This window comes from Colias croceus, chromosome 13, assembly GCF_905220415.1.
Source record: "Colias croceus chromosome 13, ilColCroc2.1".
Classification (NCBI taxonomy): domain Eukaryota; kingdom Metazoa; phylum Arthropoda; class Insecta; order Lepidoptera; family Pieridae; genus Colias; species Colias croceus.
The window spans coordinates 1570480-1714658 of record NC_059549.1 but is presented as its reverse complement, the minus strand read 5'-3'; the positions used below and the strand labels follow the sequence as shown (position 1 = coordinate 1714658).

Here is a 144179-nt window from a genome sequence, read left to right as displayed (position 1 = left end):
TTTTAGTTAAGGAAATTGCTGAAAAGCGCTGAATATAATTCATAATTAAATTATGTCGGAAGGCCAGCGCCAGTTTACCGTTCACCCTTGCCCAGATAAAATATTGAGCTTTGATCGAAATTAATGATAGCTTAGGTTAATATTTTAATGGCGTGAACCTGCTGTTTTAATCTAGTATATATTATAAAGGCGAAAGTTTGTATGGATGTATGGATGTATGGATGTTTGTTACTCTTTCACGTAAAAACTACTGAACCGATTAAATTGATATTTAGCACACATATATAGGGTAACTTGGATTAACACATAGGATAGTTTTTATCCCGGAAATCCCACGGGAACGGGAACTACCTATTCGGGTTTTCCTTTGCAAACGCGGGCGAAGCCGCGGGCGGAAATCTAGTTATTTAAACGTGTGTCGAAACAAAAAAGGTTTGTTTTCACTAACATAACATTTAACTAAAATAATTGTGTTGTTCCTTGTCCAGTATTAGCAAATTTAACACGGTTTTTGGATATAGATTTATAAACAGATAATTCTATCCCTATCTGTGATCGGTCAAGGGTAATCTTTCGTACGATCAGAATACAAAATAGATGTAGTTGTTTTTATTTTTTTACTTTGATGGAATCCTAAAAAAATAACGTCCGGCTCAAAAAATAACTCTATAATATTGACAACAAACAAAAGAGCTTTTGAAGTTATCATACAAATAATCACCGCCCAATCTTCAGGCATTTTGTTAACAAAACATGCATTAGCAATAGTGAACTCAAAAAACCTATTTAATTAATAGGCATAATTAATACATAGATAGATTTTTTTTAGTTATATATAGAGTTAGTTAGTTAAAAACTTAGTCAACCTTTAAGAAGATTAAAAATTGATTCCATAAAGACGTATTCGTTATAGCAATTCAAAGTTTAGATTTTAGGTCTAAGCTTTATATCAACACTAGGTTTCCGCCCGCGGCTTCACCCGCGCAGTCAAAGAAAAACCCGCATAGTTCCCGTTCCCTTGGGATTTCCGGGATTGCGTCATTTTCCCGTGGGTAAAAGGTAGCCTATGTCCTTTCTCGGCTATCAAAATATCTCCATACCAAATTTCATGATAATTGGTTCAGTAGTTTAGGCGTGATTGAGTAGCAGACAGACAGAGTTACTTTCGCATTTATAATATAGTATGAATTAAGTGCTTATTATGATTATATTAAGATAAAAAATTGATTCAATAAAGACGTATTCGTTATAGCAATTCAAAGTATCATAGATTTAAGGTCTAAGCTTTATCTAATATCTAATATCTAATATATATTATAAAGGCGAAAGTTTGTATGGATGTATGGATGTATGGATGTTTGTTACTCTTTCACGTAAAATCTACTGAACCGATTACAATGAAATTTAGCACACATATAGAGGGTAACTTGGATTAACATATAGGATAGTTTTTATCCCGGAAATCCCACGGGAACGGGAACTATGCGGGTTTTCCTTTGCGAACGCGGGCGAAGCCGCGGGCAGAAATCTAGTATCAACATAAAAGATATCGCAACTTATGAGATAAGGAAGAAGCTCCTCTTATACGGTTACGATTACATGATTTTCACATTTAGACGCGGCGAAAATTTGTATCTTCCTTTGAAAGAAACAACGACGCTTATATTATTATTAATGTGGATATAAAACTAGATGAATGTAATGCGAGAAAATTCAATGTTATTATCCTGACACAATAATGATATACAATAGCTATAAGCAAAAACAGCTATAATAATATTTAGCATTCAGAGTATTCTGTTAACCCTGACTTGGCATTATCATTTCCAGGAAACGATATTTGTGTTAAAAAGTCCGCCCTCTTCAGCGATTGTAATAGAAAGTTCGTCCAAGTACGGGATAAGAAAATTAATCTTTATTAAAACAAGATAGTTTGCCCGAACTTTGCCCTTTGAATTACTTAAATCACTAGCACCTATATTATGTAATCAGAGGATTAACGTAATATTGCAAAGTTTACATAGGATGCGGGTCACTTCATAATCCTATAGGAGGTGTCAAATCGAATCGGCGAGGTGCGATCAACAAATAGACTCGCAGGAAACTTAAACATTGTTTTGTTTTCGTATTAACTATTTTTTTCATTAGAACAATGACGTCATGCGATGGCAAAAGCTACGCATTTTCATGTCGTAGGCGTTACAACGGAGTATACTTATGTAAACTTTTCATGTAATGGAAGAGGGCTCGACAATCAACCTAATTATATCCAACATTTTATATAATTTCTTTGCATTATAGGACGTCACGAAAAATTATTGTAAACATTATGAGCATGTTTCAAGTTAATTAGTTTACGTAATACGACTTTATTTCTACACCATCAATATAAAATGCTTGTAATTTTCAAGGCAGTATATGGAATTCCCTATTTCACAAAGCACTTGTCTCATATGAAGAGTAAGTATAAAATCTCTACAAATCTGATACCCGTAATAACAACGATCACCAATATAGAGTTGAAAATACTGAATAAAATTTAAACCCATTTACTATATGTGGTGTCGAGACAAGAATAAAGCGGAGGGTTTGCGGTGTAGCCGTGCGATACGGCCACAGGTGTTAAATCGCTCAAACATTTATTTTTACACTTATAGCGGTTTCCATTTCACCCGGCATGATCCATGTTTATATGGGGACTTACCGACGGGAATTAAAAGATACAAATACAGATGACGCGGCTTGTTTATTGAAGCCTATTGAAAGTACTATGTTGTTTATGATGGTTTGCTTGCGAAAATAATTTAAACCAAATGCTAGTAGAAATAAAAGTCAGTATTCATTGGAACTAACCCGTTATGTACAGAACCATCCTTTGGGGCTGATGTTTACTTTCAAGTGACGTAATGTCATTTTTATTATTTTTTATTGGCTTTTCAGATGGAGAGCGGTCAGTTTATGGCAATAAAATAATAACATTAGGACTAAGAAACCGATAACTTACGAGAAAACAAGATTCAAAATAACACTTAGATAAGACGAATGATGTCGTAAAAAATAAACAAAGAACAGAGTAAGGAAAACACAAATACTTAAATATAAATAAATTATACGAAGCTTTTTATGTCTAATCTTGCATTATTGAGTTTTTTTATTTATTAACAATCTACATTCGTTTAGTTTCGCCAAAATCGTAAAAGCTCTTTCGTAAGTTGGCTGAAAAATATGCATATTTTTAATAAAATCAAAATTAAATATTTTGTTAGTAATAGAAGCCAGCTTCATCTCATACATTATTATTCACAAAACTGATTGTTTACCTTTCTATCTTTTTCTTATTTAATTTATTTCATAATCGTAAAATATATTTTTAATCATGATTTATTATTAAATCAATCAATAAAATAATTAGATAATAATTCCATTTGAAAAAAAATAATTATGATAATTTTAATACATAAAAAAAATATTCTAAAATATAAAAAAAATATATAAAAAAAATATTCTTTTATACATAAAATATTTTAAGATAAATATCAATGGACCAGATCTTTAAAATCCCAAAATATTTCGCACGCAATCAGTGGGTCAAGGTAATTGTGGGGTAACAATCGCAAAGTTCTCATAACTGTATTTATACAATAATTTAATTAATAATAATAATAATAACGGCGTAGGGATGTGACGACCCCATCGCCCACGGTTGGAATATCTATTGTCTACGTGACAGTAGATATTCCACCCGTGCAGTCAGTCAACCCGCAGGACACCTTGTGGCGGGGTGTCGGGGAGTAGCGACCCCGCGGGAACCGAGCGCTCCCGGGGGAGGCCCCTGTCTTCATCTCCGGCTTGCCTTCACCGGCCGGTCGGAGTGAAACCTGACGAGGACAGGACCTTCCCCCACCTCTGGCTTGCCTTAACCGGCCGGCCAGAGTGGAGTCGCGAGAGCTTTTAGCTCGAAGGGTGGATGCGAAGTGTAAGTGGCGAGTGGGCACGTGATGCTGGACCCTCAGGGAGCGCGTGATCGTAGTTTAAAGTCCAAGGACGCCTCTCCACCCTTAGCTGCTCACAATATGTTGCCCCCTTGTCGCACTATTGCAGCGACTTATTTCGGGGGCCCATACAGTGAGAGGGCGAGTCACCACCTGCCAACATATTTTTACTTTCTTTTAGTAGAAAGGCAGGTGCCATAGTTTCCAATAGTCCCCAAATACCGGCCCATTTAACATCCCACTCCATAGCCCAGTTTATTTTGTTTTTCCATATCTCGAAATAGTCCTACATCGGCCGCAGACTGCCTAGGACTGTATCTCTATAGTGCAGTCATGGGCAGGCTGCGGCTGGTGTCCCACAACACAGTAAAGTTCTCTAAAGGGCCTCTGCGTGTTGGATCCGTGTCCCCACGTAAGCCTTCCAAAGGACCGGGTACCTTCCTTATGATGGTACCCGAGTATTATGGAATGAGATACACATAATAATAATAATAAAAGGGCGTAGGGATGTGACGACCCCATCGCCCACGGTTGGGATATCTATTGTTTACGTGATAATAGATATTCCACCCGTGCAATCAGTCACCCGCAGGACACCTTGTGGCGGGGTGTCGGGGAGTAGCGACCCCGCGGGAACCGAGAGCTCCCGGGGGAGGCCCCTGTCCTCATCTCCGGCTTGCCTTTACCGGCCGGTCGGAGTGAAGCCTGACGAGGACAGGACCCCCACCTCTGGCTTGCCTTAGCTGGCCGGCCAGAGTGGAGTCGCGAGAGCTTTTAGCTCGAAGGGTGGATGCGAAGCGTAAGTGGCGAGTGGGCACGTGATGCTGGACCCTCAGGGAGCGCGTGATCGTCGTTTAAAGTCCAGGGACGCCTCTCCACCCTTAGCTGCTCACAATATGTTGCCCCCTTGTCGCACTATTGCAGCGGCTTATTTCGGGGGCCCATACAGTGAGAGGGCGAGTCACCACCTGCCAACATATTTTTACTTTCTTTTAGTAGAAAGGCAGGTGCCATAGTTTCCAATAGTCCCCAAATACCGGCCCATTTAACATCCCTCTCCATAGCCCAGTTTATTTTGTTTTCCATATCTCGAAATAGTCCTACATCGGCCGCGGACTGCCTAGGACTGTATCTCTATAGTGCAGTCATGGGCAGGCTGCGGCTGGTGTCCCACAACACAGTAAAGTTCTCTAAAGGGCCTCTGCGTGTTGGATCCGTGTCCCCACGTAAGCCTTCCAAAGGACCGGGTACCTTCCTTATGATGGTACCCGAGTATTATGGAATGAGATACACATAATAATAATAATAACAACGATCACCAATATAGAGTTGAAAATACTGAATAAAATTTAAACCCATTTACTATATGTGGTGTCGAGACAAGAATAAAGCGGAGGGTTTGCGGTGTAGCCGTGCGATACGGCCACAGGTGTTAAATCGCTCAAACATTTATTTTTACACTTATAGCGGTTTCCATTTCACCCGGCATGATCCATGTTTATATGGGGACTTACCGACGGGAATTAAAAGATACAAATACAGATGACGCGGCTTGTTTATTGAAGCCTATTGAAAGTACTATGTTGTTTATGATGGTTTGCTTGCGAAAATAATTTAAACCAAATGCTAGTAGAAATAAAAGTCAGTATTCATTGGAACTAACCCGTTATGTACAGAACCATCCTTTGGGGCTGATGTTTACTTTCAAGTGACGTAATGTCATTTTTATTATTTTTTATTGGCTTTTCAGATGGAGAGCGGTCAGTTTATGGCAATAAAATAATAACATTAGGACTAAGAAACCGATAACTTACGAGAAAACAAGATTCAAAATAACACTTAGATAAGACGAATGATGTCGTAAAAAATAAACAAAGAACAGAGTAAGGAAAACACAAATACTTAAATATAAATAAATTATACGAAGCTTTTTATGTCTAATCTTGCATTATTGAGTTTTTTTATTTATTAACAATCTACATTCGTTTAGTTTCGCCAAAATCGTAAAAGCTCTTTCGTAAGTTGGCTGAAAAATATGCATATTTTTAATAAAATCAAAATTAAATATTTTGTTAGTAATAGAAGCCAGCTTCATCTCATACATTATTATTCACAAAACTGATTGTTTACCTTTCTATCTTTTTCTTATTTAATTTATTTCATAATCGTAAAATATATTTTTAATCATGATTTATTATTAAATCAATCAATAAAATAATTAGATAATAATTCCATTTGAAAAAAAATAATTATGATAATTTTAATACATAAAAAAAATATTCTAAAATATAAAAAAAATATATAAAAAAAATATTCTTTTATACATAAAATATTTTAAGATAAATATCAATGGACCAGATCTTTAAAATCCCAAAATATTTCGCACGCAATCAGTGGGTCAAGGTAATTGTGGGGTAACAATCGCAAAGTTCTCATAACTGTATTTATACAATAATTTAATTAATTTGGGCCTCTTGATTTAAATCAAAATTTTACTATGTGTGTTACATAGTCTTGAGACGAAAAGATCTATTAATAAGTTTCCCTTATGTACCTACGTATCTAATAATATTTAATTTTGAGATCTTTTATCATAAAACAAAATTAAATATTGTAGAATAATTTTTGGACATTAATTATCACAAACGTTTTTACCATAATTTTAGTCATTAGGTACCTATATTATCATAAAAAATATTGAACGTCACCCTCTTTGGTACTTAACTCGTCATAATTATAACTGTTTTAAAACTCAACCATAATGTGACGCATTTATAATCTTATATAAAAAGTTATTAATAAGGAAAATTGAGCGCATTTTTTATTAAAAGGCTTAAAATGAAACGTAACAACTGACGTAAATTACAATAACAGTGTAAATTAAACTATCATTTTATTTTGTTTTTATCAATACGCTTAAATTTAAACGTAACAACTGCCATAACCCATTGAACACCGAGCGGCCCAATCGGACCACGACACAATAGATTTTCTATTGCGTCTGTGATTCCGGGTGCTGAGTTATTACAGTTACAAATACAGTGTAAATTAAACTATTTTTTTATCGATAGGCTCAAAATGGAACGTAAGGAATTACGTAAATTACAATAACAGTGGCAGTTAAGCTGGTATTCGGTTGTGAAGCACAACGAATAACTTCCGCGTTCAATCCACTACGATGACAGAATAAAGGCTTTAAAAATAAAAATGTTTGTACTTCGCCGGACCGTGGCGGAATTTCGCAACTACATTTTTATTATTTGAGCAGAATTGTATGTGACTTTTAGAGTAATTAGGCTATTTTTGTTTGCTTTGTGTGCGGTTTTATAATTATAAAAATGTAATGAAATGAACGTTTATTAACTCTACTTTCTTGCAGTTCATAGTAGGAATATGATGTGCGAAATTATGGATATGTATAACATATAGACATGTTTTTTAAATATTATTACTATGAATTTAAGCTTAATGAGTAATAATGCATAACTAAGATGCATTTAAATATTTATTATTTATTATTTTAACGAACACCCAAATAGAGCCTCGCTACAACGTCAAATTGGATATTATAAAATAAATGGTCAATGTAAAAGAAACGTTTAAAACAAAATAATATCTCAGATTAAATACTATTATAGTAGAAAAATTCTCATATACCTATTTTAATTATCTAACATTGCTTTCTCTCAGCGGCTGAATTAGAAATTCTTAGAAATTACAGAACTAAAACATTGAAAACTACGCTAGAAACTTTTGCTTATTATAAAATGTAGCTTAAAGTTGATATTACAAAAAAGATATCATTAAAAGAGAAATATAAATAGGTACAATGCCCTTCAATTTGCAAAAAAAAATATGTACAATTCTTTCAAATTCTCACAATTGTGTTTTTGAACACTTACATTATAATATAAATCATAAAATAATTGCTAAAGTACTTGACATACTTTAGACTCACTTTATAACCACTTATTGTGGCTGTAACACAATTATCTAACAGCTATACGAGTAACCTAATAGTTTTATTTTCAACATAAGTAATAAAAACTCGTATTTCTAATTTACAAACCTGAATAATTAATTATTAAAAACTGTTAAATCAATCTCTAAGTATATTGTAAGCGAAACTTACCTTGATTATAGTTTTATAAAAATAAATCTTTGATATCCGTATTTATCTGTTACATTTTCTTAAAAAAATTGTAAGTATTTATTTAAAAGGAGAAGGTAGGAAAATAACACAAGCCATTTATTTTGTAAACATTTATTCATTCACATAGAGTTTCAATTTATTTACAACTAAACTATCTATACATATAATAAATCTGTAGAAGGGTCAATTCTGTACATTGAAAATATTGAAAAAATAAATAGCAGGGGTGTTACTCGATACCAAACCCAAATATGTGATTAAAAAAATTTTTGTCTGTCTGTCTGTCTGTCTGTATGTTCAGGCATCACGTGAAAACTAACGGTTCGATTTCGATGAAACGTGGTATAATTATACCTTATTATCCTGGGCATAAAATAGGATACTTTTTATCCCGGAAAATTACGTAGAAAAAAATAAATGTTCATTTTTCCGCGCGGACGGAGTCGCGGGCGGAAGCTAGTAGAAATTATTTCTTATTTACATTACATACTTACTATAATTTAAAACCACTCGTCATCGTTGATAAAATATTTTATTAAAAAAGAAAAAAAAATCTTTAAAATTTCTAAGAGACCATGAATAATTCCGATTTCTTTGTAATAATAATGTTTCTTTTTTTTACTCATCGCTTTATTAAATAAGGTGTTTCGTGTTAAAAGGCGTGCTGGGTGATTTGCCTGTAAGGCATAGTTCACATGATTAATATTTTTTTTATATTTTTAACTAGCGGACAGCTCCGGCTTCGCCCATCTTACATATTTACGTTTTCTCTCCATAAGAACCTTTCTCAACTTCAAGGAATATTATAAAAAAAAGAATTAAAGAAATCAGTTCAGCCGTTCTCGAGTACCTTACCAACACATTTTGCGATTCATTTTTATATTGTAGATTTATTCAAGGCTTAAGTGAACGGGTGTGTAATGTGTATGAAGCAGTTGAAATATAATATAGGGCAATCTAAGAACACCTGCTTTTATAGTTTTAAGGTTACAAATCGAGATTTCTACATAATTAAAATTTTGCGCACTAATGTTAGATGCGAGGTGAATTATTAAATACACGGGAAATGTTCAATATTACATCTATAGCAATCTAAATTACACTGACTTTCGTTTTGCAATGTGAGTCAATAACATTATGTGTGCGATGTGTGTAAAATAATCTAGGAAAATCACAAAATAAATGTAAGGCCGGTTGCAGAGCTTCACCGACCATTAGTGCGTACATCGACCATCGACCATCAGTGCGACTGACGTACGCACTAATTGGTCGGTGAAGCTCTGCAACCGGTCTTACTGTATACAAAAATGTGTAGATATTTGTACATAATACACATACCTAAATAAAATTTTGTTATTGAGAGCAGAAATAGACCATATTCTATTATAATACACTCAGTTACTACAATTTACAAAACTCTTTATGTCCCCTTTCTAATCGATGAATACGCTGTTAAGGAAAGCACTGCTGTTAAGGAAAGCACGACATACATTAAATAGCATTTTATTGACGTCAATGGACGCTACAGCAGATGTTCTATTACAAGAACGAAGTCCTAAGAAACCAAACTGAAGCATTCAAACTGGATTTTAATGTGCCTTCGATTCTATATGTGTATAAATGAATGCTTGTATGTATGTGCGATATTTATAGAATCGTAAACTATGCATTTGATGATCAGCATATTATTGAGCATGAGCTAAAAAGGGTTTTTGATTGGTCGACCAATCTTCGATGTGTACCACAGAATACGCGTAGCTGTGCACCCCATAGTTTTCTATATCATGCTATAGTATCACATAGTAATACTAAAAATCATTGATATAATTTTGTAATTATAGTGGTCAATTAGCGTAGCTGCGGCACTCGCGATTGGCCCTTTCCTCTCTCAGTTTATTATCGATTAAGTAACACCGATTAGATAATAGGTAGTTGGCCCCACTTGACGTACAGATCTATAGTAAATATATGTGAACACAATAGGACAATAATCTAAAGTGAGTTTGCACTTAATTTACTAATGTGGAATGCACTATTGCCGTTTGACGATCGAATTGCAACATTTATGTTCAAAACAATTACTTAATCGTTTTTTATCCGATATACAATTTCATACTACAGACTATGTAAAACTAAAATAATCTATTTACTTATTTTATTTTATATAAATATTTTATCTAGGACATCGTCTAATTTATACCTAGTTAATACCTGGAATAAAAACATATTGTTTAGATAATTAGGACAGTTTAATTATTTATTATCACGAAATATTCAAGAATGAAACTTTAAATATTTTATTGTTTTTTTTCATTTTTGTGTTTCAATTGTTTTCAATTGTTTGTTCCCAAAAAATTGGTTTTGTTGCACATTAATTTCGGAGTCAGTTTATGCGAAAGCTCACTTATATTTATATTAATATGTACAAGCCCTTACATTTCTTCGTGCTGCGATGTCAATGGGGCTTTGCATTCGTCGCGGCAAGCACTAGTTATGAAACTGTGACGCAAGCAAAGAGCGTCATTTGTTTTGCAGTCAATTATTTACAAATGGGTATTAAAATCGAAACTAATTTGAGTCACGGTCCGTTGGGCAGTTTCGCGTTAAAAAACGTATCAGGCTTTTTGCTACATTTGAGTATTCAAAATGCGTGCAAGATGTGCTAAAAAAATTTCATAAATTAATTCTAAAAAAATATAGTTTTTTTCGTCTTGGTGATTGCACACCTTTATATATTATTATATTAAAAAGTTAATTTAAATAATATACTAATCACATCTTCTTATAACTATATAGACTTAATTACTATAATGGAACATTGCTCATACTGTATATTAACTATAAAGTTATTTTGTTTTTCATACTAAGTTTACTGCAAAATTTTACAAAAAAGTTAATTTGATCTATTCAATCTCACGTGAAGGACAATCACTCTAAACGGATTATTATGGCATCTGAAAAAACGTTCTAACTAATTGAGCTAAAAATTCTTAATGAGAGTTTCCCAAGAGTTCGTTGACCTCTCATTATTTTTAGTTCCATCCGTACCAAGGCCGAACGGAGGATCCGCTGACGTCCGCAAAAAATAAAGACCTCGCGTCGACGATGAAGAGCCGTACCCGAGAACTGCGAAGTCTTTATCTTCACAGGCATTAGATTCAAAATGCTTCAAGCTTTTGCACCGTACGCCGATTAACGATTTAGGAGCTTCAACACTTTCAACGTAAAGTTTCGTCGCACGCAGGTGACTGCAGGAGGGCATCAAACAGCCAGGTTGCATCGGCCCCCCGCCGTTCACGTAAAAGTCCGCGTGCCCCAAAGCTTCCGTTATACCTTGCACTAATTTATTCGTATGAATCACATCGACATAATCAGCGTCCAATTTGTCTAATCGTTGATCAGAATATGCAGACGAAAAGCACGGTCCCGCGGGGTCCAAACCAGTGATCCGACCCAGCTTACGCATTTTGTATTTTTGGAAATATTTCCCCGCCCACCCCGCCGTGTGCGCTCCCAAACTTATTCCGAGCAAATGAAAATCTACAGCGCTCGCCCCGAAGTCTTCCAAGTTCGCCAAGAGATTAGCCAGTCTCTTCCCAATTAAACGGGCGTTATGCACAGATAACATATATCTTTTATTCATCATTTGTTCTGAATCCACTAAAAGAACATTGAACATTTTCTTCTCGTTGTACGCTTTAGCTAAATCTAGTGACACTGAAGATTGAGCACTGTCCCGATATCCGTGAATGATAATTTTGGTTTGCTTCGTTATGTCAAACACGTTCGGCTTGATGAGAGCTTTGTACGCTGTGTCGATGGGGTAATTGCTCATCTCATCACCGTTTAGAAAGAATATCTTCATCGTCTTCAATATATCGTTCTGGCTATTCATCGAGTCAATCTGCAGGTTCATAATCGCTCTGCCTGTGAATCAATAAAAACACGATACATGTGACGTAATGAGCGTATTAAAAATGAGCGAAGGTCACTTACATGCCCCGGATATTTTTGCATAAACGGTTTCAGCGAAATTAAAATCGGTCTCGGTTTGCGCGGCAACCTCGCGCAGTATCAGACAGCGCGTGGCTATCAAGAGCACAATCAAATTTAAGTGGTGCATGGCAGGCCCTCTGCGAACACGGTCACTGTGTCACTGTCTGTTGCGAGAGAAAGGTCTGCTGACCACAAAGGAGAAACCGTGGGTGGGGATTATCTCGTGCAATTAATGTGCACGCGATACTTACGTCATGTTACATTCGCTATTAGAAGGCCACGGATCATTTGGTGGCATTATAGTCATGACACTATTGTGAATTCAAATGAATAAACATTAATATTTATCAGTAGGTACAATATCATACGTAGGTATTAAGTGCATTGTGAGTACTTTCTATTAGTGTTTAAATTAAATTGATAAGTTTGTAAGTGTTAGAATTACGTTAAATAATAATAATTAAACTATTTATCTCGTTGAAAACAATCGTAATGTATTGATAAGTCTGAATTTGGTATTTAGTATAGATAATAAAAATTATTATTCCCCAAGTGAAGAGGGTTCTTCTCGGATGAGATAATTATGTTAAAAAAATAGAGAGCAAATTACTGAGAACTCTCTATGTAAAATAAACATTTCAAGTACAGTTGGTTATTGCATTAAAATATTACCCAAGGGTTTCAACAAACATTGATTCAACTACCGTCTTAATCCACAAAGTAACTGTAATCTAATCCCATTAAATGAATAAATTGTTTCGTTAATTTCTATTAAATTCATTGTCTTTTATTTTCAGTTCTCAAGTACGAAATTTACACAATTATTGCATTTTAGCGAAGATGAAAAATTTCGTAAAATATTGACGCTTTGTGACATTCTTTTTTTTTAATTAGATACAGATATTCAAATACCTTATTTTTGTTTGTTCGTTTCTCGAGCACTCCATTATCGATCTAACAATATCAATGATTTCTTAACACAATATAATATTATTTAATAACCTGATATCCTATAGGATACTTTAATCATAAACACGAGAGAAGTTAGGTTGAATGCCAAATATAACGTTCAATTAAGTTCATTCGACAATAATTGTTTTAGTTAAAATTTATTCACATAAAAAAATGTAAAAAATAAATGAAAGTCATAAAATTAATATGTTGTATTATCCCTTTAGGATGTTGATATTATTTTTAAGGATCGTATGTTAGTCACAACACCGTATCTATTTTTAACCGAGTACGTTGAAAGTGTGGGTGTTATGTTAAAAATAGCAATACAGGACAATACAGCTGCGCTTGAAGATGTGACAATAAGTTATTAACAGTAAGGAGCATCTGAAACTAAAGTGAGAGGATACAATGGAATACGCAGAAGTTAGTCAGTGTCTTAGTTAAAATTCAACTACATTTGTATGATTTTGGGCCGATTTTTCAATCCTTGGTTAAAATTTATCCGTCCAATAAAGTATTGCACGAACATTTTAAAATGTCACCTGTAAACTGTCATATACGGACAATTAGAATAAATTTTTGAAATGGTAGTTTAATAGTAATTAGGTAGCTTAAGATTTATTTTAGTTTGCTGTAAGTTTGTACGCAACCGCCTGTAAGACTCAAATTTGCACTATTTCAAACGGACAGATTTCAGTCAAACTATGTACATATATATCAGGAATCAGCGACAATACAAAAATTTGATGAGTTTTTCTTATAAATGCTTGGTTATGTTTTTTTTAACTATAAATTTACTAAAATAAAAAATCTATTTAAATTATTGGAAATTCTCAAATAAGCTTTATAAGCTGCTTAATAAAAGCACGTTTTTACTGTAATATAGTCAATTAGTAGATTTAGTCAATTACATTTATTTCGCTTTAGGCAATAGACTGAAAAAAAGGTACAAAAATCTTAAAATCTAAATGCTTAGTTAGTTCTTTTATTACGAATGCTTATTAATTCATTGAACAGACAAATATTTTTCCACTCTTTCGTATTATTTTCACGTAAGAATCATAATTTATAGATAAGTTGTTTTCTTATAAAATTATTTCGGTGTTAGATAGCCCATTTATCGAGGAAGGCTATAAGCTATATATATATCATCACGCTAAAACCAACAGGAGTGGAGCAATGCGGAAGAAACCGGGGGTAACATATAAAACACTGTACAATGTTGTTATCTGTAAGTAATAATTGTTTTATAGATATTTTATAACAATGCTATCCTAGAAGTTTTATCGCACAAGTTTAATGAAGCGGCTATAATAACAACAGCCTTCAGGAATAGAGAATAAACTGAGATAGGACTTTGAACGGATTTAACTTTCTTAATAATTGAATAGCAAGAAAGCCATAGTTTTAATTTATGTAATTAGATTCAAGCGCCGATTCTAATAGGATTATTACGAGTGACAATAATTTTATATGTATGTATAATAAAACCGCTTTTTCATTGTATTGAACGTGGATTTTTTTCCTTCTTTTAAATAAAATCTTTAATCCATTATTTTACTTTATATATAACTAGCGGTCCGCCCCGGCTTCGCCCGTGGTACATATACACGTTTTCTCTACATAAAAACCATCCTCGTACTTCAAGGAATTTAATAAAAAAAGAATTGTCGAAATCGGTTCAGCCGTTCTCGAGTTATGCGCTTACCAACACATTTTGCGATTCATTTTTATATTATAAAGATAATGCTTCCTTCATACGCAGTACTACACAATCAATGTGTACGAGTTCATTTTTTAATGATACATTCATTTAACGTATGTGAGAGTCGTTAGAATAGGAAGGTTAATATTCTCACCACCAGACGTTATTAATGTTAATAATTCATATAGACATGTAAAATGTAAATCACATCCATGCGGTTCGAGTGGCTGCACGCTCTATGTGGACTCGCCTTTTAGCTTTTAGAAGTTCTCCTGGGTTAGATCAAAAAGATTAGGTATACACAAACAATCTTCGTGAAATCCGTAAGACAGCGGCTCTATGTTGTTTTTCTAGGCATCTGATACCTTTACGCCTAAGGGAGAATATATTTAGACTCGTTGTAGGTGATATGATGTGCTAAACCTATAAGATTGATCAAATATACTTAATATGTTCTTGTTGAATTGACATTTTATGTTTTAGTCTATATAGTCTCAAATATGAAAACTAATATGAGTATATATAGCGAATTCTAATAGGTATTTAGTTGGGTTAAATATAGGGTTGGCTTTATAATTTCCTTCATTTGATTCAAAATACAACCATGAAACTATATTGAAGTCTGAAGATCCACTACAAGAAATATTGATTGCGTTTAAAAATTAACCTTAACATTTATAGAGAGTTTCCTGCACAAATTTAAAAAACTGTAGACATAGGTACATACTTAGCAAGATATTGTGTCAATTATGCGAAAACTTTTTCATCTTTATCGATGAACGTTACTTGTAAGGATCAAGAGATTTTATCGTACTAAGTGATGTAAAAGTCAGTGCCTACTATCAGAATTCACTAGAAACTTTTTCCATATATTTAGTTTTTACTTGAGTCTATCTACAGAAGTGAATGGAAAACACGAAGCGTTAGTTTATACTAGCGGTTCGCCCCGGCTTCGCCCGTGGTGCATATTCACGTTTTCTTTACATAAGAACCATCCTCGTACTTCAAGGAATATAATAAAAAAATAATTAACGAAATCGGTTCAGCCGTTCTCGAGTTATGCGCTTACCAACACATTTTGCGATTCATTTTTATAGTATAGATTCTTGAATAAGAACTTAATAGCCAGATTCTCGTAAATTTGTTAGACCCGAACGTCGTATTCCGCATTTCAAAAATGATTCATAAACACTCGATGAAAAAATAATTCAGAAATAGGTACACATATTGTTGTTCATAGCACGCTTAAAGTAACGAAGCAAAGTAACAAAAATATACATAATGAGGCATCATATAACAAACAATTAGTTAGGACACGTTACATACTGTTTGAAAACAAAACCTCATAAAAATAATATACACTCGCATTCGAGTATACAAAAATACACAGCAAACTTCATATTTTAAATACATTTTATTAAACCGCATTCATTTACGTTCACACAACTTCTGTCGGATATAGTGCAAGCAAATTATTTTTATGTTAAAAATAATATTTCTGTGTATTATGCTCATTTCCCCGCTAATCTCTTTAAGCTCATGTTCTATTTAATCCAGTGCGGTCTAAATTCCAACGGCTCATTATGAAGGATGAGCAAGAGAATTAAAACTTTATAATTGTTAAGAGAAATCTGATTTCACGGACTTTTGGGATCATTTTTGCTTTGTTGTTCCCGTTGTTTTACGTAAGGAGAGTTAATTCAATTTGAGAAAATTAGGAATCACCTAATTGTTAGTTAGAATTAAGCCAAGTTTGTTCTATTTGTAGATTTTTGAATACTATGTTTATTTAGATTGCTGGAAAATATTTAAAGGTAGTTTTATCATGCAAGGAAAAAGCAAGTATGATGTATGACAAATTATAGCTTTTAAAATAAATTATATGCCCACAATATAACGACTACATTTTAAACCTTTTATAAAAGTGTAAACAATTCTGATTTCATCTATACAGAGCAGTCTTTAAACCTTTAGTAGATAATAACAGATAAATATTAAGTATAAGGATAAGTCGAGGTTACCAGCTAAAAATAAAAGCTATTATTAAGTTTTTAATGACAGTAATCTAATATTAAACGGTAATGTTTTCGATTGCGTATAATTATAGATAAATACCAATTTCGATTTTGTTTATTGAAGCTATTATCGTGTTCATTTTATGAATCCTTTTTTATAAAAGTCAATAAGAAAGTTAATATTTTCACGTCCATATCTCGAAATCCACGCGAGAGTAAATCTTTTAAAATATTATATAGAGTTATTTATATTACATAGAAGAAAGCATAAAATAATTCTATTACATAATTAACATATTAGTGCTCTTTACCAACCCCAATTGTTTGAATAACCAATGAAATCTTAATATTAATTTATCTCGTCCAATAACTAGCACTATGAACAAGTACACTGTATTAAAGAAGTATTTACAAGAAATCCCTTTTGTATTCCCAAGTTTATTTGTACCTGACTGTTAGAAAATGTAATTCCACGTAAACGAACTATGAAATAAGAATTGTTGAGATAATTAGTTGTTCCATTTTATAAGCAAGTAGGTGGGCGGTCTGTGTAAACTTAAAAGGAGATGAGGAGGCGGTTTAAATATAATGGAAACATATTACGTTACAAGTTATAATAGTGTGGTATAGTTAGCTGAATTTTATTAATCATCGTGTAGACTGTAGATCTTGGAAATAGAAAAGGTTACATGGTGTAGAAGATTATGAAGCTTTACGATGTTAAAAAATTTAGTCTAAGTATACTCATTCTTATTTCGTAAAATTTATAAAAATAGGTATGTAATAGTAATGTTAAATTGTAATAATAACAGTTGTGTAATAGTAATGTTAAATTTGAAAGCAAAATTAACGTGATTTTAAAAGAGCAAATGCGGAGTTTCTGGCCGGTTTTTCTCTGCAGAGACTGCTTTCCGAAGCGGTGGTAAATGTTAGATAAAACTACGTAATTACGATTCGAAACTGCTCCTGGAAGAAGACTAGATTTCTTTACATTATTGCCTCAGATATAGGTATGTAATTTATTTTATTTTAGGACTAATAGTATATCGTCGCCTTCTGCCGCAAGTAATATATGTTTTATAGACTTAGGGATTTTTATTTCTAGATTTTTAGATCAAACTTAAGGACATACGATCGCCGTCACAAGTAAATATAATGCGATTATTTATTTATATTATGTAGTAGTTCCATCAATATAATATTACTTATGGCGCAATTAATAAATCATTTAATCAGCATGTAAATTGTGCACACACCTTTTTGTTGAGGCAAATCAACAAAAAGCTTATAAAAAATATTTTTATAAGTACCTAAATTATTATTTATTTTTTAAAATTTATTTAGCCTAGAGAGCGTGTAATAAATAAAATCTAAAATATTCTCTCAATAATCTGCACAATTCTTTCCAGGTCTCTGCAGCCGTATTTTTAATCTAGATACCAGATTGAATAAGCGCGGCAATTTATTTTTAAGATTACATCCGCGAGTTCTTTATTAGGTGTGTTGCCTTGCATTTCTTTATTATTATGCTATCCTGGTTACACAACACGTGGAACATATACTAGAAAAGGGAAGAAATTGTCTTTGTGTGTATAATTATTATTTAGTTTGTATTAATTTGTAGGTGTGTAAATTTGTAGATGTTGTATGCATGAATAAAGTACCTACTTTAAACTGTACCTTATTGCCTTAGCACTATATTAATGTTCAATTGGTACATTTAATACTTTTTTTAACAGACCTATTTTCTGATATTTTAAAAAATATCGTTTCGTTTAATAGAGGTGATTGAATGGTATGAATTTTTGATGTTCAAAATATAAAGCTTTTTAGCTTTCAACAACTGACGGTTTATTCTGTTCGTTTAAACCACGCATTATTAAAAATTTGTTAGCAACAATATTTTTTGTTGCAAACCTAAAACATACAGCGCAATATAGAAAAATGTATTGCCTTCCACCGCAACTATCAAAACGACAACCGTCGTGCTATACAGGTGCAGTATTTGTGTATCTTTACCAACCTGTATGTTTGTTTGCATTCCTATTCAATAAACTTCCCAGTACATTGAATGTTCAACAACCGAATATAGAACACATAATCGATTTGAAGCTGTTAGTAAGTTGTAATTTATGTTATTGTGTTGTTTACGAATACGCTGCAATTGTTTACCGCGAAGCGTTGGGAATGGAGAGCTTTATCCGTCCAATGGCTTGTAAACTGAACGTCAGTGTACACTTTTCAATTCTATTTATTCTCTAGAAGCTGCACAGTGCACTCTGCAATGTCATCCGCGTATTTTATTCCATTCCCGTTCCATAGGGAGTGACTTTTGAGTTAGAGAATATCGCTTCCATCTCTCGGAACATTATACGATGCTCGATACAGGGTCCGTTGTTTAAGATGATCAATTTTTATTTGCACATGATTTATGTTCATGTTACTTTGAATATCCATACTAATATTATAAATGCGAAAGTAACTCTGTCTGTCTGTCTGTTACTTAATCACGCCTTAACTACTGAACCAATTTACATGAAATTTGGTATAGAGATATTTTTGATACCCGAGAAAGGACATAGGACAGGTTTTATCCCAGAAATCCCACGGGAACGGGCACTATGCGGGTTTTTCTTTGACTGCGCGGGCGATGCCGCGGGTGAAAAGCTAGTAATCTATATAATATGTAAAAGACAACAAATTGGTCGCAGAATTCGATGAAAAAATATTTTAAGAAAAAATTGCATGGACTTGTATACGCCGATTTCGTTCAAAGATGTAGTATAATGAAAATTCTAATTATACCTTGTAATTTTTGTATTAAAGATTGTGATTTTTGTTTTGATCTCTATAATGTACCAGACTTTATGTCTAACACAAAGTGCTATTTAGAGACGATAATAACCGAAATTCGGAGATAATAATATAATCAAAGTTGCATAAGCCAAACAGTAAACGATATGCTACGGAGAGAGTTTAGACAAACTCTGTTTTAACAGACGCAAAACTTCAAGTTTATATTGTTCTGCACGTTCTATATTATTTGGAATTCTTAGTAATGCAAATAAAATCATTAATCCTTTATTATTTAATTTACTTGTTTGTTTTTTAATCAATGTTTTTGCAATTATTATCGTTATGACTATGAGTAACTACGCAAAATTGTGTCGGAGGAAAATTAGGACAAAATTTCCAAAGAAGATTTCAATGGAAACTCCAGTTTTATCAAGTTAATTAACTGATTTCACTTTATTAATATTGTGAGTCTGTAATAAATTATTCTTATTAAAAGTGTTGGAAATAAATTAAGATGTAGATTTCCATGAACATAAACTGAAATTAATTTATGAGGTAGCATAATAAACGAGTGCAAATGATTTAAAAAAGAAAGAATGAATGAAGCTTTACGAAGGCGTCATACAAACTATGAGTAAACAGCTAGTAGCTTTGAATAGCCCACGGAAAGGTTTCTTATAAAGTTTTCCGTATAGTAAGGACATTCTTTATGCTTTGAGAGCCGGTCAAGGTCTGCCGTTCCTGCAATCGACTTCCAAGAATATACTAGAATCCCCGCAAATTGACAAGCTGCCGTTTCATTTTCACTTCACTGCTGTTAACAAGGTACCAACTGGAGATTTTGGATTTATAATATACGTGATGCAGAAATTAAACAATCATTACAATAAAAAGCGTGCATGGTAGTTAAGATTCACTCTAAGATACGCTAGCTTGTATGATATATATTTAACGTTATTACCAACGATATATGGATAAATTATTATTATAAGTAGAAATTACTCTTAAAATAGCAGAATTCCCGAAGGGAGTTAAAACAATTACCTAAAACATAGACAAAACAACCTATGTACGATTTAAAATGGAGTCTCATAAATATTATTTAACTTAATGAGTCAGTTTGAAAGATAATTAATTCCATTTAAAATGTTAAACTCTCTTATATCTTGTAAGTAATATACGATTATTCTCGAAACTTTATACATTAACAAATAAAACCCAGTATCGTACAACGTGATAATTCAGGACAATTTAGTAAAAGTAAACGCAGATTAAATGAGCCTGCATCGGATAAGAAGTTAAGGTTTTATGTGATGCTTAAGTAGTTTGAGAGCTGCTTCTAAATTGCCCATAAAATATATTAAAAGTCGATCGCGCCAATTTGTTTCGTGTTCGCATTTCGCTGTTCAATTATTCAACTGATCGAACCTTTGATAAGTGCATCTTACGTAAACTTTTCTTAGGAAGAAAATATCAAATGAACTTTCACTGTAAAAGACACAATATGTAAAATCTTTTGAAAGTATTGCAGAATTGTAGAGAGAGAACCGATATTATATTTCAGTTCATGTTAGTGCATATGAATAAAGTTTAGAAGCTATGTACGTTGTACGTGATTTAAAGAGTTAATCTTTTGTCCATTAGATTTGCTACGAAATAGTCCCAAATAAAATTAGCATACTCAGTGCTCACCTTAATCTCCACGTGTTTTTTATCTTTTCCTGTTTCGCCTGGAAGTACCTATACTTATCTTCAAAAAACCTTTTTAAATATGTCCAAGTACTTCTATTGTTCTCTACCGTCTTGGGTAGAAGTATAGAAGAAGGAAAATCATCAAAGCATTATTGGAAAAGACATTAACATCAACAGATTGCGTAATAGATTGTTTACATAGGCTAATATTAGCTGAACTAATATACTGGAATCAATAATGCGGTGTCCACTACACAAATATAGAACGATAAAGTTGCAAATGGCTCCTTTGAATCCGCAGTCCACGGATCCAATTAATTATTATCAAGGTGAGATTATTCCACAAACTGTTGGTTTGAAATACTAATTAAGGATGCATTTCACACTTTCAATGATACTGAGTTTCAATTGTTTAAGTTAATAATAGTTTCTTGTTTTGTTCTTTCATTGAATACAATATATTTCGGTATTCTTTCTAGGAACCGTTCGAAGCTATTCTAACTCTAAGCAAGATTAGTGTTCCAGGATTATTTCTAGTATTATTCAGGTATTATGTGGGCATTTAGTAATAACTTTATAAAAATAGTACAACCTTTAATAGTTGTTAATTTGAATAACGATATCATGTCTGGAATTACAAACCAAATTAAGTAAATTAAACTTATTAAAGAACGATTTTTAACGAAATCTCCGACTATTTTCAATACTGAACATAATGTACTGAAAAGTAAAAACACCACCGATGTTTGAAAAGTATAACATAAGAATTCACTAGGGAAGTTGTATAAATTGGCAGCAAAGTTGTATTTATAAATAACTAGGTTTCCGCCCGCGGCTTCGCCCGCGCAGTTAAAGAAAAACCCGCATAGTTCCCGTTCCCGTGGGATTTCCGGGATTGCGTCATTTTCCCGGGATAAAAAGTAGCCTATGTCCTTTCTCGGGTATAAAAATATCTCCATACCAAATTTCATGAAAATTGGTTCAGTAGTTTAGGCGTGATTGAGTAACAGACAGACAGAGTTACTTTCGCATTAATTATAATATTAGTATGGATGGCAATTGGCAAACAAATACTTCCGAGAATGATGACGAACGAAAATAGCCTAATTTGAACTTTCATATTTCGCAAATAGAACACCTTTACCCGTCAGGTTCGCATACTAAATATCATGTTAGCGCTAATTAATTTCAATATATAAGTCATTAATCTACAATCTGAGCCCGGAATTACGGGCGAGTGTGATGAACGCTTTCAAAATTTATTACAAACCTTTTATATAACGTATAAAATACCTACTCGTTAGTAAGAACATTTTCATAAAAACCTTTTCTACAGTACTGTAGTAATTAATTAACATCACTTTATAATTTAAATTCATCAGCTAGTTCATGGATTTTTTAATTAATCAGGGTTAATTCTATGGAAAATTGCAAAATTAAATTGAAACATAGACGCCCAGCTCGTGTTAATTTTTGCTATCAATTTAATTTCTTTGTAAGCTTATCACATCAACGCGGTGAAATTTTAAGGTAAAATAAATTATGGATATTTTATTAAAGTATCCTAGTGCACTTATTAGAAAATTCTTCCATTTTGAAAATTCGGCTCTATTTAGAGCATTCTTAAAAACCGTTCCTTTTAATGAGAGGGTGGGTAAACTGCCTACATAATCGTATTGTTTTAATATCTTCAAAATTTTTTGGTACATGAAATTTAAATAAAATTTCTTACACACACCCTCTGAAATACCCTTAGAAACACCTGATTCCGCAGAATTACATATGATTATTATTAAATATCTGTAAAGACTGTATTGATTTGCGTCAAGCTATCAAACAAGCTGACGTGACTCGATGTTAAGCTCATCGCCCACTAGCTTCCGACGTAATATCAGCAGGTGAATCGCCCACCTTTAATATCGTAAGAAAAAGCTAGTTTAAAATATTACAAACCATCCCATATAATTTTTCTTTCACTGTTGCCAAGCGGAAAAATCCAGTTAAGTCCAACCATGCGGGAGAATTTCCGACAAAGCAAATATGTTTTTATTTGCGTTTAATTATGCTAATTTGCTTTGCTCTTTCATTATCAAAGGAAGAGTCGCACATTTCACACATGACACTACTGTCACAATTATTGTCTTATTATTGGTATTACTTTTTATTGGCGTATTGTTTTGTTAAAGTTAATTATAAATATTGTAATACAAGCTGTAAAGAATCTATGTTTGTAAAAATAAATAAATGATATAGGATCTGAGATCTGTACACATAATTATAAAATCATTAAAATGATTAACGTGAACAAAATACGAGTTTTGGTCAAAATTTATGTATTACGTGATTTTATAACGAACAGAACAGATTGCAGTCGCGTCATTTTAAAAATGAAATTATTCTAGAAAGTAAAAATAATTGTAAAAAACTGCAAGCATATATTTTCACGAGATCGTGCGTAGAACCTTGACCAAGTAGTACCAGCCAGCCAAATGGAGTTCGAGCCAACATTTTTGGATTACGCATTTGAAATTTACACTGGCCTTAGGTCAATTCAGTAGCATTGTCAAGGCCAGTGGGGTAAGAACTTTATATGCCACAAGGAATTAATAAATATTGTCATGAAACCCCATGAATTAAAATTTTTGAAGACCTATTTCATTCAGTGACAAACTTTATGATTATTATGTCGAATGTATGAAGTAAATTAGGTTTTATCGGATGTTAAACAATCGAATCTATAAATAGTAATAGTATATTATGTTAATGCTTGATTCAACGAGCCAATGATAGAAATGATTGATTCGATTAGATTATTTTTGTATTAGATAGTTAATTAATCAACGAAGGTAATAAAGTAGAGAATATGATATATAGGAGAAAATTATCAATGAAAAATGTCAGAATAGCTATTTGTCGAAAACTATGAAAATTAAGTTTATATTACTACTTAAAATTTTCAGTATTTTAATTGAGCAACTTGTATGAATTGAAATATTCAATAAGAAGAGTTACAGTTTGTCTCGTACAACTGCAGTACAAACAAAGGGGTTACATTTTCAGTCTTGTGAAACCAAAGCAAAGATAGACCGCTACTTCAAAACCAGAACTTTGTTCTGTCTAAATTGCTTTCAAATCAAACAACTTAAAATAGTCATTTATACTACACTTTTAAGTTACTTTATACAAAATTAGATTACAGATATACATTTCGTTTTAATGTCTTTCTTGATGAAAAAAGTCATACAAAGAACTTTGATTTTTACTTAGACATAATAGGTTTTTTAAATAAACTTTGCTTTAGTTTTATAGGTGCCTACAATGTGTATACGTCACAATATTTTGTTAAAGCTTAACAAATATAATTCTACGAAATTAGTGTCAACCTTTTGTTGGAAAATGTGACTAACGAGCATAGAGCCGTGTATACGAGAAGTCATAAAAACTTTTAACGTGCGAAGTAAAAACAATTATAATATAGTGTGACTCATTGGAATCGTAAAATGAAAATTAGAAACCCTCCTTTATTATTTTATTAATAACACTTCTAACATTTCCAATCTGCGGTAACATAACAAAGCTGTATCTCATTCAAATATCAGTGAAGGATTTCTATATTCGATGCAATCTGCTCTATTCCATCTATAGCTCAAAATATTCTCTGCTTACATCCAACATCAATAATCAATTACCTAACACATAAATTTTAGTTGCTATGCAAGCGTAATTCGAAGAAGCTTTCGCATTCAACTGTTCTTGGTAAACTGAGAACTTTTCTTGATATATTTTATGAGAAAATTATGAAACGATATTAAGGCGTACGCACATACATAAACAAACAAGAAATTGTAATAAAAAGTAAGGAAAAAATCGCATATTACAATATGTTAAGTTAAATAAATTTCTTAGATGATAAACACAGTACAGGAGATGGAAAATACGCCTGCCGTATCCCCACGGGAAAAGAGAGTAATTCCTCCCTTATACATTATCTCAATTGCAAATGAATAAAAATATGAAGCAGGTGTAATCAGTGAAATAGACATAGATATCCATCAAATTATATTCGTCACTATTTTGATAGTTTTAACAGCGACAAACAAAACATTACGAGTTGTTACGTAATCATTTTATTTATGGGATTTATTTTTATTTATTTATTTAACATATTTCTTACATGATATAATTTACATTAATGATGCAAACATAAACTCATTCAAGTTTTTCAGTGCACCATAAGCCCACAAACCGCTACATATGTTTTCATACTTATGGAAAGATATGATTGAATTAACAGTTCAAAAGGCGTTATAAATTAGATTTTCCGAATATTAACAGTTTTGGTAATTCACTCATACTCGTAACTTATTTGTACGGTTGCCAGATCCAATACTCGGTCTACTAAGAAGCATTGGCATTTCACATTCGAGCGAGGTCACGGTTCATTCAAGGAATCTCGAACGGAGATGAAATTACTACTGTCATTTAAAACATAAAATCTCATACGTGCTATGAATGTTTCTAGAAATTGCTCTGGTTTGGGAAATGATTTTTTGTTTTCAGTTAAATTTAAGCTATGATCTAGTTGATATATAAAGATTGTTTGAAAATTTAGGAAAAACCCTTTGCACTTTTTGGTATTTATACATAATTGTAGTTTTTATATTATTTACCCAATAAAAGGTTTTCATTAATACTACATAAATCATATAACCATAAAATGCCGAATAATGCATTATTAAGAATGAAGGTTTCACTTCAAGCCAACTGTGTTACTATTAAGCTATCAACGCAAAAATGCTATCAAAGCCTTTCTTGGCAGAAAGCTTTTTCTCTCAGATTGTGGATTCATTCCACCCACATAATATATTATTAAGTATTTCTTAGGAATTGAGCCTCAATAACGTCCTTATTAGCTTGTTCTTTATTAAAAACAAACATAGAGTAGCGAGGCTGGCGGAAAATACAAGTACCGGGGACATCACGGATAATTAAACAGCGAAGTTTTATTTTTTAAGATTTATGATTTATTTACTTATTGTTTCTATGTATTGTGTTGTATTTGGGATTTTGCATGATGAAAGATGCTTCTTGTATTATACTTTGTAGGATGATTTTTTGAAGGTTGTCTGTGTTATAGACGTGCTCTATAATCACACTTATAATTAATATGTATAACAAAATTATCACAGATTCATTTTTTTAAATACATACCTAGGTAAATTATGCAATATAACGTACAAACAACGTGAAATTCAAACAGGTTACGTAGGAAAAAAGCGTGTAGAGGTTACGTAGGAATAAAGCGTGTAGAGGTTACGTAGGAATAAAGCGTGTAGAGTGTAGAATGTAGAGTATATCTATTATTTAATTTGAAGATAATTTTTTACTTCTTTCTTTCTTTAGTATTGTACTAGAACATTGTCGAATCAAATTTTGAGTTTCAAAAAACAAAAATGTCAAGGATCAAGGCACCAAACACCTTATACTACAATATTTATAAGCAAATATGATTACAAACAAATTGAATAAGTCGAATTGCAATAACGCGTGAATTTATTCGGCGTGATATTATTTCGTAGTGATTGTGGGGTAAGAGGCATGACGGCAGCCGTGGGCGGTCTGCGCCGTGCGCCGCCGCCTGGCAGAGCCTTCTCAGTATCTGCCCAACCTCCGTGGACGACGCTCGTGCGGACGTCACGCGTTCCCTTGCGCCGGCATAACAAAACGCATGGTGTTGTAGTGCCTCTCGACACACGGAGTCGCGTACACAACGTAAGTTTACCTGTGTCGCGCTTTTATCGCCGCTTCAAACGCTTTGGTTGCGTTTTATTCGACTTTTGTGATTGTTTTTAAGTTATGATCGATAGTTTTTTAAGTGGCTTGAAATTTTTATTTGCTTACTGTTTTATTTTTTATTTCGTGCTTTTTGTTGTGGTTTAATTGCGAAATTTATGTTCTTCACAATTAAATGTGTAATTAGCGTTAATTTGTAGAGAGTATTGTAATTTTGCCATTTTTGTATGTAATTGTTATTAAAACTTTTAACTGTCATCATTTTTTATACGATAAATATAAGAACAATGATGTATTTAACGAAAGCATTATAATTTATTGATTTTGTATAAATAAAGAACGGATTGTGATCACAAATCAAGCTCGCTTATTTCGCTCCCTCGCTCATTAGCTTTTGGTATTGTTTGCTTTTCTGATTAAATTAAATGGTATTTTCTTAAGAAACTGCGAGGCCAATTCGCATAATTGACATTTTCCTTATAAATGTCTACGAGTAGGTTGAAACGAGGTTGTAGGTAGAGAACAGGATTCCTTCAGATTATTTTCACGTTTTTAATAATTAAATAGTAGAAATAAAAAAGAGCATACATGATGGTCTACACTTCATTACGCTTCCAAATTTATTCAAACATTCAAACACAATATAAAGGCAATTTAGTATCAAAGGCATTGTTAAGAATTGCCATTGTTTTCTTATGTATACTTAATGTAAAGCAAATATATGATATTTTATCACGATTCGCAGATCTAGGCAATAAGGCATAATGAAGTAATCGGAAGCAGGTTGATTTCCGCGCTGTGGGCGGACTTATTTAGTTAACACATACGCTCACAATACTGGAAAAAGAAAAGAAAAACACTTGCTGATGTTAACCAATAAAATTACCGAATTTAAACAATTTAAACTTTCAATTAACTGAATTTGTACAACTTTAAAGGATATCTAAGAAATGAAATGAATAAAAAACCGAATACATAAGAACAATGCGCAAAACCCCCCCCCCCCCTAACTAGTGATTCACCTAAATTGCTTGTTTTTAGAAACGGATTAATTAAACAGCTACAAAAAGTTGAAAATTTTTAGAAATAATAATGATTTGATCCAAATGTTATAAATATAATCTAAAACGTTTCTTATGTTCTAAGATATTTTGCGAAGAGAATTCTTGACTTGTTACTTAACGTGTTTGACGTGAAAACAAAATATATTTAAGATGAGAGTAAAATGGATAAAGAAATGATCATATTTTTGGGTGGCTATACCTATGATATGTATTGATTGATTTTAAGGCTGCAAATAAATAATAAATATAAAGGTTTAGGAATGTCTGAAATATATATTAATAAAACCTTTAAGTTAGAAGATAGTTTACCTAACAAAACGAGCTGCGACCTGCGTAACTTCGTCGGCTCCTAATAGGAACATTTTCGTTAATTTTTGCAACATTTTTCATTTTTCTGTATCTTCTGGTCATAGCGTCACTTTATGTAGCCTTTCTGTAAAAATAGACAAAACTGAACTCAACTCAATTAACACAAACAACAAATTGATAAAATGTTATCAATTTAAATAGTTTCTGCGATCAATTCAAATCAATTTAAATTAAATAACGTTTTTTTCTCTCTTTTAAATAAATTAAGACATTGTACCTACTTCATAGTAAAATTGTTCCTTCCTTCATGATAAAACAAAGTAACATTGTTTCTTCTTGTATTATTTTTAATTGATGGATTACACGAAGCCATCACTCAATTCTTGTATTTGTTCTGAACGTCTTCGTAAAATAAAGACACATTTTAATATTCGTATGAAAGAAGATAACAATGTGTGAATAATGCAAAATTTCTTCTAGATTAAAATTATTTTACTGCATAGCAATCGAATTAATAACTTTTTTAAGGAGTTAATCTTCACTTAATGCAAAGATTTCGTTAATAAACCCCCAATAATACAAAAAGTTGTCAATGTTATACTTATTCGAAGTAGAGTTACAATGAGCTTTAATCTATACTAGCTTCCGCCCGCGACTCCGTCCGCGCGGATGTCGGTCTTCGCGTGGATGGTTTATTTCTTCATTTTGAGTAACTCTGACAATGATATCTTATAAATATCTATTGGACCCAAATACGGCTAGGCCTATAATAATACGCAACGTGTGTTCGCGGTTCTACAGAACAACGTCTATGGATAAAACTGAAAAATTAAGATTAATTTTTTTCTACGTATTTTTCCAGGATAAAACGTATCCTATTTTACGCCCAGGATAATAAGGTATAATTATACCAAGTTTCATCGAAATCGAACCGTTAGTTTTCACGTGATGCCTGAACATACAGACAGACAGACAGACAGACATACAGACAGACAAAAATTTTTTTAATCACATATTTGGGTTTGGTATCGATCCAGTAACACCCCCTGCTATTTATTTTTTCAATATTTTCAATGTACAGAATTGACCCTTCTACAGATTTATTATATGTATAGATATATGGGATCAAACGCAACACTGTAGAGAATTACTATATTTATTTTCCCAGTATAAAATAGACTCCAGGTGGCACATTGGAGTAATTGAAACTTTGTATTCCGCGTGCCGGGTACCTCAAGGATAGAATTGATCGATACGGCCTTTTTCCTCCTTCAAATTTAATGATTCATTATTATAGAACTGGGGATCATTCACTGAAATTATGTGGTTTAATATTTTGTTTGACCGCCTCCTTGGTACAGTGGTTGACGCGTGAGCGTAGAACCGAGGGGTCCTGGGTTCGATTCCCGGTGGAGACGAAGAAAACAAAATGTCTCGGTCTGATAGGACACAGAAGGCTGATCACCTACTTGTCCCTAAAGAAAATCGATCAGTGAAACAGATGTATGCATAATGCATCTGCCCCTTACCCCACTACGGGGACAAGGGACTTCACTTTTTTTTTTAAATATTTTGTGAAATATCTTAGCGAAATCATGGAAAATTTTCGTGGATAGTAGAAATCTTATTTTTTTTACGCTACTACGGAAACATTGGGTTATGTTCTTAATAATTTATTTTTTTACAGGATTGTGATCATAGTGACATAATTTCTTTGTCAATCGCCAATTTGAATGCAATAAAAACAAGCTCCTTCTTGCCTCCGTCCGATACTTAAGACTAACTATTTTCTAATAAATAAGGTATGAAAAAAATTAAATCAAATCACATTTTCTGCGATGCCTAAAATTGATTCTATAAATAGGTTAAGTTATACATTGGGTGTTTATACAAATGTTGAAGCAAGCTTTATAATGTAAGAAACGTAGCGACCGAGAATTCACAAAAAATAACAAGCCTATATTAAATTACAAATATTATTTTCCAGCCCAATGATACCAGAAAGATGAGATGTCAAATATTACGCAATTCGTGTTACTAACTTCCGAAAAATTACTTTTTATATCTTCATGTAACCTATTTATAACTTGGTTATTATCGTCGAGAAATTTAAGTTTCCCCATTTTGTATTATGATACCTGTTTTCTATTTAATAAATCCTGATTTGGATGTTCTTACGCGAAATTACATTTTGCTTTATCTCTTTATTTGAATGTATACCTACTCAATTATTCTACATTACAAGCAATTTATAAGAATTTTGTATGCTGGTAAAATATATATTAGATATTAATTTCAAACTCACGGCCATTAATTTGATTTTCGTTATAAATCCACATTAATCTTTAATGAATTAAAAATATACATTACAAATTAGTGAAGGTAGAAAACTGTTGAACAAAAATGACTTGTTATTCCACACTAAAAGCTTTATAAAGTTCAAAGATGGCGCGTTTAACGCACCAGCAGTTTGAGTAATTAATGTGTTTTACTTCGCGGAACTAAGTGACGGTAGTACTTCTTAATACCAGTATAACGTTCAACTGTTATCTACTTACCACTTGTGGATCGACTTGTTCGTACATTTAACGAACTCAACTTTCCGTTATTTCCAGTTGTGATTTTAAATATTTAATGACACCGATCAAGTTTAAAATTAGAAGTAATTTTTATCAAGGGCTCTTTCGAAGTCTTTGTAGGCGATGTTTTAAAAACTCAAAATTAATATCAGCTTTTTATTCGTATTATTAACTTTCGATTGAGCAGAACAAAACTTCTTTGACAATTTTAAGTTTCATAATTGGAATCTTTATTTTTAAAGACTTATTTTATGGGAGATAAAAAATATACTCTAGATAAAGTATTCTAATAATACAACGTCCTCTACCAAAATAGGCTAATAACTTTCATAAAAATACTCCCCAACTCACATTTAAGTTTGTTCATCGACTGAGATGGAGTCCTATTTATATCAGATCGAATATAGTGAAATTGTCACACTATACATACAGAACCCATTTAAGACATATCATGATCGATACAAATACGTTTGGACAGCAAATTGATTCTATTAGACCCTATCAGAGATATTTTGATACGAATGCCTAAAGACATTTAAAGGAAATCTTTGATATGGGTAGGCGGTCTGTATGACTATCATCAGTTATCAGTTGTCACACAACATACATATTGGTTTGGAAACTAATGTGAACTAATTTAAGTTAGTTAGGTACCTAGTTTGATGACAAGTTTGAAAGACCTTTACATTTAAAAATGTTTACACCAATATATTTGATAAACAACTAACTAATAACGTTGTCTTGTTATATTTGTTAAATCTAGAATCTCCTTTGTATTTTTGATATTATTAAATGCGTTATTTTCACAAACTCAATGACGCACTAGATTCCTCTAAAATATCACACAATTTTGAAAATAAAGTACGTGAGTGTGTACAACTTAGTATGAATTTCATATGACGTGACATGAATTAAAAAGGTTCGTTAGCGTTTCATTCATTCTTGAACAAAGTCCGTTTGAAATTTTCTCAAAATATATTCTGTATTTATTATGAGTTTACAGCCATAACAAATGAATTTAATATTTATACATTCTGGTTTTGCGATACGTTATAAACATTATTTAATTAAGTACAATTAAGATGGTACGATTATCCCGAATTAAAGGAAAACTTATCGAGGAAAAGGGAGATACTTAATAACTTTTGTTAATCACATCGTTTGTAAGGCGGCAGTCAAAGAAAAGATATTTAAGATATTAGATAATTACAGACTACTTGTAAGTCCAACAAAGATTATCTCATCAGAAGTTTGTTGAAAATGAAACGTTAATCTTTAAATAAGCCTTCCTTGTAACGTCGCTCTTTATTATTAATAGTTGATAAGCATATCCTGTGAGTATTAATTAAAGTCCACCATTCACTCATATTATAAATTGAATATTTCGTCAACACGTCGAACTCTATATTTCATGTATAAAAATAATCAAGAAGCTTTAAAACCTTACGTACTTATAGTACCAAACAAAAACAAAGAGAGCTAATTTTTTTAAATAAACTGAAAAAAAAAATTTCACAATATCATAATATTTATCAAATAAGATGGTATATTTTTGAATTAAAAAAATCACAAAGCCGTCGGCAAAACTTATATCTTCTATTAGAATTTTCATACCGTTGCGTTGTCACTTCGGCAGATGATACAACTGAACATGCTGCAGCTGGTATTCATAATATGAATATGAGAGGTGTTAACTTTTATCCATTTTTATTACTTTATGAAAATACAGTATCTACCACATGGTTAAAAAATCGTCTATTGCATACACAAATAGTGGTCGTGCATGTAAACAAAGGCGAATTCATTAAATCTTCGGCGCGCATAAAACCAATTTACATACAGAAACACGATTGCTCGCTTCCGCAGTTGCTAAATAAAACAAACGCCGCCCATATTTGTTATATAATCAATTTAGTTTGAAACTAGTTATACTTTCATTTGATTTTAGTTAAAATTTACTTGTTTATTTTAAAATTTGAAATCCGTCCGTGAAAAACTCTATATTTTACTCATTTAACAATGCAATTATTGTTTTAAATTTTGTTAGCTTTTGAATATATTCAACTGAAACGCGTAAAAAATATTTTTTAAACAATGGACAAATCGAACGATACATAAGTGTTGAACCAAATTATCCAATCACTTTTGCGACACATGATTCATACCTTGGATGTTTTGATTAAATTATCCAGTGATACAATATGGTATACCTACCATAAAAACTATAGTTAAGGAGTTCGTAATCCTTCACATATATACTTCTCTATTTACGAGAATATAAGGTATAAAGAAATAAAAGGTAGAGAGAAAGAAATATAAGGTGTATTTGCGTAATGCCGAATGACGGGGTATCTCAATGCAATAATGTAAAATGAATACGTAAACAGTGATGAATTAAATATGCATGCTATTATAATCATACCAATGATTCTGAAGTGATATTAACAATATTCTTAAATTCCCCCGTTGCTCTACGCATATGTCACACATTAAAAAATTACTCAAAATTTCTCTTTTATAAAAATGATCCGCGTTAATTCACCCGTGATGCTTTGATATGCTAATTTTCAAAGCGAATAGGTCAATAATTGTTCGGAATATGACCATGCAGAGTGCAATGCTGACCAAATTCACCGCTAGGCAGCGGAACTAACGCAGTAGTTTCAAACTAAGAGCTATTCGGTTAGTTTACCTCCTAAATTTAAATTAATGTACTAGTGTGTACTTGCCTGATTAATTCACAACAATAGCCATGGTATAACAAAAATAAACAATACATTAATATTCATTAAATGCTTTATTCCTGACGATGCTAAGCTATTAATAGCACCATTATTCTAAAATCTTACATAACTTTTGATAGGGCTTCACTTTTTCAATTAAAGTTATGTAAAAAACAGAATTATGCTATGACGGAAACAAACTGTAGGGTTATTTTTGGAAAGACTTTCAAAGTAAATGTTAACCACTTCCTTGTTATTGTTATGTTGAATGTTCTCATAATTATTTTTTAAATTAGGTATTATTAACTGCTAGTTCATTAAACCACAGCATAATATGTTTCTATTGTTCAAATCAAAGCAATTTACCGACTCAATTCTAAATAGTTATGTGACAATTGTTATTAACTCTTAAAAACTTGCAAACTACACAGTCATTCAATACTTACCTTAGATTTATGTATCCTGAAATTTTTCATCGAAAGATTTTATTTATTTTTCCATATTTGCCGCAGAAAAATAATCACTTATAAGAGGTTTAAAATTCATTACATCAGAGCGTCCTCGTTCAGCTGAGTGGACAAACGTTATGCAAGTGCAAACAATCCACTAGCTAACAATATTTCCAGTCGAGCAGCTTGTGCAAAGATCCTTATCAATAACCAATTTTATTAAAGCTCCAAGACTTTGAGATTGTGCGAAGCTCCTTGCCTATTTCCACCAAGATAACAAACTTCCACGTTCTATATTTACATTGTTACTGTATGTAAACTAATTGCGTCTGAATATCATTACTATGCAATTCAATTGTTACCTTAAAGTGGTAGTTCTAATTACGTAGATAAAGCTGTGTGTAATTATTGGGCTTGAGTAAATACTTCTGTAATTGAATGTTATAAATCAGGGGTAGCAAAACAATTGTTCATTGTCAGCCGCGCGGGTATTCGTTTTCGAGTAAAATATATCATTTAATTAACGTTTTACTAACATAGTTTGACTAAAATGTAGTTTCTCTTATCCATCATGTTTTCTTATTTGTTACTAATTAAAACGTTCTATTATTTATGAATAACTTAATTTAAAAAGAACTCATAATTGTTAACGTCCCACCCAACCTTTAACATTCTTATTATCCTATCCTACTAATATTATAAATGCGAAAGTTTGTGAGGATGTGTGTATGTGTGTTTGTTACTCTTTCACGCAAATTCTACTGAACAACTAAATTTAACACACATATAGAGGTTAACTTGGATTAACACATTGAATAGGTTCTATCCCGGAAATCCAACGGGAACGGGAACTATGCGGGTTTTCCTTTGAAAACGCGGGCGAAGCCGCGGGCGGAAATCTAGTACCTCAATAAACCAATACAATTACTTCAAACTAAATTTTAAACTTGGTCAACTCTGGTCAAATTGTGCGGTCGCTGTACTCATGAATTATGACTAGCGGCGAGGAAATCCATTTTAAACAGTCCACAATTCTAATGAAATTTCATTTTAAAGGATTTAAGGTACATGTAGCAGCTAAGTGGCTGAAGAGTCTAGTTACAGCACTTTGTAAGAGGAAGCTGTGGCTTTGTAGTTTACAGCTTAAGGATTTTCGCCATAGGGATTAGGTACCAACTCAATAGTCCACCTAGTTTCTGGTTTTATCCATAGTAATATTATAAATTCGAAAGTAACTCTGTCGGTCTGTCTGTTACTCAATCACGCCTAAACTACTTAACCAATTTTCATTAAATTTGGTATGGAGATATTTTGATACCCGAGAAAGGACATAGGCTACTTTTTATCCCGGGAAAATGACGCAATCCCGGAAATCCCACGGGAACGGGAACTATGCGGGTTTTTCTTTGACTGAAGCCACGGGCGGAAACCTAGTACTTTATATAACAATATACTTAAAAATCTACTAATGTATGCAATTTGAATATGTATTCTATAGAAGTTACTTTTTTTCCTTCGTTCATATAGAATTATATTATTTACACGAAATTATTTAATGTTTCTTTAAATTAAAACAATTTAAATTTAAAAAAAATGTATGCGTGTATTAGTGTAGGTACATACGTAAGATGAGAAACTTCTTTATGACCTTATTTTTCAAAAAAATATTTACTATATGCAACTTTTCAGAAATACGTTGAATAGGGATAAGAAAAAGATGGCGCGTAACGGAAGAATGTGGAATGTCACGCGTAACGAAAATATGTTACACTAAATTTTTTTCCAAACCCGATAAAGAAGTTTCACTTCAATTATCTGCAATCAAAAATGTAAAATAAATCGAAAATTAAACATGGCGTACCTACATATATCAAAATACATTTTAGTATGGTTTCGTGTTACATAAATGAATCAACATTCAACATGATATTTCGGTTATGAACTTTAGAATTCATAAAGCTTTTAACAATATCCGTTGCGAACAAATCTCTGACAATATTGAATGAAATGAGATTACAAAGATTCAAAGGAAAAGTGAGGTTCAAGGAAATCAATTAAATAAAAAAGACTTCAATCTTTTTGTTAAATAACTGAATAAACTTATATTTTCAGTCGCATTTAAAACAAATATAGATATTTAATAAAAGACAATTCGTTTACATTAATGAATCATTACATACGGTAAATGTCACAGTTTAAGAAAACATTAATCGCCATAATTAGTGGCAATATTTACATAGACACATAGTATTTCCGGTAACGTTATTTAATATGCTCAATTTCGCCGAAAGATGTAATTGAAGGATATATTAACATAAAACGTCGTTATAGTCACGAAGGGATACAATTGAATGTAAAACTCGCACAACGTCGGTTAATTAAAACGGCAACAGTAAATTAATTATGCTTTTCTGGAACCCGTAGGAAGAGCCGAGTGGAATAAAACGGGCTTATCTTAAAATTAGTTCACTTGTTAGTTTGACCTCCTACTATCTTGTTATGTGCAAGAACATGAGGTCGTTACAACCCACATTTATAACTTTATAGCGTGATACCACATGCAGTAAAGGTTAACGTATTAATTAATTAGAAAGGATTAGATGCGAGGATCTTTCGTATCATGGCTCATCTAAACTCGAAGATTGAGCTAGCTGAATTATCTAATGTTTGCAAGATTGTAACCTGTGACTGTTATACCGCCCTGCATTGCCTGTTAAAACGAGTATAATGTTATTGCAGCCCACATAATTAAAAAGAAAGCATCACACGTGCAGCAAAGGTTAAAAGTCTCAATTAACTTTAAAGGTTGAGTTTGATACCGTTTAACTATCTCGCTTCTCTTCAAGATTTTTTATGCAACATTATTGTTAGATACGTTCATTTTATTTCTCTTAAAATACGACTGCACATTATTCAAATTAAAAATATTTAGAAAGAAAAACATTGACTTTTTTTCTGGCAAAACTTTATTTTACCTTTATTCATGGAGATTATTTATACAAAATTACGTAAGATTAATTTATTTTCGCGCCATTAATTCAAGCTTGTTAAGTGGAGCTCATCATAACCACGGTGTAGACTGAACTGACGTATAGTAAAAGATAACGGTCTTAATTAATTTTAAAGGCAAACTTTCAACTACGTCTGGCGAAGTGCCCATCTAGAAACAAGTGGATGCCTGTTAACTAAATTTCATGGGCTGTTTATCACCTATAGGATATATTCTCATGGAATCTCTATAGATCGATTTTTATTTTTTACCCTTATTGCTAGGTAGACCTCTAGAGGTATTGTATGAACTACGAAGCTGTATGAATATACCGGAAAATACATTATGACCAACCAAAAAAAAAAATGTAATTTTATATGAAATCGCATTATATGAGTCGTCGTTCGAAAGGAAAATATGACATCATACATATTTTCCTTACTCCTATTGTTTTGTGATAATATCTTAACCAACACTTTAACCGTTTTTATGAAAACTACAAAACACTCACATCAATTTCTATTTTTGCCGCAAACTAAAAATAGCATTATGCAAACAAATGCATGCGAAATTATTTATACATTCAGAGGGTTGTACGAAACAAGCTCAGCAGAGAAAATTCCGTAATAAAATTACGAACCGAACACATTCTGACTTAGTGACTTCGTTTATCGTATAGCTTGTGCCCAAAAATAAACTCGCCGAAGTTTCAAGACTCAGTGGTAGTTGCCTGAAGACATAAACTAGTAGAAACTTACTCTTGCTAGCTTCGAATTTATGTAGCAGTGTGGAAAATATTTTTCAAAGCTACAATTCAATTACAAACATGAACGCATGAAATATTAAATGATTTCTAAAATAGCCATGTCTTTATTTTTGTGAGCGTCTAAAAATAAACACAAAATTCTAGACTTCTGGGCCTATAATTACTTTGATTGGTATGCGATGTAAATAAAATAACGATTTTCTTTGAATTCAAGCAATAAGGATATTATTACTCGATATTATTACTTAGATTATATTACTTACTAGCTTTCCGCCTGCGGCTTCGCCCGCGTTTTCAAAGAAAAACCCGCATAGTTTCCGTTCCCGTGGGATTTCCGGGATAAAACCTAGCCTATGGTACTCGTGGATAATGTAGCTTTCGAACGGTGAAAGAATTTTTAAAATCGGTCCAGTAGTTTGTGAGCCTATTCATTACAATCAAACAAACAAACAAACAAACAAAGTTTTCCTCTTTATAATATTAGTGTAGACTAGTGGTCCGCCCCGGCTTCGCCCGTGGTAAATATTTCGCAATAAAAGATAGCCTATGTCCTTTCTCGGGTATCAAAATATCTCCGTACCAAATTTCATGCAAATTGGTTCAGTAGTTTAGGCGTGATTGAGTAACAGACAGACAGACAGAGTTACTTTCGCATTTATAATATTAGTATGGATTATAATAACAGTCTTAAGAAAGTACGTCCCCGCATTTCTTCAGGGATGTTTATTTATTCTTGTTTTAATACAGCCAATGTAGCGTACCGTAGAGTAACACTGATAAGGAAATCAAGGGTCCCAGAGGAATCGTAGAGAAACGTTATATTTTACGTAATATACCTTCGTCTCTACGCATACCTTAGTACCTAGTATAGAGCACGCCCACCTGTTTTAATTTATTTGGCCCTTTTAGCCACCAAGGACGGGTGTGTCTACTAAAATTAACTAAATTAGTTCATATTTCCTTTTCAAGATGCTATTATGTATATTTTAAAGTATGTAAACCGCGGTCCTCTTATCCATATTTCATATTATGTACATAATTTATAATGTGATACTTCCGAAATTGAGAACAGAATATATAAATAGAAGAGGTTCTAAATATTTATGAAAGTATGTTTTTTCTACTAACATATTGTTAAATTTTTTATATTTTCATTCTCAATAAAAAACCACATTATTATTTATAACTAGCGGGCCGCCCCGGCTTCGCCCGTGGTACATATTCACGTTTTCTCTACATAAGAACCATCCTCGAACTTCAAGGAATATTATAAAAAAAGAATTAACGAAATCGGTTAAGCCGTTCTCAAGTTATGCGCTTACCAACACATTTTGGGATTCATTTTTATATTATAGATTAATACTCACATCTTTAGTATTTAATAGATAATGCACAATTCAATAATAAAGTTATAGGAAAATCGCCCACTAAAGCTGTTTGAGGATAAGCTTATTTCACTGCATCTGATCTGCAATTAATTGAGCTAGCCGTCCGAACACCCGGTATAATACTATCAACTAGAATTCACTTTGTTCATCAACACGGGCTTTATTCCTGCATCGGCAATCATTTTGATTGGTACTAAACAATTCGGATTAACGATGAAAAGTTCTCCAATTATTTATAAAAGCCTACTTCCTTATTTAATACACACGTACATTAAAATTCAGTAATTAGTTTAAGAAGCATTAAAGTTTAATAATTACAGATAGAAAAAATAGAATTATCTTTGAATATTATAGAAAAATACCCCTTGCAATGTAGTTGGAAGCTAACTCAAAAAAGTTACACGCTTAACGTGTCAAAGGCACTCAGGAAAAGTTAATCCGGGGCCAGTACGTTTGATTTGTGATTTAAAACCAAAGGCGAGGGAACCGCCGACCTATCGATTTTGCATATATTGTAGTTTTCATACAAATTAGGAATCTGAATCAACGTTCTAAACTTTGTGTGAAAACAGTGTAGTTTAACTAATGGATAGTTCGTATAGATATTGGTGAATCTATTTATAGACCCGATCCAAATTTATTTTACTTTAAAATACATGTTTTCAAAGTAAAATCAAATATTTTATTTTGGGAAAAAGATGTTTTTAAGAAGAAACTCAATAAGAAGATAAATAATATACACAGATATTTGCACTAACCTCCTTTAATAGAAAGAGGGACGCCTCATAATGAAACTAAATTAAAAATCACTCAAGATTTTCCAACAACTTAAATGTCAAAAACCCCACGAAAGTAATTATAAAAGAGTAGTTGGCAATTTAAATATAATTTCTTGGTGTAAATTCATAATAATAAGAAGCGTAATACGAGTTTGTATAATAAGATTTTATAAAGTCTCAAAATAACGATCTCAGCTTCGAGAAGCTTCTATTGGAATTTTATTTCAATATAAAAAGAAAACAAACCTTCAGGTTGTCTTGAAGAATTATTGCCATCTTTCTATTATACGTACATATAAAAATAAACTGACAAAACTTGTATGATACTGATTACTTTCGTATAATCTTTTTATTGAGTTTTTTCTACAATATTTATGGAAATAATAATGATTTTTTAACAAATATGTATCGTAATTTAACTTTTATCAATCAAAAAGCATGTCCTAATTCAAATGAGAAATTAAGTATAGTTAAAAACAATTTTACAGCGTTTTAACAAATAAAAATTAGTGGAAGCTGCATAATTAGGCACAATTCAAATTCATATTTATAAGTAACGTGTAATGGTGTACTAAAATTTTCCTCCAAGCCCGTAAAAGTATCGTTTACCAGATCCCAATGAGAATTTAGATACTAATTAATTTTCACCGGCTTGTATATCTTACGCGTTAGCTTCCTAGCCTTACCTTATTTATTTTTTATGTTTATTTTATAGGTCTAATAAAAGTTTAATTGCACCCTTACGTGGGAGTGTTTTAATTTATTGTATCATAGAAGATAACTAAATAATAAAATCGTAGGGCTAGTTAACAACTCATCCTATATATTTTTTATTGTATTTTTAAGTGTTATAGGCACAACCTGGTAGTATGCTACGTTCCTATTTTATTAATCTCAGTCTTTTAAATGTTTTTCTCATGATCATATTATGTTTAATTTTACATGAATAGAGAAAAATCTATACCAGATGTTAAGCGAGTAAATAAATTAAGCGTTATTTATTACACCCTTATATTCACTATTTGACGTATTTAGCATTTCCATGAACTTATGAACCGCGATAAAATTCTATGAACATACCACATTAATTACCTTTTTCATACGTGGGATGCCACAGAGCTTTCAAATAAATTCACTACGCTTGAAAAAAAACTAAGGACGCTCAATAAAACACCTTAATCTCACCACAATACGTCGAAATCAATCTCTTACCTAACAATAAATTACATAAATGTGGAGACATCTCATAAAATTAGCATTATCCAAGGAATTGACGCCAATTAGGTTAACGGCACAGTCTGAGCGGCCGAGCCGCCGGCGTGTCTGCTACGGCACTATTTACATATTGAGCACACGTATTCAAGTTTCAATATGCAATATTGATACCGGCCATATTGGATGTGAATGAAAGAGATTACTTTGATAATAAATGCATGAGAAATCTGACACTACGTAATATGTTTGTTATGCATTGTGCATTGTGCATCAGATGGAAATAGCTCGGGCGAATATACATTGATATGTAATAGCTAAATGGACAAGGTTGTTCAAGTATTTTGTTGCAAAAGAAGATAGTGAATTATGGATTTAAAAATAATAAGTAAAGATAAAAGGCTACAGAAAAAGAAAGCAGGTTTGGTTTATCATTTTCGTCACATTCGACAACTAACCCAATCTTTAAAGACCTGAAATTTCGAAGCTATTTATATTCCATATTACAAATTCCAAACAGGTTCGCAATTTAAACAAAAACTCATAAGCGGTTAAACATTGAGATGAAATTCAAAATAGTCAACATAATAATGATTTTGCAAGTTAAACGTATGAGTGGAATATAATAACAAAATAAGGAGGTAGCACTTAAAGCTTTCAAATTTTGCATAAGCAAAGCGTGTAGCCAAGTGGGTTAGTCCACAAAAGAGCTGGCATTGCTCGCCACATTTACATTCGCATCGTCGCGACATATTGTGTTTCTTTTAAATATTATTATTCTCTTATTTTTCTACAGGATCAGCGATATTAAATAACACATATACTTTTTAGTATGAATGGTAATGAAAATGATTGCAAATATTATATTACACAAAGCGCGATGTTATTAAATGGGTTAACTAAAAAATCGATGGAGTTACTCTAGAATAATTGTTTTCACGCTCTATCGAAGAATGTAAACACTACCATCAGAGAATATCGATCGCCGCTAACTGCCAATTTCCATTAAAAATGGGTATTTGGTTTGACCGTTATCATGTCAAAAGCAAGTAATACACTCATTATTTTCTGAAATACAGCGATACGTATTCACTACCCGCCTTTCAGTTCACTGGGCGTAAAATCCAAAGCTTTGTTAACTCGCCACTGTGAGTGCATTAAAAACTAATGAAAATAATAAAACGGAACGCGAAATAAAGCCGTCACTTATCGTCGCCATATCGAGGTTTAGTATGGGCATAAAATTCCTCTTCGTTATGATAGCCAGCCGATTGCACCGAGAGTCGCTCAACAATAGTCCCATTTATATCCACTTTATGTTTCCTAGACGTCTATTTCAACAATTTTAGGAATTCATTGTTGTAAATTGACTGTTGGCTCACGTCATGCAATGCAAATCACGTTCCTGAATAGAAGTGATTGAAGAAGATCTCCACTCCACTGTATAACCTAAAAAGAGTTATAAAGGATCCATAAAATATCTTTAATTAAATCTAATATTTATATAAATATATATTTATCCAACTAAAGCTGCAAATGAAACAGTATTATTATGAAAGGAAACCTCACTATACTTTATTGATTACAATAGCATGTCGAGCTGGTTAATGGTTTTATCGGTTCAATTAATCTCAATACTCATTTATAAGATTAATGCAATAAACATTACACACTGCAATTATTCACCTTGTTTATATTAAAGGATGTTTTAGAACTTTTTACAGGTGCTTTAGTTAGAAAAAATAAATTTCCTGGGTCTCATGTTATAATTCAATTATAAGATTGCTTAACAGGGTCCAACAGAGTACGTAGTATTAATTTAGACATCAAATCTGAAAAATAAAAGGAAATAAAAGAAAATTTAAGCTATGTTGCCACAGTTATGTTATGCGATCTTTAATAATAATGGTACAACAGAATACTTAATAGTAGCTAACTCTAACGGTACCTAACGAAAACTTTAAACGTTACGTATTTATTTAACTATTTATAAACGCAAGTGTTTTTAAAGTTATTTCCAATTACAATTTTTTTTGAACGGTTAAGTAGGAATTGTTTTCTGAGATTTCTTACGTTAAGAAATATGATATTTCGAATCAAAATCACTTACTTTACACAAAATGAGTCACGTAATAAACGTTCTTGAAAAATGTGTCCGTTTAAAAACCGTACGAAATAACTTCTAAGAAACCCTAAAGTCTAAGAATTTCTCCTTTAAATATAATATTCTTAGTAAAACATATTTTAAACTTGTGCCTTTTAAATGCCAAAGACGGTGGAGATTTGTGAATATTTAGAATATAAATAAGGCAGGATTATTGTAGCGTATATACAGAATAAACTTTTTATACATTTTAATAAAATCATCACACACCCACGTTCATTTCAAAAATAACACAGTAATTTATAAAAAAAAACATTGATTTATTTCACAACTTAAACTATCTCGCATGATTTAAAACTGACTTTAATTCAGCTTATACTGCAATCTTAGTAGAGTATCACAAGACTAAATTTAAACATCGATTTGATTTCAATCAACAACTAATTTCAACCGTAGACATTTCATTTCCGCTGAATCTTATATCTAATATTGAGTTTGATCGTAAGAAGTTGATGCTGCGTTAGCATATTTAATGTAAAAATATTTATGCATCAATTATAATTTATATTATGTAGATATGTATGTTGGTTCTATTCTGAATATGGATATTAACAACCTAAGAAGAGAATATACTATGTACTGCCACGAACGAACATTATAATCAACATTAGTTTTCATTCATGACATTTCAGGGAACAATACCGTATTATATTCAAAAGCTAAGTTACATCGCTTTAATCCAGTCGATGAAACTCGTGTCTCGCTACAAAATGCAACGAACGCTTCTCGGAGCGGGGAATATTGTGTTCCTTTCAAAGTGCTGAACTTTGTGCCCATATTGAGCGAACGCTACATGTGTGCAACAAAGAATGGAATTTACAGAACCATTTGCATACACCGTACACGCAGCCCCGCGGAAACAATATTTGACTACAGACTCTTCCTGCTTCCGCCGCTGATATTACTTTCAAAATATAAAGCAATACTTACTTGACTAGGTATAAGACTTTTGCAATTCCGATATCTATTAATAGCTGTATTATTAATCAATCGATATACACGTATTGACTTTGGTGACGGTGCAAGACGTTAAATACATAATTGATGTAATTAAGAAATGTTTTATTCACCGGAACGATTCGTTGTTATTACAAATGTAATTTTACATATTTTCTAGCGTTAGTCCTGTTTATTGCAACAACTGTTCAATTCTGGGTATTTATTCATTCCTTCAAAATTTCCTATTTTTCATAATTCCTCCATATTCATATCGATATCTTATTCTTGTTTCTTATACGTTTTTAGTATGTCACCTCGTACACGTCACGATCAATCTGGATAACTATCACCAAAGCCTTCTTAAGTTCATGGTGGGCACAAGACCTACTCTAAGTCTCTAGAGACTTTATCCTTATCACATAGAGCTGAGATAAGGCTAGTTCTTACCTATTCAGCTTTAAAAATCCTCATACATTGAGCGAACCTTTCTCCGATAAGTAAGATGTAAAAGTTTAACAAAATGTTCTCGTACTTTGTGTCGATGTTTCGTGTTCTCTGGTATTTGCATACGATTTTCTTATTTACAACAAAATATTGGGAAACAATGACTGTAAGAAAAAAGAACGCTATTTTGTTTCTTTATTTTTAACCGACTTCAAAAAAAAGGAGGAGGTTATCAATTCGGCCGGTATGTTTTTTTTTTTTTTTATGTATGTACACCGATTACTCCGAGGTTTCTGAACCGATTTACGTGATTCTTTTTTTGTTCGATGCGAGATGGTGTCGAATTGGTCCCATAAAAATTTTATTCGGATAGTAGTTTTTATTTTATGAGCATTTTTGTCTGTAGGTATTTGTGAATTTTGCAAGTTCAAGTTTGAAGTCGGTTGTTTTTAACGCAGTTATTACTTGTCGCTTCATAAAATATCCTCTGAATTGCTTTTCTGTACAAAACGCAATAGATTAGATTTGACAATTTTAATGATCATTTAGTATTGCAAGGTGCAATTATTACATTAATGGGTACCTACAACGATTTAAATGCTGCGATACAAGTTTTGGAATACAATAAAACTCGTTGGAGATAGTCTTGGCATTGAGACGTCAATAGTCAATACAGCTATGAACATATTTTTCTTTTGTTTTTATAAAAACGCCGAGAATCGAAAACAATTTGTTTTCGATTATTTCATTCACATACGTCACTTGTTTATGTGAAAAGACTGACGTATTTTTACTGTTTTTGTTTGTTGAATGTGTGTTACGTGCGTTATAACAATTATTTAGATCTGTTCTTAATAAAAACAAAAATGGTTATTTTAGTCTAAGTCTACACGACATATTCTCCTTATTTTTCCAATTGATTACTTGTTTTGTATCAATTAAAACGATTATTTTAGGCAGAATGCGATGTGTTCTCAAATCATTTTTTCGGCTCATGCGTAAAATTTTTATAACACAATTAATTATATTATGTATATAGTATATACGATGCGAGGAGTATATTATTTTTTCTTATACTATCCAATCAACTTGTACAGATTGCGCATTTTTTTTTAATTGATGAAATATTATGTTTACAAACATTAATTACTTCTAAAAGTATACATTTTATATGTTTCTCTCAAAATTGTGAGAGATACTGATAAAAGAAATTATAATTCAGTAAATAAATAATATGATCGACACTTAACATGAAAATGGGCTTGTCTTCCCTATCATTTAACCAAATCTAACCTTTAACCATAAAGAATGAGTATCGAAAGTAAGTACGATAGAAAATAACAGTAGATATCGAATCGTACAGCGGACAGCCTTAATCTAATTTTAATGACTAAAGTATAGGTATTGTGAAACATGCTATGATTATTCTAATTTTGTAAATAGCGCCACGGTGAATAAGTATATACTTGAACAAAGTGAAAAATTCACAGAAATAAATAATTGTTAAGGTAAATAATTACTGCAGGAGCATGCTCAAGCTCATAGAAATATTCCTTAGTTCTCTGTCAAAACGGTAGTAAATATTGAATTTTGAAGGATCATTTAACGGAAAATATCTGACTTTTTAATTAGATCAATTTTTTTAAAATAAGTAACAAAAATTATCCTATCACATTAATGGTTTTATCAAGCTAAAGAGTAAATAAACACGCTCCAAATAGCCAAGAATAAACCCGACTTCCTTAACAATTACGTAACCCCATAGAGTCTCAACGTATTCAGCATGTAAAGGCTTAATCAGTGATCTAGTCGCGTACATTCAGTCTCAGGGGATAATTCGATTCTTTCATTCATGGAGGTGCGAATTTGCAAGTGCGTAGAGGGCGCGCCCGCCTCCCTCCGCGCGGCCTCCCCGCGCCTCGACTCAACTGCGATGACGTCAACGGCCCACCGCTCGCCCGGCTATAAATACAGCGACGATAGCACGCCACAGGTTTTGGCTCTTTATTTTAAGTAAATATATTTTTAAGACTCTATTTATATGATCGATGAAACTTAATGCCGGGTTCAGTCACCTATATTACCTACTTTATAGCCACACTTAGTATATCAAAGTCTTACTTATAAGTAGAGCCATTTTAATAGGCAACATTTGACAGTTCAACAAAATTCAACAACGTAACCTAGTAACGACGACATAGAATATCATGATATTTCGTTTTGTTAGAACTGCACATTTGCTTAACTTATTTCAATTACGATTACATATTTATAATAATAATGACTGATACAAGTAATTTTAAGATTTCATTTTACTGATAAACCATCCTAAACATAATAATCAATTTCTGAATTGAAGAACTGACGTCGCTACAATTTTGTGTCAATAAACCTTTTTTCTTTTTAAATACTAGAGACGTTACTCTAAAAATCGAAATCTGACATCTAGAATCGAATGCATTGATTACTTGTGAATAAAAATCATCATAAATTAATAAATTCGATTGACAAATGTTTCAAATCCGTATCGATTAATACACTTTAATCGATGTTTTTAAGCAGGTTACCTCTCTTCGAAGATAAAATTGATAGACGTCAAATGTTGCCTATTAAATTGGCTCGACTATAGTGGTTTATAGCAACGACTTCAAGAATCTAGGTATCGATCGTATGTCGAATAAACTTTAACTAGCTTAAGTGCGGCAATGCACACGAAATATTTTGTGACGTTTCACAACACTTGCACATTATTATTAATTTATAGGTACCTACTTTATATTCGGTATTTTAAAAACAAATAAGTGAATAAAATTACCACACCCTTTAATCAGTATATATTACTGGAAATATTTAAATTAGCATTTTGCGAGCGCTTTATCATTTCATGAAAGCACATATAAAAATACAGCCTTGAACTCTCCCCGATACATCAAATTAAAGCGTAACTGAATTAACCAGAAAAAGTAACAGGATTGCCGTAATTACAACCTCTAAGTAAATGCCTGTAATTAAGACTCATGATTTATACTCCAATAGATAGAGCAATGAAAACTGACGAATCATTCGTCTTCTCAGAAATGGTAATAAAAGCTGATGGATAGACGTTTTAACCAAATGAACCTGTACAATTTACATCGCGGTCCAAAATCTCAATTCATTGCGTGGGTTCACAAAAAGATAAACAAATGACTCGACTGAAATCGATACATATTTGTATAGGAATACATAATTAATGTAATATATCGATTATTACATTTATTTACAAAGCACCTTATTATAATAGTGTGATAACTGTTCGTACATTTAGTTTTATCGTCTATTTCTTTGTCTACTGAAGTCTTTAAAAAATTATGCATAAGTATGGGATTAAAATTGTATTAGTATTGTTTTAAACAAAAATTCAATAATATTTATTATTTAATTCAGCAACCAGTATATTTTCATCTACTCATAGAAAATACGAGAAGCAAGAAAAAGTGTTTCTTTTCGATATTGCTCCAATATTCATACTTTATACTTCAATAAACGGTTATTGTAATCACCTTGTACAAACATCATTTCTTATTTTGTATTTGAACACCATCTACGGGTCCATATTTTTACATCGGAATAATAAGTTTTGCTTTAATATTTTTAAGAACAACTATTATTATTATGTTTATTTGATCTATTCTTATGAAAATATACAATCCTCAAAATCAACATTTTGCACTATAATTCTTGTTGAAATTATCTGTTAACGTGATTATAATGTTCCTTGGTAGAGCTTGAAAAAATATTTTGTAGGTGACTCTTGAAAAAACATAACAGATAAAACACACATCCCAAAATAGGATTACGAGGTTCCTACATCTGACGTAATAATTTAAGCAAGAAAAATAATAAAGAACAAACTTCGTAAAAGTTAAAGAGAAGTTGTGAACGTGCGTACTTAAAGCAGCTAATTTGATTTTATTGTGAAAGTTTCCACATTATCAGTGAAGTCAACGGAATCGTCCACTGGATAGAAATAATTCTCAATACACGTCAAATGTTAAATGTTAGTGCACGCAGAGATCTACTTTTAGCTAGATTTATTAACAAACTTACGGAGTTCCGAGATTTTTAGTACTGCATTGAGGTCGACAGTAAACATATAATGTATTTTATCTTACCACAATAGAGGTCATTTTCCAAAACAAGTAAGCAATTACTACCTTACATACATTTACGTCAGTAATGACGCACTATGTGTTCAAATATACCATAAGTACCTTCAGGTACTTAAAAATTAAAAAGCTTCTCAAGACAACCTCAGCTCCAGTTAATATGAAAAAAGGTTTTGAGAACATAAAACTGCTATTCTCCGAGGTATATAAAAGCGAAAGGATATGAATGACGTTAAATTCGACGCCCTAGCTTACATTTTTTTCTATTTTAGCGATGAAAATTGTTATCTTATGATTTTGATAACTGTTGTTATTTTAGGGATACTTTCGTTTCTTCATACCGCAAGAATAATTTATCATATATGAACTGCAAATCATACCTCAAGTTATATAGGTACCTAAAGTGAACACGTGTTTTACGTTGTATTGACAAATACTCACACATTCATCGTCTCGCATATATACAATAGAATCGAGGTCGGGATAACGAGCTAGGTTATCTTAATCTTATACAACGCTAGCATAAGCATCCACTTCGACGGCTCCGTGCACAAAATATGTCATGAGCCATAAAACACACATCTTTAGGAAAGGTTAGTTGTGTAAGAGTAGTTTAAATATTGAGGTGTTTCAGAAGTTTTTCCTTATGACTTCAGAGAACTGTTTGAAAACTAATTTCCTGCTACTTTCAGATTTTTTCTTTGACGTAAAAGAAATCTATATCTACAAATGTTTATAAAGAATAATCATTATTTTGCTATCTTAAGACTGTGTATATATTATATACATATTATAAAATATTGAGAAAATATCTCAGTCCAAAGGCTCTTTAAAAATGTGGTTGGATTTTGCAGTTCTGTTCTTCTTTTAGCACATATTAGAGACTATAGTACCTTCAGTATAAGATCGGTTCGCGTGCGTACTAACAAATTGCGAAATTTGACGACCATGTTTGTTTCCAAAAATAGAAGATTGTTTGTCTCACGTAAATAAACCATTACCATTAAAGAACTGCTTATAAAACAATAAGTTCCACAGTGTCTTATTTTATTTTATCATAAAAATAACTTTTTAAAGTGGAGTTTTATTGCTTCTCATAATAGCAATAGCGCACAGGTTTTGCAATAAACAGATTGACGTTCATATACGTTTTATTTTCCTACGAATGTTTTACTTTATGTTATGCGTGAGCTTTTATATTACAGTGTCGTTGTCGCGTGTAACCGACAATGAAATGGGCAAAGAACAAAAGAGAATATGCACACCTTGTCACATTCTGTTTTCCTTTTGAAATTGCATAAAAATACATCCCAATTCTTTTTTAAATATACACGATCGTGTCAGCTTGATAAAAAACACATATATGGAATATATATCAGAATAAAAACATACGAATAAATCGCTCTTTAGGTCGTAAGAATTCATTAATATCTCAGGGTAACGTTACTAGTACAGTTCTATATTATTATCTGTGATTTCTCATATAAAACCGAACACAAATATCTGTACAATTGTGTTTAATCTAAATTTAATTTTTCCTTCGAGGAAATTCAAGGTTCCTTTAATACTGTCCATTCACGTTCAAATTATGTCAGTGAACCGATTTCTCAAAGGAAAAGCGAGTTCAATAAATTGTCAGTGGAGCTACCTATCAATTACTGCCACAGCAATTTGCCATCCATACAGTACGTACACCCGACTTTTATCAAGCTAGACTTGCTACCTTTGCAATGAAATGAAACGCGAATGGCCCTTGAAAATCTCAACCTTCTGAATATTTCACACTACTCTTCGTTTCAATATAATTTAATACTATTTTTATATCACGCGCAGGCATCACTTTGTAGGACCTTTGACATAGAATCCCTTGTATAGTGTGAATGACCTTTGAAGATGTCGACCTTCTAAATATTTCACTGTCCTTTGAGTTTCGATACAACTTATAAGTTGATATAGTACATATTTATTCAATCCACAAACCAAGGATTCAGTTAGTTTGTTAATTGAATTTGCTGCTGGTAACAATTTATTATCTTCCACAAATTAAAGCTTAGTAAATCACTTTAATTATATTTATGATAAAATGAAATCTAACTTGTATGATTTTATAACTTTTAATGTATACTAATAATATTATAAATGCGAAAGTAACTCTGTCTGTCTGTCTGTTACTCAATCACGCCTAAACTACTGAACCAATTTTCATGAAATTTGGTATGGAGATATTTTGATACCCGACTAAGGACATAGGCTACTTTTTATCCCGGGAAAATGACGCAATCCCGGAAATCCCATGGAAACGGGAACTATGCAGGTTTTTCTTTGACTGATGCGCGGGCGAAGCCGCGGGCGGAAACCTAGTTTCTTATATTTATAACACTTTAATTAACGTGACGTCAGTAATGGCAATAAGGGTTAAGCCTTTGCTCAAACTTGGTGGCTCAAACATATTTCTCTTTCTACAATCTGTAACATCAGTCACCTGTCAAGTTGCTGTCAGTGTGTTATTTGCAAACAAACTTCGCTCGTGATATTTTTTAGTTTCTCCTCCGTTGTTAACGCTGAAGTTATTTTTAACATGACTCTGTACCTCATTAGTCTAGCTCCACAATACAACACTGTGTTTAACACGACATACGCCAGAATAAGCCAAATTTTAGAACAAACATGAGGTTTTTGTACGAGACTTCATGCTTGATAGCAATTAGTGGTCATGTCAAAACAATATAGATAGGCTGTATCAAAAGAAAATTTAAAACAAAAGAAAATGAACGCACAATTTCTTCAAAGCAATGAAATAAACGATCCGGAGCGTTTTCCACGAAATGCCTTTGGTCAAAACTCAATGAAGCTAAATCGAACTTGAATAAAATAATTTTTATTCAAGTTCGATTACCTTTATATTTTTTTCAATAACAACAGATTACAGATATAAAAGATACATTAAAATATTTTTCTTTTTGTTGCAGGTAACACTAAAGTATCCCCTAAGAGCAGAGCATAGCATAGCCGACGAGAAGCCGCGCAACCCTTTCACCCTGGTGGTCAAGATCAAATAATGCGGTCGGGCAAGCGCCCGGGGAGTAAGCGCGCAGGGCCGTGCACTTAGTACAGGGATGCGCAGGGCGCGGGCGGCGGTGAACATGCGGGTGTGCGTCACCACCGTGATCGCGGCGCTGGCGCTGCGCTCGGCCGCAGACCCGACACCTCGCCGCTACCCCGCGGAATGGCGCGCCGGCCGCGAGCTGCAGATACGCTCCCGCCCGCTGCACGAGCTGTTCGAGTCGGACGCGACGCCGCCGGAGCCGCAGCGCGAGTACCCGCCGCCGCAGCTGCACAAGGAGCGGCGCCGCACGCGCACAAACAAGCGCGCGCCGCGGCTGCCCGGCGAGCTGGCCAGCCAGATGATGCTGCGCGCCGCGCGCTCTGGCCGACCGTATGATGTTCCTCAAATAGGTAAGTCTTGCTTCTTAGCAATTTATTTAAGCTTCCACAAAAATACCGAGAGCCAACTTTGTACGTATAATACAATGAACTTTTTTCTAACAGCAATACAAATATGCGAATAACAAAAAATTACTATCAAATTGAGGGTAAACAAACTGAAAACATTGTGTACCTCTAAGGAGACGGTTGACTTAATAACTTTTAACTATATTGCTTCCAATCTCTGAAACTTGAATAATAAGATTTTGTCTCCAAACCCTATGTTATATAACATCAATTTTCGTTTCAATGGAGAGTGCCATACATAGTATCCGTATATATCTACAAGTTTATAATTTCATCGTTAAAATAGATTAACTAGTCAATCGTCTGATATAGCATTATGGATTCACGAGGTCTGCGTCGTATAATGGATACCAGTTAACCTAACCAATCTTCTATTCATCGGTTAATCAAAATTTACTCACGTCTTTCCCATTGGCCGGCGGCTGAAATTTAAATCATCTTTCGTGACGTGACAATAATATTTCGCCAACATTTGAATGTAACTAGTTAGTTCTTTAAAGCTATTCAATTTAGACCCTTTAACATTTTGAGTTTCATGTCTGTGCACTGAACAAAATATTATACAAAATGTTAACTTTTTCCGTTCTAAAACATTTAATTAGTAATATTCTACACTGAGTCAAAAATTGTTCGATGCAAAAACGTTAAAAGCGCTAATCTAGTTTAGATTCACGAATGACGAATTTCAAATATAGAACGAGTTTTTTCATGGAATGATGTCTTTTTTTTTTATTAGTGGCGAGTGACACGTCACTTTCTAAATAAAAGCAGTGTTGCAACATTTTGCATTTGTAGAAAATAAAAGTATGAAAAGATTAAGAATGTTTTTATATTTTTCTGGTATCCCTTTATATCAAATATAGATAAATGTCCTCCCGGTGGACTAAACAGATAGTTCTTGTCTGGCCAGTTTCGTTTTTAAATAAAAGGTAATATTTTATAAATAAACCTCAGTTCATTGACGGCACTAGACCACTTTCTGTGCAGACCACTAGAGAAATAATATCAGATTTAAAATCAGTAAAATGTTACGGCAAATTTAATAAACTTTTCGTCAGTTTATTTTAGTTCTATATTTGCTTTTCCTTAAAGGTTTATTTCTTGGCGTGACCTTCATTACTTCCTTTGGGACCGAAATGGATTACAATTTTTGAATATCGCTGAATTTAAAAATAGAAAGCCGTCCGTTGTATGTCGAAACACCTTTGCTTGGATATTTTTCATTTTCCTGATTTAATTATTTAACACCAACGAAAATCATGAAAAAGTATGAATTAGTCGTAATAAAAGTTGATACTGGAAAAATGTGTTTTCGAAAAGAGTCCCAGACTGATTTTAAATTATTTAGGAATACATATATCTATTAATACGCTAAGTGGGTGCAATAAACTTTTTCTTTCGTTATTTTAACATTACATTTACTATTTAATTACATTGTCTATAAAATTAAAAGTTTTTCTTTATCAAAAAATTGGAATGAACTTTTCGAAAGGGTACATTAATCAACTTACATAACAAGTCTAACTAACTTTTTAAATAAAGTAAACACAGATAGAGCCGATTGTGTATCTAGAGAATCTTTTGGAATGTATCTGACAAATATTTGATTTACGGCTAACTTGCAACTTGGTAGCGAACACTTTGATTATGTTTCGTAAATGTTTATGTACATTTTTACATCCGAGAAATTGGTAACGTAGGCAATAATGTTGTTTAAAAGCTATTTTATGGAACGCATAATATTACTCTTTTTGCATTAGCATTAGTGCTGATTTACACAGGGTCAGTGGACAAGTCAGTCGCGGCGCCGAAATTCGGCGCCGCGACTGACTTTAACTGTTTACATAGACTTCAAGCCTCTGTACTGACTTCAAATCTGTTTACACAGGGTTTTTTTTCGGGTCAGCACTGATTTGCCTCGAATTTGTAGTCAGTTACTAACCCTGTGTAAATCAGCAGTTAAGGATCTATAATAGCCTTGCATTTATTTAGCTTTTGTTTTTCGCTACAACAATGAGCAAGGTTCAACATAAAAGCTGTAGTTAAGTATGCCCGGAGTTAGGTCACAGACGTAATGTGTACTATGATTTCTTATGCGTTTACTGGTTTATGAAATAAGTTTAATATGTGGGATACGTTTTATTTTATTCATTAACTAAGGCAAACAGATAACTACTGGAGTAGCTAACTTTAATATAATTTTTCACAAGATCACGGTCTCATTTACATACTTGTTTCATTCATTTGCAGAACGGGACAACATAAACATCATTAAGCCTTTGACTTTATAACGCAAACTAAACTGAATTTTGGTTGAGTTCATTAACGTTATATGAATATGAAGTTTACCTCGAAATAGACAAATAATGCCTCAATTACTCGTCTATTTTGGCTAAAATTAGTTATCATGCATTAACTCATGCCGACACAAAATAAATAAGTACTACTGTAAGTTATGTTTATATCATAGTTTTATACAATTCGAATAAAAAAAGATAAGGCGTGCGTTCCTTACACAATTAAATATATTATGAATAAAATTTTCTTCACGAAATAACAACCTATAGAGAGCTCTAGAGATCTATTTGCAGTTATTTTACAGTTCCCTATGTTGAATTAAACAAATTAATTAGTTCCATTTGATATCGTGAATATGTTACAATAGATTAAAATTAGTTTATGAATGTTTCAACACTTCCCCAGCTTGTTATTAAGCGTAAATCTCGAAACATACCGACAAAAATTTGCATAAAGCACGGCCTATTCGCTGATTATTCCGACAATGATGAATTTGACTCTTCCGTTTTTCGTTACTGTTCATTGTTAACACGAAACAAGCCTGTTAACGATACTTTAAATACCTTAAAGATAATAAATACAATTAAATCATAACATTTATAGAATTCTATTTATTTCTTGTCATTAAAAATGCATGACATAATTTTGTCGTCTTCATCTTCAAATAATGAATCGGCGGAATATTTTGAAAATAGAAGCTAAATATGCGATTCGCTTATTATTAAACATTTTTGAATATTCAATTTTTTATACTTTCAATTGTACGTCATTTTAATAATTAGAATAATAATGACTGAATTACTGTAGAATGTAAGAAAAAGCATGCAAACTACGTCCATTATGGAATACCCTCTCCAGATAAAATATAAAAAGGTAATAGCAAATTAAATTTAAAACTATACTCATTCATGTAAACTACTCTCATAATAATGATAATGTGAGCACTGTGTAGGTGTTATTCGTAAATTCCTAAGTAATTGCCAAGGGACACATTGCATACTAGCATAGTGCTTATAAAGTTTCCAAGCTATAAGCGGGGGAAGATTTATTATTTCATAGTTTTAGTACTCGACTGTAGCTATTGAATTTATTTTTAAAGTATGAATAAATTTGTGTATTCATTTGAGTAGAGTTACAATATATGATTACAAACAAAAAAGATATAATTTAAATAAAAAGTGATATTAAGTAACAACGATAATTAATGTACTTTTTTGTAGTAGCAAACAATAAATAAATATAGGTATGATATAAAATAATACATAAAATAGTATTCTATTACGTACTCGTAAGTCACCAACTAAGTTTTTTATTATTTTTAACTTGATCATGTTATTTAACAGCATTTGATTTTGAAGAAATTAGTTCAAGCGTAAGGTGAATATAGGGCACCTAAATAGGTTAACATGTAAACACTTCACGTAAACGAATATTCATTTTTAGGTTTATAATGTGGAAAAAATATTTATGAAAAAATCGTATCGCATTGAAATTAATGAAAAATGTATTATGTATCTTGTCTATAAAGGTTGATTTTGTATGATATAAACAATCCAATTCATCGTATATGATTCTAATTTCATACAGTCACGTTTTTAACATTTGATTAATCTATACATATAATAAATCTGTAGAAGGGTCAATTCTGTACATTGAAAATATTGAAAAAATAAATACACAATGGGTGTTACTGGATCGATACCAAACCCGAATATGTGATTAAAAAAAATTTTGTCTGTCTGTGTGTCTGTCTGTCTGTCTGTATGTGAAGGCATCACGTAAAAACTAACGGTTCGATTTCGATGAAACTTGGTATAATTATACCTTATTAACCTGGGCATAAAATAGGATACTTTTTATCCCAGAAAAATACGTAGAAAAAAATAAATCTTCATTTTTCTTAATTTTTCCGCGCGGACGGAGTCGCGGGTGGAAGCTAGTTCCCATAATAAAAGTTATTATTTAAATTCAAACCCAAACATATTCCCAGCAATGCCTGCAGAATCTTCATATTATGTCATTATGAAGTTAAATAAAATTAACGCTCTGAATACCCCTTTCAAGATATACAAAAACATTAGCGTTTTTGATTATACTGAATCCATGTTTTTCTTGGGGTGATCCAATTTAACCTCGAGTACCCTTCGTTAACTAATACATAGTACTTGTATGTAATAATGTACACAAGACTCGAATTTAGCACTCCCTTGATACTGCCTGTATTAATTTAGGTTACAAGATTTACGTAACACTTACGTCATTAAGGCTATCAGCGTATCTTCTAGTTATTCAGATTTATTTTTAAGTCGTCTCGTCCTTTTTTCAACACCTTACCATTTTTATGGAATAAAAATTCGTCAACGTTATTACAAAGAAAATCAAAGGACGGACTTTCTCGTATCCATCATTAAAGAAGCAGTAATCAAATCATTTTTTTCCACTCGTTAAACTAACTTGTTAAATAGGTTCTATTTAACACATGAGTTGACTTTTTATACGCTACCAACTTCATAAGATATTAAACAAAAACATTGCATCAACATCACGTCACGAACCATATTAAGACAGTGTATTACTATGATCAGTACAAGGCTCACGCACGCTACGTGTGTCGTCTCTCAAAGATGGGCTCAGTTATAACACTATAAGCCGGGCACAATGCAGTCCCCTGTCATGTGCCTCCTACGATGGATAATCCCGCGCATTTGTGACACAACTAGCATCAGGGTTCATTTATAATTTTGACGTGTTTCGATTAGTTCCGATCTTTCAATATGCTATTTTCGGTGCTACAGTTGAATGTGATGAATCGTCTGCATGTGTCGTTTGGTGTAGTGTTGATCTAATCAATTAAAACGTTATGGCATATATTAACTTTGAATTACTCTTTGATAAAACTATTACAATGTTCTAAATTGTTTCTGTTCATTAAATGTTTACTGAAACTTAAGACATAAACTATCATATAAAACGATACATTTCATAAAGTTAAATAAACACAAAGAAGTTTCTAGAATACTTTTATACTAAAATAATGGAATCGAGAGGCTCAGGTGTGCCTCAGACAGGCCGACGACCCCATATTGTCTGCAACAAGCAAATATGAAACATCTTTAATCGTTTGTAATTTGATACGAAATAACTTCAATAAGATTTTTATACGATTTTAGAATATACTTTTGAAGTATAAATATTTTATTTCTCTATCAAATAACTATATTTTATGATAACTGCAAAACATATTGTATTGTGAATGTAATTTTCTTAACACGCACTTTTATATGAAATATTTTAAATCTGAGTTATTTCGTCTTGACTTCTATTATGCTAATAATAATTGAGGTAACAAAAAAAAATAATTAACTACTACGATATAAAAAAAATCTCACAAACAATTAAATACGTAATATACATCTTAACAAAAACTGCTAACAAATATCAACTTAATTGCTTAGAACAAAGCGATTGTAACATGTACATTTGAACAAATGAGAGACTTCTAAACGACCGACATCATTAATCGCTATTGTAGTTAGATAGCATCTCTGTTGAGAGCTTTGACACACTTTAGTTGGGCGGACACTGCGTCCCCACATTAAATAATTAATTATTACTTCTCTGTGCTTGTTCTCAATGTTTTAGTACATAATTTACGTGTAAAATTTACTTAAATCTTTAAATGTATATTCATGTTTAGAAAATAAAAATGCCTCACAACTTCCCTTGTTTTTATTATATTTTAATGGGAATAAAACATAAACATTCTTTCGTTAAAGGAAAATAAAAATATATTGTTGTCGCCGAGAACGCGATGTTTTTTCGCTAATTGGAGCGGTTTATTGGAAATGCTATATTTACAAACATTATTAAGCCTATTACAACTTTTCAAAGAGCTTATAGGCATTTTCTTTTATACGCCATAAACACAGCCTTTGATTGTTGTAAGTGATCTGAAAATCTGTTGAAAGTTCAGCTATAAATATTTTACATTATATTTCATGATGAATTATAAATCAAAGGTATTAAGACGTATGGGCTTATAGTAGTTTAGCAGATTATATTACATATTCATAGATATAAATTATAGTAAAGTCGAGCAATATTTTACAGGGATTATCTCCGCGAATTGACTCACATTTGCATACCTACTCAACATATTAATTGATGTTAATCTATTAATAGTGTTTTGTATCTAACGGATCGTTACGTGTAATTCTTTAACCCTCTTTTATAAATACTGTTCTTGTATTTCATATTCATTGGAATGTACGTAATTACACAATCTATTTCACACAGATTTTGTGTAAAGGAATCGTGCTAGCTTAGCAGAATTTGCGTCAATGAAACTCCAATTTAAAACAATACGTGACAAGGGATTAAGACGTCAAATTGTCTTTCAGATCCACTTACTTACAGTTATATTATCCCGGGAAAGCCTTCTCATTCAATTTCCATTACCTAATGCGAAGAATAAATTGAAAGGAACACCATAAAGAAAGCGTTGTTTATTATCAAACCCCCTTTGATTTATCAGCCTCGAACATCTGTACTTTGTAAAGCCTTCTGATTTCACATTTTTCGCTTGCTCTAACTTTTTCATGATTTGTTGTTGAGGAAATATATTTCAAATAAAAATTCTCGACTGATGTCGGATTCTGAGGAATAAATTAATGATTATCATTTTATTTGCTAGAATTCGACACTTCTACACGAAAAAAAATTATAACTTTAATTTTAACCTATTGAGCCCCAAGCGGCCCGATCGGTCCCAGACACAATAGACTTTCTATTGTGTCTGTGGTTCCGGGGCCTGAGTTACTACCTACAATATGGGGGTCTTCAAGCGTAGAGTGAACAGGTACCTTCTAGGGAAGCGCATTCCATCTTAGACCACATCTCAGCTTAACATCAGGCGAGATTGTGGTCAAGCGCTTCCCTATTACCAATAAAAAAAAATAATATATATTATGATTACAATTATGTTACTCTGAAATTTTCCTCACTATTGAGTATTTCTCGGTACTAATTTTTTTCATCGTGTAAAATTCAACGAATAAGTAATTTGTTTACCCATCCATTCGTCCCGGTTATTCCTACATATACTATATCTAACTAATCTATTTACCGCATATTGTTTAAGTTGTAATTTATAGACACAGAACGAGCTTACGCTTAACCAAACCATTTACATATCTATAAAAGCTTCACCCTGAGGCATATGTGTATTAAGAGTTATATTTACAAACCAGAAGAATATAAGAAAATAATTTCATCAGAATACAGCTGAATATAACACATCCAATGTGTATGAAAACAATTCCAACTGCATATAATACGTGCTAATAATATTACAGCTTTCTAAACAATGTGGATTGTGGTATAGAGACGTGCTTGCGGTCGCCAGAGCAGGGCGCACCTGTTGCTCATTCTAATGGACAAATGACTTCCTTATAAACCTTTGACATATCACTGTTTCTAATTAGCTGGGGAGTTCAACTTGTTACGAGTTTAGTAAAATAACATTGTTGTAACTATTACGTGGAATTGTAATTTATGTTCGTAGAGTGATCGATATTTTAATAAAATTTATTAAAAGTTTGATTCAACTCATATTTAAAGTGTATAAAACGAAACATAAACAACAAACGCAATTAACGTGATTGTCATTTATCGGTCGAATCTACCCTGCAAAAAAAACCGGCCAAGTGCGAGTCGGGCTCGCGCACAAAGGGTTCCGTAGCAGCAAATATAATAAACTTATTATTTACAGTTAAATCAACCTATCTCAAAAACTATAAGAGATACTTTGATCAAACCAAAAATCGTTGAAAGAGTTAATTAGCATGCATCACCTCTATTTTTTTTAGAATTTTATACCCCGTAGTTATAAAAATAGAGGGGGGGGGACATACTTTTTACGACTTTGAGAGCTGATATCTCAAAAACCGTTCACTTTAAGAAAAATGTTTTTTAGAAAACTTTATATCATTTTAAAAGACCTTTCCATTGATACCCCACACGGGTATGTACATCGAAAAAAAAAATTTCATCCCTCAGTTACATGTATGGGGGGCCCCACCCCCAATTCTTTTTTTTACTATTTAGTGTCATATTTTTGTAGCGGTTCATACAACACATATTCCCATCAAATTTCATCACTGTAGTACTTATAGTTTCCGAGTAAATCGGCTGTGACAGACGGACAGACGGACAGACGGACAGACGGACATGACGAAACTATAAGGGTTCCGTTTTTGCCATTTTGGCTACGGAACCCTAAAAAACACCAACCAAAAACGTAGTCAACGAAAAAAAAACACAAAAGGTTTTAAAATAAACTGCTATCGCGATCAAAGTTCAGGAAAGCTTACAATTATCTACCCGCAGACTAGATAAATGTCTCCTCTCTGTAGGCTTTGTGTAATGGATCACGCCACAATTATCCAATGATAATTAACGTTAGAGCCTCGGTTTTACATATTAGAGAGAAGCTTGTTCTACTCTCGCCTCTAACCACTGACATCGGGTTGTCTAGCTTAACCTAAAATGCATATTTTGAAAGGTCAGGCTCTAATTCAGTTAGTGTGCGTAGGATGGAATATAATAAACACTATAATTTCAACTCTAAACTTTATGATGATGAAAGAGACGCATAATTTACATTTATTTATTACGTATTCGTTATATTTACGAATATACGGAGTACCTACTTCCTAGAAAGAATTATATTCATGAATCTGCCTAATTTACCCGAAATGTGGTTCATGTGAAATTCCGTTCGCTTGTTACATAATTCATGTTAATAACATTCGTATTTTTGGACACTTAGTAATATATCTACGTCTGAAATTCTAGAAACTCCTCCACTCCGTCTTAATATAAACAACAAGAAAATAGAGTATTAAGGTGTTTTTCTTGAAAATATATTATAATAGCAACAAAGTTGTAACGGAAGTACTTTCTTTAAAATCTATTATCAATAAAATACTCGAAGTAAAATATAACTAAGAAACAAATACAGCACGCAACAAAGGATTTTATTATCCATATAAAACAACCTGAAAGCAAATGTTTCTGTGGCCATTACTGATCGCAGAGAACTATACTAGTAAAATAGAGTTAACCTTTTCCCGGAACATTATGGTAAGCTAGCTACAACCCTGCGGCTGTACAGAGAAGCTGTAAACACCCACGCAACCAACTATACCTCCCGATAACTACATTAATTCTACCACAACTTTTTTCAATCCATTAGCTCTAATACGTATAGGCCCGTTTAATAAATTACGTCGTGACATTCATAATATACGTAGCACAATAAAAACTTTGCTACACACCATACGCTCACAAACTGACAACCGTGAACCGACTTAAAAAAACAACTTCAATATACATAGGTATTATTATCCTTATTAAATCTAATTGCTTCGCTCTTTCTTTACTCCATCTTCATTTCATTTTGCGCCAAAAATAGACGGCATTTTTATTAGAACTCCTTTCCGCACATTACGAAAAATTCTCAGACCGAAAATATTGGTATCGGAATTCGCAAAATGAGATATTCAATCGAACAACTCGATTAATACGTTTCGACGGCCGTAACTCCGTTATGTTAGCACTCGCTCGGTATATTAGTAACTTATGCAGACGTTATATCGTATAAAGAATGGCGTCGTTTCTTGAGACGCAAACTATGCTTTTATTTCGGTGTCAGGTGTCTACTTTAATTTAGAGTATCTTTCCATGGCCTCACGGCAACAGGTGAGGTACTCGGCGCAGGCGCGGCGCGCGAGTCGATACCGCTCCCGCCCTTCAGCCCTGGCCCTCTCATTCACACCCTCACACATTCACATGAAACTTGGTAACTGGAATATACTCACAAGGAACACTTATAGACCGTTTAAATTTTGAATCGGAACGGTCCGAAATAGCCTGCATTGACGTTTATTGACGGTCGGAGTGAGGTAGGATGGGCAGGGAGTGGCGACCCCGCACGATCGGATCTGTCACGGCTGAAGCTCGGTCGGACGGAACGCAGTCACGCACGTAGCCGCTTAAGCGTCCCGCTCGAGCCTTTCTATTGACAAAAGCCTTCACTACGCGTGCTATAAGTGATCGATTAATACTTAACAGATGCCGAACAATGGGCAAACACCGCTAAAGATAGTCCACTATAGGCACAATAAACATATAAATACTACATTGAAATGTCAAAGTCAGTTTAGCTCAACTATAATTATGAAAATGTCACAACACATTAGCTGTTCAGGTAGATAGTGTGTGGGAACATTGCCTTTCATTACCATAACGTTGAGTGTGAGTAATATTTATGTAATATTGTAACTAATTGAATATATCCAGTTGTATTATTTATTCGTGCTTATGTTGTACTTTGTAATCATATAGTAGCATGGTACACTGATTTATCCATACTTATTAAGTTCTTGATTCTAATAAAAAATCAGGATCAAGCAATAAAAGAAATAAACAGAGTTCCGGGTGTAAAATAATAACTTAATAGCATTAAGTATATAACGTGCTATCGCTTACGTAGTGCTAATTCACAGAAATCAGTATTACACTTAATTAAATATTCATAAAAACGACCTTACACGTAGTCCATGCTTATACACCTCGCTTCCAAGTAAAAAGTATTCATCAACACATTTAATTTGTTTTAATTATTACTTTGAGCCGATAAACGTTGGAAATACAATGTAATTTTTCCGCAGTGTCTCCTTGATTAATTAGTTTTGAATACACTCAACGATTTTTATACTCTGGGCAATATTTTATCGTACTAAATTAAAATGTTTCCTATTATGATGAATGACAAATTCTCGATTTAGATGCTATCCATGAATTTATGATAAGTTTATAAATAACCACGGAATTAGACAAAGTCTTTATTTTTATGAACTTTTAAAGCAATTATAGCGAACGTGGTCACGGAAAAAGAAAATCAACTATACATTACTTGTATTAACAATCTATAAATAGCATTAATTAAAGTAGATAAAAATAAATAAAAAGTTCCATGCTATAATATATGTAAGTTCTATAGAAAATAATCGAAAACAATAATGTGTAAAAGTATATTAATAGGTTAAACTCCATAAAAGTAGCCTTGGAATATTATTGACCTCATTGGAATATAAATATCTTGAATATTTATACCGTCTATATTTGGATTGATTTAAAATCAATAAAAGTTACAAACTGAAGCTGTAGCTTTATTAAAGCGTAATAAATTAAACTTATTACATTTTCATACTAGTAACCTTTAATTTTACGGTAAAATAATCGATGTAGGTATAAAAATATTGTAAAAGTAATGTTAATTTGTATTTGCATAAATAATATAAAAGCAATACTTTCGAACCAGCAGTGCACTCTTATCTGTATTGAGATCGTGGTTTTCATTTAATTTTAAATTCAGAATCGTTGAATTCTGTAGCATTTTATCAGTAGAAACATTTACGGAACTCGTATGTTTCAAGGATAAGGTTTCACAATTTGTGTAATTAAATAAATTTTCGGGAAGCTGACGTCTTAATTACGAACATAAAGAGCTTATCGCGGTACTTGGTTACAGAAAGTATACATACAGATAATATAATACTACACTAGTATACATACATTTCCTTCTCTTCTTTCGTAATTACATTGAAATTCCTATTCCTAGTTAATGGATGGTTTTGGTAAGTGTTGGTGTCTTGAAATAATATTGGTCATATTTCAATATTTTATCACAACAACAATATTTGATTTAGAAATCGATGACTTCGAATTGTTAATTGCCTGTTAAAATTCAAGCCTGTTATTAATAGGAATGCCGTATCTACAGAACCTTTTTGTAGCTTGTAGCTTACTACTCAGATATATAAATATTTTCATTCATGATATGGTTATTATTTATTGTACACTATTAATTAACTTTAATTATATTAACAGCAAACCGGACGGCTGCTTCCAAGATAATCGTTACGCCAACGTTTACGTTAATAATAAATAATCAGATTGAAGCTAATTAAAACATTGGGTTCATTATAAATAGATATTGATTAGCTAATTAGTGAACTCACAACGATCAATCGTGGCTCTTATTTCTCCGCGATAAAACCGTGTCAAGCGGGAACCTTCGATATCCAAACAATTACTGCGCGCGCCTCTGCACAAACAAAACCTTCACGCGTTCATTTCGCTCGTTATATATTCCATTGCTGCTAACCAAGGCATACCGAATCAGGTGGTTCCCAAATTTCATACGTAACACGTAATGTACGTTGTTGTGATGTTGTGGCCGTTTTGTATTGAGTACATAAAACATTGCGACACGGTCGGTTGAATCGCCCAGTTAACATCTCTCGCGTGGTTTTACATTTACATTTCGGCGAAATACAGGTATTGGCTACAAGAATGATTGTGGTATTCTTAATAGGAATAGAGTAGTAATTATTTTCTGTATTGTACTACTTTATATAAATGTTATAGAGTATATCTAAGAGTGTATCTTTACTGTTTACTTATGGATTTTTTCTTCGATTTTAGAAAATCCTAAACGGTAATTGGATTCTCTAAGTCTCGATACTTTTTCCTGATTGATATTGGAACAATAAATCAAATGTTCTTTTTCCTGTTAAATATCTTTTGTGTTATTAAATGAAAGTAGCACGTAAAGCATATTTGAATTTTACGTAAAAAAATACCGAAATTATTCAATTTTTAAATTGAACTTGACAGTAGCTCACTTCTATACAAAATTGTAACCTAAATTGTTTTTGTCAATGCTTTTGAGAATTACCTAGTACGTCGCTTTCTGTGAGATTCAATCGCTCACAGTGTTGACAAAGTGGTTCTACGCCGTAGCTGCGTAGCATGACGCTACGACACTTTTATATCCCGTTAAATTATATAGAGGAAACTTCCAATGCTCGTTTGTACAAATGGTTTTGCATGCTCTCAAATCAATTCATTGCTTTATTTACTTATTGTGTGAATTTCGATTTGAATTATGAAAATTTTTAATATTTTTTTTTATAAATTAATTAAAAAACTTTGTTTTTTCAAATAAAAATAAATATTATTTTATTAATAACCTTTTTTATATTTGATTGTTCAAGAATCTATGCTAAATAGTCTGATTAGATCCGTTCACAAGAATATAAAGCAGGTATGCAAATCAAATAGCAGCATAAATTGTATAATAAATATAAAAAATGAAATATCGAAAAATATAATATATCCATTTATAACATTTCTGTAATATAATTGTTTCACAATAAAACATAACAATATTCAAATTAGTTTTTACTAAATGCAATTATCGCTATATTAATAAAAATGACTAGTCATATTTTAAATTCATTCCAACAATCGGTATTCCATCTCATCTAGAAACGTCATCTGTTTGCGGAAAATATACCGTTTAAAATAAGATACTTTATAAAAACGGGGAAGCTTTAGCAAACCATAAAAAATGGAAGAAAGAATTTCTTTGGCTCATTTGTCTTGCTTGAAAAATCTTCGCTGCACCCACGTTGGACTGACTTTACTGTAAAGTGTGAAGTGTTTTTTAAATTCATTTCTATTACACATCTACCGTGAATGGAGATATTTAATAACATTAAGTTATTCAGCTAATGCCTTAAATTGTAATCTTTGATGAATTAATCGAGAATAAGTAAGGTCTAAAACTGAATGATCAAGTATAATTTTACTATAAGGCTTAGAATTTATATTATAACGTATTGTTTTTCTTTGTAAAAAATTGTTTCTAAAAAGTATTAGCCATATATCATTCTGCTAAGTAACAGGCACGATAATAAAGTTTAATCTTCATGAAAACTACTAAATTGCATTAATCTTTATAACATGGAGCATAGGGAGCTAATAAACATATATTGCATCTGTTGTCTGTGAGAAACACGCAACCACTTGTTACTTCCATTCTCATATATTTTGTCAGTAATTGTAAGAGAACTTCATTTTTTAAGTCGTGTAAAACTGGCAATAAATATCACCACTTTATTAAAACATATATATTATATTAAGACTATTTCTAATTATAAATACTTTTTAAAAATTGAGAACATTAATGTAACTAGCCAGCATAAAATTAGACGAAAAGAGAGACTTAAATTACACACTTTAAAAATTTCCTTTTAAATGATGCGCTAGAAAATCTCCGCCGTAACACATTATTCTTACAATTTACCATAATTTAAAAAGGGGTTGGCTATTAAAAGCTATTTATAAATTTCATAATTAAACTTGGTTGCAATAAAAGCAATTAATTAGAGAGAAATACAAAGCCTTAATTGTATCCATTATCAAGTTAAGCGGTTAGAATGGTTTGCACCTTAAGCTCCTTAGCATATTAAAATTGAAATTAACTTTTGCTGAAGTCCTAGATTGTAGAAGAATCTACAAAGTATTCACGGGAAGTATTCAATCTCTTCATTATTCTGTCATTTGATTGTAATTAAAATTATAACGCTATTTCCGTACAATTTTATAGTTAATCGTGGAAAACTTTATACAATTAATAAGTGAAGTGCTTGACTAATTGACTACATACTGGGAACAGTGATTAACGTGACAAACATTAAAACAAGGGTATCTATTCAATGTATCATAATAAATATATTTGTTGTTTTTCAATTAGGCAGAAGACTATAACTACCAACAAATTTGTATTACTAGTAAATGAGTACACAAATTTTTTCATGTTGCAAAAATACGTACTTAATTTATTAAAATTAAGAATTATGTTATTGTATAAAATTGCTCATGTTACATTGAAATATAAATTTATAGCTCTTGATAAGACTTAGGGCCGATTTTTCAATGCTTGGATAAAACTTATTCGTCGAATAATGTATAAAACTACCATTTTAAAAACGTATTCTAATTGCCCGTATTTGACAGTTTACGTGACATTTTAATAGTAATACTTTATTGGACGGATAAGTTTTATCCAAGCATTGAAAAATCGGCCCTTAATAGAATAGTTTCAAAACTGAGAAAACTTAATATTCGTAGTTCAGTCTAACATGAACATGACATTGAAAACAAGAAATTTGTAACGGTAGTACACCGTAATTGGTTTTCGGAATTAACTGACTTGGCCACAATTGACCAAATGCAATTTAGAACTAGGAAACCCAATCTTGATTTGATTTCATACAGTTATACATATTATTTACTGCTATAGCATTTCGATTGCAGAGAATAAACAGACATTATTGTAACAATTTTAAAACAAACAAATCATTCAACTACAAACATGAAATATTTAACAATGTTGACACAATATTGTACGAGTGTACTACAAATTCATGCTTGAAATTTATTTAATAGGTAATTGTTATATTTAAATCGTCGTATCTGAGAATATTTAAAAATCAATTCCCGGAACATAAAATCTTAATATGTACATAGTTTAATAAAAAAAATTGCATAATATGATGCGATTTTTTTTGATCTGATCTTAAAAAGTCTATTAAAATATCAATAGATAAATAAAATTTATAATATTCTGTTCTTAAAATATATTAATTCTGATATTTCTTGGCTGCATCCTTTCGACGATAAATTGCCCTAGTAAATAAATACTTCATATAAATGTACAAAAGAAGTTAATAAATGTATCCACTAAGCAGTCCATTGTTTGTAACTCCATTGTCTCTAGATCCGCTCTATTCACATTAAAAGAAACTAACCAGATCCGCAAATATTAAAATATGGAAAGCGCGTCGGGAAACGTTTAGATAATATCGACAACGAAGCGACTAGAAATGGAACGGCGCAGCTGATTGCCATCAAGCAGATGTAACTTTTGATTCTATTCTATCGAGCTGTATTGTCGAACGGCTCCCGGCATCTCAGGGACATTTTCAAACTCAAACTCAAACATTTATTTTTTCAATTAGACTTCTTTTAGAAGCACTTTCGAATCGTCACTACATATGTTTAACATTTACCACCGATTCGGAAAGCAGTATCTATGGAGAAGAGCCGGCAAGAAACTCCATAATTGCTCTTTTAAAATCATGTCAATATTAAATTTCAATTCAATTTTACATATAATGACAAAGAACTGTCCTGTGGTTCTTAAGCGACACCCCTCCATGGACCTTCTAAATATTCTTAATGCTGTAAGAGGCTCTCTGAACTAATGCATTTTTTACATAAGTTTTAAATTTAGCACTACTTAACTCTTTATATTGTATATGTGGAATTCTGTTGTAAAAGCGTGTACCTTGGCCCATAAATAAATTTTTAACTATACCTAAACGGTAAACCGTAATTTGTATTGAATATTTCCATGAATAATTTGTCAAAGCCTGGCCAATTTGAGATCTTAACTAACGGTGCGCATAGAAGCCACACACAGCTTACATTTGGCGTTAGAATATCTTAGTTTAATGAATAGCAGAATATATTAATGTTTGTTCTGTATAAATTAATTGAGCATTCTATAACAGTGGGGCTTACATTGTTCAAGAAATATTCATGTTCTGACTCTCGGTTTCTAGTAGATACAGTCGACGTAGGTTATTATATTCTTTCAATAGCATTCGTTGGAATTATTAATGTGATATTTTGTAAGAAAATTACGTTTCCAATATTGTAAATGTTCAAAAGCTCTATGTGAATAAAAAATTATGTTTTTATTTATTAACATGAAACGATAAATTGTTTCAACAAACCAATTTTAATAGCCTTCAGTTATAGATTGATTAATGGTGATATACACGATAGAGTTTATCGTCCATTTTATATGATTACTTCGGGTATATTACTATATTAAGTCTATGTAAAATGAATTAATATACAATATCGACAATATACCTATAGACAATTGACTAAAAATTTATCGATTTTTTTTTATTTTATATATCAATTTATGAACGATAGTTATTTGTATAATCCCACCAGTATCGATGAGTTTAAGGATTTTGGATTTTCTCAAATTCGTATATTCGTATTTCACAAATTTGTTTCGGTAGTTTTTCCTCAAAGGATCTTAATAACTGTCTTTTATACAATTGCTACAAAGCAAGAAAGAGGTTAAATATAATTTTAAACATTACAACCGGGTGGTCCGGTGGTCGAAATTCGATCTCTCTACTAACGACTCTCATCTGTGATTCACCGCACGTTTCATAATGAAACATACATACGATATATTCCAATTTTAATGCAAAAATAAAGGATAGATTTATTATCGTTATGGAACTTTTATAGGTTATTTTTTAAACATTTTATTTAATGAAATAAATTAATAAAGTCGCTGAAACAAGAAGGTTTTGTCTTATGTAGTTAAAATCATAAATTATATATTGTCATAAATTGAATATCTTCCATTAGGAAGCATAATTGCATATTAATGCATATCAATATTTCTTCAAACACTATTCTCATATTAATTCTATTTATATGTTATACATGTTATACTTTAATAAAATTTAGAGAATTTAACGATTTTTCTTTTGCTATCAAACAGGCATAGAAATTATTCAGATTTATATGCGAACAGGTTTACCTTAATTAAACGTGGAATATCTAGATATAAAAAATAAATTAAATATTCTTCCTGATATGAATAATTTATCAATATAAAGTAATATCATATTGATATTTCAAATTTAATCTTCTATACTATAAAAATGAATCGCAAAATGTGTTGGTAAGCGCATAACTCGAGAACGGCTGAACCGATTTCGTTAATTCTTTTTTTATAATATTCCTTGAAGTACGAGGATGGTTCTTATGGAGAGAAAACGTAAACACGGGCGAGGCCGGGGCGGACCGCTAGTGCTTCAAAAAAAATATAGACCTATTTCGCGATTTTTTCCTGTCAAAAAGGGAAAATGTTTATATTTAACTCAATACCTACGCGGATACAAGCGAATATTTCCTTTTCAAATAGAGGTATAAATACGGAACGTGTTAACACAAATGTCACCTATTTCTCAGTTCTGTGTTGGGCACGTACAAATTCTTCATACGGGCTGTAAAGGTGCACTTACATCAATCATCTTGTATTCAGTGCTGTTCAGTATTAGAACATTGCATTGAATCTTTTCTAACGCACTAAAAACAACGAAAGAATGCTCTACGCCAGTTTACACTTAAAGAATTTGATATAGTAGGGTTAGAATTCGCTCGTTTGATGTAAATGCACCCTGACAAGAGTACCTACTGCAATCAATTTCAGCTCATCGATACCGCGGTGGTCCGTGGCCGACGCGATTTCCACGAGGGCATTGCTCCTTCCGTGCGCGGTGTTGCCTGTTCAAAAGTTTTATTTATCTACGTTTTAAAACTGTAAAACCTTACACGAATGGAGAAATTTCACTTGAGGCAAATTAATATCGATGGCGATTGGAGAAACTATATTACGTGATGATAAAATGCAAAAACTTTTATTCGGAAATTGCGCGAACGTTGAAAATACGAAATACATCCTAATTATAGAGAAGAAAGCGGAGAATATGTATTTTCTTCTAGAAAATTAAATTCTCTACTCTAGAAGCTCTACTCAGGTACTGTTTTTAATTATTACACCTGAGGATTAAACTTTGCAAGCATATGCAAATATTTTACACAAAGTTGTACCTTTATAATCCCTGACCCTACTCAAAATTATTTGTATTAATTTGACCTTCTTTTACGTAACAACAAATAACACGATTAACATAATATTTGAATGGAGATACACACGAAAAGCAATTTGGTTTTTTTCTTTCTTTTACAAACCAATATTCTTACGTGTAGCATGATATTTATGTATTTTTTAAAGTGAAACTTTTATTACATCGTCTCAAACTTTTTGGTCTGTGTAGCGCATGTCGCGTGACGCACGATACGTACGATAATTATCGTACAAATACGATAATTTTTAGTTAAATGTCTATAGTGTGAAAAGAAGTTTCACTTTTACCGTGGTTTCATAAAACCACACAACATTTTTTTATTTAGAAAAGATGGAAATAATATAATCTCATATTCACTTACATTATACAAAGTCTATTTTTATTTGGTACTAGCGGTCCGCCCAGGCTTCGCCCGTGGTACATATTTACGTTTTCTCTACATTAGAACTATCCTCGTACTTCAAGGAATATAATAAAAAAAGAATTATCGAAATCGGTCCACCCGTTCACGCGTGATGCCGTGACTAAGGAAAACGGGTTTCATTTTTATATATTATATAGATATAGATTATTATATAAAAATTAACACATAATAATTCATTATCTGCAGTATTACAATCAGTCATTGTTATTGTTATGCCGAACCAATGTTAATAATACAAGTTATCTATGAATAAACTACACTTATTCAACTTGAAAATTACTCTCTGGTCTTTTGTATTTTTTTAAATGAGACGTATTAATCTCACTTTGCATAATAATGGATAAGATGAATCGTGAAACATCGCGTCCCTTGCGTGTCTAATATCCACTTTAAAGTTTTTTAATATTAATAACTCTTTCTTCTTAAACTTTTACACGAGCGTTAAGCTTATTGAAAAATATCCAAGCTAAGAAGCATTCACTAAATGTCACACAAATAACCGTGCAAATTTTTATTCACATTTGCTTGTGGCTCGAGGTTTTCGACGGTTAAAAAGTTTGACTTCGAGTTAAAAAGTAATTTTCGTACAACAGCATTGGCCAAATCATTAAGCTTTCGTTATTATGGCAAATAAATAAAAAATAAACCTTCAAAGTTCTTTAACTTTGGAATTTTCAGTTTATATAAATGAATTTTAAATTGGCATAAAATAATGGGTGAGTGTATATTTATTTCTTGGCTTATTTGAGCTATTTTAATAAACTGATCTCGTATATATGTATAGGTGTATGTGAATGCAGTGGGAGAGAAGAAGGATCGTATTTCTCAACGTATTTCAATGAATTCAATATAGTATATGAACTTCCTATTTTAAATTCCTGTTAAAGTCTCTTCTTTTTATTCATTTCGCTTACTGTGACGCGTGGTATCCCTTTAACCTATTTCCATCACATTTCATTAACTATTATTCCAATATTTCTTATAAAATAATTGGTTAATTATTTACTTTATTTCAATTTCAATTACGAATTCAATTATTCAGTAAATTCCAGTATACATAAGTGATACGATAATAATATACTGTAACAATACATTTATTTAAAGGTCAGAGGAACACAAATATTACTTAAGTTTATTTAACACCAGCAAAATGTCATTCTACACCATACATTATTCATGAAATTTGATTTTCATACAGGGCAAGGTATTTTCCCGAATCGAAGGTGAAAATATATTCTCCCTGACTTCGTTTATTCCTGTTTGAGTATTCAGATGTTAAGATTTTGTTGTAATGTTTTATGAACTTAACTTCTTATTCTTCACGAAAGAATCCTTAACTTTTTTCAAGTCAACCAATATTTCTTTGAGGAAAAAGAGCAAAGAAATCCCATTTATCAAATTAAATTAAAAGATTTCTAATAATTAGGCAGAAGACATGGCCACGTTTAACAAATGCTTTAGAAAAATTAACTTTGTAACTCGTTAACCTATATTTGGTTCTTCCTAAAAGTTCTCTTCTAAAATTAGACCCAATCTCTAATTAGCCCCTTCCCTCGGTGCCATCATTATAACTGTTATCGTTTCAAAATTTAAATAATGACGACTTTTATGAATGACAGTTAAACTTATTATCATAATGAAGATCATAATAATTGTTAACAATGTCCGCGAATATAGACCGTAGAAAATAAAAAATAAACATTTTTGCCTTTGGTGATTCAAACTGACATTACTCACTGTAGCTTTTTCTTGTTCGTCTTTCATTATTGGTGGTAAGTTTACATCTCAATGGTTCCAGGTTTATAACCAAACTCCACCAAATTGTTAGCTTCGGTATATTTGAGAATAGATGGTAACCTATTTAGTAGATATTTACCTAAGTCCTGGTAGAACAAATTTTGCCATTTATTTCAAAATATATATACGTTTCAGTCGGAAACTATGATAACAGAAAATACAAATTGCATACAAACGCAGAACCATCTTGGCATTGGTCTAAAATTAACTTTAATTACAAATTGTATTCTTCAGCTATCTTATTGCTTCGACAATATCAGTATTTATTATTTTTAAACTGCTTATAACAGATAGAGAATAATTATGTAACTAGCGTTCTTATTCTGTACATTCCTAAAATAGAATAAGCATTTGTATTTCCAGTATTAGTAAAACCAGAATAACCTATACATCACATTATCAATAGCATAGCAAGAGCTTTGAATGCATTCTAACTATAAATCGTAATCATTTGTTACAGAGTTTTGATTTAGGTTACCAACCGGGTCACATATATTTCATATTTGCTAACATCCTTTTGATAAACGAGTACTAAATGTCCAATATAGGAGAGCAATTCAAAACACTGTATTGGATTACTTTAAAATGTTTTTGTTCAATAAATGTGTATCTTCTCACTTCGGTATTGAATAGTGTGGGATGGTTTATAGATTTATTTCTGTGCTTGATCTTTAGGAAAAGTATAACTATTACTTTTTTATTATAGAGAAGTAATGTAAAGGGTATGCTCCGGTTTGAGGAGGGCTATTCGTTGTCTTAATTTAAATGTACAATTAGATTATGAAACTCCAATGTGGCTTAAATGTTATAAAAATTAAAAGTCACAAACAATTCATATAGTATTCCCAAAGTATTCCATTGAAATATAAACTTCAATAATACTACATTCAAGTTAATTAATCAGTCCACGATTTAAAATATAATCCAAATACGCTCAGATACGGTTTATGTGGTAGCAAATCTGAGGCTCCTTTATACAGAACATAACTTGTAAATGCACGGAATTGCTAAGTAGGGCTTAGCCCGAATCAATTCCACCCTCAAGGGAATTATCTGCTTCTATCCCGACACTTAGAAATTGCAATATTGACACGTGGCTTAAGGGCTTTTATACACGGTCCTTTGATACATCTTGTAATGTACTTAATGTACTGTATGGTTTCACCTGCGGACAAAACCACGGGCAATAAGCATGTGCATAACCCATAAATGAAAAACCTCGTTTAGTACAGTAGGTACCATGTGCACAAGTCCTAAATCAATTGATCATTTTTATTAGAACTTAATTAAGACACATAAATTATAATACGCTTTATAAATATTATATTTGAATACGATTAAATGGTTTGCACAAACCTAAACACGACCACAACTGCCAATTTTCGTATTTGAGTTTATTAATGACTAACAATAATATTCCTAATTTATTTTCCGAGGCTTGATTTAACTTACAGCGGCATTTATAACTTATTTCATTGTGTTTACATTTAATATTAACTATTATTCAAATTTTCATTTCAACATTTCAAGTGTGTGTATTTTAATACCCAAATTGTTAAAAGGTTGTAGGAAAGTTATCTTTGTAAGTCGTGAATCGTTTTTCATAAAGTTTTTAGTGTATTATATAGCTCATGACATGATGATGGTGATAGATGACGAATAAAAACATAATTATATTTATTCCATTGATCAATTAAATTAAACCACATGGCCAAAATACACTCTTAAATAATCCAGTTTCTAAAATAAGTTACGAAAAAATAACAGCAACACTTTTCTCCTTTTTCTCCAGTTTCAAGTCCCATTTGTAAGCAACAATGTCTCAATACACGCAGGCACGTGTAACTCGCTAGATATTTATAGCTGCAATGACCTTTATTTAAATTTGGATGCGTAAAACCACAAATTGCTTCCCACAAGTGAAGCACCCACATGTTATTTCCCGCCATCCTAAACTGTGCTTTAAAACTTATAAAATTATACCAATTGATCGGCATAAAGATCAAAGTTCAGGTTAAACGAGGAATGATTGTGAATCTACGGATGCGTTTATAAACGATTTATCGAATTATTTCGTGCAGTTTAACAAAGAATTGAAAGTACAAAGGCTTAATTATGAATTAAACACTTGACCGTAATTTGAAGCTTACTTATTGAGAAGGTACCTAGCTTTTTCCGCCTATTTTCCCTCTCTTTCTCGTTGTATATATGCTATCTCTCTCGCACACGGCACACCTCTCACCAGGTGGCGCGGCCGGCGCACGATAATGTGCAGGCGCTAGATCTTCTTCATTGGCGTCTAGCTTCCGCCGCGAGAAGGTTGTCTACAAGACTACAACCTTGGTGCTATTAAGTATTAAGTATTGCATATTGCAAGTGCTAAAAGTGTGAAAAAGTGTATCCCGTCGGATCGGTACAGTGAGTTATTTTTACATCTATTGTAATGACATTTTACTTAAAAATGAGCAAAAATCTTTTAAATCGACGGTATATCCGTTGGACTTTATTTAAAATGCTGAGGTCTTTTAGTGAATCCTTCAGCAATAGTTTATTTTTCAATATGCTTTAAATACTTAATAGCATGTTAGATATTTAAAATTAACGATACAACCGTTACATTTTACGTGAAATAGTAACTTTTCTTTTGAAATATTTTATAAGTAATGCAATATATACTAATGAATATTTGAATTTCTAATACTGTGAGTAAAGCAGATTTTAACGGATTTACCGTTCGGCTTTACTCGTATCGTTAATATTACTTTTGTGATTATTTGATATTGACTAAATATATCAAATACCCTCTCTTTTATATAGATATTTTTATTTTATTTCATTTTTAATGTGTTTTTATTACAAGGTTACAAGTGAATATTAATAGTATGTATGGATAAATCCAAGGCTAATCCTATGAGCCAACTCAAAGCTTAACAGGCATGCAATCCATTGCTACGACTTTATTACATTGTCGTTATCACTAGGAACGGTTCGGAGTATAGTTTATAACTAAAAATTATCGAACGAGATGAGTCAGCTCAAAGAACAAATTATATAGGTATTACCTATAACAGGAACAATTTGATGTTAGCGTAATTGCACGAATCACAACGTGTCCGAACATGTCGAGATATGTTATAAATCGTCCGGGAGTTAGCCGCTCATCTGAATAATGATGGAATACGCACAATGCACATGTTCAGTAGGTACCATGAACGTACCACACATTCAAAAGTATCCGTAGTCTATACGTGTCCTTTTATGAGTATTAATCTGATCCGTATATAAGCGAAAATAGACATAGGTATTACACACAGCAATTTTGGTTTGAAAATTACTTTTATTTATATTACGTTTCCTATGTTTCAAATGATGCAACTTTTTGGTTAAAACGAGTAAGTGCCAAAATTTTACATTTAAATTTTCTAGTTTGGAAAGAGACGTTTCACATATTCTAACGTTTTAGAATAATATTATAAACTTGTACACCTTGACAAAAAGTAAAAATTGCGGGTGAGCGGAGATTATTTTGTGCAATAAAACCGTCCTACGATGGTATGGCCACGTATGGCTGCGTTCGTAAGGAATGTTAACGGATATAAAGCAACTGAATGTGACATCGATTGTATGAACTAAATTAAATATGAATCGAAGTTCATTTTAAAATTTTGTGTAAATGATTTGAATTTTGACTTTATTAAATAGTTAAAGCCTTCTTTTTATATACATATACATAACAATTAATTACCATTGTCAAATCAATTCTTATTTCATCCTGGACAGCTGTTGCTAGCATTGGAAAATAAGTTAAAGTACCTTGTTACTATATTATTATTTTAAATGATTATTAACTTCTAATTTTATATTAGCACCTTAAATCTTGCTCGAAGCAGATTACATAAATGTGGCCGCTAGGTTTAACCGCTACTCCTCGCAGGTTAGGTTCGTTAGCCAGGTTAAACCCACCCTCGCAGGGTGACTATTAAGTATTTTTGGGAAGGCCCTACTTATTTCAAATTACAAACATCCCTCGCGCAGCTGTCGCTCGCAGGGAAATAGGTGCAAATATATCAGCCCTCGCGGGGCTTTGATTACAACCGCCCTCAAGGAGAAATGGTGGAAATATATATCAGCCCTCGCGGGGCTTTGATTACGACCGTCCCTCACGGGGAAATGGTGCAAATATATATCGGCCCTCGCGGGGCTTTGATTGCGGTTGGTGCAAATATACAAAGGATTGATCATTAAAATGATCATAGATATTTGCTTTCGTCAACGAGGACCCACGAAAATGTTAGAGATGACAGTAACGGATCTTCACTCTTCTAAGGTAGGTAGAAAAAGGTTTTGAAATCTAATTCACAGTGGGCCATCTATACAATATAAGTATAGTAATATAACCTAATAAATACAATAAAATAGGTAAGAGACGTTAAATAATGGACGCATGAAATGAATACTTTGTATCCTAAAAGGTTAGCTTACGCTTATTTAATCAGGAAACCACCATTGGTTTATCAATTATGGAAATTGCGACTTGAACAAATTGTATTTACTAATGCAGAGCCTCACAATGCAGAGAATCACAACAAAGGGAGGCGAGTCGGATCAAATATCATCTCGCAGATGATTTGTGGCGGTGGTTTCCAGGATTGTCACCAAGCCTTGTGTCAATGGTATATTTGTTATCGTAATTCCATGGCACTAGCCGACCAATTTTCACATAAAATCACCTGAAGAGATTTTTTAATCGCAAAGCGATTGAATGTAACAAATTACGATTGGTTATGTATAGTTGACCTCTCATAGGCCTACTTTAGTTGCCCGATCTTGTAGGCAATTTATTCGACTCGTTTATCAACCCGTTTGGCCTCATTATGGCACCCATGAGTTTTTCTTCAGGGCTCAAACAATAAATCGCTGAGGGATTAGGATAATCATTTGCTTAGACAAGTTTCTTGTCATCCCACCAGGATTATTATATTATATAATAAACTTATATGCAACTATTAACGTAAAACGTTTAAGGAATCAACGAGTGCTGTGAATTCTGACTATTGAGTTACTTAGGATAGAGGATAATTAATAACGGAAGGTCAATCCTTCCAAACAAAAGCCTCGTATTATTAGATATTACTTGGAACCCCTACCCTTCACGAGAAAGCTCTGCCAGATGACTTCACATTTCTTTGATTTGAAGGGGGGGGGGGCAATAAATGCAATGCAATACAGACTATACGACTTTTGAAACATTATAAATATACCAGATAAGCGAACTAAAATTTCTGGTTTAGTTCTTGCTATATCGATATCCGTGCCTGCTTCTCGTGGTTGCGGTTGAATTAAGTTTATCAATGGTCATAAATGCAATTCTATACAGATGATATACTGCATTTTAAACATGACAAAGTCTAGTAAGCCAACTAAACTTTGCTAGTTTAGTTCTTACTATATCACTGTCCGTGGCTGCCTCTCGTGGTGGTTACAGATGACTAAAGTAACGTCCTGTCTTCGCATCCACAACCAACTGTCCTTTCATAATCTTAAAACAGATTCATTCGACATAGATCCCCACGAGTTCAGTTCTTCATTTTTGCACTCGAAAAACTGTGGACAACCCACGAGCAGTGCCTCCATTGGTAGCAGTTACAATCAAGGGGTAACTAAGGTAAGCTAGCCATATTAGGGATGTTGGAACAACCGACCATATTCAGGGCAACTTTCTTTGTCCAGTTTAACGTTTAGGCAGTCGTAGCATTCCTACGGAACAAAAATGGGATCAGATCTGCACCCTTAATGCAGTTAATCGAAAGGAGATACCTTCAGACGACGATAGTATTCAGAACGCACCATATTCCTGAAAATAATAATGCATATTAATCTGTTGCCATTGTCCTGCAGCAGAATTCCTTAGCGATAATTTGTTCTCGTTAGAGCGAGCGAGGGTTGTAACGATAATATGAGAAATCCTAGTCAGTTCGAGGCCTGAACGACGTGTAAGAGTACTGCTATTTCAGTAGTAGTAGCACCGAGAAGGGCGAAGGTATTCTGGAAAGCAGAACTGAAGGCCCGGTCAGCAGCACCATTCACCTAATAGACAGTGTTTAGTGCTGCACCACTAGAATCTGACTCTGAAGGTATACAGAAATGTATACATTTTCCAAATATCAAATGTTATAGTCGGAAGAAAAATCCTATTTGCCTCCGTCTACCCAAAAGACATACGGAGTAGCTAGTAGAAGTTGGTTGAATTAGAATAAGTATAATTAAAAACCTTTGTTACTTACTGGATAAATTTGGCTCATTTCCTATCTGACGTTCATATAGCTGTTGATGGCCTAGATGTTATGCACAAACACTTTCATTATAAATAAGTCACGTTATGTAGTCCCGAGACTTTTGGTATATAAGTTCTGATGTAAACCATAACTATACCTTAAAATTAATTTGATTAAAACTTAACGTACTTAGCTGTAGTAATTGCAGGTTTGGGACACAGATAAGCTCTTATCATTTTAGTCTCTAACTTCTTGAGTTCATTATATGTTTCCAGTACAGAGTTTAAAACCTATCAGTTTTAAATAAATAATTCATGCATTGCACTGAAAGTACCAGCCATGTTTATATTATGATCGGTGGCGTTGGCTCTAAACATTAATAGACACCGCACGCTTTGGTTGGATGTTACATATTATCTGTATTATAATTTAAACCGCTTACCTGGTTTATTTTATTACCTTATCCAAGGGATGACCTTTTAATTTATTTGACCCTAAAAGTAAAGACCAAGGTCTCTACTTGTCCGCTAGTAGCAGGTTGGGTTAGAACTGTGTGAGTTGAGACAGCTGGTAAATCTATGTTATGAGGATTCAATGGTGCTTCTACAGAAGTCTAATTGAATAAATAAAGGTTTGAGTTTGAGGTATTCTTGCCTCGTCGGTGATGAGCTGTTGCTTAATTTTGTAAGTAACATCTAAATGCGTAATTAAAAGTCGTTACTTGCTCTTTCGCAGATTTACGCTAAAGATAGTGGAAATTGTAGTAACTTTAACTTTTCAAGCCCAAAAGGTTAACTAAGGTACGCTTGAACCAATCTCATAAGTTCTAATACTTTTAATCATTATGATTTACTTTTTGGTTCTTATTTGATTAACTTTTTATTGTTAATATAAATAATATAAAAATTTAAAAATTTGTGTGATTTATTGGTATACTATCTGCACACCTTACTCTTTCAAATAAAGAAATAAGTAATTACTTATGTACCTATTCAAATTCACATTGGCGTCCATATATTGTACACCAGGTGGGTAACAAACAGGTCTCAATAAGTAAGCTTCAAATTACGGTCAAGTGTTTAATAGCTGTGTTTTACCTGAAATAAAACACATATTAAATACTTACCTATATTTGAAGCTTACACTTAACGTCCACCTGTTGAGTATTTCGACTCAATGAAGAAGATCTAGCGCCTGCACATTATCGTGCGCCGGCCGCGCCACCTGGTGAGAGGTGTGCCGTGTGCGAGAGAGATAGCATATATACAACGAGAAAGAGAGGGAAAATAGGCGGAAAAAGCTAGGTACCTTCTCAATAAGTAAGCTTCAAATATAGGTAAGTATTTAATATGTGTTTTATTTCAGGTAAAACACAGCTATTGTATTGGTGTGGTCGTGGTAGATATAACAATATTGAGGATTAACCATTAACATAATACTATAATATGTCGTATAGAGTAAAATATATCCCGTTTGAATCTCCATGTATATCTCATACTTACATATACTTTTACATTATTGAGTATATATTATGTAAATCTCATGTACTTTCAATTTATTTAACTACATGAAAAAGTAACTAAATGGATAAATATATTTCATTAAAATTTATTGCTCAATCAAGATGATTAAAGGAAGCGCCACTCATAGAGATAATATGTACTGCGTACTACATATTATCTCTATGGCGCCACTCCGTTTTTTGTTTCGCTCTTCATATATAAAAATATAGATTACAGATATATATTTATGGGTAAAATATTAAACAGTGTTCAGATTATGCACACGTATTTTTGCAGTCGAGTAATTGCATCTCTTTTCACCCGTCGCTTCATTTTATGCAAGAATACACACAATTTTATTCTTTGTTAGAAAATTTTCTTTACAATAGATAGCATTGTTGTTAAATTCAAATATTATGTTTAAATATGAGGTGTTTAATAACAAAACAATCTGTAAAAATAATCTAAAATCTAATTAAATTATTTAGTCAATAGAATTCAAATGTATATATGTACCTACTCAGAAGTAGTTGAATATAATACAAATCTTTAGGATGATCGTAAGCTACAGGAGGATCTAATCTAAATATTTTACTTTTAATAAAAGTGGACCTTTTTAAAATGTACTACATACACGGATAAATATAATATTTGGTGATGATTACCTAAACGCTTTTCGCTAAAGCAGGACATGAAATATACTTGCATCTTTCGTTGAGTTCATACAAAAATAATCTTGAATATACTTTATGGAATAAACAAACTTTAATAATTAACTTTTCGCGAAATTATAATGAGTTTTCTTGGGCAAGATGAAGTCGCTAAGCAATAATTTTCCGACAAAACTTGCAAAGATCCACTTTAGTAAAAGTATAAATTACGAAATTCAGAACAGTTTTATTTTTCAGATATAACCTAAAAATTGATCTAGAATTATTTTTGTAATTTCGTAGTACACGAACTCTATCGTTATTTCAATACAGATAAAAAAAAACCCTAAAATGGATCGATTAAAAGTAATAAAATTATACGTAGGAAATAAATTTCAAATCTATATATATAAAACTCTAAGGTGACTGATATAGAGATCTATCAACGCACACCCCAAACCACTGGACGTATCGGGCTGAAATTTGGCATGCAGGTAGATGTCATAACGTAGGCGTCCCCTAAGAAAGGATTTTAGAAAATTCATCCCCTAAAGAGGTAAAAAAGGGAATGAAAATTTGTATCATGTAAATTTATCTTTTCCACGCAGGCAAAGCTGCGGGCAACAGCTAGTCCTTATTAAATTGCAGTTTGGGAATAACGTAATGCGACTATAACTCATTTTAAATGTGACGGCGTATTTACCCGCACATTTCCTTGAAGTCGGTTATGAACCAATCTAAGCTGGTTGCCAATCGAAATATGCCTTTTAGTATAAATTCTCCATACTTTTTATTATTGAAGTATCGGTTGATGGTAATTTATATGAATATCAATAATAAATCTGTATTTATAAGAATAAATAGCATTTCTCGTCAAGGAAGGAACGATTTTCTCATTTTTGTTATGGTTTCATTAAACACGATTATTAACCGACTTCAAAAAAAGGAGGAGTTATCAATTCGGCCGGTATGTTTTTTTTTTATGTATGTACACCGATTACTCCGAGGTTTCTGAACCGATTTACGTGATTCTTTTTTTGTTCGATGCGGGATGGTGTCGAATTGGTCCCATAAAAATTTTATTCGGATAGGCACAGTAGTTTTTATTTTATGGGCATTTTTGCAAGTGCAAGTTTGAAGTCGGTTGTTTTTAACGCAGTTATGCTAGTCATAAGATTCATTATTATGACTTGCATTGCTTAATGCTTTATACGGATCAAATATTTTTATAATTAGGTACGAAAATCTCAGTTTAAAAATGGCTTGATATATATTTTCATAATGAAAAATAAAAACACATTACGTTTCTAAATTAATGTGATAATTTAAGTACAACTAGAATATACATCTAACGAAAATTTCCAATACAGAAATAACGTTATATATTTTCAAGATAGCATGTAACAGACAAACTGATTTTAAGGCTTTACCTGCTTATCGGATAACCATTGCGAGAAAATTCTCAACGCGTCCACATTGCATATTGCATGAAATATCTAAATTTAAACACACTTAGCATATTCTGCTTTTCTTGAAATCTGTTTCAAGGTATTGTGTATAAGGTTTTGTTTTTAACTATCCAAACTACTTTATTTTTATATTACTAGAACTATGCTTTGTAAAACAAACAAATGTAAAAACATAACTTCGATTGTAACTTCGATTTCACCACGAACTGTAATATCTATATCTATACTAATATTATAAAGAGGAAAGGTTTATAATTATGTATGTATGTATAGTTTTTACGCATAAACTACTGGACCGTTTTCAAAAATTCTTTCACCATTAGAAAACTGCATCTTCACTGAGCAACATAGGCTATATTGCATTTTCAAAAAAATAGAGATCCTTACCAAAAATGCAATAATGTAACCCAAGGTGTAAAAAATTCCTTAATAAAAATTCTGTCATCGCGTGCGCTGCGGAATCTATTCCTTGAAGTACGAGGATGGTTCTTATGAAAAAAAACGTAAACATGTAGGACCGCTAGTTAATCATAAAATTATCGTAAACATTTAAACACATGTGATTCAAATTAACAAACAACTCTTGATTTATTTGCGAACATACAATTTAGGTTGCCACGCTCATTGGTTAACAATTAAATACCTTAACGATCTTTCACTTGACAGTCAAATGGTTAACTATTTGATGATAATCATGTATTTTGTGTATTAGTAGCTGCTTCTCGATTTCACCCGCGTAATTAAGTTTTTCCTTTTACTTATGTTCCTGTAAGAATATTAGTATAAAAAGTAGCTTAAGTTACTCCTCATTACAACAGCTATCTGTCAGTGAAAGTCCCGTAAAAATCGGTGCAGCCATTCCAGAGAATAGCTGGAACAAACAGACCGACTGAGAAAAATTGTAAAAAACGGTAGGTACATGTAGACATAGGTACCATATGCATAGTAAAAGGCTATTTTAATATTGCAAAAATACACTCCAATTTTATTATCCTAATAGATTCCCTCCTCGTGAATGTAAGAGAGAGTTATAAATACATTGACAAGTATAAATGCGTGACATAATTAGAGCTAAGTCTATCGTGTGTGTCAATATCTAGGTAACTAATGACTGTCCGATTTATCCCGCTAAGTACAATCTCTAGTGAATGGATAATTCCCCATTAGCCAACCTTATTGCTGTGTTCCGATTGCTCGTTTGTTAGACAGGTCGGTCTGTGGGCGGTATTGTCTCTATTTTTTTAACCGACTTCAAAAAAAAGGAGGAGGTTATCAATTCGGCCGGTATATTTTTTTTTTTTTTTTTTTTTATGTATGTACACCGATTACTCCGAGGTTTCTGAACCGATTCACGATTCATGATTCTTTTTTTGTTCGATGCGGGATGGTGTCGAATTGGTCCCATAAAAATTTTATTCGGATAAGCCCAGTAGTTTTTATTTTATGAGCATTTTTGTCTGTAGGTATTTGTAAATTTTGCAAGTGCAAGTTTGAAGTCGGTTGTTTTTAACGCAGTTATCACTTGTGTTATATAACAATTTGCGAAAACGTTTTGTGTTGTATAGTTTTCTTGTGAGATCTCTGATATTTATTTCAATGCAACAATAAAATTGATAATCATTGTAAGTTTAATTTCCTTTTTATAATTTCGATTTTTAAATGTCTTTCATAAGTATTGGAAAACAATAGCACATCTGTTATAATGGCAAAACTAGGTCAAGAAGAATGAATACACATAAGCGTTGTTGCGTTACACGACTGATAATTATCGCACGCTTTGAACTTCATAATGTTCCAATTCGTTCCAAATTCAAAACACGAGCATAAACTTGAAGTTCGCTAGTTCCACAGACTATGTAGAATGAAGTTAGCCGTGAAAATGATAATATTTTTTCGCTTTTCATCTGTATACAGTACAAACTGGAGCGCGTGAAACAGGCTGCGAACGATATACTTGTAGTTTGCATTCTTGAGTGTTTGCTATGAAAACCGCGGCCAGAAAATTGTTTGAGTTTACATTTCTATTCAATTTAATATTTTAATTCATTCAATTTAGCTTTCTTTTGTATATTTTCTGCATTCTGCAAACGCGAAGGATTTTATATTTTAGTCAGTTGTGAAAAAGTTTATTGTAGGTTACAGCTTTGTAGTATGCAACATCCCTATTTATAAACCTGATAATTTGTATTATTCGAAATCCAGTTATACCATATGCTTTTTTCAATATTAGTATTAATTTTCTCATTTTTATTAATCGCAAAATATTATTCAAAAGTGACAAAATATAACGCACAAAATATGATAAAAAAACACACATCACAAACACACATAACTGTATACAATCTACACAGTAACAGGCAACAGCTCCATATTTCGGCAACAAAAATCTCGACAATACGCTTTATTTATGTATGTGACAACGTAGGAGTGTATTTTACGAGTTAAGACATCTTTTTATGCTTACAATATATTTGGGTCATTCATTCTGGTTTTGGCGAGTGTAGTTAGTTCATTGTGATGGTCAAGGTCGGTTTTATAGCCTTTGTAATACAGTAACGTCCATTCTTGGCACTATCAAAGGACTTATAAAGCAGTGGAGTCGGTAGTTTGTTAAGAATTTTCATAACAATTATTTGCTTTATGGTCTACGATTTTGTATTATTTTTATGGGTTATTCATATTAAATACATATAAACTGTGCCGCGCGGTTTCACTCGCATTGCTCCACTCCTGTTGGTGTTAGCGTGATGATAATATTATATAGCCTTCCTCGATAAAATGGCTATCTAACACAGAAATAATTTTTCAAATCGGACCTGTAGTTTCTGAGATTAGCGCGTTCAAACAAACAAACAAACTCTTCAGCTTTACAACATTAGTAAAGATTAATCGTAGACCCTACAATAATGTACAGTTGGATTTTCCATATACGTCACTGTTAAACTTTACATAACAAGATTACGTTTCGCACGGCGCCTATATAAAAATATCATAATATGCACATATTATTTAATACCACGCACTCATTTAACCAAATTGCTTATTAATGCGTCGATCCATATTATATTAATTTATTAAATACCGCTTCGATGATATTCGAAGTATCAATTTTATTGACATACATTAAAATTATAGGAGATCTCTACGAGATCTCGCTGTGCATTCAAATACATATAACTTAAACGTACATCAGGAGCTACTGAGCTACTCCTAATAAGTGAAAACATTGGTTTAATTTGTAAAGTAATTCCAATTACTTAATATTAAATGCAACAGAAGTTAAATTTATAAAATTTATCACCTTTAAAAAAAGCTAAGTATAAAAAGTTAAAATCGTGTTCAAAACTCCTTAACAGCGGTGCAATAAACGTATTTCTAATGAAGTGATTAAAAAATTGTGTGAACATTTTGCCCGTATGACTTCGCGTAAACGAAAATGCTAACGAGGCTTTTATAAGTTGCGGAAAAAGTGCTTTTAAAAGCTTTACCTCGGCGCACGAATGATCATCGACGTTAAACCATTTATTATGGCTGGGGAATATTTTACTGCGTCTACTTGACGTTTTCCTCACTTATTGGTGATAAAATGCCTGTATCAAACGATTAAGTATTGCCCTCGGGAAGTTATCTCAGTGACGTGCATCAAGCAAAATATATCTTTACTTGCGCTTTGATAAACGGTACGGCTTTTTGGGGAGTACGTACTCTATATAATTATTTACAATTTAATATATTAGGGGAAATATTGCCGGCAAACATATTTATTTGTAGTCTTTGAATTATATTTTATGAATATGCAAAGGTCACGCGTATTTCAACTAACCAGTTAAACTCTAACGCCATCTCAGCGCCCAAATAACATCTATTTTCCCAAGAAATAGGAAGGATCAATTAGATCCTAAAATAATTGGGTATCATTGTAATGTTTTCGAAACGGGATAGGGAGTCCAATAACAAATTATCAATCAAAGTTGAAAACAAGCTAGCGTGGGTAGCGGAGTGAGGTGTGGGACGAGGGGGCGCGGGGTGAGGGGGGAGGCGCCAGACTGGCTGGCGCGGCGGCTGCACTTGCAACGTGCATCTGCGCAGGTGCTTTGTAGGGCTGCCACACAGAATAAACAAAATTGCAATAACAACCCGGCTTGAAGAAAATAATGAAAAATAAATTACGAAAGCATACCAAAAAAAGTTGGATTTTATCGAAATTGTTTATTGCTATATGTTTACAAAAGCAAAAGCAAGAAAAAATTTGGTTAGAATTAATTAATAATAAAACAAAAAAAAATGTGTTGTTGTAAATATAAATTCATGAAAATGAATTTCACATCCTACATTTTTTGCTAAAACAACAAATAATATTTAACGAGGGTCTTGTAAATTCCAATGAATTTTTGTAGTAAATTTATTTTCCGCTGCAAATTTATTAAAAAATATTCATGAGCTCACAATACAATTTTGTTCCCGTAAAGCTAATAAACAGCTCAGGTGGCAACCCTAGCTTACCTTACCCCACCCGTAGCTGGTCCGGGATCTTACAAGCCATTTCATTAAAGAAGCGATATACTGCCTAGTTGTTTTGGTATCTGCTACGAACTAGGTAAGCCCCGTAGATATAATGCTACGAGCGGTCGCTACGAGCTACGTATTACAAAGTGTAGAACTTTAGTGTCAACCCTGCATTTCAGTATGTTATTTTAGAGCTTAATTCTTGGGAGAGTGTAAATACACATGTTATTTCCGGGAACATTGTTTCTAGTAACCAATACCTATATACTTTATACATAAGATCCTCGTATATTTATCATCATTATATGCTTGATTTAATTAAGTATCAAGAAGGCTATTTATTTAACATTCTTGAAAATTATTTTATAATAAGGATGTCCTGTTTACATTTAAATTATATGCCAATTGCTCAAACATCATTTGAATTATCCAATTGATTACACCAGTAAACATTATTCAGTACTACTTAGCCACCTCGTGCCCGATGTGATCTTGAAGCCCATCCGTACTAGAACAAATTGACCTATGAATAATTTAGCGAATCCTAACGGTCTAACTTTGAGTCTGGTTTGTACATACGATGTAAACGGAAGCTATGTATCATTTTATTTTAGGAACAGTCGCTGTTCTTGCAAATTTCGTCCTCTACCGTGAACTTTTTTGTTGGTTACGTGTATTTTTAGACTCTAAAAAAATATGATGATGAGTCGTTTGTTGAAATCGGATGAGTCGTTTGTTATCTCAAAACATGAATGCGAAATCTTTTCTATATAAAATATAACAAATGCTTCCTAAATTACAATATTTTGCAAAACAAAAGAAACTTTTGTCTTAATATAATAGCGCTGACGGTACATTTGAAGATAAAATCGCTGGAACTACGAAAGTTATCTAAACGTAGTAACACACTCGTATAATATATTTCACTCATACACCCACATGAGTACGTCTACGCCTTGTTTTTCCGTAACCTACTTTAAGAGAAATGAAATTCAACTAAAATAGCAATGAAAGGGAAACGGACTCATTTCGCTCGACTATTCCAGGCATTTGGAACCTTCTCACGCACGTTACCATAAAGTTTATTTTTAGACTTGGCTATATCTGCGATCGGCGATTAGCCCTATAACCTCAATTAATGCGTAATAAAATAGTCTAAAATCAACGCAATTTGTACTGTATTTGGTTAATTAAGCAACGGTAAAACTTAGGCGTCATTTCCACGAACCGCTTCGTTTTCGTAAATTAACTCACTGTTACATTTGTTGTACGGTTTTGTTATACTTAAGAGTCAACTATATATCAATTACAATCGTAAATCCAAAATTTAAACACAAATTTTTACACATTTAAAGCAATATATATCCTATTTTGTATTTATTAACTTTTATTGATTTTTCCAATATTTATTTTGATGATCTATATTTGTATATTAATTATTATTAAATGCCATTTTAGAACATGGCATGCTCTTCTTCGTGTAAACAATGTTGCTCTCGTTGGTTGCTCTACATTCTCTCTATGCTATTACAGACACCTGACATAAGTATCAATTAAATATGTTTACAACTATGTTAAATTAATTATAATGTAATAAATAATAAAGATAAAATCTTATCGTGTATAGCGTGCCTTTATGCATACCTTAGCGTTACAAATTGGTCTAAATTATGTATTTCTTCCAAAATACCTTTGCCAATTGCCGAATCATAAATACTGTTTAATCGTACAGTTCTATAAATAAAATGTTATGTTCCACGGAATAGCATTAACGGTAAGAACATAGACGACAATCGTATAAAATATCTTGGAAATCTGATAATAGTTACTTAGAAAATACTGCAATGCTTTGACTCTCTAAGAATACGAGTTGTTTTAATCTCATCTTGTTTAAAATAAATTCGTATTGGAATACAATTCCACGTCAAGTAAGCCGCTTGAAAACGAATGTTAAATATAAACGCTGCTATTTTAAAACGCGACCCCAAATCGAGCATCGTTCCACATCCCCAAATAAATACCTACAAATAGTTGAAGCGATCTCAAAGACGACAAAACTATTACATCACGGGTTGTTCGCAGCCTAACGAGGAAGTTGGAGAGTAGCCAGGCTTGACTGGGCATAAATTGTGGTCACGCGTCGACCGCTCCAGGCAAATATGACGCGGGAAAGTGAATAAGTGTTGCCATGCAGGACAATGTGTCGTTTTAGCAGTTTTAGTGTTTCGCTCGCTTACTTTTTCATTTCTTTTGCGTATGGCAAGGATAATATTTAAAGTGGCGTAAGTACTGATTGTAACAGACTTTTACTATCGAATCAAGTTATTCGTTCTCGTCATCTCTTAATGCTATCAAAAATATAATATTAGGATTGTCACACGCTAAACGTTATTTGTTTGCAGATTCATTCAAGGGCTGTATCACTATTTTTTCCCCTTTAACGTGAAAAAAGGTCCTTATAATTGAAGGCAATGAGATGTGGTACGATATGAATAGATGTTATTATCGGTGTGTTGTTTCAATCGATTTTTACAGTAGTTATTACAACTTTGTAAAGAGAATTTTTTTAATCAACGTTTCCTTTAAAATTAAATTAGTTTAAATTCTTGAAAATAATAGAGCATTTTATACGGAAAAAAGGTCACTCAACCGTGATCTTTAAAATTAAAGTCTTTTGTCAAAGCGCGCAACCTCAAATTGGATCTAATAAAGCAAGTTTACCTTTTTACCAGTAATAAGTTATTTCAGAACATTTTCTCAGGGTTTATTTAAAATGTGAAAATAATTCCTTATTATTTAAGCGTTTCTAATTATATTTTCTTTTGACCTAAAACAGGTGCTAAAAATAAAACATCGAGCTTATAATTATATATTGAATATTATAAAAAAGCTTATTATTGGTATTACAAAATAATAAATAATAATACGATCACCAGAAATAATTCTAGCGTCAAATCGTCATGTGGGTAACATGATAGCTTCAAGTTGCTTTAAAAATACCGCTTATAAAATGTCAAGTTCTGAAAATTCAAATGCGAATATAGCTGCAAATTGCGATCTCATTTTACACGTGAATGGTAATTGCCAAATTAGGGTATTCGTGTAACACAAACAAGTAATAATAGCGACGTGCACACCGTTGTATTAAATGTTATTGGGTGACAATGAATCCAATTTTGCGCTTCAATGAGTGATCCGCGTCAATATTCTTTTGTGCCTCAAAAAGTTAGGTATCATTTCTAATCATTTACGCGATTAAAAGCGATACAATTTTTGGTGTGATTTTAAAGATGCTCACTTTTATAAGAGACAGTTTTTCTGTACAAATTATTATTAGTTTAAAAATGTTAAAAGTACTTCATTACTGTTCAGTTAATTAAATGTTGCACAAATGCACAATACTAACATCAAGAATACAGTTTACAAAAACAAAAGCTGTGTTATTTAAAAATAAAAGAGTATCTTTTGGAAGTGTGTTGTCTTTCTCGTAAATCTAACCATTAGCTAGAAACGTGTGCCGTGTAGGTAGTTTGTTACCGTTACATTTGGACAGCCGCGACATTTATTGATTTAAGAGCTTTATTTTAGTTCCAATTATGGCCATGTAACATCAATTAAATTTATTTGCTACTCAATTACTTTGAACGAGTTCGTGTGTTGTTTTTTAACAAGTAATTTTGTATTTCATATAAAATTCACTTTAATCAAGGAAATAAAGATGAAATTGATAATTTTCTATCCACAATTTTATAGGCAAATAATATAAAGGGACTCAATAATCAATTCGTTTTATACCACCAGCCAATGCAATAAATACTACAGTCGCTACACACCGTCAGGATACAAGATGGCGATGTCTTCCGAAGTGAGAACTCGACAGCAACAGAAACCATAACTATGCGAGCACAAGCACATATTGCCTACTGTTTGGCATCTTCCTCTTTTGGCATCAACATCACAGAACACACTCAGCTTAACCACACATGAATATTTATACAAGCCCCATTTAGTCGTCTACAAATTATGCTATTCGATATAATTGTATCACGGATTGTAAAGATGTTTTGTAGAAATTGCTATTGGAACTATACGATATTTCATTATTGGCTCTAAAACTGTCATTATAGAGAGTTCATTGTATTGTCTATTGCAGTGTTTAATTTAGTATCTTGCGAGCTCTTCAAATTAGTTCCAAGTCGCGTAAAGACAAATTTCATTACACATAACATTCTATGATTTTAATTTCATATAGACAGTGAAATGTATTATAAATTTATAGCATTCCAAAATATTTTCCTTAGTTTTATAAATCGTGTACGTAAAATTATGAAATGAATGGAAGGTTTCTACAAATTAAACGATGTTAAATGATGATAAACGAGGGTTCCTGTTTGACGGCTATTATGACTTCGGTATAAATTAATGATGATGAGAGAAAGGGGATATTACTTATGTTAATTTCTATTATTCTCTATAGATCGATACTATATCTTTCTCATTTGTACTTTAAATAAAATAAATAAATAAATATTATAGGACATTATTACACAAATCGACCTAGTCCCACAGTAAGCTCAATTAAGGCTTGTGTTGTGGGTACTAGGCGACGATAAATATAATATTTAATAAATACATATATAGATAATAACACCCAGACCCAAGAACAAATAATTGAGTTCATCACACAAATATTTGCCCTGACCGGGGATCGAACCCGGGACCGTCGGCTCAGTAGGCAGTTACTTTACCACTGCGCCAACCGCGTCGTCAAATTATGTCTAAAACTCAAATGTTAGTTGAAAATTTAAATTTTATTAATTAATTCTTAATGATAAGAACTTATTTCGTTTGCTATATAAATTGTATAACCAAAGGCAACCTTAATTTTAACCGCATTTTAATCTTATGATTAAAGTAATAAAACAAATACTGTCTCACGCCTACATAAGGATCGTTAAAATGAACCAATGACCTGTCGATAGACCCTAAATAAATAAACAAAATGAGTAACATCAACATGTCTAAGTTTAAGTAATTAATAATAGAACATAGTCTCATATAGCAAGTCATATGGAAATAGGTATGACCTTTATATTTTTAGCCCCACCGCTAATAGTGTGTATTATAAATACATCTGGGGCAGTTTTACGTTACATAATTTAGTACTACGCGCGTCGATCGATTTCAACTGAATCGACTCGCAGATTACAGACCATTGACCATTCATCATTGTTCATTTGTTTTCACTTAGAACGTGTAAGTACCAATTTATTGATTAAACGTAAAACGTGTATTATTTGTAAGCGATGACGTGAGCAATTACGTGTAATCTATGGTAATTTAATGAACGAACCTTTTGTTTATTTGAACACACGTTTGTTCGTTTCGGTGATAGTAAATATTTTGTATTGGATAGTAAGTCTTGAGTAGGGTATGAGATATAGGTGTGATGATAATATTATAGAACACTAGCGGTCCGCCCCGGCTTCGCCCGTGGTACATATTTCGTAATAAAAGGTGTAGCCTATGTTCTTTCTCATGGTCTAAAGATTTTCTGTGCCAAATTTCATCAAAATCGGTCCAGTAGTTTATGCGTGAAAACCATACATGCATACATACAAACCTTTCCTCTTAATAATATTAGTATAGATGAGTTTTTATAATTAAACTACAAGCATGCCGACTAATATATAACTTTATCAGTTAAAAGAATAGTTTAAAATACGTTTAAATAAGATAAGATTAACTTATGAAATTATTGTACTAAGTGTAGGTACTAGGTTTCAAATAATCTGTCAGTTTAAAAGTAGGTAATCGGCCTTAAAGGAGTTGGTTAGATAAAAAATACAGATGAATAAAGGCGTGTTAGAAAGGTAAAAACTTCCCGTGAGTAATTAAATAAATACGACATTCGGTTTTAAAATACAATTGAAGCGTTAAAAAAATCTGTTTATTTGTAACGTAATAAAGTACCTTATGTCGGAAATAATACCATCGTTGAAAGTATTGTCGACTATTTTAAGAAATAAACGGTTAAACTCAATAAATTATGTAACAACAGGGAAAGATAGCGTTTTGGGCTCCAAAAATGGATCATAAAGTAAAATATCCGTTGCGAGGTCGTGCGTGAACATCAAAAATGCTGACTTAAGAATTTCCTCTTTTGTTAAAACGTCCAAGGACGGTGTACCAAAAAATGTATAATTTTTTTTAAATTTTTACATCAAACAAATGTGGGAAAAGGGGAAAATTTGCATTTGCTTGTTAATTATTTTTGTTCTTTCATGTTAAGGTTGGGTTTACTCTACATTTCTTAATATAATGTAGCAATGAATTTAACATGTCTTGTGAACATATTATGATATTATTTTTTATTTTATATGTCACTAATCGATGTCGCCTACATTGACTGATTGATAATATCCAATTCAATTAATTCAACCACTACGTTATAAAATATAAGACCTCTATATCACACAGCGCCATACAAGAACTACTCCGGTTATTGTATACTAATCACATCCTACGCATAGTATTATAGTAGACTATTGTAAAGTAAAAGCTAGCCAGTGCGGCGCTCAGACACCCCATTGAGCCCAGATTTCCTGCATTGACGGCTTATAGGAGCAATAAACCACCCATATTATGATTAATAGCTTACGATATCAAACGCCCACTCACTTACTTCCGAATCTTGAGTAACTACTCTTCTTAATGTAAAGCAAGCGTTTTCGTTTTCATTCATGAGATTTTATTGCTCTTCAGCTTATTTAGCGTTAATTATTTGAAAGAGCGCGGAAATAAACATCTGAATCAACGAAGATATTAAAATTAGCTTTTCAATTAAAAACGAACATTTCAATCGTTATGAACTCTAATATTTCCTGGAATTCACCCATTGTCACCCTTGTGATCATTATTCTTAAATCAAGTGATGAGTGAAGGCATCTCAGAAGCATTGGAATGGAGGCTAAAGAAAGCCCCTCGACGGGGACACGTACGGCGACGCTTCGTTAATATTCATCAGTAAAAGGACCCCGACTTTCAGTTCAAGCACAAAATACTTAACCTGCTTTATTTTTTAAATTCCTTCCTCAACGCTAACTTATTTATTCTAAGCGGAATCATGCAGCCTAAAATAATTGTTGACGTAAAGCAATTATTTTTCTGTCGAGTCTAAATGGCATTTTTAAATTTTAATTCCCTTGGTGAAGCGAGATCCTGTCTTTCTTTGTAACGCGATCTCTTCATTTAAATACTAAAGAATTAAAAATTACAAAAAAGTACAACGTTCTATTACTCAAAACTGCTATTCTAGACAGATAAGACAGTCAAGTCACATAATACAATAATACTTACACAAATACAGATGATATGTAAGAAATACTAAAATAATAAGCTAAAACAACAAAATAATTGGAAATGTATCCATTTGTTCAGCCATAAGAAGTAAAAACAGTCCTTAATTCAAAATATCGAATTACAAAGATCCTTTAAAAATAGCTTAATATTTGCAGCCGAGTCTCAGCAAATAAATTCGTTATTGGTTTAAGTCGTAAACGTTGCCAGAGATTGAAAAGAAAATAAACTTTTTAAATGGAATCAAGGTAGCGACAACAAATAAATAGAAACTTCTTGGTATCCCGCCTTTCACTATCTGCGTTGTTTATTAACGTGGCGCTCACTTTAATGAAGAAAAGGATTTTATGGCTAATGTTTTTAAAAATAATTGTTTCTTGTGACGTCGTGGGCTTCGTTTAATTTCCAGCTCTGTCTCTATAATGAAGACTACTTGAAAAGATTTAAACAAAGTTCCTGGGAAATTACCAAAAGATTAATTGAAACATTTTGAGCATTGTGTTAAAACATCTAAAATGTTATTTTGTTTTTTTGTTAACACTTAGAATTTACATTAATATTTTATCTTCTAATTAAACTGAATACTAACTTAAGGCATACAAACAACGCCTGTTATCTTCGTCAACAATTAGAAAACCAGATAAAAATAGAATAAATAGATACGTATCTATCTGCACACTGGGGATTTACGAAAAGACAACACGAAGAAAAAGAAAGTCAGCGGTAAAGTTTAAACTCGAAATTCCAATTCAGCATCGATGTATAAACTATGGGAAAGTTGACTTCGGCAATAAGACCGTAGTATTTACAACTATATTCTTATCACGTACATCGCCAGACGAGAGTAAATTGAAGTTATGTTCGCAACAATATAAATAGAAAGGGAAATAAATATGGATGCGTAATAGACTTCGCAGAATCTCCGAGCGTAAAAGATATTTATTTTATGCAATTCGTACCAGAACTACTTATTACTACGATTGTACTACGTGATTAAGAATAATCTGTTCCTTAGGAAGCCCAACCATTCGCTTTTTCTAATCTCGGTATTTTCCTCATTTTCGTGAATGTAGTACTTGTACTAATCCAAATTTATTAGCGATACATTTTAATCCTAAACATAATTTGATAGTGTTAAATTGCCTGTGGACCGAATTTTAGCGCATTAATTAGAAACATATTTCATTGGTAGTAATGTAATGCAAATGGGCTAACTCATTACAATAAATCATTTCTCTTATTACTGAATGCTATAAAAAGTAATCATGATTTAATGAACATGGATTAAGTTTGTATCTTTTAGTCCGTAAATAATTGCAATAAAATTTAAGAAGAATAAATTAAGCAATCTTATATGTCTAGATTATAGTTATTAAAGGAAAATATTCTAGATTTTCCATAAAAAGACATACCCCATCTCAATTACTGCAACGGAAAGGTCGCCAGTCAGTCCAGGTATTCTGATCTTCCGTTGACTATCAACATCGCCCACGACTAGGACTGTATTTACTTACAATGTCAACTTAATGATAGCCATTAACTCGATACTCATTAAGCCAAGCAAAATGTCTTGCTTTCCACGAACTAATTATTTGAAAACTATAAGACTCGCTAAAGTATACAGAACAGATGAAAACGAGCCGTTTTATAGCTGAAGATAAATATCCAAGTTATTTTTAGTAGATCCAATAAAAACAAAACTTCGTCGGAGAATTTGCAAATTTATAGTTCTTAGCTGTAATTGAGACCGTCAATATCGGACTGCACGATAGACCGCCATTTTGTTTATACAATTGATGAGGCTCTTCAAGCTATTGATTTTATATTAATGATACATTCATAACTCGTAAAATCGAAAGAATAAACCAATAAGTTTATTATATACACTTTCCTTAATAAAATCAAGTAGATTGTGTAAATAATAGCGTCGATAGAAATCGAAAACAATTAAAAAAAAATAAAGGAAAAATAACACACTTACTTTTAAATAAAAATTAACTACAGTTACAAAACCAATTTCAATTCGATACAGGACCAAACTCGGGCTCGTTAAATAAAATTTTCCTCAATGAAATTAATCTCAACACGATGCTAGCACAATAAAATTCTCTTTAATTATGATATATTTATGGTACACATTTTGAATAAAAGGAAATTTCTACGCAAGGAAATTATTTTAAATTGATTTTATTTGTATGCCCTGTTTACGAATACATAAGACGTCGCGCAGCCCGCAAAGCTGAATGAATAGATAAATGTATACCGTAGACCGTAGAGGTCGCGCAATCGAGCTACGACCCAAAGGGCGGAACCTCACATGCAGCGAAAAGCGGAAGAAAAACCGAGTTATCAATATAATTACTTTATAAAATTCCTGGAAGCTCTTCCGCCTATTATAAACTTCAATATTAATCTACCAACTTAAAATTATAAAGATTAATTAACGCTTTAAGTTTATTGTAAATAAGCAAGTATCGTCATTATTAGACATCGGATTATATGCATTTGCATATTTGCATATGCAAATGCATAAAACTCTCTAATTACGGCGTTAGTGCATATTTTAGCCTTTTTCCCCAATCGTGCATATTTCGTGCATAAATCGTTAAGTAGCGGGAGTTTTGATTGGTCGACTAACCTTTATTAGCCAATCAGAACGCTCAGCAAGTAAACAAACCCTATTTTGGCATGGTAAAATGGCAAAAAATTACAAAATGGGCTCCATTTTAAGTAAATTTTGAGCCATTCAAAATAGGGCTAGATTACCCTTTTGGGGCTAAAAACGTAAAACACGGGTTGAATTCCAAAAAAGGGCTAGATTTAGCCCGGAAAGGTCTAAGGTGGCAACATTGGGCTCGCGGGTGACAAACGTCACAAATTTGCGCTCGATAATTTGGTAAAAATGCTTAATTGTATATTGGCACAAAAACTATACTCAATTTCAAGAAAATTTCAATGTTTTTGTACAATCTTTGATTTAAATATATAAAAATAATAAAGGTTTTTTTTTTATTTATATGTGCATATTTTAGGCATATCAGTCGTTTTTAGTGCATATTTCGGCCTTTTTTAGTGCATATTTTGGCATTTTGTTAGTGCATATAATCCGATGTCTAGTCATTATTCATTGATTTATCGATGTAGGTACCTACGCGATGAGTTTAATGTGTAACAACTTTGGATTGAAGACGTAAAATTCCTCAGAGGCTTTTTTCAAAAAGCTTTATTATAATAAATATCAATGCTATAAATAAAATTTAAATCATTACATTAATATTTCCGTACAGCACAAAACATAATAAGAGAAATTTATTCATGAATATATATTTGAAGCGTTAAATTAAAGCCAATTAAATAAGTGCGAATCGCATCTGGCATTTCACAAGAGTTCCATATTGTTACATATTGTGTTTAAATAATAGATATGCATATTTTATGCAAAAATTGTACACACCATATTAAAATTTTTAAATATACAATGATTAAATATAAAATATACAAACGAGATTTATTTTTGAACGTAATTTAAAATTGCGACCAGACTTTTACAGATTTATAACAATTTTTTTAATCTTATTAAAGTTTATCGCTTCCGCTCACGCGCCGCTCTTGGAAGCAAAGCCTTAAGCCCCGGCTGGCTAAAAATAGACGCTCACGATAGAGTAGCCGGCCCTCTACGACGCGAAGTTATTGTGAAATACGGCGCTTTCTAAAGAGCCTACATTAAATTTAATACGGTTTTTTAGCACCTGGTTTTTACGTTTCTTTCCTATATATTTGGCGGTTATGGGCACGTGGGATTGATATTGAATTGAACTGGTTTAAATTATTTGTATTGATATTTTTTTCAAGAAATACATAATATATTTTATTTTGGGACAGAAACAGTTTTTATATGATAATACTGTATCTTTTACCAATCTATCTATAATCTAATATATATAAATCTCGTGTCACAATGTTTGTCCTCAATGGACTCCTAAACCACTTAACCGATTAAAATAAAATTCGCACACCATGTGCAGTTCGATCCAACTTGAGAGATAGGATAGTTTAAACATGTAGGTACCACGGGCGAAGCCGGGGCGAACCACTAGTATTTACTAATATTTTGTTGAAAATAAAAATCAAATGAAACAAGCTCGGCCAACGGCACTGTTACCTAATTAAAAAAAATATTTTATAAAAAAATACTCACGCATTGTGAGCTATCAAACAAACTCATTTTTATCCGTATTTATTTGTCGAAACTGTAAACGTATATAAATAATCAATATAACATAACTCAATGAAAAATTTAATAACAAATACGAGCACGAACAATTTATCAATTGAAATCGAATTAACATTCAAATTTATTTTATGGAGATTCGACGGGAAAGCTGACTCGTTAGATTAGTTTGTAAACCTAATTAACGTGACTTGCTCTGACTTCGTAATATTTGATACATCGCCGATGTTATTTTGGGCCTTATTTAATAATTATTGAATGTAAATAAATCAAGCTTTCATGTTACTAACGTAATTCGACGTTGGCCTTATAATTGTAAACTTAAAGTAATTCATAACATAGTAGAGTATGTATACTGTTATGTGGGAAAAACTATTAATGTACCTATTGTTACCTTGTTGTAGTTGTTGTTGTATAAGGGTGCTTATCCACTAGAGATGTGCTGAGCTGCTATGCTACGAAAATGTAAGACGGTTTCCACCAATTCAATGCTATGTGTATTAATGAATAAGATTGGTGGACAACGCATCTACAGCAACGTAGCATAGCACATCTCTGGTGGGAAAGCACTAAAACCTAATACTTAGGTACGTATTTAGTAATCTGTGAGACTACGTTAGCGAGACTTTTCAGCCTACGTTACGTAACGGGACAGAAATACGGATTTCCCGCTAGTAATTAGCAGCTTCCATGAACCCTAGAACGGGCGAAACCACAGAGAGAAGGGGAGCATGTAATCATTACCTATCCTGTTACACTTGACACCCTAACCACAAATTAATCGGTACTGGCTTATCGGATATCGATATGTGCTGAAATTATTCGTGAATTTAACATCATGTAAATAATATTTGCATTTGTTTTACGTGAGGTCAAACTGTTAACAAATACAATTTGTTAACAGTGTTCTACTATGTATAAAAAATTAAATACTGAAAAGATAAAATAAATAATAATAAGTAGCTTATTTTACACCAATAAATTGTTCAACACCGAAAAATATTTCAAAAGAAAATCCGAGCTACACCGCGCCAACACAAAAAAGTCGAGGGCATTAGTTTCAATAAGTCAAATAAAACAACAAATTGTGAAAGGGCCTCCGTGGATCGAAAAGGTTGATTGAAATTCTACCTCAAAGGACAGTCCCTTGCTGATTAGATTACTAACATACGTTTGAAGTGGCACGTGGACGATTCACTTTATAATCACTCGCACTGTTCACTCAAATACGTGGGTTTTGAGGGATAAAGATGTTATATTAGAGATTTATTTAATAAATTTATCCCGCGTGTGATCACCGTAAATTAAAAGGATCTACACAGACAAAACGTGGACAAAAGTGTATACCTACTCTGGTTATTAAAGTTTCCATCACCATATCTATACTAATCAAGGAAAGACTGTTTGTTTCCAGTTCGATAAATAGAAAAGCTCTTTTTTTGGGTCTTTACAATTTGCTTCTAAGCTTACGATTTGTCATTTTTTACCTATCGAAACCTCTTTACCAAGTAACAAAGGCTATTTGATATTTCATTATCCCTAGTAGTGTGAATAATAACTAAAAATCTTTTTCAGAGTGTCCGCCGGCCGCGGACGGCATGGAGAGGTTCGCGTGCCCCACGCCGGACCGCCAGGGCCGCTACAGGTGCATCGACGACCACGTGCTGTGTGACGGGTTCATCGACTGCCCCAGTGGGGAAGACGAAGATCGCCAGTCCTGCATGTTCTATAAAACGGTGAGTGACGAAACGCTGTAGTTTGTTTTTGGAACGAAGTTCCTTATCGCGCGTTGCGAAAGGGCCATGGAATTAAGACCAAAAGTTGTAACGACACTTTTTGTCATAGTTTTAAGCGGAGTGCGCGTATTTCTCTGTCTCTCTCATAGAAAGCAAGCAAGATTTTTTCTTGTAACTTTGTTCCAACCGGGTATCCCTTGACACTTCTGAAGTTTATTTTTTTTTTGGCAAGGCCTTATAGACGGTAGGCATGTGTCAATAGCAAGACTCTACTGGCAGTTAGAAATGTTTCTTTTATACGAGCTCTTGTTTTGCCAGTATAAAGCTCTCGCTTTAGGTATAGCAGGTATAGTCAACAGCAAAGCTCGGCACTAGAAGCGACTTGATTTTAACTGAACGTTTTAGAATAACAAAGAAAATCTACAAAGTCCCTTAAAAAAATAGTATAGTTTCCAAAAATGTTATTCCGATATAATCTTGTTATCTTTACTTATAAAGATATACATAAAACATATTTTATCATTGAATATTCGAGAAAAATACGTTTATTCAATAAGTAAAACAGGAAAGTATAAAAACCAGTCATTCTATAACTCAATTAGTACAAAATATAAAAGATTTGAGTTACAGAAGAAACCTAGAAAGTCAAAACTATATTATCTGAAACTTCTAGAAAGAAAATAATGTCTTCTAGATTGAAGATAAACGGTTTGATTACTCCCGAAGAATTTATATCACATTTTGTTCAAGCCAATTAACGCTAGAGATCAGGAAGAAATACGTTTTACGACTTTAGATAGGTGTAATATGTCTATTAACGTAACTGATGGACTTCCTCTGTTAACAATTAGGTAGATAATTGTGTAACCTGTAATACCTTCATTGCTTTTTCAATTAAGTCTATACATAATTTGGTTTAAATTAGTAATATAAAATTTTCAAAGTAAAAAATACAGTAAAATGTAAACAATTAGGAATGCAGAATATATTCTTATTTTAAAAGTTTGCAATTTTCAATGTATCGAACACTTTGTAATTTCGATAATCCGCTGTTTCGTTTATTCATAAACTATTAAACAGGGTATAGCAGGAACTCAATGTCTAACGATCAGGAAATAATATAATATTGATGTGTTCCAGACAAAGGCCCACTTGGACGTACTCGCCGACGCGCTGCTGCGGTGGGCGCGCGGCCGCTAAGCATCCCTCCGAACCCACATTCTGTACTCAAACATTCCATCAGTGAGTCTCAAATAGACTGAGATTGTATTGATCCTGTTAAGTTAAGCTGCGGACGGCATTGACATATTTGGACGCAACCAGCCGAGTTAATTAGAGACGTTATGAAACATATCAAGTAGTGGTGCAGTCTGCCGGTGACCGCTAACGCGTAGTGTAAGGACTCCCAGTGACCCATTCGTTGTCTGTGCAAGTGCGGCAAATTGTAAACGGATTGTTGATACCTGGTTACGTCAAAATAATCTCTCGGCAGCTATATTTCCTCAATGTTTATCTTCTAGCAATTATTAAAACTAAAATGTGAGACTGGTAGTCGCCATTGTTAGTCGGTAGAACGTACATATAAATATTTTAGTTCTTCATTTGACATATGAATGTTATCTATTTGTTATCGTATTTATTCAGTATAGTTTTAATTTTTATGCATTCCTTGAATTGAGGGTTGTAAGTAAATAAGCGTTCAGTAATGTACATAGGTTATTGACTATTGATTATTTGTATTTATTTAAATTTCGGCCTATATTTGGCGAACTGCACACGACTAGCAGTTGTTAAGTGCTATAGTTATTCCTATATATTATTTATAAAGTATGTAAATTAATTTTTCTAATAAGGGCTTACGAAGTTCAAATGATCTTTGACACAAACGGTCTTCTTTCTAGGCAGCTATTAATGTATAAAAATTCAAGAAGATTTAATGTTTTGTTTACCTTTAAGCACAAATTAATTATTATATTATTATTTATTACATTCGAAATCATAACTGTCGATATTAACTTAGCCTGTTTGCCGAATAAGTCTGACTATCTCACCTATTGTGTACCTACTTAATTGTTGATCGTTTAATGTTTTTATTTCTTTTTATTTTATGAATATTACCATTTAATTATCATTTCTATGTAATGAGAAATCTGCGGCATTAACGAATAGTTGTAGAAACTTAACGAATCAAAATATTAAAAATATATTTTTTATTATTTTGTATCATTTTATAATATAATACGGGTATGGGAAGATTCCTTTTAATAGGTATATTTTTTTCTGTTATATTTATGATATTTAGTTTTCTATGGTAAACATTGTTGTTCGCATCATTTTATAATGATTTTAAGAAAGTAGACATAGATCATAATCTCATTATTTGTCGTCATTAATATCGTAATTACCTATTACCATGTGTAATTTCTAAATTGTGCTATTATATTATAATTAGAAACATTTATCTGATGTTATGATATAGCTTAATATTGAAAGTAGTAATTAAAGATGTATTTACGAAGTAGATCTGCATTTATTGTAAAATTATATTAAAATTTAAATTATTGCACCAAATTATATGAATAGATAAGTAGATATTATAAGCACTGTATTTTTGTGTCTAGTAGATTATTAGTATATTGTTTAAAATTATCGTACTCAGATGTCTTTACGTAAATTATTAAAGATAATATTATTAGTAATATAATTTAAAATATTGATAAGATATTTTAGGATGCGAACTTCAATGTAGATGATAAATCTTTGTGATACTAAGGAGGCCGATCAAAGTAAATTGATTGCTTTTTTGTTGTAATAAACACCGTTGTAGTCTGATAGAACTTAGGTTCTTGAGCCATCAGACTCTACGGTATTTATAAAAAAATAAATTAATTAATAATTTTCTTTTAAATAAATTTTAAAAACTTTGATCAGTAGTATCACAAACGAATTATCTGTTCTTTTTAATTGATTATTATTTATTCACATTAATTTATTTTTTAATAACGCTACTTAATGCCAACGAATTTTCTTGTATGTAGTTAATAATCAATTTGTCAATTATTTATTTAAAATATTCGAGTACTTATAATCTTCTTATAATTATAAATTTCGTAATTTTATTGTTAAGAATTTGTTCAAGTGAAAGAAACGTGAGGACATACACCAATTTTAATTAAAACTGATATTACTTTTATCTGTTCTCTATTGTAAAGGAACGGACTGATCTAAACTCTAAACTGTATTTTATGTGATTTGATTTAATCCCTAAATATCTAAGTACTACTGCTTTATATAATTTATGACTTCAATAAGACTTTTCGGCAACGTGAATGATTCGCCCTTATCGTTTTCATTAAGTAAATACCTCGATATACCCACCAGTTTCATTAGATCTAATTGTAATACTTATAAATATTACCTATAATGTATTTGCACTCAAAATTTGCCTGTTTCGTATTTGCACTGCAATTTATTGTGATATTTTATATATTTTAGATTAAGGTGCAAATCATGATCTCGAGAATAGACTATGTACCTACCTATCCTTCGATAAATTAGCTTGTATACATCTATTATACGTTACCACATTGCATGTCTGTATATAATACAGGCTAACATAACCGTTTGTCGTGCAAAATAACAATTATCAGATGTTAGTTAGCATTTTTATTCAATTGAATGCACAATGCAAAAAACGCTAAACGACAAAATGGCCAACTCAATTTCATGCCTAAGCCGGCTTTTGCTTTACTTTAAGCACGTATCTACACTTAAAAAATTAATGTTACTAAATGGTGTGTATCTGTGTTCTATTCTAGATATAATGGTATCTCTATAACGTTGATTTTGATGCAAAATATATTATTCTCGCAAATATAAAAGGTGTGTGATTACAAATTATAGCTGGTTGCATTAAAGTATTATTTTCTCGTTAAATTCACCTTTTCATAAACGACGACTGGCTATATTGTTATTATGTTTATGGAAAATGCGCTTAGCTACTGTTTGTATTCATCCTTTACTACGAGAATACTATATTGAATTACATTCTCAGTAGATCTTCCTATACAACAATCGTAATCTAAAGTAGGTATTTCATATTTTGTGGTGATATACCCTGCTAAACCTTTACACCAACCCACGGATAAATTAATCAATGGACATTGATAACCGCATCCGCCATACGTTATTGTTTAAAAACAAATATTTTTAGATGACACACTTGTAGTAAATATAGGATTTGTACTTTGGTTTTTCATTGTTATAAGTCACATACTAAATTTTCATAGAAATGCGACAACCGCAGTTATTCTTGAAGACAAACTGTATGTTACTCTATGATTTAGTCAGCTGTTTTCTGAATGATATTATTTAAGAGTGCAACTATTTTTGTAGATACGTATATACGTTCAATTACCACTAGATAGAGATTTACATATTATATTTTCTCATAATGTTATGTTTGCCAAAGAAGACAAACAATGTAAGTAACTATTCTTCTTACCGCACAAAATTGAAAGCATTAACAATTTTTAGAACATTCTATTTACAGACAGAGAGCATAGATGCTAATTTTCCATAGTTTCCCCAAAGGCGTTTTGCTCAGACTGTTGTCGCTGCGTAGCCTTTGAAAAAGAATAACTCCGAGAGAATTTCAATTCAATTGCAACACCATTTTTAATTTCATTTATTGTACATTTTTTCCACTGCATTATTATTGACGTCACAACAGTTAATTCTCTCAGAGAATATTCCTAAAATTTCAACCTAGTCACGGGTGAGTTGCCTTAACATTTTTAAGCATAATGTGTAAGCAACTCACATGGCGGTAATCTTATAACGACTACGCTATTTTGTAGGCGTAATATACTTTTGGACTATTTATTACGTATTGTTAATTACTATATATGTTGTATTAAGATAAAAAATCGAAAAATAAAAATAAATGTTAATAAATGCCTCAGCCAGAAGAAAGCAGTGTTTTAATTATTATCCTCTAACGACTTAGGTACCTACTCATCCCAAGAAGATCCAATTACACTGAAGAATATCCCTCATTTTATTTATCTAATAAACGATAAACATTGTAGCGGCCTATTCAAGTAGGTGGTCCAATAGGAAAACATAGGGAAAGCAAGCAGTAGGTACCTACTGTGCTATGCCACCGGAGAGTGAATGGCGCAAAAAACAAATTAATCTGATAGTAATTACAATTCTCAATGATAATCATATATCTTTCATGGTTGGCGGAATAGATAGGTCTTACTGCTTACAATGATTAAATCTATAATGATCTCAAAACATAGACATAGTCCATACATAGTCACAGATTTTGATGTCTGTGGACTTAGTACATGTACGGTGTACCTATGCTTTTGCTTTATGATTATGCTTTCACTAAGATAAAAATAATATATTTTAATGTAATAATTTAAATGTTAGAATATTACGAGATCGATTCAGTACTATTTGCTTATAAACTTGTAATTTATTTGTTTACCTATGTTGGTTATTATCAGCTATTCCATTCCAGTTCCATTTTCATTATACCCAATATTGTAAAAACTAAAAATGTTTACAAATTAAGTGAAAGTAAACACATCTTTAATAAGCTAGTTCCCTCCAATCAAGGAGGAAGGCGGTTAATAGATATTATGTTTATAAATTGGGTCAAGCCGAGTGTGGATGAGACTTTTAGATCTCGATCTAGTTTTTCATTGTTTAGAAAAGTGTACCTATAATTATTGCTCTTTTATTTTATAGTCCAGATTTTTATTAAGTTAGAATTCCATGTGATAAATAATTTTAATATCTATGTAGGTAAGTATTTATAAACTTTTAAATTCCCATCACAGAAATAAGAGATTATTTCACTGTACTATTCAATTAGTGCCCTTACGCACTAGCGGTTAGCCGCTTTCTCATTTTAATATGCAACCGCTTAAGATTGTACGCACTAATCATAAAAGCGGTTGCATATTAAAATGGGAAAGCGGCTAACCGCGCGGTTAGCCGCCCCCGCGGTTAACCGCTAGTGCGTAAGGGCACATGTCACATGTTAATTATTATAAAATAGTAAGTTGTTCTAGTAAGTAAACCAAGTAGATCTACGCTTCTTGAAGTAAACAATCCTGTGTAAACAATCAACACAGTAAACATGCTGCGTTCAGAACTGATATATGTCAACTGTCAAAAAGCTGTCAAACTAATAAATGTTGTTCTTGAACGCAGCGCAAAATCTCCTGGCAATGACACTTTCACAACAAAACGACAATTTGACATCTCTTTGTTTTCATTCTGCTGAAGCGTTTAGCGTTCGTTATTTGTGCCCGGTTTAATTATTTTATTTTATTTTCTGTGTGCACAATTTCCATTGTCGATCGAAATTAATGCAACAATGTCGGTCTGTGATACTCAAAAAGCTGAGGCTTCTAAAGACAATGTATCTCAGAACTCAATCGACGAAGGTTTACCTCGGGAACTTAGTCAACTTAGTCTTTCGAGTGGTTCCAGTCCCGATGAATTTCACTGTCACAAAGGACATTCAGAATCAACATTAAAGAATATATTCGGTTATTATCAGTCCCAAAAGCTTTGTGATGTAGTTCTTATTGCAGGCACTTGCAGGTAAATATTTTCCCTTTTAAGTCGCAAACCTTTTTCGAAAGTCTTTTGTTGATGTTGTTGTGAACACAAAGAATGATAGAATATATTTATAGACTGTATTTCCGCGTTGTATTAACGTGTGATTAGAGGAAGATGTAATACAACATTTAATTATTTTTAGGATACCTGCACACAAAATAGTTTTAGTATCATGCAGTGAATATTTTGCTGCAATGTTCACGGGATCACTGCAAGAAGCCAAATCCACAGAAATAACTCTAGAAAGGGTTGATCCACAAGCGCTGAAGACACTAGTACATTATTGTTACACAGGAATTATAGGTAATGTTATATGTTAATATTAAAATTAAAATAAATAAAATTATTATGTGTGTATCTTCCAAATATAAAAAGATTAAATATTCCATGTAAGTTTTTCATAAAGTGTAATGATTCCTAACATAATATGTTCCACTTATTGATTTTCCCAGAGGAAAATGAAAATCAACTTTCTGTTCCCTGTAAAACTTATTTAATACTTACCTATTTCTTAGTATTTATTATTTACTAGACATTGAATCCACCAAGTCCCACATAGGTATAACATTGAGAGAATAATCTTGTTAGAACAACATTTTATGATTTTTATTTTAATGCTAAACATTATCTAGTAACTGGATAATTTACATGATTCTTAAAAGAAAAGTATTTTTCAATATTAAGAATTATACTTAACATATTTTTTTACTGCATGCTATTTGATGCATGATTATAAAAATATTTGCTGAGTTTTCAATGCTGCAAACTGTGTCTTTCTTTGTTAATGATCGAGTTTCCTTTGAATTTCATATCCAGAATTTTTACTCCTTTGTTATTTTCTATTTAATAAAACATATCTATGCTGATATTATAAAGCTGGAGAGTTTCTTTGTTTGTTTGTTTAAACTCGCAAATCTCAGGAACTACTGGTCCGATTTGAGGAAGGTAGGTTATATATCATTACGCTAAGACCAACAGGAGCGGAGCTAAGCAAGTGAAATCGCGAAGCCCAGCTAGTTTTAAAGACATATTTCATCAATAATAACAAAATGTATTCATTGAACTATCCCTGATTTGATAACTCTGCTTATAATATTAATTTCAGAATTAAGTGAAGACACAGTAGAAGTCTTATTATCAACTGCCACATTACTCCAACTTCATGTTGTAGCCAAAGCATGTTGTGATTTCTTAGAGAAGCAGTTGGATCCCTGCAACTGTTTAGGCATAGCATTATTTGCCGAACAGCAGTCCTGCATTTCGCTACATAAAACTGCTATGGAGTACACATATCAACATTTTATGCAGGTATTTAATGATATTATAAGTCCTTATTATAAATAAATAATTAATTATATGTTAAGTGATTCATGTTTAAGAATGCAGTTCTTTTCCTTTGTACAAATATGTTGTGCTATTAAATTCTTCTGTTTATGTGATACATTTACATTACATTTATTAAAGAAATATTACTTACTGTTGTGATAAATACAATGAATTAACAATTTATGGATTTTTTTAGAAAGCATACTTATTACGCTTTATTCACACACATATTTATTATGTAATCTATATATCACTACATATGTGAAAGAATTGTTACAGTCATTTTTGTATTTTTTAGTCATGCCAAAATTCACTTTAATATTTGTTGAAATAGATAAAACTTATATACTTACGTCATATTCAGATAAACATTAAAAACATAAAAATATATTAAGCAAATTGAAGTTTAAATACCAATAACATTTTCTTTATAAATGTCTAGGTAGTGAAAAACGAAGAGTTCCTATGCTTAGATGATGAACAATTAGCCAATTTATTGAAATCCGATGATCTCAATGTTGTGACTGAAGAGAATGTGTTCGAGAGCATGATGCTGTGGGTGCAGCATGATCTTGTGAACAGGGAAAAGTACTTGCCAAACTTGTTGAAACTGATTAAACTGCCGTTATTGTCATCAGAGGTATGTTCATATTTCATTTTATTATAGGCACTGCATTCATGGTCACACTTGTTTATATATGATTTATTTTGGTTTGCCCAATCATTTTGAAATTTTTCGTTTAAAAAATATATAAAATTTACTATGATTCGTCTGTTAAAAGTATAACTTTAATTTCTTGTTGACATGACATGCTTGTCTTTTTCTGCTGAGTAATATTTGAAACTTTATCTACTATATATAATAATACAGGGTATTTTTTATACTCAAAACAACAATTAAATCAAACAAAAGGGTTTTGTTAATTTTCGTTTTTTTATTATTTTTATAATTTTTATTTCAGTATCTGATAGATAAAGTAGAGCAAGCGTGTGGCAACGTGGCTGAATGCCAGCCGCTCATCATGGAAGCTGTGAAATGGCACCTGTTACCTGAAAGACGATCCCTTCTGTTCTCACACAGAACTAGACCGAGGACCTCTACGATTGGACGCTTGTTGGCTATCGGTGGCATGGATGGGTATAAGGTAAATTTTGAATACCTGAATTTTAAAGGAATAGTAGTTTCCAAGCGATTGATTGTGTTTACCAAATTTATAATATGATAGCAAATATGATTACAAATAATCTTTTATAGTTATGAAATTACTAATATCTTACAGTAATTGTAGGTGCAATAATATTGATTCAATTTAATTGAAGAAAACAGTTGAACTATCAGATATTAACTGCAATAACTTCCTTGGCAGACGGAAGTAACTTTCGAAAAAACTTTCTTTTTTATTATATAATTATTTATAAATACTTTATAAACTAATAGTAATAATATATTAATAATTGTGTTACAGGGTGCTAGTAACATGGAAATGTATGACCCAAGGACAAATACATGGACTCCCTTTATGAGAATGGGTGCTCGAAGACTGCAATTTGGAGTCGCTGTGATGCAGAATAAACTTATAGTTGTAGGCGGTAGAGACGGCCTTAAGACTCTTAATACGGTAAATAAATGAGTAAATAATGCTAAGTAATTTTTTATAACACATTGTTGATAGTACATTCATGTTTAGAATTTTTTTTAATGTAATGCTGTTTAACCTATTAAAGAGACTAATTACGAATTTATTTATATCTATACTAATATTATAAAGGGGAAAGGTTTGTATGTATGTATTTATGTATGGTTTTCACGCATAAACTACTGAACCGATTATAATGAAATTTAGCACACATGTAGAGGGTAACTTGGATTAACAGTTAACACATAGGATAGGTTTTATCCCGGAAATTCCACGGGAACGGGTACTATGCAGGTTTTCCTTTGAAAACGCGGGCGAATAGATAGTGTCTTATAAATATTGCATTTTTGACATGATATTATTTGATTTCATCACAAAAAACACAAAACAATACAAAGAAAGAGTGCATTAATTTTATTATATTTTAGAGTGTTTTACTCCACATACATTTTTTTTTTTCATTTTAAAGGTGGAATGTTTCGACCTAACGTCACTAAGCTGGAGCACACTAGCGCCAATGAACGCACACAGACACGGGCTCGGTGTTGCCGTGCTTGGGGACGGGCCTAATTCGCCGATATATGCTGTGGGCGGACATGATGGATGGATTTACTTGAACTCTGTGGAACGGTAAGTGATGTTTGTGTATTAAAATTTGAAATTATTGATTAAATTCAGCATTAAAATAAAAATTAATATGGTATGGTTACTTAATTTTTGTTAATAAAACTAAGTAAAGAATTAATAAATATTGAATGTTTTTTAATAGTTATATAGTTTAGATAGTTTTATTATATATCTAGAGTCTAGACAATTAAAACTAAATTTTTTTCCAAATTTCGAATTTTAAACGCGATTTATTCATTATAATACTAACCTCATGTTCCAAACACTCTACCGAGCGCGAGCGTACAACGGAGTGATTTAACTACGCTCATTGTTAATTTTTCGTAACGTTGCGTTGTCCAAATTGCCACAATTTTTTTTTTTTGTTGAAAATTTAAATTTCGAACGTTCACTACGTTACTATTTTTCAAGTGTATTCTTTCTGTGCCAGGTGGGACGCGTGCTCGCGCACGTGGACGATAGTGGCGGGCATGGCGGGCGCGCGCAGCACGTGCGGCGTGGCGGCGCTGCGCGGGCGCCTGTACGCGGTGGGCGGCCGCGACGGCGGCGCCTGCCTGCGCTCCGTCGAGTGCTACGACCCCGCCACCAACCACTGGGCCGCCTGCGCGCCCATGACGCGCCGCCGGGGGGGCGTCAGCGTGAGTGCCGTGTGCTCGTGTCACGTCATACATGTGATGCAGCACGCACTAGATGCGGTTACGGGGTTCAATGCAGAGCTTTCGTTCTCTTCTGAATTGTAGTTAATTGCCCATAACTTTAAAAGTGCGTGTGTGCTGAGCACACGTGTCAGAAGTGAAACTTTAACAAAAATTGAAAGATACCAAAATCGTCGCCTTACTCAATGATGAGACGGTATTGCCATGACGCGACCTTGACATTTTACTCTCAACGCGTCTAATTAAGTTTCACTTCAAAATTTTTATTAAAAGTTTGAATTTACATGTTTACATGAAACTACCAGTGTTAATAATTGTGTATACGCGTGCAGGTGTGCGCGGCGGGCGGGTACCTGTACGCGCTGGGCGGGCACGAGGCGCCGGCCAACACGGCGGGCGGGCGCCTGGCCTGCGTGGAGCGGTACGACCCGCTCGCCGACAGCTGGCTGCTGCTGGCGCGCCTGTCGCACGCGCGCGACGCCATCGGCGCCTGCCTGCTGGGCGACCGCATCGTGGCCGTGGGTGAGTGTCTGCACACACACATACATACAGAAACTAACAGTGCTCATTTACACGTAGTGCACGCACACATGCACACGCATAATTTACAAATAATCATAGTTACCACGCGACCAAGCCAACTAGACGCTCGGGTGGAAATTAGAATGCAGCCTCCCCGCCCGCATACCGCCTCAGGTACCGCGTTCGCCTTAGCACGGTTCGCAGTATAACGCATTCGCACATTTCGCAGTGCTTTATTTTTGTACTTTTTAGTTTTTAGTATATTGTTATTCATTGACAGCCCTCGAAATGGGGAAAAAGAAGAATAGACGATCACATAACCACTGTCGGTGTGTGTGCTCAAACATACATACATATACAAAGCGATTGAATGTTTTATATAATTTTATTCATGGCTTAAAGCCATATTTATACAAGTTTCCCCGTTTCCACACATCATTTAAACACACCAGAAATTAATAAATAAAACATTCCAGGCGGCTACGACGGTGTCCAATACCTGTGCGTAGTAGAAGTGTACGACTCGGAGTCGAACTGCTGGCGCAAGCTGGCGCCGCTCAGCACGGGGCGGGCCGGGGCCGCCGTAGTAGCCATACCGCCGCCGAGAAACATCTTCTGATATTGCAGCCACCAGCTCGTTGTTTACGTCATCGGCTAGTTTTTTTTTTGTGTTTTCAGCCAGTGTTTAATTAACTTTTTTTGTCAAAAAAATATTGCTTGCCAGTGAATGATTAACTTTTAAGACGCGTTAATTTTTTTTTATCTTGACATTTTCGGCCAGTTCATGGTTTACTTTTTTGCTGGCAAAAGATTATTGCTGGCCAGTGAATGATTAACTTGTATGGCGCGTTGATTTTTTTAAATTGTGATATTTGCAGCCAGTTCATGATTAACTTAAGTACATACATATTTCTCGTTTTATTTCAATTTTCGTTTTCATGTTGTGATATTTTCAACCAATAGGAAAAGCGTTAGGGCGTTTGAATTTTTTTATAGTGAAAAAAATTTTGAATGCAGCGAATTTAAAATAGCCATATGTTACTAAAACTAATAAAGCGTAATGTTTTTAGTATATTCTAATTTGAATTTGTTTATGGAATCTCAAAAGAAATTGTTGCGGTCATGCAACTAATCGCAATCTGACTCGAATGACCATTTTTTGTTTTACAAAAATAGAAACAATCATTCCAATTGGTTTTACGTAAAAAATTGTCAATAATCACAATTTTCAGTGCATTAAATTACAATCAATAATAAAATATCGTCCATATATTTTTAAATACCTACAAAACCATACAATCGTCATAGCCGATGTTGTATAACAATTTTAATCACTTAGTATGAACCCAATATATTCGTCTTTGTATAATATTATTTTTTTGACGAAATAGAATAGTGTGTACTTAATCGCTCATATATTTTTCTAGGGTAATTTTGTTTAAATATAATACGTTTTAAGTAAGACATCACATTAACGATAATTTTATATACAAATCTACAAGTTTACATCTTTCATGCTTCTCACAAAAACACTTATGACTGCATTTTTTGTGAACATTTTATTTTTTCTGAAATTAATTTCCATATATTTCATTCCATTATTTCTGGCAATTTTTAGATATATACAACGGTAATTGTTATGTAAATATATTTTATAACTAGACTATCGAATAGAATTGAAAAAAAAAACGAATATATAATTAAATAAGTTCCAGTTGTAGTAAAATAATACAAATATTATAGATACGGTGCATTTAGAAATACGTGTATTTGTATATAATTAATTAGATACAAATTTTACTCCAAAAATAAAACCGGTAATGTATGCTAAAAACTCTACCGGCGTGCTCTTACATCGATTAAACTGAAAATAGTATTCATAATCCTCACATAGACGAACTGACGAGAGTAAAAAAAATACTTTCTCATTGTCATTTTTTGCTTTAAAAATGAGGCTTTTTTTATTTAATTATTTTTTTGTTTCTTTATGTACTTACAGCTCTTATTATTTCTTTTTTATAACAAAAATTCTAAAAGGTTGCTAACATCGATCTCAGTTCGTTTAGATAACGAATGAAAATTAAAAACGACGTGTGGCACTCGGGGACTGCCGCGGTAAAACTATTGCATGCTATGCCTTCACGCCACACCTCCGCCCGTCGGAGTGGGGAGCGTGAGGTTTTTTCGTTACGGAATTGCTCGATTCGGTCCCCGCGCTCAAGGCCCGCGATAGAAGCTATGCAATAGCTTAATAATTGTATTCATATAGACTGAAAAAAACATTGAAATTATTAACACACCTAACATTCTTATTTTTATGTGATAAATTGCGTAGGAGAGCTATATTTTCTTTTTTGTACAAACAAAAAATTTTAAATGTTTCCGTCTTTTTATAAAACATTGGAGGAAATGATGTCAGTATTATACTTAACGAATTCTAAGTGTGTCAACGATACAGTGATTTTCTGTGATTTTAGAACTAGAGTATATATTATTTTAAAAACACTTTTCTTTGGCTTTAAGATATGCATTTTTTATATATAATTTCTCTTTATTTTGTGTAGATGATATTATTTGGTGATAAATAAAACAGGTCTTTTTGTGTATTTTTTGTTTTCTCTAGTAAAATATTCACGCAAACTTACGAATAAAAAGGGTAGGTACCTATTTTTTTTTAGTCAGAACGATTTTTAAATTTAGCAAATGTGCCTAAAATCATTATAACATGTTTCGGCTGTTCGGCAATAGATACCTGTGCCAAAAAAACCATATTGTGGCGAGATCACTTTAAAATTAAAAATACAAGTGACCAAAGATGTCAGAACTCCCGAAATTTTGATTCCTAGTTGTATTATTAATGTTATGCTTTTAAATTGTAAACATTTAGGAAATTGTGGTTTTAACATATCGTATAAGTTAGTTAGTTATAATGGTCTGTGAATATGTTTAATGTGCAATAGGTACGTTGATTTGTAATTGATTAATATTTGCTGAAACCGTACGTTATTAAAAAATCAGATATTTGTACTAAAGAAACAAAAATTTCATCATTTTTATGTTATTTTTAACATTTTGGCGCCCTTTTTCATGTAGCACCTAAAGTGAGATATTATGAGGGTAAGCACTTTTTTATTTAATAAATACTTACTATCAATTTAATGAACTGCAAATATTATACAAATACATATCAGCAACCTGTATGTATATTTACTATTTAGTAAATTTCAAAAAAATACAAAATAACGAAAGGCTAAGGATGGTTACAGAGCTTCACCGACCGTCAGTGCGTACGTCAGTCGCGCTTGTCATATGTATGGAAATTCATAAACCAGTGCTAGACCGACCATCCGCACTGCGTACATCGGTCGACTGACGCGCTATGGAAACAATTTGTTTCCATTTGTTTCAAACAAATGAACGCGTTCAGTGCTGTACCGACCGGTCGCGGTGCACTAACTACGCGCATGTGTGTATCGTCGTCGTGAACATGAACATCGATACCGGGTCTGGTCAGTTTACTGGTACGCAGAGCACTGAATGATACAAACTGACGGTTGGTCAATGCGTATCGTCAGGGCCGATGGTACGCACTGACGGTCGGTGAAACTCTCTAACCTAGGCCGGTTAGAGAGTTTCACCGACAAATACTACTTACTGATAAAGTGGATGTAGGTACCTACTCCAGTTCTGTGACTGGATCTTTCGAATTGTGCTATAATGTATTAAGTGAAACTGGAATCTTTATCTACCTATATTAAACTTTGCGGTCCTTTATATACGCTTAGTTACGTTCATCAACACTATTAGATAATATACTTTCTGCAATGTAATCGATGTATATTATGTAGTAATAAATCTATTAGAATAGCATGTGAATGTATTATTATAAATGTACTCTTAGGTTATGAAAAGACGCTTGTGTTCGTAAATCGTTATATAGAATACATTTTTGACTGAAGGTGTAGTATCTTGTGCATTGAACAGTTAAATTTTAATAGTAAATCTTAAATAATGTGACCATTTTATTTTTGTAATTACTTAATACCTATTAAAGTTTGATTTTTTCCTCTTAAAAATTCCATGTTACCTGCCTAAGGCCGTCTTTCCATCTACAAGAAAACTTCCGCAAGAAATGTCCTTACTCATGTCAAATTTATGTCCTTACTCATGGAAACGCGGCCTTACTCATGTCAAAATCTATTTAAAGAAATAATTCATGATATTCAAATCACAATTAACCATTGAAAAAATATTCAAACTATTAGAAATGTAGACTGAAATCTATAGAAATATCGTCCAAATATCTCTTTGTATTTTCGTATAATAAACTATTTTAGAAACATTTTATGTTTTTATTTTATGCCCTGACTATCTTAGTATCCTTTATAATATAAAATATAATAATATAAAATATAGAAATCCTTAATCACTACATAGTATAAAACAAATTCGCTTTCTCTGTCCCTTTGTATGCTTAATTCTTTTGAGAAATTTTTTATAAGTATCGTATCATGCTAAAATGTGTAAAAAATATTATGCCCTCGCTGCATTCCTTGGTATTCTATGGGGCAATTTTGCTCGTAACGGCCGCGGCAATGCAAGGTAGTTTTTCAGATTGTATATATAACTCGGTGAAATCTAATATTATAGTATACAGGGTGTAATCGTTAAGTGTGCACAGGCGATTTTTCTGTAACTATTGCAGATATCAAAAAACTTTAAACTGACATCGAAAGCCCTTTACCGAATGAGTAAAATGACAATTATAACTTTTTTTAAATAAAACGGGAATTATCCAAAAATTTGACATCAAACACTCTCATACATTGTATGAGATATGGCTATCCCAAACATGTAATATCCGAAAATTTTGGTTCTTTTTTTTGGAGCTTAAATTACTTCGCAAATTTTAATGAAAATTCATTTAGAAACTGTAAATAGAGCTTGATGTGGAATACAATGGTATTCCAAAACACAGTTCCAAAACGAGGGCTTCACTTCGAACATTTGCTTTGAACACAAAATGTATAGGAAATGAAATATATGGGAGTGTTGAATGGATATTTCCCGATTTATTTTTAAAAAGTTATTGTTGTAATTTTACTCATTGTACTTTCGATATCAGTTTAAAGTTTATTGATATATCTGTAACAGTTACGAAATAATCGCCTATGCACACTTAACGATTACATCCTGTATAATATAGATTAATCGATATTATTCCAAAATTATGATATCTATAGTAATATTGTAAAGCTGAAGACTTTGTTTGTTTGAACGCGATAATCTCAAGAACTACTGGTCCGATTTAAAAAATTATTTCGGTGTTACATAACCATTTATCGAGGAAGGCTATAGTTTAAATATATCTAGGCTATAATTTAAATCATTACCAACAGGCGCGGAGCTACGCGGTGAAACCGTGAAGCCCAGCTAGTAAAAATATAAATAGAGGAGCCTTGGAAGTAAATTATATAGTTTTTCAAAATAAATAAAACAATCATACTTTTAGTAATTTTATTAATTAAAGTTAGTTTACAAGCTAAAATAGCATTAAACAAAATACTTCTTCAAGCTAAGTATACGAATTATGTATTATCTGTTAAAATAAAATGTGACCAATATGTATTAACTTAAATAATTCAAATGCATTGATGAAAAAGAGTAATTTAGTGCTGTGATTATGATTCGTCGTCGCTTCCTGCGGGTGCTTTTGGTTTTGGTCCTCCGGCCCTCTTGGCCATGATAATTTGGTCAACTTTAAGGATTGTAGTCGCTGCACCAACTGCGTATTTAAGGCCCCAGTACTTCAGTACGTATAAATCGAGAACACCCTTCTCTGTTGCGTCACACACTCCATTGCTTTCTGTGTCGATGTCGAAGCCGACATTCTTTTGGTTATCCTGCAAAGAAAAATGTATGTAAAATTAATTGATATTTTATAAACAACTTTAATTTGAGTGATTCAGATACTTTTCAACATATTTTATGATAAAAAACTGTTTACTCAGATCTACTCAGTCTTGAATGATGATTAAATAATCATGATTATGAGTGTTTCACTTAGACACATTTACAACATGTAAGTAAGCGATTGTATTAGAAGACAGGGCAGTTATTTAGAAATTATTATTTATATGAACTCAATAATTATTAAATAAATGTTTATGGAAACATGGAACAATACTTATGGAAATAAATATGGATAAAATATGGTGGTAATAAATAAAACTAAATATTCCTTACCCTGTGTGCCTTGTAGATATTATTCACAACTTCAGTAGCGTTTGCTCCAGAGTTATCAGCCAGAGCTCTGGGCACACTCTCGAGTGCTACGGCAAACTTCCTCACTGCATATTGTTCCAGACCGGGCAGTGTGTCTGCGTACTGGAGGAGTCTTTGCGCCAGTTCTATTTCTGTAGCGCCGGCACCGGGTAGGAATCTGGAATTAAACATTTATTAGTATATTATAAAATTATTACTGCAATATAAAAAACAGTTCAAATTGCAAATAACTTCTACTCTAAAAGTATATATTTCATGTGGAAAACACAGTCATAATATGAATAGGCTAGTGTGTTATAGAAAGTTATGACTCTCCCATTCAAATTAGAAAAATATTTAACTTTTTTATTGTAACTTCAATAAAATATTATATGATACCAATCATAATTCAAAGAATAAAGTTTATAAAATTTAATTTATTCTATTTACCTGCCATCCCTAGCAATTCCCTTGAATGTATTGACACCATCGTCAATAGCTCTCTCGATATCATCCATATAGTTATCTGTGGAGCCTCTGATAACAACCGTCGCAATGCGGGACTCGGAGCTCTCCATAGAGAATACGACTACTCTGGTGTCACCCACTTCGTCGACTCTTACTACGTCACAGTAGCCGAGTTCTTCGGCTGTGGGGGTTGTGAGGCGGGGCAATACCTGGAAATGAGTGAAATTATTTGTTTGTTTGTCATTTTTATTCACAGTAAATGAGTCAAATTAAAGTTGGTTTAGCCAATTCAGTTCACAATTTATTACAGTGTGTTAGTATGAATGATTCCAAAGAAAACACTACATTTCTTAGAGGTATAAAAAGAACTAATTGAAATAACAAAAATTTTTAAATATGACACAATCACAAGTTCTAAATTCTAGTGTCTAACATATGATTCAAAAAAGGTACTGATTTAGATTGATAAGGCAAAAAGATAATAACAAATTATTGCTAAAAATTAATTAAGAATTTCATGTAGAGTAGTCATACAATATGATATACTTACTGTAGCATTAACAGTCCTCGCAAGGCGACGTAAATCAAACTTTGAGTTAAGACGAACAGCCATTACTCCATATTTGTTCAAGAAGTGCAATGCCATGTCACCAAACTTAGCACCAGCCACGATAACCTTAACTCCAGCATCAGCAATATCCTTAATCTGTTTCTCAAGAAGAGATTCCTCGCCTTTGCTGAAGTTGAGGAGTTCATCTGCCGATTTGATGAGAACTGTTCCCTTGGTCTCTGTTTGTGTGATGTCCACTGGGCAGGAGTATACAGCTACTTTGGCTTTGGTAGCGTTGCTGACCTCTCCTTCTACCTCACGTTTGAACACCATTCCAGAGAGAACTTCTGATTGGAGGAGACCAGCTCCAAGGATCTATAAATTTAATAAAAAGAAGTGAATAAAGACATCTAAAAGCTCAAGATAGCTTAATAAATGTCAAATGTGTTACAACTAACAACTTTGATTTGCAATCAAATATCATTAAAAACAATTTATTTATACAAAATTACCTTGCAAATCCTAACATTGTCAACATTGAATGTTGTTTTTTCTGGTAGGATTGCAATACAAGCCTTAGCTACTAAATTAGCTATAAAATCTTCATTGCCATATTGCTTGGCCATTATAGAGGGCTTGATGCCTTTGACAACCTCATCATAGTTCTTGCAATCTTTGATTTCATGGTTCACAAGTTCAGGCAGTATTTCTAGGCATTTATCGAGAGCTTTTTCATAACCCTCGGCTATTTCACTTGTGGTGACTCCCAAACGCAATAATTCTTCAGCTTGCTCCAATAACGCACCAGATATAACAATAACAAAGTTTGTGCCGTCACCAACTTCTGAGTCTTGCATTTGACTGGCCAGAACCATCAATTTAGCTGCTGGGTGTTCAACATCTAACTCGCGTATGATCGTGCCTGCATCACTTGTGACAAACTGCTTTTCAATGTGGTTGATGATCATCTTGTTCATGCCATTGGGTCCATAAGCAGAGCGCACACTTTGCGCAAATTGTTTGCATGCATTTATGTTGCGGTAAACTGCTTCTTCTAAACCAGAGAACATCTGAAAAGTACGAAATATATGTATGAAAACTGGCAAACAAATTAATGCACAGTAGGTACATCGGGCACTAAAGAAAAATGACAATTAAATTACCTCTAAGTTACCCGGGGTAATGCATCTAGATATTTATTAGTCATAAATGAGTAAAATAAAAAACACCGAAGTTGTCATGGTTAGAAGTTGATTTATAAAAAAAAAAGTAATGAAAACTATTACTGTTAAATAAGTTTTTCTTGTGCATTTTAACGTTTTAAATGAGAAAAATTGATTTGATTTGGATTCCTTATTCAATTTCGACAAAGAATTAACTAAATGTAGTCATATGGTCTGCCGCACATGACACTACCATTACATTGAATTTGGTTATAATTTTGAAACTTACCCGAGCACCTTCCTTTAACATTTGGGGTACACCCGGAGCTTTGGGAATATGTAAAGCCATTTTTCCTTTATTTTTAGTTACTTTTAGGATACAAATTAGTTTAAATAATGAGTAAATAAAATAGGTAGGTACTCTGAACAAAACCGCACGAACTATACCATAGACATACAAATCAACTGAATCTGACAGAGAGAATAGACAAAATAAAACCATAGGTGAGCGATGATACATCAAGACAAAAAAACACAAATATTTCTTTAGAGACTATCCAATCAGATATCAAGTGGATAAAACCATGAATGCATTTTAATAATTGATTAAATTTTCAATCCATTGCACTCATTTTTTTTATTTTTAGCAATAAATTGTTCGTAAATTTTAATTGCCATACAGGAAAAAAAAAACAAATTCAATCGAATGACAAATGACAATCAATTTACCCAAAATTGACAGAGTCGTTTTTTATGTAGGTACCTACCTACTTTGGTAATAATTCTGGGTTGCGAATTTGCAAATAAATAAATTTAACCAAAACCTAAATCAATTGAATTTACTCTAGTATTTTCGATCATTACACTAACAATAGTAAATATTTAAAATGTCCTCATACAAGGTAACCTTTTTTACTTTCAAATGTCTTCATAACATTATTGTTTACTCGACGTTATTATTAATTTATTTATAGCTATTTTCACAATAAAATAACTTCATTAGGTTATTCATTCTTAAATATATTATTTATTTATTGCATTTTAGCCTATTGATTCAAAAAGGGAAGAATTTCGTCGATATTTAGAACGAGCTGGTGTTATGGATGCGTTGACCAAAGTTCTAGTTAGTCTCTACGAAGAACCTGATAAACCAGAAGATGCTTTAGAATACGTACGTAAGCATCTAGGTACAGAGGGAGGAGATGACGAGTTAGAGGCTGCGCGAGCTAGAATTGCAGAATTAGAAGCCGAAAATGCCTTGCTCAAAGGAGAAGCAGCTCCTACAGAAGGATAGAATATTTAGAAAATACTTAAGTTAAAAGATGATCTCAATTCACTGATCTCAAGTAATTTGTTGATCTTACAAATTATAATAAGTTACTTAATGTAAGAGTTATATTTCTGTTGTATGTGCAGAAAGCACAATTTTGTTTGTTTCAAAGCATTTATGTATTAATATAAGTTCGAAAAATTATGCCTTTGTTTTCTTTTTAAACCTCAGTAGAATAGGTAATTGTTTGTGAAAATTTATTAATAATGGAAATCACAATGATTTCACATAAATGTCAATGTATCATAATTTTATAATGTGTGTGTTTTTAACCGACTTCAAAAAAAGGAGGAGGTTATCAATTCGGCCGGTATATTTTTTTATTTTTTTTTATGTATGTACACCGATTACTCCGAGGTTTCTGAACCGATTTACGTGATTCTTTTTTTGTTCGATGCGGGATGGTGTCGAATTGGTCCCATAAAAATTTTATTCGGCTAGGCCCAGTAGTTTTTATTTTATGAGCATTTTTGTCTGTAGGTATTTGTAAATTTTGCAAGTGCAAGTTTGAAGTCGGTTGTTTTTAACGCAGTTATCACTTGTGGGGCAATAATTTTATATGGCTCTAAAGAAAAGAATATATTATATAAGTAATTTCTATGAAGAATATTCACCACATATAAAATTCTCATGTAAGATAATTTATATGGTGAATCAATATTTTCCTCTGAATTTTTTAAATGTAGCAAAATTATGAAAAGGAGCAAAATTAAACTGACTATTGGGAAATTGAATTCAAGAAATAATATTTTATTTATTTTTATGTAACATTCATCCTACATCTAATTATGTACTCAATTTCATACTCCCCACAAAATATTCAAGTTTATTAACTTGATTATTATATCAAGTCAAAATCAGACCCCACTTTTATTAATGGCTGATTATGCTCTAGTTGACTACAAAATGTATGTAATTTGTAACACTATGCAAAACATCATTTACAACTTTTTATTTTGGCATAATCAGATGTTTAATAAAAAGCCTATTTATGGCACTATTGAATTTATAGAGTCTGCAACATAAACTCAGAATAATACACACAAGTAATATTATTTCACTGATTTATTATTCAGTAAACATGATTGGAACCATAAATTATTTCTACACTGTATCCTTAATCTTGTCTATGATTTAAGCTGAGGCGCTGATGAGTTCTGTGTACTTCTTCACTTTGCTGGCAACACTCATGTCCACATACTTGTCACCGATGGACACAATCATGCCTCCCATCAAAGAGGGGTCTACAGAAGCTGTGAGCTGCAGAGACTCATTTCCCTTGAGGAATTTCTGAAAACAGAAAAATATTATTTATTATTTATTGTAATTGTTAAGCTAAAGAAGTATTAATAAGACACTATAAAATGGTAAAGTAGATTATTAAAATAGAATCTGTAAGAAATATGAAGGTATATTCAATTCTCCATAACTACCCACAATAGCAATTTTCCATGCTAGAAATTAAACATAGAACATATATATATAGGTTTGCAGCAATTTCTTTGAATCTATATTTTCAACATTACAGAGAAATATTATTTAGAGCAGTTACACATAATTAATGTAAAACTTATAAATTGAAACGTCTTTCCAAAATGGTACTTAGTTCCAAGTAAAATTACAATTATAAACAGCTTCTTAAAACATTGTTTGATACATTATCGAGTTTTTAACATTGTTTGATACCTACATTGAGCCCCAAGCGGCCCAATCGGTCCCAGACACAATAGATTTTCTATTGTCTGTGGTTCCGGGGCCTGAGTTACTACACATGAATATTCTTACCTTAAGAGCAGCTTCCAGGTTCTGTTTCTGAGTGGCATCCAAAGGCTTAGCGGTTATCACAGTGCAGGTAACCTCACCACGGTGGGCGGCCATGATGATTTTGAAAGCATTGATGATGTTTTCCAGCTTGTTAAGACGTCCGTTCTCAGCCAATAAACCCAAGAGGTTGCTTGTCGTAGCGCACATGTTTGTCTGTTGATTTGTAAAGGAAATTGTAGTAATATGAAAACTGCTTATAAATAATCCGTTTTGCAGATACAGCATTTTTATAATAAACACATTTGAAAACTCAAAGCATTAGCAGTCAATTTCTTTTCAATTTTATGAAACATTTTAATATTTCAATATGATTTAAAAACAATTGATTGTATGGTGTTCCATTACTGCCAAATTCTTAAAATACTAAGTATGTATAAAATATCATCTATTCTTGTAATATTAAAAATATTAATACACAATACAGGTACAGTTTTTCAAAATTATTTGTTCAAATTTAGATACTTATTTACACTAGAACAGTAGTTAGCTTATTTAAATTTTGTTAATTTATTTTCAACAAAATGATAAATAAGACTGGAAGTAAAATATTTCCACTGTTACTATGAAATCCAATTACCTATCTGTTAATAAAATTGTCCGACAACATAGAAGCTTCATTATATAAAAAACATAAGAATAATCATGGAAATATTGTTTACATACCTTTGTGGCAACATGTTTCAATGCATCAGCCTTGATACTTCTCTTCAGAACAGGGTTCAAAATGAATTCCTTAAGTATAGGGTCAGATTTCATTGATTTTTGGAAGTAAGACAACTCTTTTTCGACTGCATCCAAACCTTTGGTCTTAGAGGCTGCTGAATATAAAGCTGCGGCGTATCTGCCTTCTAAGCCAAAGACTTGAATAGGAGCCTTGACCATCTGAGATGCAGCCGAGGACGTGCTGAGGGATCGCACCTGATAAGATTACGTAATGTGTTACTAATAAATAGATTTTGAACAAAAACATATCTAAGAATTAAAATGTTTACCAGCATATTAGCCTTCATCACGGACATGATGATTTTTGTATTGTACGAACAAACTAGAAAATTATATCACCCTCAATAGGTTCGGCTCCAGCAATACCATGCCAATTTGCCAAAGCCAAATGTCAAATTTATGTCGAATGAATATGACAGTTAAGTAAAAATTGTTTCTGGATAAAAAATAAATAGTACATTCAATAACGTTACAATTTAATAATTCAAACAAGTAATTAAATAATTCGATGCAATTTAAACAAATTTTTAAGTTTTAAAAGGTATCAATTGCTATCAGTATAAAATTGAATGATATTTTTTATCTTTATTTTTTGCTGTCAATTCGACAGGTGTGAGGTCTGTGGTGTGAGGTGACATTAATGACATACCCGCCCATAGAGTAATTTAATATAATATATGCACCCGCCTTACCTGCAGCATCTCAACTAAAATTTACTAAGCCACGCTATATATTTTAATAGGTTAAGGGTTATAGTTTAATGTGTAGCTTTTCAAATACTACATATAATTGTAGCGTTTCTTTGTTACATAAAATTTTCCTATAATACTAAGAAAATTTAAGGAAAATGGCTTCGAGTGAAGGCCGTGCACAGTCAAACTTGCATCAGCAAGATTTGTCTAAATTGGTACGTACTTGCTAATTTATTAACTCAAAATAGCAATATGTTGTATTATTTTCCTCTAAATAATAACTTAAGATTAAAAACTATGTGTCACATGTAAACTAAGGTATTGCATCAGTTTTGAAAGTTTTCGTTAACGTGTGCTGTTTTTAGGATGTCACAAAGCTGTCGGCTTTATCGCCAGAAGTTATATCGAGACAAGCAACTATCAATATTGGAACTATTGGACATGTAGCTCATGGAAAATCAACTGTAGTGAAAGCTATTTCAGGGGTACAAACTGTCAGATTTAAAAATGAACTGGAAAGAAATATTACTATTAAACTGGGTGAGTATGCAATTAAAAAGCACGAAATGTTTTCTTATATACACCCGCTTAAAATTATTATTTCTATATATATTATATTTGTTGTGTTTATATATATTTTGTTATTTGACAAACGTTTTTATTGTGATGATGGATACCCATATAATCATAAACATTAAAAACAAACATGTATTATAAATTTAAGTTTACCAAAGTAAATTATCATAGAAAGTACCTACCTAAAAAAAATTCTTACTTAATTCAAGTTCTTTGCAATGTACCATGTGAATGAATAATTGCCTGTCTTATATTTTCTTCCACTTGAATTTATATAAACAATGAAATATGAATTAATGATGTTAATCAAAACACATGGTATGTTGCAGAGCGCCTGTCTGACTCAGTTATAAGAATGTTTCGTGCAAGAGCTGATGAAAGAGATGAACATATGTTTCATGAAAAGATAAGAAGAGCAAATAAAAGAATTTTACCTCCCGAGCCAGATCTTACCCCGGAAAAGCCTCCAGCTAAAAAGCGTAAAAAAGAGATACAAGATCCAGAAGAATTCATCATAGAAAGCATCCTAGACTTTAAATTTCAGAATGGTCTGGAATATTTCTACATTAAATGGAAAGGATGGCCAGATAGTGAAAATACATGGGAACCTATAGAGAATCTTGATAATTGCCCTGAGATTTTGAGAAAGTTTTTACTAGAAAAAGAGGAAACGTATTGTGAACGCTTTGAAAAATTAGAAAATGAATTGTCATTTGACAATTTGCTTTCAGAAGAAAATCTCATCACAAGAATAGATGAATTTGAATATTTCTCCCATTTTGAATTGAAGGAAAAACTTATATTGAAGTATCTCATTATGATCTCCTTGACCACATCGGAAGAAAGTCATGTTACAGATTTAGTACAGGAGACAAGAGATACTTTACAATTATACGCAATGACAAGGAAGAGATGTTGTCAGCTTATGGCACTAAAGCAATGGGAGGAATATCTCAATCAAGTAGATAAATGCAAGAAATTATGTGTGGAAAATGAAGTTGATCTGACTGGTCCTCCTGAAAATTTTACTTATATCAATGAATCAATTCCTGGTGCTGGAGTTGTTATACCCAATGATCCTCCTATCGGCTGTGAGTGTACAGCATGTAACTGTCGTTCAAATACATGTTGTGGAATGCAAGCTGGTTTCTTTGCATACACACATAATAAGAGACTACGAGTAGCATCTGGCACCCCAGTCTATGAATGTAACAAAGCATGTAAATGTTCCGCGGACTGCAATAATCGAGTTGTACAGAGAGGCAGGACTTTTAAGCTGACAATATTCAGAACTACCAATGGTTGTGGCTGGGGTGTCAGAACGGAACAAAAAATCAGACAGGGCCAATTTCTCTGCCAATATATTGGTGAAGTTATAACTTTTGAAGAAGCTGAAAAAAGAGGGAGAGAATATGACGCAAATGGGTTGACATATCTGTTTGATTTAGACTTCAATTCCGTGGAAAATCCATATGTTGTTGATGCATGCAACTTGGGAAATGTGTCGCATTTTATAAATCACTCATGTGATCCAAACTTAGGTGTGTGGGCTGTATGGGCAGATTGCCTCGATCCAAACCTACCAATGTTAGCTCTATTCGCCACACGAGATATAGAAGCTGGCGAAGAAATTTGTTTTGATTACTTACAAAAGTCGTCTGAGAGTGAAGAAGATGTCACTAATACTCCTCAAAAACTTGAAAACGGTAATGTTGATGTAGAACAGAATGTTCCAAGTCCGTCGGAAGCAAACACCGCAGATTCAGCAGTATCTCCTAACAAATCAAGATTTGAAATTCAGCAGCAAAACAGAGCAATGTTACGAAACTTAACCGAGTGTAAATGTGGTGCAATTAAATGTAGAAAATATTTGTTTTAATTTACTGAAACTAGAATATTAGTCATAAAATGCATGAAATGGGATTATGGCTGTTCTGTTGGGAAATGAAATAGATTTAAAGGTTATGATTGCTCTTATACAGTATTAATTGAATATTTTTACATTCTAAACATATACATAAATCCTCATGTTATTTCCTCTGAATGTTATTGTTTTGGAAATTTTCATTTTTATTGTTTGATCATGAATTCATATTTTAATCTCTCCCCATGAATTGTTTTTCAACTTTAGTTTAAAATAACTCAAACAATGTTTCAAAAATCACAGAATCTCATAAATCCTAAACATACTTATCAAGTTATGATAAGTTTAAACAAGTTACATATTTTGTATCTCAAGTGACCAAAATGTTATACATGTAAATTTTGTACAATTTATATATGAATATGATTATATGACTACAATAAACCACAATTCTAATAGGTAAACTAACAATGTAATGTTATGTAATTCTACATAAATATAATATACGTATATATATTATGTATATTAATATTTTAAATAGTTGTTAGATTTATATCAAAATTCATAGTTTAATATGTATTTGTGTTTTAAAAAATATAAGCATTTATTTAGTCTTTAATTTGAGTAGGAACAAATTTAGAATGTAATAAAAAGAATAATAAATTTATAGTGTAAGAGCTTGTATAGTGCCTTAGAAAATTAGGTTTAGGTATAAGTTATTTTTAAATGTATGTTTAGTATGATGACCTTTACATTTACAACAGTAAAGTACATTATAATTTTGGAAATATTTTTTGAAATAAATGCGCTATTTTAAATTATTTTTTATTGACCCTTCACACAACAAGAACAAGAAGTAATCAATGATGTATACAGAACATAATTACAAGAAAAGAAAAAAAAACATCCATATTAATTGTAATTAGATGACAGGATCTTTTCCCATTAGGAATAGTGATCATAGTCTGATATAATCAAATCGAAACGAAATCGTGCCACAAAGCAAACATAATAATGAGTGCTTCGTTCGATCGCGAACGCGTAATAACGCATCAACATTTGCAGGTTACGCGAACGCGAAGATTTACAAATGCGACAACCCCAAGTGTCCGAGACCGACGAGTTTTATATCGGGTGGTTCGTCAAAGGACGACAACTTTCCGTGTTTACGGCCAGCTTGTACCGGCCGCTTTCAGTTGGTTAGACACGTGAGTTTCGTGGACTGCCCCGGGCACGACATTCTCATGGCCACCATGTTGAACGGAGCCGCTGTTATGGACGCCGCGCTGTTGTTGATCGCTGGTAAGTTGTATCTTTATTAGTTTACATTGTGTTTCAATACCTATGGGAAAATGTTTATGGAATTAGATTTTCGGCATTATCGGAATAATCCTTTTAAGATTTAATTTCTTCCGCATTTTCCCTCTTTTCCAGAAAAAAAAAGAAAGCTATCATATAATATATTTATTTTATTTTTAACAACTCATCTTTTCTTAGTTAATAATCTAAAACAACTACAACCAACAAAACATAAGGATAAACAACCAAATAAAATATGCTCTTAAAATTGTTTCACAAATAGCGAAACTTTCCAGGTAACGAATCTTGCCCACAACCGCAAACGAGTGAGCACTTGGCCGCTATCGAGATCATGAAGCTGAAGCACATCCTCATCCTGCAGAACAAGATCGACCTGGTGAAAGAAGGTCAGGCGAAGGAACAGCACGAACAGATCGTTAAGTTCGTCCAGGGGACCGTCGCTGATGGAGCACCAATCATACCCATCTCTGCGCAACTGAAGTATAATATTGAGGTATTGTTTATATTATGTTATGGGATATATTTTTTTGTGTACTTACTAATTATTTTTCACTGATGTTTGTTCCTTTATTCACATGCTTTAAAAGTGACTACATTGCACAATCTTTAAGACTATTGCCATTTATAAAAAAAAATTGTACAAGATAAGTATTGACTTGGCCCGACCTGATCTCACTTGACCGACATGATTTCGTGTTCGCTTGCAGGTGCTGTGCGAGTACATAACGAAGAAGATCCCGGTGCCGCTGCGCGACTTCACGTCCCCGCCGCGCATGATCGTGATCCGCTCGTTCGACGTGAACAAGCCCGGCTGCGAGGTCGACGACCTGCGCGGGGGCGTGGCCGGCGGCTCCATCCTGCAGGGCGTGCTCACCGTCGGCATGGAGATAGAGGTGCGCACACACACACACACACTCCATCCTGCAGGGCGTGCTCACCGTCGGCATGGAGATAGAGGTGCGCACACACACACACACACACTCCATCCTGCAGGGCGTGCTCACCGTCGGCATGGAGATAGAGGTGCGCACACACACACACACACTCCATCCTGCAGGGCGTGCTCACCGTCGGCATGGAGATAGAGGTGCGCACACACACACACACACTCCATCCTGCAGGGCGTGCTCACCGTCGGCATGGAGATAGAGGTGCGCACACACACACACACACTCCATCCTGCAGGGCGTGCTCACCGTCGGCATGGAGATAGAGGTGCGCACACACACACACACACTCCATCCTGCAGGGCGTGCTCACCGTCGGTATGGAGATAGAGGTGCGCACACACACACACACACTCCATCCTGCAGGGCGTGCTCACCGTCGGCATGGAGATAGAGGTGCGCACACACACACACACACTCCATCCTGCAGGGCGTGCTCACCGTCGGCATGGAGATAGAGGTGCGCACACACACACACACACTCCATCCTGCAGGGCGTGCTCACCGTCGGCATGGAGATAGAGGTGCGCACACACACACACACACACTCCATCCTGCAGGGCGTGCTCACCGTCGGCATGGAGATAGAGGTGCGCACACACACACACACACTCCATCCTGCAGGGCGTGCTCACCGTCGGCATGGAGATAGAGGTGCGCACACACACACACACACTCCATCCTGCAGGGCGTGCTCACCGTCGGCATGGAGATAGAGGTGCGCACACACACACACACACTCCATCCTGCAGGGCGTGCTCACCGTCGGCATGGAGATAGAGGTGCGCACACACACACACACTCCATCCTGCAGGGCGTGCTCACCGTCGGCATGGAGATAGAGGTGCGCACACACACACACACACACTCCATCCTGCAGGGCGTGCTCACCGTCGGCATGGAGATAGAGGTGCGCACACACACACACACACACTCCATCCTGCAGGGCGTGCTCACCGTCGGCATGGAGATAGAGGTGCGCACACACACACACACACACACACTCCATCCTGCAGGGCGTGCTCACCGTCGGCATGGAGATAGAGGTGCGCACACACACACACACACTCCATCCTGCAGGGCGTGCTCACCGTCGGCATGGAGATAGAGGTGCGCACACACACACACACACTCCATCCTGCAGGGCGTGCTCACCGTCGGCATGGAGATAGAGGTGCGCACACACACACACACACTCCATCCTGCAGGGCGTGCTCACCGTCGGCATGGAGATAGAGGTGCGCACACACACACACACACTCCATCCTGCAGGGCGTGCTCACCGTCGGCATGGAGATAGAGGTGCGCACACACACACACACACTCCATCCTGCAGGGCGTGCTCACCGTCGGCATGGAGATAGAGGTGCGCACACACACACACACACTCCATCCTGCAGGGCGTGCTCACCGTCGGCATGGAGATAGAGGTGCGCACACACACACACACTCCATCCTGCAGGGCGTGCTCACCGTCGGCATGGAGATAGAGGTGCGCACACACACACACACTCCATCCTGCAGGGCGTGCTCACCGTCGGCATGGAGATAGAGGTGCGCACACACACACACACACTCCATCCTGCAGGGCGTGCTCACCGTCGGCATGGAGATAGAGGTGCGCGCACACACACACACACACTCCATCCTGCAGGGCGTGCTCACCGTCGGCATGGAGATAGAGGTGCGCACACACACACACACACTCCATCCTGCAGGGCGTGCTCACCGTCGGCATGGAGATAGAGGTGCGCACACACACACACACACTCCATCCTGCAGGGCGTGCTCACCGTCGGCATGGAGATAGAGGTGCGCACACACACACACACACTCCATCCTGCAGGGCGTGCTCACCGTCGGCATGGAGATAGAGGTGCGCACACACACACACACTCCATCCTGCAGGGCGTGCTCACCGTCGGCATGGAGATAGAGGTGCGCACACACACACACACTCCATCCTGCAGGGCGTGCTCACCGTCGGCATGGAGATAGAGGTGCGCACACACACACACACACTCCATCCTGCAGGGCGTGCTCACCGTCGGCATGGAGATAGAGGTGCGCGCACACACACACACACACTCCATCCTGCAGGGCGTGCTCACCGTCGGCATGGAGATAGAGGTGCGCACACACACACACACACTCCATCCTGCAGGGCGTGCTCACCGTCGGCATGGAGATAGAGGTGCGCACACACACACACACACTCCATCCTGCAGGGCGTGCTCACCGTCGGCATGGAGATAGAGGTGCGCACACACACACACACACACTCCATCCTGCAGGGCGTGCTCACCGTCGGCATGGAGATAGAGGTGGCACTCGCGTTTGCATCGCAATGAACTTTACTTTGCGATCGCTCATTTAATACTAGATATTAATATGTTTTTTTTTGTCAATGTCAAGGTTACGCAAGAAGCATATAATTCTGATCTAATCTACCGTGTATCTGCGCAGGTCCGTCCCGGGCTGGTGAGCAAGGACGCGGAGGGCCGGCTCACGTGCCGGCCGATCTTCTCGCGCATCGTGTCGCTGTTCGCGGAGCAGAACGAGCTGCAGTTCGCGGCGCCGGGCGGGCTCATCGGCGTGGGCACGCGCATCGAGCCCACGCTCTGCCGCGCAGACCGGCTCGTGGGACAGGTGCGGGATATAATAAATAAATTCGTTATTTAGGAGTAAATTAAATTGACCGACTATTTATTACTAATTGACCGGTATAACCCTCCCTGAGTGAGATTATGCTTATAATAACAACACAATACACAAAAATTACTTACAAAAAATCAGTTAAAAAATTACAATATATTAAGTTAAATCTATACTTAATATTATAAATCCGAACTGTTTATGTGTTTGTTTGTTTGTTTGTTAGAACGCGCTAATCTCGGGAACTACTGGTCCGATTTGAAAAATTCTTTCAGTGTTATATAGCCCATTTATCGAGGAAGGCTGGATACTAATATTATAAATGCAAAAGTAACTCTGTCTGTGTGTCTGTTACTCAATCACGCCTAAACTACTGAACCGATTTTCATGAAATTTGGTATGGAGATATTTTGATACCCGAGAAAGGACATAGGCTACTTTTTATCCCGGAAAAATGACGCAATCCCATAGAAAACTATGAGGGTTTTTCTTTGACTGCGTGGGCGAAGCCGCGGGCGGAAAGCTAGTAATAAATAAAATAAATAAAAGAATTTGTTCAACTGCAACAGAATTACCTATTAATTAGAATAGAACTACCTATTACATTACAAGAGAATACACAAAAATTATATCTCTTAAATTAAGATAAATCTTTACTAATATTATAAAGCTGAAGAGTTTGTTTGTTTGTTTGAACGCGCTAATCTCGGGAACTACTGGTCCGATTTTAAAAAATATTTCAGTGTTATATAGCCTATTTATCGAGGAAGGCTATAGGCTATATATCATCACGCTAAGACCAACAGGAGCGGAGCACTGCGGGTAAAACGGCAGGGCACAGCTAGTAGATTAAACGAGAAAGCAATATGATAATATTGAATAACATAACAAATCCTTCTATGAACATTGGTCTTGAATATAGAAATAATAACTATAGCCATACCAAATTAAGTTTAGAGACATTTATTTTTTTTTTCAAAAGAATTTTACAATTCACTTATTCTAATTCAATAGTGTTAACTTGTACACCTTGACAAAAAAGTTAAAAACTTGCGGGTGAGCGGAGAACTACTCTGTACAATAATATCGTCTTATGACGGTATGGCTGTGTTCGTAAGGAATGCTAACGCGGATATAAAACAACTAAATGTGACATCGAGTGCATGAACTAAAATAAATATTAATCGTAAATTTATTTAAACATTTAGGGCCGATTTTTCAATGCTTGGATAAAACTTATCCGTCCAATAAAGTATTACACGATAATATTAAAATGTCACGTAAACTGTCAAATACGGACAATTAGAATACGTTTTTAAAATAGCAGTTTTATACATTATTCGACGAATAAAATTTATCCAAGCATTGAAAAATCAGCCCTTAGTGTAAATGACTTAACTATTTAAAGTATTTTTACAATCTTGAATAAAAAATTATTCTTCCTGGATGTTAATAAGTCTGTTCACATCAGGTGCTAGGAGCAGTGGGAGCTCTACCGGGGATCTTCGTGAAGCTCGAGGTGTCGTACTACTTGCTCAAGCGACTGCTCGGAGTTCGTACCGAGGGGGATAAGAAGGCCGCTAAAGTACAGAAATTGACTAAGAACGAGGTGAGCGTTTTGTACTTCTTATAAGGTTTTAAATCTATACATATAATAAATCTGTAGAAGGGTCAATTCTGTACATTGAAAATATTGAAAAAATAAATAGCAGGGGGTGTTACTGGATCGATACCAAACCCAAATATGTAATTAAAAAAATTTTTGTCTGTCTGTCTGTCTGTCTGTCTGTCTGTATGTGAAGACATCACGTGAAAACTACCGGTTCGATTTCGATGAAACTTGGTATAATTATACCTTATTATCCTGGGCGTAAAATAGGATACTTTTTATCCTGGAAAAATACGTAGAAAAAAAATAATCTTACTTTTTCAGTTCTCCATAGACGTTGTTCTGTAGAACCGCGAACACACGTTGCGTATTATTAATTTATTATAGGCCTAGCCGTATTTGGGTCAGATAGATATTTATAAGATGTCATTGTCAGAGTTACTCAAAATGGAGAAACAAACCATCCACGCGAAGACCGACATCCGCGCGGACGGAGTCGCGGGCGGAAGCTAGTAATAGAATAAGTTGATAAAATCTGACGGTAGCATTATTTGTTTAAAAGGCATCATTTTGAAATGAAATGAAAAATACTTTATTGTACACCTTAAAGAATACATTTTACAAACTTAAAAAATATAATAATATAGCAATGTACAGTAGGCGGCCTTATCGCTGGCAGCGATCTCTACCAGGCAACCCAGAAAAGACGAGGAAAATAAATGAGTCAATAACATTATTCATGTTTACAGCTTTATACGTTTTGGTTCAAAATCAAAATAAATGAGACAATTTCATGCATGTATTTAATATACGCTACGTTGGTCGCCTACTAAATACACATTCCTATTAACATCTGTAGGTCTACCATGAGTTTACGCACACGATACTCGCTAGCGATTGTAGTAAGCGGTTTGTATAAAATTTCGTACAGCGCCCCTAGTGTGCCGTAGCGGAACTAAAAAGCCTACCATGAGGTCCAATAGTATACTACAGTAGATAACATATTATAGTAAACTATACTACACTCGCTGTAGTAACCATACAATTTTTCCACCATGATTTCTAATTTTGACATATTATGTCATAGTTTACTACTATAACTATTCGACGATAGATACGTCATTCACGGTAAATAATCTCGTGAAAGTTAAGAACTATTCACGTTTACTATTGTAGTTACGTCAGACGATTTAACTGTCAACTCATGGTAGAGGTACTGTTCTTAACTCAGCCCCCGGAATCATAGACACAATAGAAAATTTAATTGTGTCGTGGCCCGATCGGGCCGCTCGGGGCTCAATGGGTTAAAGCGGAATAAACGGTACTTCACCCATATAGCTACACAAACACAACATTTAACTGTCTATTATATTGATATAATATTACCTATATTACAGGCGCTCCTAGTAAACATCGGCTCGCTCAGTACGGGCGGGCGCGTGTTGGCGACAAAGGCCGATTTGGCCAAAATAGCTCTCACTTCGCCTGTTTGTACTGAAGTCGGCGAAAAGGTGGCCCTTTCGCGTAGGGTCGAGAACCACTGGAGGTATGTGAGAAGGGAATTTACGATAATCTTTGAATGTAGTTCTATTTATTTTTAAAAATAAAGGATAGTTTCCTTGCAACAAAATTTACTATCTCCAGTATTTTAAGTACTTTCCCTCTAGAGCACATTGAAAATTTCCACCCTGTATATTATTATTTTGCTTACTTTGTCATATAAAATAATAATATATAGCTTGACCATTAACTTAGAAAAGTGCGAGTCGGACTCGCAACACTTAAATGGTTCAGTAAAAATAAGCGAAAGAGCAAAATGGCAAATTATATAAATTTATGGCCGTGCCAATAGTAGCTTGATTCATCAATTTTATTCTCTCTCTTAATTCCATTGTGCCAGACTTTAAATACATTGTTAACTGCAGTATTAGAGGTATACCTCTAATACTCACATTATTATGTGTTTTTAATTTCACAAGGAATTTCTTTATTTTAACTGTAGTATATGTATAAAGATAATAAAATGTGAATTTTCTTGTTTTCAGATTAATCGGTTGGGGACAGATCCAAGGAGGAGAAACTATCGAACCGCTAAAGAATTGAAAATATCGCTCTTAGCTTTTATATTGTATTTTAAATATTTAATAAAACATTATATATACACTTTTTGAGTTTTATTTATTTCACAAATACCTCGTTTCTTACGTCTTGTTCGAATCATGTAAATGCTCAGTGTAAATTGCTTTGCGCGTTTATAAGATAACTAAGATTAGGTATATTTGTGAAAATATTATACTAATATAAATTAGTAGCGTACGGTCAATTAGATAGCTATTAACATAATTGACTGTGTAATCAATAATCATACGAATCAAACAAAAATAATAAGTGATGAAAAGATGATGAAGTAGATAGATTTTACAAAATATTATTTTAGTAGCGACAAGCCTATATTACTTGCCTTTACAGCTAGCGCGCAAGAGCAACTTTTGTCTCTCCCATCAACTCTATGGGGAGTTGTGTCGCTACGTGCGCGCACTTTCATACTAGCCCATAGAGTTGATGGGAGAGACAAAATAGTTGCGGAGACAAAAGTTGCTCTTGCGCGCTAGCTCTTACTTGCTCTGTGGCCGCAGCCAGCGCGTCACTCCGCAAGCTCGTTTTCCTCTATTCAAGACGAATCACAGAGCCAGTAACATAGAAGACGAATGCTCGCATCTTATGTTAAAATTAATCAAAACTTTGTAGGGATGGAGGTCGTCTTGCCGCTCGTCATGCATTATTCAGATAGGGCGAATACATCGCGATTCAAAGTTGACCATTTTTGGTTTAATTGCTCATTACGTGACGCGGTATCTAAAGAGTAAATAATTAAAGGTGCCTAGCGCCTCACTAGCGCGTGAATCTATTTACGACGAATTCGCTTCTACAGGAAAGGTCTATAACGTGCATAAAGCGTGCATATTACTTGAACAAATAGGCATAACGCAATAGTCACTGAAACAAATTGATGCTAGATTTTACAATTTACACACTGAGCGCTTATGCCAGCTGAATTGGACTTTGTCGCTTATAAGCAACAATCGCTTATCGATGTTGTACTTATTACCTTTTGTTATCGTGTAGGTAGGTACCTAAGCTCTACCTTTTCATTTTATTATTTGCATAGACATAGATATGTAAATAGATATGATACATTGATATAGTTTAATAAGGTTTAATCACAGAGTTTAATCAACTACAATAATACGCATACGGAGATTTTTTGACCGTATGACAGAATCTTGGATAGAATAATAAACTAGACACGAAATTGCCTATTAATAGGTTGTCATAAAAATGTAAAAATGTTCGAGAGGCATTGTATAACACATTCATACAAATTAAAACCTGATTCCGTGGTAGTCATGTTCAGCCTATTGTCTGGTCATTGGAAAACTCTACCTGATGTTTATTACCTATCTACGCGTATGCATAGGCAGAGTTTTGCATCAGCAGATTTTTAAGTGTGATTGTTGGTCTAATCCATACTAATATTATAAATGCGAAAGTAACTCTGTCTGTCTGTCTGTCTGTTACTCAATCACGCCTAAACTACTGAACCAATTTGCATGAAATTGGGTATGGAGATATTTTGATACCCGAGAAAGGACAAAGGCTACCTTTTATTGCGAAATATGTACCACGGGCGAAGCCCGGGCGGACCTCTAGTAGTTTATAAAGAAAATATATCTAGAAATTTTGGTGCGGAATGAAATAGGTCAAAACTACAAAAGGAAGAGAGTAAAATAAGACAAATATCAAGATTAATAATTTATTTGATTTTGTTCATGTACATTCGAGATGGATCTAGGCCATATATATAAAAGTGTTGATATCTTCGTCGTCCCGTCGCATGTACTTGTGCTCTATGAGCCATTCTAGTTGCTCTTTTATCATTTTCTTGGAAGGTAAAAACATGTTCTTTAAAATCTCCACCAATTCACTCTGAAAAAGATAAATTATGTATTTTAATAATAATTATTGAAAATGATATGGGTGATATTTAATACGGCGCGGGCGCGGCGTTGATCATATTATTATAAGTCTTTAAAAAAAAATTTATTGTTTTAATATCTGTAACTATTAAAGTTTTCTTTGCGATGGACCTACAAATTCAGGTGAATAAAAAATAAGATACGATTCAAATTATTCACATAAACAAACAAAAAGTTAACACTTGTGCAAAAAAATTATGACCTTGAGTACCGAAATCTACATTAAAAATATTCAACGATTTAAAAATTAACGACAAAACAAAAATTAAGCTTATGTTTCCTACATTACCTGCAATGCTGTATTCGTGATACGCTTCCGCATTTTCAATATCTTTATAATGGCTTCTTGAGTCCTCAATATTCTCAACTGAACAATGGAATGGTTATCTTCGATCTGAGATCGCTCCGTACTCAACTGAAGGCGACCTATCAAATTAATTTTCCCTCTTCTCTGAGGCTTCGCATTCTTTACCAACGCAAACTCTTGATTGACCCAGAAAGTAGTATTTTCGGAAAAATCTTTCGGATTCTGTACAGGAGGATCGTAACACAACAACTGTCGCTTTAACTTCGGAAATGCGACAAGGGACCACAGCGTTCTACGTAATTCGGGATCAGGTAATTCTGTGGCCAATCGCAAATTTTCATACGTCACTTTCTCCATCGGCCTTTGATTCCACGCAAATAGAACGGCCATCTGGAAAGTGGTAACGTCCAAGTCGAATCTGCCAACGGAATTCGCAAATGTAATAGTCCCGTTGCTCATATGGTGGTACCATTGCAGTTTTCTACCAGAATGCTTCTTCTTGTAAAATTCCTCAACTTCAGGAATATAATCTTCCAATTCGAGCGGCAGACTGACCGTGACTCGTTCCGAGCCTCTCGCCCAAGCGCCCGCGTTAAGTATTTTAATATTAATGGCGTCGTGGCGCGTAGTTTCACCACGAAATTGAGTATTGAGATCTTCGCTGACTTTAATATCTTGAAACATACGAGCTAATTTATTTACATAATCAGCAGGCATTCCCACTTCTCGCAACCATTCAACCATATCTTCCTCTTTCTCTGAATCTGCACTCGAGTCTAAAATTAATCGTCGAGTCAGATGCGCCTTGTGATACCTCATAAATACGTCTTTGTTTTCAATATACTTCAGTACTAGGAGGACATCTCGCAATCTAGACTCGATTTGTTCACTAGTTAACCGTTTACTTAGAGGGGTTTTTCTTAACAACATATCACAGTAATTTGCAAGCAGTTCAGGGCATTTACTCTCTGGAGCGGTCCCTTTACTGCCACGGAGAAGAGCTGAGGAAGGAAGCTCCAACTTAAAAACTGTAGTATCATTCACAACACATTTGTACGCCTTATCCCTAGCTGTTAGGAACCTAGGGTCATCTAAGAATGCATCTTTTACAAGTGTACTGAATCTTTTGAAGAGATCTAATAACCGTTCGACATATTTCTCGGAATCGGTTGTTATAATGTCCGCAGATGCGACCATATCAGCCAATCCAGCAGAGACTATATGTGCTTCCAAATCTCTTAAAATTGGCGTTACACCATCCGGGATTCTATCGAGCAAGCGGAACATTAACTGTAGCTTTTCGGTTTCTCCGGCCTTTATTAATGGAGCACTTTCCGCTAGTAGAGTGGGTAGATGTTCACCAATAAGCACCCGTTCACAGCATTGCGTCAACGCCGCGACACTCCCACTTCCCGGTTCTAAATATCTATGAGCTCTAGCTTCTTCCTCTTTCAAACGTAAATCCGCGTATTTCATGTACGACTGCACGCCGTTCGTTAGCAAGTGCTCATTAGCTTTTAACTTATAAAACTCTTCAGTTGCCTGCATGTAGGCAGCTTCAAAGTTCTCCCTGTATATTTGCAGCTTATCGGTAGAATTTGAACATAGATTAACTGAAATAAAAAAAAGCTGAATTAATTCATATTCACAGTTTGTAAAGTTTTTATTAAATTGTTGAGTCTGAGAATAAGTTTTATGGATGTATTGGGGAAAACTGCAGAAGTAACTGTAATAAAGAAGACTTATGGCGGGTTTCTGAATTGTGTATTTGACATTAAGAATTTCTCAAACCATACTTAAATGCTGCTTACACATTTTCTTGTTTGTGACATAAGCTTTCTTATGCCTTAATAAAATCAATTCTCAATTAAGACACAGGCCACTGGCCATTAGTATGGCCAAATGTTAAGGTCTGATTGTAAAAGATAATGATCAATAACATAAACATATTATTATGTGTAATGCCTATCCCTACTTTGTTACAACTATATAGAACTATTCTCAAATGTTTTTTTTTTAATATATTTTTAAGATAACAAGACAAATAAATAGCCAAAAAATTAAATCACTTATCTTTTGCACACTCATTCTTATCCTTAAGACAATATTATATAGAATATAGATTATAGATAAAGAAACAATAAAAATGTAAGTTACCATAAATCAATAATGTTTGTGATTATGATAAGCAGCTTAAAATGATATTTATCTTAAAAAATTTTACTCAAAAAAATTTACATAATACTTATAAACAAAAGCTATTTAGGTAAATGTTATTCATTAGCAACTTGTTCATCTGTGTACTGTTTCTAATCAATAACCTTTAACCCAATGCAGTATTTTGTTTGATTAGAAACAAAATACATCAGTAAATATATTTTATTTAAATGATATGTCCATACATATAAACATAGCATATTTGGTTCTTGCTCTCACATTAATTCAAAGAATGGCTTTAAAGGTACTTTCAATTCAGAATGTGTTTCTTAACAAATTAATATTGAAATTCTAATTCTAAACACTACATGGAACATTTAAGCTCGCATTAAAATCTATTTATATGATACTAAAGTAACAAAAACACTTATTCCATGACAAAGGTCAACAACCTCAGATATTATCATACAAAAACTTTATTCTTTTCTAACATTCAATTTTCATATTAAAACAGTCCCATTAGAATCTTTCAAATAAAAGCTATACTTAGTTATTTTTATGAAATGCAATAAATATGAAGAAATTAGTGATGCAACGAATACGAATACGAATATTCGTATTCGCCGAATAGTAGACATTTACCGAATATTCGTATTCGGCGAATATACGAATATTTAAAAACGAATATTTTTGTACGCAACTCTATTTACTACAGATTTAAAAATCGCGCGTAAAAATATGACGTGTGCAGAGACTGCTGATCCACTGGCCTTTTGGCGAGAAGATGTCCATTTTCCAAGTCAGAAAAAACTCGCCCAAAAATATTTTACACTGAAGCCATGTACAGTCGCTTCGGAAAGACTTTTTTCAATGGCTAGAAACATCCAGACTGAAAAAAAAATCGCCTAAAACCAGAAAATCTACGAATTTTATGTTTTTTCAATAAAAATTTGCTTAATGTAAATTTTAATTAATAGAAGAGTAAACATTCATTAAATAAATAAGTCTTATACTACCAAGGCGAGATATTCGTATTCGTATTCGCCGAATAGTAGGTTTGATATTCGTATTCGTAAAAGTAGTATTCGTTGCATCACTAGAAGAAATGTAATGTACATATTTCAATGTATCTATTAATTTGCAAACAAATGATTGTTGATGGAGACCACTCACCATAAGATTCCCTGACTCCAATAACCAACTGTGAATCAAATGACTCTCCATTACGCTCAGCCTGAACCAGCTTCATGGCAGAGTCCTGCAATCTCTGCTTTATATCCATAAATATACTCTGGTTCCACGAATCCAGCATTAACTTTCTGACCAAACTGTCTTCAATGTTGTTATTATTATTCTTCTTTTGAGAATTTGAAGAATTTGAACTCGCTACCTTACTTATGTTATTTATTGAATTTTCTAACTGGCGGAAAGGAGTAGGCAGATAATTGCATTGCGTAAAAAATTTTCCCCATTCAGCTATATAAGCTTTCAGTAACGCTTGGTCCTCACGTTGGGCGAGCACGCGAGCTTGCGCCTGTTTTATGTACATCATGATGTCCTGTTGCAATGCTTCTTTTAACTTGTATGGGCCTCTCTCGTCCCATAAACATACGGAATGTACCGCCCCAAACAAATCCTGCCATTCGATTTGTGTTACCGCTTCCTGCTTTAATAGCTTCAACACTATAGGGCGCATAGAAGGCCATTTGTCTTCAAACGTGACCTGTCCCTTATCCTGTAAAAAGGAAGGTGAAGTTTACACAAGTACATTTTCTAAAAATAAATTAATTCACCGTGAAAGTACCTTTAACATGTTTAATTAATACAAATTATGCCCCTCGTTGTGCTAAGTTCTCTTATCATAATCTGACTATATATATACAGCGTCTTTGCCTTTCTTTATTTGATAAATAATTGATATTTTACTAAACAAATGAGACTAAAAATCGTTTCACGTTTGACCGTTTCGTTCTCCTCTCTACAAGTTTCACTAATGTCAACCACAGAGAAAATAATGTCATTTTCTACCACAGGAAAGAAATGAAGGGATACAGATAACGGTATAACCACAGGTTAAAAAGATTAGATCGAGCTACGAAGTATATACACTATACAGTGTGTCCGGACATGACATACCGATATTTGAAGGGTCATAATATCATAGTATCTCTAAAGCTTAGATTACAAAATAAAGTACAGATGGAGCATGACAACCGCCCGTCGCCCTTGTCAAAGAAAATACGAAATCAAAAACAAATACGTCGCTGCACCAGTGCTATAGCAGCCAGCAGCTCAGAGCAATAAACCTATAGAGTTCTTATATTGAGACAGAACAAAATACATATTTTCTAATCTACTTACTCTTAGTCAATAACAGCATAAGCAAGATTGAGATAGCGATAGAGTATCTGCACTGTCTTCAAACGTAGCGCGCCGGCTATATTTTGTTTGCCTTCCAGCTGGAGGTCTCGGTGCATCAAGTGTTTTTAACGAAATATTTAGAAAATATAAAGTGTATAGTGTTTCTTTTTATTTGTCAGTATGCTAAAATGACTATTGTATGTTTAGCTACCGGCTATCACTAGTCGAATGGGAGTTTTGGATGAAAACAATGAAAAAATATCTTTCCATCGGTAAGTGATTTTCAGCAAATTGATAAATATTTATGTTTTAACCATAGTTGAAAGTTTTATCAAGCGCTTTTTTATAATTATTATGTTGTAACTGTAACATTTACCCACTTTATGGGGTTGTGGAATACAAAATAATTAAATAATTTTTAAAAATGTTACAATATTTGGCATTTT

The 144179-nt window shown here is 33.1% G+C and overlaps 8 protein-coding genes across 9 annotated transcripts; 4 read left to right on the top strand and 4 right to left on the bottom strand.

The window, feature by feature from the left end:
• Positions 1-10478: 10478 nt before the first annotated feature.
• On the bottom strand, positions 10479-12291 carry LOC123696937 (phospholipase A1-like). The gene is made up of 2 exons (XM_045643332.1): positions 12142-12291; positions 10479-12072 (listed from the first exon to the last, which is right to left on the bottom strand). The coding sequence occupies exons 1-2, from the start codon at positions 12266-12268 to the stop codon at positions 11126-11128; spliced, it is 1074 nt and encodes a 357-aa protein (XP_045499288.1). The 5' UTR covers positions 12269-12291; the 3' UTR covers positions 10479-11125.
• Positions 12292-26974: 14683 nt separating this feature from the next.
• LOC123696620 lies at positions 26975-103853 on the top strand. Its single transcript, XM_045642936.1, has 4 exons — positions 26975-27075; positions 52019-52505; positions 101313-101473; positions 102614-103853. Exons 2-4 carry the CDS (start codon positions 52166-52168, stop codon positions 102671-102673), a joined length of 561 nt encoding a protein of 186 aa, XP_045498892.1. The 5' UTR covers positions 26975-27075; positions 52019-52165; the 3' UTR covers positions 102674-103853.
• A 3895-nt stretch (positions 103854-107748) lies between these two features.
• LOC123696618 (kelch-like protein 5) lies at positions 107749-115072 on the top strand. The gene is made up of 10 exons (XM_045642935.1): positions 107749-108100; positions 108261-108421; positions 109224-109426; positions 109887-110084; positions 110407-110589; positions 110911-111063; positions 111551-111711; positions 112139-112346; positions 112697-112886; positions 113363-115072. The coding sequence occupies exons 1-10, from the start codon at positions 107871-107873 to the stop codon at positions 113503-113505; spliced, it is 1830 nt and encodes a 609-aa protein (XP_045498891.1). The 5' UTR covers positions 107749-107870; the 3' UTR covers positions 113506-115072.
• A 3317-nt stretch (positions 115073-118389) lies between these two features.
• On the bottom strand, positions 118390-121792 carry LOC123696860 (T-complex protein 1 subunit theta). The gene is made up of 6 exons (XM_045643240.1): positions 121621-121792; positions 120681-121238; positions 120169-120543; positions 119601-119827; positions 119133-119328; positions 118390-118789 (listed from the first exon to the last, which is right to left on the bottom strand). The coding sequence occupies exons 1-6, from the start codon at positions 121678-121680 to the stop codon at positions 118568-118570; spliced, it is 1638 nt and encodes a 545-aa protein (XP_045499196.1). The 5' UTR covers positions 121681-121792; the 3' UTR covers positions 118390-118567.
• A 272-nt stretch (positions 121793-122064) lies between these two features.
• LOC123696774 (c-Myc-binding protein) lies at positions 122065-122805 on the top strand. The gene is made up of 2 exons (XM_045643137.1): positions 122065-122233; positions 122377-122805. The coding sequence occupies exons 1-2, from the start codon at positions 122219-122221 to the stop codon at positions 122623-122625; spliced, it is 264 nt and encodes an 87-aa protein (XP_045499093.1). The 5' UTR covers positions 122065-122218; the 3' UTR covers positions 122626-122805.
• Positions 122806-123708: 903 nt separating this feature from the next.
• Positions 123709-125615, bottom strand: LOC123696709 (ATP synthase subunit O, mitochondrial). Its single transcript, XM_045643064.1, has 4 exons — positions 125478-125615; positions 125149-125403; positions 124447-124638; positions 123709-123951 (listed from the first exon to the last, which is right to left on the bottom strand). The coding sequence occupies exons 1-4, from the start codon at positions 125502-125504 to the stop codon at positions 123796-123798; spliced, it is 630 nt and encodes a 209-aa protein (XP_045499020.1). The 5' UTR covers positions 125505-125615; the 3' UTR covers positions 123709-123795.
• A 280-nt stretch (positions 125616-125895) lies between these two features.
• On the top strand, positions 125896-137034 carry LOC123696894 (eukaryotic translation initiation factor 2 subunit 3-like). 2 transcript variants are annotated; one of them, XM_045643277.1, is made up of 9 exons: positions 125896-126115; positions 126266-126440; positions 129406-129642; positions 129936-130153; positions 130368-130553; positions 133074-133256; positions 134734-134871; positions 136269-136417; positions 136917-137034. In XM_045643277.1, the coding sequence occupies exons 1-9, from the start codon at positions 126056-126058 to the stop codon at positions 136972-136974; spliced, it is 1404 nt and encodes a 467-aa protein (XP_045499233.1). In that variant the 5' UTR covers positions 125896-126055; the 3' UTR covers positions 136975-137034. The 2 variants fall into 2 exon arrangements, with proteins under 2 accessions (XP_045499233.1, XP_045499232.1); XM_045643276.1 differs by lacking the exons at positions 129406-129642; positions 129936-130153; positions 130368-130553; ... (2 more) ...; positions 136269-136417; positions 136917-137034 and adding an exon at positions 126806-129158.
• Positions 137035-138671: 1637 nt separating this feature from the next.
• LOC123696893 (cullin-5) lies at positions 138672-143374 on the bottom strand. The gene is made up of 4 exons (XM_045643275.1): positions 143177-143374; positions 142546-143107; positions 139198-140828; positions 138672-138858 (listed from the first exon to the last, which is right to left on the bottom strand). The coding sequence occupies exons 1-4, from the start codon at positions 143183-143185 to the stop codon at positions 138721-138723; spliced, it is 2340 nt and encodes a 779-aa protein (XP_045499231.1). The 5' UTR covers positions 143186-143374; the 3' UTR covers positions 138672-138720.
• Between the last annotated feature and the right edge of the window lie 805 nt (positions 143375-144179).

What these genes read in the sequence shown, in the direction of transcription:
- LOC123696860 (XM_045643240.1), bottom strand. Translation starts at nt 121,680, where the DNA reads ATGGCTTTACATATTCCCAAAGCTCCGGGTGTACCCCAAATGTTAAAG. An exon ending in ACAATGTTAGGATTTGCAAG is followed by an intron (nt 120,544 to 120,680) that starts GTAATTTTGTAT and finishes TTAAATTTATAG; the next exon opens with ATCCTTGGAGCTGGTCTCCT. An exon ending in ATATCTACAAGGCACACAGG is followed by an intron (nt 118,790 to 119,132) that starts GTAAGGAATATT and finishes TTTTCTTTGCAG; the next exon opens with GATAACCAAAAGAATGTCGG.
- LOC123696894 (XM_045643276.1), top strand. Translation starts at nt 126,056, where the DNA reads ATGGCTTCGAGTGAAGGCCGTGCACAGTCAAACTTGCATCAGCAAGAT. An exon ending in AGCAAGATTTGTCTAAATTG is followed by an intron (nt 126,116 to 126,265) that starts GTACGTACTTGC and finishes TGCTGTTTTTAG; the next exon opens with GATGTCACAAAGCTGTCGGC. An exon ending in AAATATTACTATTAAACTGG is followed by an intron (nt 126,441 to 126,805) that starts GTGAGTATGCAA and finishes GGTATGTTGCAG; the next exon opens with AGCGCCTGTCTGACTCAGTT.
- LOC123696618 (XM_045642935.1), top strand. Translation starts at nt 107,871, where the DNA reads ATGTCGGTCTGTGATACTCAAAAAGCTGAGGCTTCTAAAGACAATGTA. An exon ending in CTTATTGCAGGCACTTGCAG is followed by an intron (nt 108,101 to 108,260) that starts GTAAATATTTTC and finishes AATTATTTTTAG; the next exon opens with GATACCTGCACACAAAATAG. An exon ending in TTGTTACACAGGAATTATAG is followed by an intron (nt 108,422 to 109,223) that starts GTAATGTTATAT and finishes TATTAATTTCAG; the next exon opens with AATTAAGTGAAGACACAGTA.
- LOC123696937 (XM_045643332.1), bottom strand. Translation starts at nt 12,268, where the DNA reads ATGCACCACTTAAATTTGATTGTGCTCTTGATAGCCACGCGCTGTCTG. An exon ending in TGCAAAAATATCCGGGGCAT is followed by an intron (nt 12,073 to 12,141) that starts GTAAGTGACCTT and finishes ATTGATTCACAG; the next exon opens with GCAGAGCGATTATGAACCTG.
- LOC123696709 (XM_045643064.1), bottom strand. Translation starts at nt 125,504, where the DNA reads ATGTCCGTGATGAAGGCTAATATGCTG. An exon ending in TGATGAAGGCTAATATGCTG is followed by an intron (nt 125,404 to 125,477) that starts GTAAACATTTTA and finishes TAATCTTATCAG; the next exon opens with GTGCGATCCCTCAGCACGTC. An exon ending in TGAAACATGTTGCCACAAAG is followed by an intron (nt 124,639 to 125,148) that starts GTATGTAAACAA and finishes ACAAATCAACAG; the next exon opens with ACAAACATGTGCGCTACGAC.
- LOC123696620 (XM_045642936.1), top strand. Translation starts at nt 52,166, where the DNA reads ATGCGCAGGGCGCGGGCGGCGGTGAACATGCGGGTGTGCGTCACCACC. An exon ending in GTATGATGTTCCTCAAATAG is followed by an intron (nt 52,506 to 101,312) that starts GTAAGTCTTGCT and finishes AATCTTTTTCAG; the next exon opens with AGTGTCCGCCGGCCGCGGAC. An exon ending in CCTGCATGTTCTATAAAACG is followed by an intron (nt 101,474 to 102,613) that starts GTGAGTGACGAA and finishes GATGTGTTCCAG; the next exon opens with ACAAAGGCCCACTTGGACGT.
- LOC123696893 (XM_045643275.1), bottom strand. An exon ending in TGGAGTCAGGGAATCTTATG is followed by an intron (nt 140,829 to 142,545) that starts GTGAGTGGTCTC and finishes TTTTTATTTCAG; the next exon opens with TTAATCTATGTTCAAATTCT. An exon ending in TCACGAATACAGCATTGCAG is followed by an intron (nt 138,859 to 139,197) that starts GTAATGTAGGAA and finishes TATCTTTTTCAG; the next exon opens with AGTGAATTGGTGGAGATTTT.